The sequence below is a fragment of the Capricornis sumatraensis genome, chromosome 14, assembly GCF_032405125.1.
Source record: "Capricornis sumatraensis isolate serow.1 chromosome 14, serow.2, whole genome shotgun sequence".
In the NCBI taxonomy this organism is placed as follows: Eukaryota; Metazoa; Chordata; class Mammalia; order Artiodactyla; family Bovidae; genus Capricornis; species Capricornis sumatraensis.
In genome coordinates this window covers 55,981,903-56,126,081 of record NC_091082.1, presented here as the reverse complement: position 1 = coordinate 56,126,081, position 144,179 = coordinate 55,981,903, and positions in this window count along the sequence as shown.

Here is a 144,179-nt window from a genome sequence, read left to right as displayed (position 1 = left end):
ATGGACTATAAGCCACCAGGCTCCTCTGTCCATGGGATTCTCCAGGCAAGAGTTCTGTAGAGGGTTATTATGCCCTCCTCCAGGGGATCTTCCCAACTTAGAGACTGAAGCCCTGTCTCTTCCATCTCATCTCCTGCATTGACAGGCAGGTTCTTTACCACTAGTGCCACCTGGGAAGCCCAGGGGCTCGGGTGGGGACTAAGTAAACATGGGCTCCCCCCTCCCACATACACACAGGGTGAGATGTTTCTTTCTTAGCAGATCCGCTCAGTGTCCTAAGTCAAGCAGATGAGACAGGACAAAATGATCCAGATCTGCAAGTAAAGGTGGGCTGCTTGTGAAAATCTGAGCTTCTAGTACCAACTGCAGATTAAAACAGGCATTCTCTGGTGGCTCAGACAGTAAAGAATCAGTCTGAAATGCAGGAGACCTGATCTTCCCTGGTTTGGGAAGATCCCCAGGAGGAGGGCTTGGCAACCCACTCCAGTATCTTGCCTGGAGAATCCCACGGACAGAGGAGCCTGGCGGGCTGCAGTCCATGGGATCACAAAGAGTCGGACATGACTGAACGACTAAGCATAGACGTTAACACACAGGCTTGAGGCTCAAGGCAGTGTGTCCCCACATAGGATGGAAGGAAGTCCCCAGTGCTTTCCTGCTTGATGCCAGAGGAATCTGCGGATCTTTTCATTTCTATATTTTTATTGTGCAAGAACATTTAACCTGATACCTGCCCTCTAACAGATAAAGTGCACAATACAATAATACCTGCAGGCACCAGGCCACACAGAGATCTCAAGAACTTATTTGTCTTGTGTAACTGAAATTTAAAATCTTAAGCTTAAATGTCATGCTTAAAATCTTGCATGCTAGGCTTCAGTATTATGTGAGCCAAGAGCATCCAGATATCTAAGCTGGATTTAGGAAAGGAAGAGGAACCAGAGATGAAATTGCCAACAGTTGTTGGATCATACAGAGAGCTAAGGAATTCCAAAAAATATCTACCCCTGTTTCATCAACTATGGCAAAGCCTTTGACTGTGTATATCATAATAAACTGTGGAAAGCTCTTAAAGAGATGGGAATACCAGACCATCTTACCCGTCTTCTGAGAAACCTGTATTTGGGTCAAGAAGGAACAGTTAGAACCCTGTATGGAACAACTGACTGGTTCAAGATTGAGAAATGAGTATGACAGGGCTGTCTTCTGTTATCCTGTTTGTTTAATCCGTATGCTGAGCACATCATGAGAAATGGCAGGCTGGAGGAGTTACACACTGGAATCAAGCTAGCCAGGAGAAATATCAACAACCTCAGATTTGTGGATGATGCAACTTTAATGGCAGAAAGTGAAGAGGAACTAGAGTCTCTTGATGAGGGTAAAGGAGGAGAGTGAAAGAGCTGACTTAAAACTAAATACTAAAAAAAACTAAGATCATGGCATCTGGCCCCATTGCTGCTTCTGCTGCTGCTAAGTTGCTTCAGTCGTGTCCGATTCTATGCAACCGCATAGACGGCAGCCCACCAGGCTCCCCCATCCCTGGGATTCTCCAGGCAAGAGCACTGGAATGATTGCCACTTCCTTCTCCAATGCATGAAAGTGAAAAGTGAAAGTGAAGTTGCTCAGTCATGTCCGACTCTTCACAATCCCATGGACTGCAGCCTACCAGGCTCCTCCGTCCATGGGATTTTCCAGGCAAGAGTACCAGAGTGGGGTGCCATTGGCCCCATTACTGCATGGCAAATAGAAGGGAAAAGGTGGAAGTAGTGACAGATTTCCTCTTCTTGGGCTGTAAAATCACTGTGGATGATGACTACAGCCATGAAATCAAAAAATGTTTGCTTCTTGGCAGGAAAGCTATAATAAACCTAGACAATGTGTTTATTTTTTTTTTTTTTAATTTTTTTTTAGACAGTGTGTTTAAAAGCAGAGACATTACTCTGCCATTAAAGGTCCATATAGTCTATGATCTTCCCAGTGGTCAATTGTGAGAGCTGTATCATAAAGAAGGCAGAGTGCTGAAGAATTGATGCTTTTGAACTATGGTGCTGGAGAAGACTCCTGAGAGTCCCTTGGACAGCAAGAAGATCAAAACAGTCAATCTTAAAGGAAATCAACCCTGAATACTCATTGGAAGGACTGATGTTGAAGCTGAAACTCCAGGATTTTGGTCATCTGATGCAAACAGCTGACTCACTGAAAAAGTCCCTGATGCTGGGAAAGATTGAGGGCAAAAGGAGAAGAGGACATCAGAGGATGAGATGGTTGGATGGCATCACTGATGCAATAGACATAAACGTGGGCAAGCCTTGGGAGATGGTGAGGGGCAGAGATCTGGCGTGCTGCAGTCCATGGGTTTGCAAAGAGCAGAGTGACTGGGCAACGGAACAGCAGCAATGACTGAAGCTTTGGTCTTCCTCGGTGGCTCGGTGGTGAAGAATCTGCCTGACAATGCAGGAGATGGAGGTTCAACCCCTGGGTCAGGAAGATCCGCTGGAGAAGGAAATGGCAACCCGCTCCAGTATTCTTGCCTGAGAAATCCCATGGACAGAGGAGTCTGCTGGGCTACTTTCCACAGGGTCACAAATGAGTTGGATACAACTGAGCAGCTAAATAACAACTGAAGCTTTACATCCCTGAAGTGAGGTGTCCCATTCCCCTCTCTCCAGCCCCTAAAAGCTCACCTTTTCATTCTTACTTCAATGAATTTGTTTCATTTTTAAGCCTTTATTGAATTTATTACAATATTGTTTATGTTTTTTATGAGGTGGTTTTTTTTTTTTTTTTTGGCTATGAGGCATGTTGGTTCTTAGCTCCCCAACCAGAAATAGAACCTGCACCCCCTGCATTGGAAGGTGAAGTCTTAAGCAGTGGACCAGCAGGGAAATCCTGAATTTGACTATTTTAGATATCTCCAATCACAATAGCCAAGACATGGAAAGCAGCCTAAATGTCTACCCTCAGATGCATGGATTTAAAAAGTGCTATATCTATACAATGGAATATCACCGAACCTGAAAAAAAGAAGGAAATCCTGATATATCCACAGCATAGATGAGCCTTAAGGGCATCATGCTGTGAAATGCATCTATCACAGAAGGACAAATGTTGTACGATTCCATGCCTCTGGAGGAATCTGCAACCTGTCATCTCTGATTGTGAAATAATAGAAAAACTGTGTTTGTGTATGTGTGTGTGTGTTGGTCTCTGCTACCAGTTTCTGGCACATGCATACATGCTAAGCTGCTTCAGTCGTGGCCCACTCTTTTCCACCCTGTGAACCATAGCCCTCCAGGCTCCTATGTCCATGGGATTCTCTAGGCAAGAATACTGGAGTGGATTGCCATGCCCTCCTCCAGGGGATCTTCCCACCCAGGGATCGAACATGCATCTCTAATTCCTGCATTGGCAAGAAGGTTCTTCACCACTACTGCCAAGGGGCTGATCAGGAGAAACACCAAGCCGTAATCAAAGGCTTGAAACTTTCAGCCCTGCCTCCCATCCTCCAGAGAGAGGGGAGGGGCTACAGAGTGAGTTACTGATAAATCATGCCTGTGTGATGAAGTCTCCACAAAAATCCCTAAAGTGTGGGGTTTGGGGAGATTCTGGGTTGCTGAATGCTTTCACCCTAGGGGTGCCCTCTCCCCCACTCCAGGAGGACGGCAGCTCCTGTGCTCAGGACCCTCCCAGGCCTTGCCCTCTGTAGCTCTTCATCTGGCTCTTCGTCTGTGTCTTTTATCACATCCTCTGTGTGCTTGGCTGCTCAGTTACGTCTGACTCTTCACAACCCTGTAGACTGTATCCCGCCAGGCTCCTCTGTCCATGGGACTTCCCAGGCAAGAATGGTGAAGTGGGTTGCCCTTTCCTTCTCCATTCTTCACAGTAAATGGTAAACCTAAGTGTTTCCCTGAGTTCTGAGCTGTTCTAGCAATCTATGGAACCTGAGGAGCAGGTGGTGGAGACCTCTGATTTGTAGCAAGAATACTTCAGTATTCTTAACTGGAGAATCCCATGGATATAGGAGCCTGGATGGCTATAGTTCATAGGGACGCAAAGAGTGGGCCACAACTGAAGCAACTTAGCGTGTATGTATGTACCAGAAACTGGTAACAGAGACCAGTACACACACACACACACACACATACACACACACACCTGGGTCTCCTGCATTGCAGGTGGTTGCTTTACCATCTGAGCTACAAGGGAAGCCACCCCCCACCCATGCAATTTTTCTATTATTTCACCTCAGAAGTTCAGGTGACAACCTGGGGCCTGGGACCAGCATCTGATGTGGGTACAGCCTCCTGGGACCGAGCCCTTCGCTTGTGGGGTCTGAGGCAGACCCCAAGTCAAGTCAGAACTACTTTGGTGGGACTTCCCTGGTGGTCCAGTGGCTAAGACTCTGCGTTCCCAATGCAGGGGGCCTGGATTCAATCCCTGGTTGGAGAACTAGGTGACACATGCTGCAGCTAAGACCTGGTGAGGCCAGATAAATAAATACTGAAACAAAGACAAAGAACTGCTTTAGAGTGTGGCACACCTAGGTGATGCTGCAGAATTGCTCAGTGTGGACAACTGTGCATCGAGTGTCAGGAGTGCCCCTTGAACCATGAGCAGACTCAGAGCTCAGAGTTTCCCCATACACTGCTCATTCACGTTGGCCCCACATGGATGCTTGCAAGGCTGGTTTGGCTATCTCTCTATTGGTGCTGGAAAGGAAATTATAGCTTACAGAGAATGAAGGGGTCTCAGGAGGTCAGACTGTCAAGACACTGAGTGATGGACTGTCCGCTAAGTCTCCAGGAGACTCTCTGATGTCCCACAAACTCTGTTTAGCCATTGCTCCAGTGGCAATGATCTTGGAGGTGTCTGTGAGTCTTTCTGCCACCAGCCTCTGCTCAGCCCGAGTCCACGTCAGCGGGGCCACCCTGCTCTGGATGAGGGAACACCAGCCTCGCTGCAGACAATGGGTTGTGGGGGCTCTGGAGCTGGAGCACCAGAAGAGGCTGTTTTGAATCCTGCTTCAACTTCACAGGGCTGAGAATGCCGCCTTCCTGGGGAGGGTGCAGGGCTCTGGGCAGCAGCATCGGCCTGGCAGGAGGCAGCAGAGACACTCATATCCCAGTACGGACGGAGCAGCTTGGGAGGTGACACCAGCTGTTTCCAATGATGCAGCTGAGATGAAAGTCACCGTAAACCGTGATATCAGGACATTTTCCCCCAGACCAAGAAAAAAAAAAGGGAGAAAACCGTTGTTCAGCAAACTTTCTGCTTCCTGCTCTTCAGGGTGATGCTGACACAACCAGCAAGGGGTGGTGAATTGATTGGAGGAGAATTATCAATGGAGACGTGGAGACTGGACTCGCGCTGATAAGAGTGCACTTTTGTATAGGAAGCATGTCGCTTTACAGCCTCACCTCAGCAGAGCCCCTCCTCCCCTCCACACCTCAACCCCTGCCCCAAGGCAGGAAGTGAGAATGTGAGTTCTCACCCAGTTCCCAGGGAGCAGCCTGGTTCTTCCAGGGACACAGCTGGGCCACGGAAACCCTTGGGAGTGAAGCCCACGGGAGCCTCTGCAGGGAGACTCACCCAGGTCAAAAGTCAAGGCAGGCTGGTGGCGAGTGGATGGGAGGTTGGTGGGACCGAGGGTGTGGAGGTGGTTGGTGGGACTGAGGGTGTGGAGGTGAGACTAGCAGGACCCTGTTTAAGGTGGGGTCACCTGCAGGACAGACACCCTTCATTTGTTTCCGTAGGGCCTGCCTCCAGGAGTGGCTTTCACGTTGTTAGATGGTTGAAAAAAGTATCAAAAGAAAAATCCCCTTTTATAACACATGAAATCCTCATTTCAGGGACCATGAATGTTTCACTGGAACAGAGTGAGGGCCACACCCTTGGGGGTCTGGGTGGCCTTTGCCTGCACGGCTGTGCTGGGGGGTTGGTGCAGCAGAGACAGTCCTTTGCTCTAGGCCTTTCACAGACAGGGTTGCCACCTCTGGTTTAAGGCAAATACTGGGGCTGGAAGGAGGGTTGGTGAGGGGCGGGCCGGGGACATGCATGGAACCTGGGGGATGGCTCAGATGCTGGCCCAGGAGTCACCCGGCAGTGGCACCCCTGCAGTTTGTGCTCGGGGTGGGGGCTGGGGAAGGTGTTTGGAGTAAGCAGATGTTTGATGGGAGCTGAGAGACGGGTGATGGGAACCCATGTAGAAGGATCCACCCTCCTCCTGTGATCCCAGCTCACTGCCCGGCTCAGACAGCATCCATGACAGCTGCTGACACACCAGACACGGGCAGCTCAGCCTGCCAGCACCTGATGCCTGCACAGCTCACTGGGGATGGACGAATGGGTGAGCGAGTGGCGGAGAAGCGAGCTGAGCACGCGACCCGTTTATCCTGAGACCCCCATGGACTCCGGCCTCCAGGGACAGCCTTGTCACCTCCCCTGGCAGGTCCTGTGATCTTAGGTGAAGGTCAGCATGCCTGGTTGAACGGAAGCTCCCACTTGTCTCCTCCAGCCCAGCCCTGGGCAGACACCAGCCCCCCAACATAGCCCATATCTTCCTGCTCTCACCCTCTCTCCCCAAACCCCAGCTGTTCCACCAGCAACTGGCCTAGTTTAGTTACATCAAATAAATTAGATTTCAGGGCTGGAGAGGCAGGGCTGTAACATGGGACAGTGTCTCGCTGTGGAATTCCCATTCCTGTGATTCCTCGCTTTGCCTCCACCCTTTCTGATAGGTTCCTGGGCAGGGAGATCAGTCAAGGCTGATGTTGTTGCAGGTCTGCTGTGAAAGTCTCCATCTGCTCTGTGCAACTCCCCAACCCGGCCCCTTCCTGGGGGCCTGGCTGCCTCCAAGAAGAAAGGGCTGGAAGCTGAGGCCTGGAGAGAGGGAGACCAGGGGGTACATTGGCTCCTCCTGTCATTTCCAGACCCACTGGGACACATCTCCCCACAGTACCTCCCCAGGACCCCAGCAACGCCCACCTGCAGCCCGACCCATGTCTGCAAGTTCACCCTCAGTCCCATCCAGGTGGATGGATGACCAGGAGACAGGGCTGGATGCGTGAACCAACAGAGGGTGGGGGAGGTTCCGGGGCCTTCAAGGTGAGAGAGAGCATAACCATCCACTTACACCAGTCTTCTCTTTAAAAATGAGAAATGAGGCTACAGCGGACTTCACCATGCCAGATGGACTGCTCAAGATCCGTCTGACCTCGACCCCCAGATGCGTGCGCTCCGCACCACAGGGCGTCTGCAGCCCTCCTGTCTGCTCCAGGCTGCTGCCTGTGTTCGTCGGGTTCCACAGAGTAACAGAACCTACAGGATGTGCACAGGTGGACATGCTCAGTTCAGTCCCGTTCAGTCACTCAGTCGTGTCCACCTCTTTGTGACCCCAACGACGGCAGCACGCCAGGCTTCCCTGTCCATCACCAACTCCCAGAGCTTACTCAAGTTCATGTCCATCGAGTCAATGATGCCATCCAACCATCTCATCCTCTGTTGTCCCCTTCTCCTCTCACCTTCAGTCTTTCTCAGCATCAGGGTCTTTTCCAGTGAGTCAGTTTTTTGCATCAGGTGGCCAGAGTTTCGGTGTTTCAGCTTCAGCATCAGTCCTTCCAATGAATATTCAGGACAATTTTCCTCTAGGATTGACAGGATGGATCTCCTTGCAGTGCAAGGGACTCTCAAGAGTCTTCTCCAGCACCACAGTTCAAAAGCATCAATTCTTCAGTGCTTAGATTTCTTTATAGTCCAACTCTCACATCCATACATGACTACTGGAAAAACCATAGCTTTGACTAGTGGACAGTTGTCAGCAAAGTAATGTCTCTGCTTTTTAATATGCTATCTAGGTTGGTCATAGCTTTTCTTCCAAGGAGCAAGCATCTTTCAATTTCATGGCTGCAGTCATCATCTGCAAGGCTTTTGGAGCCTCAAAAGTAAAATCTGTCACTGTTTCCATTGTTTCCCCATTTATTTCCACGAAGTGATGGGACCAGATGTCATGATCTTCATTTTCTGAATGTTGAGTTTTAAGCCAGTGTTTTCAGTCTCCCCTTTCACTTTCATCAAGAAGCTCTTTAGTTCTTCTTCACTTTCTGCCATAAGGGTGGTGTCATCTGCCTATCTGAGGTTATTGATATTTCTCCCAGCAATCTTGATTCCAGCTTGTGCTTCTTCCAGCTCAGCCTTTCTCATGATGTACTCTGCGTATAAGTTAAATAAGCAGGGTGACAATATACAACCTTGATATACTCCTTTTCTGATTTGGAACCAGTCTGTTTTTCCATGTCCAGTTCTAACTATTGTATCTTGAACTGCATACATATTTCTCAGGAGGCAGGTCAGGTGGTCTGGTATTCCCATCTCTTGAAGAGTTTTCCACAGTTTGTTGTGATCCACAATTGCACTCATCTCACACGCTAGTAAAGTAATGCTCAACATTCTCCAAGACAGGCTTCAACAATACGTGAACCGTGAACTTCCAGATGTTCAAGCTGGTTTTAGAAAAGGCAGAAGAACCAGAGATCAAATTGCCAACATCCACTGGATCATGGAAAAAGCAAGAGAGTTCCAGAAAATCATCTATTTCTGCTTTATTGACTATACCAAAGCCTTTGACTGTGTGGATCACAATAAACTGTGGAAAATTCTGAAAGGGATGGGAATACCAGACCACCTGAACTGCCTCTTGAGAAACCTATATGCAGGCCAGGAAGCAACAGTTAGAACTGGACATGGAACAACAGACTGGTTCCAAATAGGAAAAGGAGTACGTCAAGGCTGTATATTGTCACCCTGCTTATTTAACTTATATGCAGAGTACATCATGAGAAAGGCTGAGCTGGAAGAAACACAAGCTGGAATCAAGATTGCTGGGAGAAATATCAATAACCTCAGATATACAGATGACACCACCCTTATGGCAGAAAGTGAAGAGGAACTAAAAACCTCTAGATGAAAGTGAAAGAGGAGAGCGAAAAAGTTGGCTTAAAGCTCAACATTCAGAAAAAGAAGATCATGGCATCTGGTCCCATCACTTCATGGGAAATAGAATGGGAAACAGTGAAAACCGTGTCAGACTTTATTTTTGGGGGCTCCAAAATCACTGCAGATGTTGATTGCAGCCATGAAATTAAAAGACGCTTACTCCTTGGAAGGAAAGTTATGACCAACCTAGATAGCATATTCAAAAGCAGAGACATTACTTTGCCAACAAAGCTCCATCTAGTCAAGACTATGGTTTTTCCAGTAGTCATGTATGGATGTGAGAGTTGGACTGTGAAGAAGGCTGAGTGCTGAAGAACTGATGCTCTTGAACTGTGGTGTTGGAGAAGACTCTTGAGAGTCCCTTGCACTGCAAGGAGATCCAACTAGTCCATCCTAAAGGAGATCAGTCCTGGGTGTTCATTGGAAGGACTGATGCTAAAGCTGAAACTCCAATACTTTGGCCACCTCATGTGAAGAGTTGACTCACTGGAAAAGACCCTGGTGCTGGGAGGGATTGGGAGCAGGAGGAGAAACGGACGACAGAGGATGAGATGGCTGGATGGCATCACCAACTCAATGGACACGAGTTTGGGTGAATTCCAGGAGTTGGTGATGGACAGTGAGGCCTGGAGTGCTGCAATTTATGGGGTCGCAAAGAGTCAGACACGACTGAGTGACTGAACTGAACTGAACTGAACTGAACACAATCAAAGGCTTTGACACAGTCAATAAAGCAGAAGTAGATGTTTTTCTGGAACTCTCTTGCTTTTTCCATGATCCAGCAGATGTTGGCAATTTGATCTCTGGTTCCTCCAGCTATTCTAAATCCAACTTGAACATTTGGAGGTTCATGGTTCATGTACTGTTGAAACCTGGCTTGGAGAATTTTGAGCATTACTTTCTAGCATGTGAGATGAGTGCAATTTTGTGATAGTTTGAGCAGTCTTTGGCATTGCCTTTCTTTGAGATTGAAATGAAAACTGACCTTTTCCAGTCCTGTGGCCACTGCTGAGTTTTCCAAATTTGCTGGCATATTGAGTGCAGCACTTTCACAGTATCATTTTAGAATTTGGAGTACCTCAACTGGAATTCTATCACCTCCACTAGCTTTGTTCATAGTGATGCTTCCTAAGGCCCACTGAGTTTCTCATTCCAAGATGTCTGGCTGTAGGTGAGTGATCACACCATCGTGATTATCTGGCTCATGAAGATCTTTTTTGTACAGTTCCTCTGGGTATTCTTGCCACCTCGTCTTGATATCTTCTGCTTGTTAGGTCAATACCATTTCTGTCCTTTATTGTGCCCACTTTTGCATGAAATGTTCCCTTTGTATCTCTAATTTTTTTGAAGAGATCTCTACTCTTTCCCATTCTATTGTTTTCCTCTATTTCTTTTCACTAATCACTGAGGAAGATTTTCTTATCTCTCTTTGCTATTCTTTGGAACTCTGCATTCAAAGGGGTCATGCTCAGTAAATCTTTAATCTAATTTTCTGTCAATGGGCAGGGCTGTGTCCCCTCGCTGTTGTTTGATGTGAGGTCAAACTATGCTGGAAGTAACGAAGATAATGGCAACCTCCTTCAAAAGGTCCTGTTTCTCGGAGGGCACAAACTAGATAGACATGAGGGGACGTTTATTACGTGGAATTGGCTCAAGTGATGGCAGAACTGAGAAGTTCCACAGTTTGTTGACTGCAAGTGGGAGACCCCAGAAAGCAAGGGGTGTAGGCCCAGTCTGAGTCTCAGGGCTCAAGAACTGGGAGCACAGATGTCTGAGGGGATGGGAGGGTAGACATCCCAGCTCAAGCAGACAGAGCGAGTCCACTTTCCTCCACATTCTGGCTCTGTTCTGCCCCTGGTCCACTGGACAATAGACCTCCTGGTCCACTGCCTAACACCATCACACTGGGGACTAGGCTTGCCCATATATATGTTTAAGGGGGCTTCCCTGAGTGACTCAGAGGTAAAGAATTCTCCTGCAATGTAGGAGGCACAGGAGATGCACATTTGATCCCTGGATCAGGAAGATCCCATGGAGAAGATCCTCATGATCTAAGTACAGGGACTCCAGACCCTGCAGGCTGGTCACCACTCCCCACTTCCACCTTCCCTTTTGTTTGTTAATTGAACTGATTTCTATTCATGCCTGACTAAGAGGGAAGTAGGATTCTATGGAAATTCAATTTGCATATAAAGCCACACGGTGAAGCAGGCAGAGTTTCTATTACCCAGCTGGTAAATGAGCTCTGTCCCAGCAAAAAAGCTTTCAGCTGGAAAGCCATTGCTCCTATGGGGAGGGAGGCCAGCTCTGGGCACCAGGGGAGCTTTGGATGGACCTCCCCACATGGGTCACTGCAGCCTGATGTCAGGAGCTGGTCTCACGGGTCGGGGGAGGTGGTCATTCCTGCAGAGGTAACAAAGCAGGACCCCTCCCTGCTTGCCCCTGGGCTCTGTCTTGAAGCCTGTGGTCTCCTGTTTGGTCTCCTCAAGTTGAAGTGCATAAGTTTCCATTCTGGGTGGGGCATTGTCTCTGGGGCTGGGTCAGAGGCCAGGAGTTCCAAGATGGTGCTGGTTAAACCTTCTGTTCTCTAGACCAGGGGTTAACGGGGCTCCCGATGTCACATGGGGGCATTTCCTGGGCCGGGGAGGCAGGCCAGGCCTCCAAAATCTTCTCAACTTTCTCCAGGATGATTCTCAGATCTGTCTGTCCCTTCAATGGCCTCAGAAGTGCGCGCAGAACTGCAGGTGAAGTTCACGTTGGGCTTGGAATAGTCGTGTAGCTTCCAGAAAGGCCCACCTTCCTGTGTTACAGGCCAGTAGACTCCATCCCAGGATGCTGTGAGCAAGCCGTTTGTCTGTGAGTGTGTGGCCTTGAAGGATTACGGGCTCTCCAGACGTGGGCCATCAAGATTGGTTTTGTTTTTCACATCACAGGTGCCTGGATCTTAGAGGAACGGCGGACCGGGGATACCAGCTTGGCAGGTGACCCCACAGTGCAGCATGGCCTCCAGGATTGGGAGCCATGAAGGTCACTGAGTGGCCCAAGGACAGGGTCCAGGGGAGAGAGCAGTGACCAGACCAGAGTTAAAGGACAGAGTTCTCTCCACAGCCTCAGCGTGGGAGCAAGCTTTCCATCCTCAGGCTCATGGTTTTTACTAGCTGTGTTCACGACCTAACCCAGAACCTGTGAAGGTGGCTTTATCTGCACTCTGTGCAGATGGAATTAGGGTGAGGGTGTTGATGTGAGGCTTTCCTGGTAAGGAGCAAGCTCAGCTGACAAAGAGCCTGCCTGCCAATGGGGGAAATACAAGAGACGCGGGTTTGATCTTTGGGTCAGGAAGATTCTCTGGAGGAGGAGATGACAACCTTTTCCAGTATTCTTGCTTGGAGAATCCCATGGACAGAGGAGCCTGGTGGGCTACAGTCCATGGGGTCACAAAAGAGCTGGACATGACTGAGTGTGCACGCACATGCACACTCAGTGTAAGATCATCCTGGATTGAGGGTGGGTGCTGAGTCCAAGGACAAGTATCCTTAAAGGGACAGGAGGGGATAAGGAGACACAAGGAGGCCACCTGAGCACGGGGACAGAGGTGAGAGGGATACTGCCACAAATCAAGGACCCCTTTGGCCCCTGGAAGAGGCAGGAAGGATTTTCCCTCAGAGCCTTCACAGGGAGCTGGCCTTGCTGACACCCTGATTTCAGGCTTCTGGCCTCAGACTGAATGAGAATAAGTGATGTGCTAAGTGCCCCCACCCCCACCCCGCGCCATGGTGCTTTGACACTGCAGTTGTACAGAACTCATGCAGATTATAACACAGACCTGAGCCCATGGGACAGGCGCCTGAACCTGCTGCTGCCACTAGCTACTGTCAGTCAGCACTGGGACGTCACTGCCCTGGGCTGAGGTGTAAGAGCTATTTCACAGGTATGAGCTATTCCTTCTGTTCTCAGAACCGTTGTTTCCTCCTGGATACCAGCCAGAGTCCCCCAACCCCATCTCCATGGTCTTCTTTGTATGTCTTCCCTCCACCCCCTCAATCCCCATCTCAGTCCTTTGTAGCTGTTAAAACAAAGTCCCAGAGGTGAGGGGCTGATAAACAGCAGACATGTATTTCTCAGTCTGAAGGCTGGAAGTCTAAGATCAGGGCAATGCCAAGATTAGTGTCTGATGAGGCCTGGCTTCCTGGTTCACAGACAGTATCTCCTTGTTGTGTCCTCATGTGGAAGAAGGGAGCTCTCTGGGGTTCCTTTTAATAGGGAACTAAGACCTTTCATGGGGGATCTACCCTCATGACTTAATTTCTCCAAAGGCCCCACCCCCTAACACCATCACATTGGGGTTTAGGCTTCCCCATATATATATTTAAAGGGGCTTCCCTGGGTGGCTCAGCTGTAAAGAATTCTCCTGCATTGTTGGAGGCACAGGAGATGCACAGTTGATCCCTGGGTCAGGAAGATCACCTGGAGAAGGAACTGGCAACCCACTCCAGTGTTCTCGCCTGGGAAATCCCGTGGACAGAGGAGCCTGGTGGGCTATAATCCATGTGACCACAAAGAGTCAGACACGACTGAGTGACTGAGCATGCACACGTGAGCATAGACTTGGGTGGGGGATACAGACATTCAACCCGTACCCATCCCCAAACCCACATCCAACCAAACTTCAGCTGAAGTCTGCTAAACCCCCCACTCCCCTTCCTTTCATGATCTCTATTTACCTAAAGCAGAGGTTGACACGCCTTTTCTGTAAACAGCCAGATAGGAAATACTGATTGGCGGAGAAGGGGAAGTGGCCAGACTCTCAGTACATGAACAGGCGAGGCTGAAATTTGCCCTTCATGTCATTTTTGCATGACACAGACAGTATCTTTCTTCTAATTTTTCCCCCAAGAATTTGACAATGGAAAAGTCACTCGACTCACAGGCTCTACAGACACAGTTAGGGGCTAGACTTGGGGGCAACTGTGGTTGGCAGACCCCCAAGCTACAGAAATCAGAAGAGGAATGTGACTACAGAGGAGGGGGTAGCAGGCATTATGACCTTGCGCAGAGCTCAGGTGTGACACCTCATGTCACCCCCTCTCTAGGCACAGTGCCAGGCACTGGGTGTCCACACCCCCTGAGAAAACCAGGCTGTTTCTAGTGGTTGAGCTCAGCGTCCCTGTCTCCACATGTGCTCACACACGCTTCAATGTTAAATACAGAACATTTTGAGCATTAAAGGACTTAGTAAGAAACAGCTTAAGACAAATTTGAAAGAGCTTTGGATGGGAAAAATGGACATATTAATTGCTTCCTCTGGTGAGCTGCTTTTTTCTCTCCATTCACAATCAAAAGCCTTGCTGTGTTGAAATGTTAAACGTTTTTCCCGTACAAGGCTGTGGATACCTTCCCTGGCTCTACACGTAGTCCGATGGCTGGAAGTCAAGTGTGGGCTGGTTGATCATGATGCCCCAGGGCTCCTGCACTGCCAGCCTCGTGCATGTTTTGGCTGCAGAGTGCACATTTGGAGTGATAGAGAGGGCAGTCGTTCACTGGGCAAGTGGGCAGGCAGCCAGCCCTCTGCTGCCTCTGACCCAGGAGAGGGCAGAGGGCAGGATGAAGGGGTCGTGGTACCCGTGGGAACACGAGGTGATAATGCAGTGCTGCTGGGGACAAGGGCTGATGATCAGAGGGAGGATGCTCCAAGGAACAGCCCTCAGGAAACACCCTTTCTCCAGCAAAGCACAAGACCATCCGAGGCAGGGGTCTGCTGAGGCTTTTTATTTGCAAAAAGCCAGTTACAATAGCAAAACTAAATTGCCAAACATGAGACATTGCAGGCACCTGCAGTCCTCTCCAGACTGGCTCCGAAGGCTATTGTTCATCTGCTCTAAGTGAGATGGTTCGAAATAGTCAGCTATACAAGGAGTGCAGATGCTAATAAAGACTGTCCATCAGGACGGAGAGAATCTGAGGATCAAGAAAGACAAGGGTAAATATTCTAAAGCCTTTATCCAACAAGGCATTAATCATTCAACCAGAGAAACACAGTGATTTTGTCAAGGCCGAGTGTGTGTCTGCTGAAAATGCATGAATGCATCAGACCCCCAACCCCTACCAAGGGTGGGCGACAGGGAGCCCCGTGGTGGACAGTTCGACATGTTTACAGAAGTCCTCAACTCGGAGGAGATAGTTGATCAGGCATGCAGGAAGTGAAACGTTAATTGGGGCCGGCTGCCTGCTTGCAATTCCCTTAAATCATCACTACTTTGCAGAGTTTAACCTGGACGCAGACCCTCCCATGGCAGCTGTCTGCAGGAGCCAGGACTGGACAGGGGACAGCTGCCCTGCCTGGGTCTCCTGGGAGATCCAGGGCCCATCTCTGCCAGCCAGAGCTGGGCAGCTGGAAGGGGCACAGCCAGCACAGTCAGCACAGCCGACAGGTCCCTGCAGCTCCACAAACGCTCGGGTCACGGGTGACCCCCCAGGAGCACAGCAACTTGCAAGGGCTCCCTGACATCTGAGGAGACAGGCAGAGGATAAACCATCCCCAGGGCCGGAGGACTGCATTTGACATCTTTCCTCACACCAGGTGGTGCTTACAGGCCGGGCGACCTTGGCTTCTGAGACCAGGATCACCCTGACCCCAGAGTAGGAAGTCCTTAAGGAATCCACCTGGGAAGAGCCAGGAGAAGGGGAGGGGGCAGAATGTGACAGATTTCGCCAGTGTCAGCCCCAAAGGTCATGGTCTACCTGGCTGTACCTGCCTGCTGGCTCTGGTTGGACTTGCCTCCCACGTGGTCCCAAGCTTCTCCCATGAATTCTGACTTGGCTTCTCAGTGCAGCTTCCCTAGAGCTTCAGAAATGCCCTCAGCTTCATACTGACCAGGATTCTTGGTCTTCCCCAATCTATAGAAACACAAAAATTCAGGCAAGGCTTTACTGAGCCCCTGCTGCAGCAGAGGGGAGTGAGAACAAATACCAGGTTCCCTTGTTCACCCCATGAAGTGGGGCAAGCTGGTCCCTTATAGGGATGAGGGTAGGGGTGGGTCCAGAGGTCAGGCTGGAAGGGTGGCTTTGGTGGTTTGTTTTTGCTCTTGACTCTTCAAACTTGGCAGTTGGGCTCTTTTGGTCTTTTTGGATCTTTTGTCCAAAATTTGTCCCAACTGTGCAGATACGTGCAGTTACGTGTGATCCCACTTTCCTCGTATTTTGCTCTAGTGGAGAGGTGTGTCCAGGTACAGCACTGAAGCAGAGGCCCCAGGTCCCAGCCCATCTCAGACCCGCCTGTCCGGCCTTGTGTCTGAATTCTCTGCCTGAGGGAACCTCAGTCTGCACTCTTCCCTGCACGTAGATCTCTTTACCTTTGTTTCCTCTGGGTCTGTTCTGCATGCTGGCCTTCCAGAAAGGCTTTCTGATCCTGCAGCAAAGGCACGATCAGCCCCTAATATCCTTAACCTACTCTGCCACAGGTCCACATGCCTTGACCCAACCCTCCCCTCCATAAGCCTACCTGTCTCACCCCAGCCGATCCTCCCCCCATCTAACCGCCACACCACAACCTGCCTTGCCACACATCTACCTGTCTCGGTCCATTTCTCCCCATTCTGCCACACCGAGGATGGCACAAGGTCACTGAGGCACTTTGATCCCATAAGGCAAGTGGTGTCACCCTCCAGGTTCTGGAGGGGACAAGGGGCAGGGCAGGATAAAAAGTGATAGTGTTAGTTGCTCGGTCCGACTCTTTGTGACCCCATAGACTGTGCCTGCCTGGCTCCTCTGTCCATGGAATTCTCCAGGCAAGAATATCGGAGTAGGTTGTCATCTCCTTTTCCAGGGGATCTTCCTGACCCAGGGATTGATGTTGGGTCTCCTGCCTTGCAGGCAGACTCTTTAATGTCCAAGCCACCAGGGAAGCCCCTGGGTGGGGGGAGGGGCAGGAGGACAGGAAGGCTGCTTCTAATTATTTGAATTCTCTACCCTACGCGGTCATTAATAACTCTTCTTCTGGGTCATCACTGTGTGATGTGAACAGCCTACTTTGGGCTGAAACAAAGTGAAGTCTCTGGAAATACAGACATAGAAGATACAGGGGAAATTGTTTCAATATTTCCTTTTTGGAAGAAAAGATTGCAAGAAAGAACATGAAATTAATTTGGATTAATCAAGTCAGGGCACAAAAATGAGGCGCTGTATGGAAAGTGATAGGTTGTTTTCTGGAGCAGTCAGCCTGAGCTCCTGCCACTCCTCATGTGGTCTGGCTGGGGTTACTCCTGAGGTTCTCCACACCAGGCCCTCAGATCAGGCAGCCCTGGGGGTGGGTGGTCTGGCCCTATGGTGTCAGCACTGGGTTGGGGTTAGGTGGAAAGACAAGCCCCGTGCAGGTAGCTAGTCACAGTCTTCCCAACCTGGGCTGCCCAATAAAGGCCACAGCTGTGAGTGGCAGAGACGTGGACAGAATGTCAGCCCCACGTTTCCCATTACAAAGGTCAACCCACACAGGAACTGAGGGGCTACCAGGTGTCTGAGATTCACTGAGCAGAACACATCTTTCTGGGTCTGGAAGAGGGTTATGAGTTGAATCATGCCCCCCAAATGGTATATGGAGGTCCCACGTACCTCACAATGTGAATCTATTTGGAGGTAAAGTCTTTGTAGAGGTCATCACAATAAATGGGGTCACTAGTCTGGACCAGGTGGCTAGTGGTAAAGATCTGCCTGCCAGTATAGGAGATGCAGGAGGTGTGGGTTTGATCCTTTGGTTGGGAAGATCCCCTGGAGAAGCCTGGAGAATCCCATGGACAGAGAAGCCTGGTGAGCTACAGTCCATGGGGTCACAAAGAGTCGGACACGACTGAGCGTGAGCATGAGTCTGGACCCTAATCCAAAATGATGGCATCTTTCTGAAAAGGGGGAATGTGCACACAGACCTGCACCGCAGGGAGATGTGAAGACGCAGAGAGAAGACGGAAGTGCCAGGAGTGATGTAGCCACAAGCCGAAGGATGCTGAGCGTCACTGTTAACACCTGGAGGAGTCAGCAAAGATCTTCCCCTACAGCTTCCAGAGGGATGGGCCTGCCCACACTTGGACTGAAAACTTCTCATCTCAGAAACTGTCAAAGAAAAAGCTTCTGTTGTTTGAACCACTCAGCTTGTGGTATTTTGTTACAACAGTTTCAGGAAGTGGATACAAATTAGCTTACAGGGTAGGATCAGATTCTGGTCCCAAACAAACAGCTGGTGTCTGGGAAAGGATGATCCAGAGATCCTAGAAGGGAGGGTCTCTGTGGAGGATCTATGGTAGATAGAGATGGCTTGAGGATGAGCCCCAGCGCTGAGATCTGTGTGCTGAGTGCAGCAGGCTTTTGCCACAGAGCCCCTCAGGCTGCTCCAGAGAGAGCCAGGCACAGGGAATGTACCCCCACTAATGACTGCCTGCTGGCACTCCCTGGGGGGTTAGAGGATGCTTGTCCTAACTAGCCTTCCCCCAGGCCTCGAATGGCCACATGGCCTCTGGTTCTAACTTGCTCTTGATCTTGGCAACACCCCAAATGGCGTGTTCAGTTCCTCCGCTGTGTCTGATTCCTTACAGCCCCATGGACTGTAGCCCACCAGGTTCCTCTGTCCATGGGATTCTCCAGGCAAGAAGACTGGAGGGGGTTGCCATTTCCTTCCAGACTGCTCCAAATCAGAGACTGACGTTCTTTAAGTCACAATGAAATCACCAGCACGTATTAAATTTAAATCTGGCACATTTCGCCCTCCTCCCTGCCTAGTGCCACTCCTCCACAGTATGCTTTCCTGTGAAGTGATCTCAGTCAGATGACCATGGACAGGTCATTTTTAAAAAGGTCAGCATTTCCTATTAAGGTAACTTTTATCAGCTGATTTTAGAAGTATTTTCCTCCTTCTGGAGCAGGTCAGCTGCAGGATGGGCTTGTTCCATGTGGGGAGAGGGGAAAAGGGAGTGGGTGTGCCCTGGACTGAGGAATCCATCAGCTGTGACCCCAAGGTAGCTGGGACTATCTTGGTTCCAGGGCTGAAAGTCCTGCCTCCCAGGGAACCCTTAGAACTCAGCACACAGGGATGATTTGTCTCCCAGCCGAGGATAACCTCTGTCCTCCACCACACAGCCTCCTCCTTCTCCACCATGCACGTGAGTCCTTGCTCACCTATCTTTCTCAAAGTTTGGTGACTCAGCCCTGAAGCCATCCCCTGCCAATGAGTTCTGCAGCTTGCTGGGCATGAGGAAACTCTGATTCTTTGTGCCAACACAACACAAAAGAATTCTGAAACCCATTTGTCACAAGAATTTTAAATCCATTTGTAAATCTTCTAATCAAACCTAAACATCAAGTGGCTTTGTATTGATGAACTCCTGAAGACCCAAGCAAAGGCTATCTAATTCTGGATCATCAGTATCCAGCCAGGCTTCTTTTGTTAGCAACTGATTTGCATTGAAAAATTGGCAGGTTTTTGGAAGGACAAGCTTCAGGAGTATATCAATGTCACTTATGGAGGGAGAAAAAAGGCTCCAGGCTTGTTTTTGCTAATCAGCTTATCTTGAGTGAGCTCAGCTATGACCTGGATCAAAAATTAGAGTTGCTTTGGGGTTTAAAGATGCCCCAAGTCTTGGTGGATACCACGGTCCACTCTCCCAGGTTGCAGTGAGGTTCCTGTAGGCTATGCTGAGTAGGCTTTTGTGTCTACAAGGGATAGACATCCAGCTGGCTAACGCAGGAAAGAGGCATCACTGGTTCATCCATTCACTTGGCATGTGGTCACTGACCTCCTACCATGTGTCGGGCTTAGTTCTAGACACAGCAGATGAATGTAAACCAACTCTAGCCCTCCTGGAGCTTGTCTGCGATTTATTCTTATAATGGAAAATCCAGACCCAGTGGGTCAGGAGTTGAAGTAATATCAGAGCTCTCGGAAATTTTTCTTTTCTCCAAAAGTTTCACACAAAATCATTAGAATGGGGTCTCATGGGGGCTGGGCTTCCCTGGTGGCTCAGACAGTGAAGAATCTGCCAGCAATGTGGGAGACTTTGATCCCTAGCTCAGGAAGATCCCTTGGAGAAAGGAATGGCTACCCACTCATGTATCTCACCTAGAGAATCCTGTGGACAGAGGAGCCTGATAGGCTGCAGTCCATGGGGTGGCAAAGAGTTGGACACGACTGAAGTGACTTAGCACACACATACCCTCATGGGGGCCACTTGGGTTTCAGGACAACTCTGCATCCATCACCATGGCTGCAAGTGAGGTAAGCGGGCCAAATGCTCTGATTGGCCAACTGGGATGATGTTCCCACTCCCAAACCAATCCTGTAGCAGGTGATGAGGATGAGAGCTGCCAAAGGAATAAATCAATTGATCAGGCCCAACTCGATTGTCTAGGCCTGAAACTCAAGGGGCACTATCTACTCAAACCCATGGATCCAGGGATTAAATGGAGGAGAGTAGGCTCCTCAAGAAAATTATGGGTGAATTACCTGCAGAAGAAAGAAAAGGTGCTGGTGGACAAAATCAGCAGACCACCTTTGTAATGGTTAATTTTATGTGTCAGCTTGTCTAGAACATGGTGCCCTGATGCTTGCTCAAAACCAGTCTGGATGTTGCTATGAATCTTCATCTTTTAAATAAAATTAACATTTAAATCAGACTGGAGCCCACCAGGCTCCTCTGTCCATGGAATTCTTCAGGCAAGAATACTGAAGTGGGTTGCCATTCCCTTCTCCAAGAGGATCTTTCTGACCCAAGGATCAAAAACCTGGGTCTCCTGCATTGCAGGCAAGTTTTTCACCCTCTGAGCCACCAAGGAAGCCCACATTTAAATCAGTAGACTTTGAGTAAAGTAGATTATCACCATTGGGTGGGCCTCATGCAATCAGTGGAAGACCTTAAAAGGAAAGACTGAGATTCCCCCAGAGAGAAAGGGGTCTGTAAACCGACTGCCTCTGGACTCAAGTCTGCAACATGAACTCTTCTCTGGGTCTCTATCCTCCCAGACTTGCCAGCTTCTAGCAATGATGTGAGTCAATTCCTTAAAATGAGTCCCTCCCTCTGTGAGAGATAAGTAGATAGATAGATGGATAGATTAGTATGCTAGGGAACCTTTAGGATAATGAGAACCATACATGAGTTGCCTCACAACAGGAGGTCCTGATGAGGAACATGGCACTACCACTGAACACTAAGGACTTGGGAGGAGCCACAAAAAAGGAGACGACACTGGTCCATGATACATCCTCCCAATCTCCCAGAATTCTCTGTGCTGGAATCCATCTTGGCTGAGTGATGTGTTCGCCCCCAGGTAAGGTAAGGTGAGGTAAGGTGAAGTCGCTCAGTCGTGTCTGACTCTTTGCGACCCCGTGGACTGTAACCTACTAGGCTTCTCCGTCCATGGGATTCTCCAGGCAAGAATACTGGAGTGGATTGCTACTTCCTTCTCCAGGGGATCTTCCCGACCCAGGGATCAAACCCGGGTCTCCCGCATTGGAGGCAGACGCTTTAACCTCTGAGCCACCAGGGAGGCCCACAAGGAAGGACCCTGAATCAGAGTATTTGGCCAGCGATAACCCAGAAACTAATCTCATCACCATAAAACCCGGGATTGCGAGCCACCTGACAGAGCAGTCCTCCTGGGTTTCCTTTCCCTGCTGCTCTCTGCCAGGGTGCCCTTTCCAATAAAGCTTTTTGCTTTGTCAGCACATGTGTCTCCTTGGACACCTCATTTCCAGGTGTTTGGCAAGAACCCACTCTCGGCCCTGGAAGGGATCCCCCCTTCCTGCAACACATGATAGAGTAGATAGATAGATAGATAGATAGATAGGTATACCTCTATCTCAATCTATCTATCCTAATCCATATCTACAGACAGCCTCTGGGTTCCATTTCACTGGAGAACTCTGATAGTTCTACAGGTGTCATGGGGGGAGAGAAGGTGCTCACCATGTCATACACATTCTGGCCTTTGGACACAACATTTGAAGAATCTTAAATTGCTGGTTGCAGGACCACTGTATCAGGCCACTCAGGCATAGACTGCCGAACCACACTGAGATTACAATCTGAACAGCGCTCTCTGGAGCCTTGCAGTGTGAACCTCCCCCCGCCCCCGCCGATCTGCTTCTGACATCAAAGGTTCACCTTGGTGGGTTTGTGACTCTTGCGAGTCCCTTGGACTGCAAGGAGATCCAACCAGTCCATCCTAAAGGAGATCAGTCCTGGGTGTTCATTGGAAAGACTGATGTTGAAGCTGAAACTCGAATACTTTGGCCACCTGATGTGAAGAGCTGACTCATTTGAAAAGACCCTGATGCTATGAAAGATTGAGGGCAAGAGGAGAAGAGGATGACACAGGATGAGATGGTTGGATGGCATCACTGACTCAATGGACATGAATTTGAACAAACTCTGGAAGATACTGAAGGACAGGGAAACCTATCATGCTGTAGTCCACGGGGTCTCAAAGAGTCAGACATGACTTAGCAACTGAACAACAACAACAGCATTATAACCAGTTAGAATGGAAACAATTTACTGATTAAATAATTTATCCAGATTCCACACAGAAAGTCTTTTGCCGAGATGAACCAGCTAATAAGGAACATTGATTTTAGAAACCAAAGTCGATATGAGGTTAGGGAAACGTTCTCCTCTTTGCGTGTTCCTGTCTCCTGAGATTTGGCGTCGCTTTGTGTGCTGAGAAAATCAGCCAGGCAACTTGATTACAGAGTCTTCTTCCATTTGTTATTTTTTGGGTATCGTAACTGTACGTCTGAAGTTGGAAGGGGTAATGGTGTGGGGATTTCATTAGCAATTTATCAATAAAAACGAAGATTTCTTTCCTCAGGTGCTCATTCTAGTAGATTACTTGTTAGTTTGAGGGGGAAATGGCCTGAATAAGTGGGGTCTAAATTAGAGGGTATTTGCCCAGATCACATTCAAGGCTGAGTAATGAGCCAAATTGAGTACTCAGACTGTGTCTCAGTGTATCTCCTCCATAATCAAGACTCCTCTGTAATTGGAAGCAATGATTTGCATATAGACAATTAATGTAATAAGGTGTCCAAAAACAATTTTTTCCCTTTGAATAGCTCCCTTGTAATTTGGCTCATCTAATTCCTTACTTAGCCCTTTTGTTCAGATATAGTGAAAAGGTGGATTTCAGCCCATCCAGGAGGAATTTACAATATTTTGTTTACTGAGGCTTCCCCATATTGGGGTGCCCCTGACTCCAGAAAGCATATAAGCATGGGTGGGTAGGTGGGTGGAGGGGCTCGACTATTGCATCCAGAACACAGGTTCCCAAGTCTAGCATAAAGCAGGATCTCCTGGAAGTCTGTTCAAGCAGATTGCGAGCATCCTACCCCAGGGCACCAGGGTCAGCAGCTGGGGTGGAGCCCAGTGAGAATTTGCATTTCTGGCAAGTGCCCAGGTGATCCAGAATCTCTGAAAACCAATGGAACAGAACTCACAAATTCTTCAAAGACAAACTGATGAAAGTCATTGTCTGAATGGGTTCAGGTTAATAAGTCACAGTGTTTGAGATCTGTCTGATCTGAACCCTGCACAGGTAAAAGGTGGTTTAGAAAAATTGCACTAATTTTTACAATTTGCTTTTTTGTCTCTTTTCTTCCTCTTCCAAATCCTGGCATGTTCAGAAAAGCTGATCAGTGATTTCTTTTGCCCAGGTCCTCCATTAGGATGGAGACACAGAATTAGTTAAATGAACCTGATATTTACCCTTCAAACCACTTCCTTTCTCCTCTGCATCCAGCTCCAATTAGGCCACTGTCAACATTCTGAAACAGAAAACAGCTGTAGAGAGCAGCTGTCAGGGCCACGGGGGTCTTGAGGACCCCAGAGGGGGATCAGGGAGCAGTTTCATGGCGGGAGAGGACAGAGAGCTAAGTGCTGTCCACTGGGGCTGGAAATTTAGGTTGATGATGGTGGTGATAATGACAGCACAAATTGAAATAGATTGGCACAGGCACCGGGGGCCCTGAGGACTGGGTTAGAATGTTTATTCTGATTGGTCTTGAACCCAAGGGGCAGAGCCTTGCCAAATGTTCTCAGAGAAAGTGATGAATTTAAAAACGAGCCTCTGTATTTATCCGGCTCTTGGTTGCACAAGGGGTGACTGGCTGTGCTGAAGTGAAGCAGCCTCATCACTCACGGGGCTGCACAGAGACTTGCAGGGTCCTGACTTTGAGGTGCATGCGTCCAAGGAGCTCCCTATGCTTTACCTGGAACAGATCCAGAAGAAAGGGGGGCTCCAGGTGGATGTCCTGCAAGGGGCTGCCCAGGCCTTTGCTCGGCGCTCTGCTCAGGCATAGAGAGGTGACGCCTGCCAAGGACAATCTTGCTGCTGAATTCTGGTCTCTCCCAACGCTCCCGACTGTGGAGCCATGGTGTGTTGCAACCTTCCGGGTCACAATGTCAGCATCCGCAAAGTGAGACAGGCTTCGTGCTCACCACCCCTGGCCCATCCCCACCACCATGAGAACATGGTGAGTAATGTAGATAACTCAATTTAGACAGGGAAATGCAGTGTAAATCTAGCTAGGTGGGGTGCACAGAGAGCTGGAGATGAAGACAAAGCGGACTTGATAAAGGCCCGAGGAAATGGACAGATCTCTGGGGCCTTGGTGAGTCACCTTGAGCCCTGGCTGCAAGGCTGCTCTAGCCTTGCTCCTCAGCTGGGGCCTCAGGCCAGCAGCATTGTTATCACCTGGAATCTGGTTAGAAATGCTGACTAGAAGATCAGGAGCAGCACAGATTCCCCAGACGCAGAATCAGTGTTTTCACCGGATTCCTGTGATTCCCAGGCATGTGGAGGCCTGTGGAACTTCCGGTAAGAGCTGTGCCTTCACACCATTTGAGTCAGGTGGACTAAGGAGTTGGATTGATTGGCTGGTGACCACTCTGTCACTCTCTGGTTGAGTGCTGGTCAGTGTCAAGTACTGTCCCAATGTGGGGGATGCCAGCCCATGTCGAGACAGGTGTGAACTATTCATAGAATATTGCTGCTGCATGAGTAAGCAAAGGGTGTTGCAGCCGTCAAGCCATCACATCGCAGCCCCCCTGACGGTGCACCCTGAGGAAACTCAGGGTGAGAAAACACAGGATGCTGGCCCCAGAGAGCTGGGGAGCACACCAAAGGACTGATGTCACTGAGCCTGGAATCGTGCATTGTCCCATACATAGAAAAATGCTAACTTCCTTAATTTGAGTGATTAACGCAATTTTTTGATGCTCCTACCTGGTCTTTGACATGAAAACTCCTATATATCTTGGTTCTTTCCTTATCACTTCAGAGCAGGTACCTCATGCCCAGGGTCCCACAGATCCAGGAAAGACTATTCTCTTCCTAAAGAACTGTTTGATGCTCCAGAAGGACTCTGAAGAGACAACCCTACTATGTGGCTTTAATCCACCACTGTAAGGAGTTAGCCCTTTTTGATGATGGAATTTGCATGAAGCCAGCACCGTGAAGCTAGGGTGATCACTAGGATTGGGTGGGGTAGGGGGAATGGAGAATTTGTCAATCCAAGCCCAGACCTTTACCTAAGAATGTGGTGACAGATGATCAACAAAGCATGCCTTGGGAATTGGCAAAGAAATCAAAGATGATGAAAATGTTGATTGATCTTATAGCCAACTTTCATTACTCATCAGTTCAGTTCAGTTGCTCAGTCATGTCCGACTCTTTGCGACCCCATGAACTGCAGCGTGCCAGGCTTCGCTGTCCTTCACTATCTCCTGGAGTTTGCTCAAACTCAAGTCCATCGAGTGGGTGATGCCATCCAGCCATCGCATCCTCTGCTACCCCTTCTCCTTTTGCCTTCAGTCTTTCCCAGCATCATGTCTTCAATAAATCAGCTCTTTGCATCAGGTGGCCACCGTCTGCAATTTTTATATATTGTTGGCTCACTGCACAGACAGCAGGGCAGCAGCTCATGCTGATAAAGCTCATCTCACTCATGCACTTTCTTCCTGAGGCGCATCACACACTCCTTGTGCTTAGGACACCAGGCAGCACTTCAGGGCTACACGTGGGGCCATTTTATATAGCAAAACCACCAAAAAAAGCTCAGAAATGCAAAAAAAAAAAAGAGAGAGAGAGAGAGACACTGAATAGACCGCAGAAGGGATGCTTACTTAGGGTCTTGGTGCTGAAACCAGAAAGCAGAACATCCCTCTTGACACCTCAGCTGGAAACGTGCATGGATTTTGTGACAATGTCTGCCTTGACATGGAAACAGCCTAGGTGACCATCAAAGATGGTAAGGATGATGTGGTCCCTATATACAATGGAATATTACTCAGTCATAAAAAGAATGAAAATTTTCATCTGCAGCCACATGGATGGACTTGGAGGGCGTTAGGCTTCGTAAAAGACGTCAGACAGAGAAAGACAAATGTATGACATCACTTAAATGCGGAGTCTAAAAAATGATACAAATGAACTTGTTTACAAGATAGGAACAGACTCACAGATTTAGAAAAAAATTTTATGATTACCAAAAGGGGAGGAGGGGATTTCCCAGGTGGCGCTAGTGGTAAAGAAATTGCCTGCCAGTGCAGGAGATGTAAGAGACGTGGGCTTGATCCTTGGGCCAGGAAGATCCCCTTCAGGAGGTCATAGCCTCCCACTCTAGTGTTCTTGCCTGGAGAATCCCCATGGATAGAGCAGCCTGGTGGGCCCCAGTCCATAGGGTCATGAAGAGTCAGACATGACTGAGTGACTAAGCATAGCACAGATACAAATAGATAACCAAAAACACCTACTATATAGCACAGGGAACTCTACTCGATATGATGTAATAACCTACATGGGAAAAGAATCTGAAAAAGAACAGATATTTGTATATGTATAACTGAATCACTTTGCTGTACATCTGAAACTAATACAACATTGTAAATCAGCTCTGCTGCTGCTGCTGCTAAGTCACTTCAGTCTTGTCCGACTCTGTGTGACCCCATAGATGGCAGCCCACCAGACTCTGCAGTCCCTGGGATTCTCCAGGCAGGAACACTGGAGTGGGTTGCCATTTCTTTCTCCAAAGCATGAAAGTCAAAAGCGAAAGTGAAGTTGCTCAGTCGTGTCTGACTCTTAGCGACCCCATGGACTGCAGCCTACCAGGCTCCTCCATCCATGGGATTTTCCAGGCAAGAGTACTGGAGTAGGGTGCCATTGCCTTCTCTACTCCAATTAAAAGAAAAAAAGAAATATGACAAACTGATGGTAAAGAGCCTGCCTGCCAATGCAGGAGACATAAAAGACATGAGTTCGGTCCCTGGGTCCGAAGATCCCCTGGAAGAGGGCATGGAAATCCACTCCAGTATTCTTGCCTGGAGAATCCCATAGACAGAGGAGCCTGGTGGGCTAGGGTCCATAGGGTCACGAAGAGTCAGATACGACTGAAATGACTTTACACACACACACACACACACACACACATAACAAAAAAGAAGCACACTCACAGATATAGAAGGCAAACTAGTGGTTACCAGTTGCCATTATAAGGATGGGAGAGGGAGGGACACAAAGGAGGGGATGGTGGGTATAAGACAGGCTCAAGAATGCATTCCCCAATGTGAGAAAAAAAGCCAATATTTCACAACAGTTGTAAATAGAAATTAACCTTTAAAACTTGTATAAAAATTGTCACAGAGCTCTGGGTTTGTGTTCCCTGTGTCAACGCAGAGGGATGAGATGGGGAGAGAAGCGGGAGGGGGGTTCAAGGAGCGGGGGGAACATATGTATACCTGAGGCGGATTCATGTTGCTATATGGCAGAAACCATCACAATGTTGTAAAGTAACTATCTCTAATTTAAAAATTATATAACAAGTTTAAAAATTAGAAAAATGTGTGCTCAGTGTCTTTGGAGAAATGTCCAGGCTCGCCAATTAAAGCACATCTCATCCTATAAAATGGGAGTGAAGTAAGGTCACTGATCACTGCAGCTTAATTTCCAGCCACAGTTTTTAGAAACAATGACTTAAAGAATAGTGATGGCAAAGTTATTGCAAAGTAAAGGTCACAGAGCATCACAGACGGTGTTGTTAGCACCTCGGTCCCGAGAGCTTGGAAGGCTGCCAAACCTGCCTTTCAAGAGAGCAGCCTCTGAGCCCTAGCTCTTGCTCCCAGTTTTTCACACGATTCAGTTGCTTACTTTTGCCCAGATTCTAGCCCCGAATCTGCCACTGGGGACCAGCTCTAGCAGCAAAATAAAGCCGTGCCCAAGTGGCTCATTCCCTCCACAAGGGAATCTGGCAGTCCTGACCAAAACCACCTCGGCGGTTACCGTTTGCACCAGGAGTCCCTGTCCTAGAAACTTACCTTGAGGATGCACCAAACAGTGTCAAGTAGGTCTTATATATTGGCAGTTCTCTGAGATGGCACTGGCTGTGACTGCAAAGTACTGGAAACAAGCTGAACGCTCACCCATAGGATAGGCTGGGTAAACTCTGGGGCACCCACAGGACAGAGGGGCTGGCGGCTGCAATGAGGATAAAGAGGCTGCCTGTTGGTGAATACGGGGTGGTCTCTGGGATCTCTCGCTTAGCGTAAAAGAGCCAGCATTCAGCAAGAGTTTATTGTGCTCCCCTCACCTGTGTCAATTAAAGCCACGGGTGTAACTAGAAATGATAAAGCCACACCCAGGTGTCAGCGGTTCCTCTCTAGGAGGACTGTACTCTCCCTGGGCTCTCAGAGGAGCTGCTCCTGACCTGACACACTGGATACCGTAAGGCACGGCCAGTCCACCGTGACTGTGACACGGGAAAGAAGTTGAGTTTGCAGGTGATAAAAGCTGGATCGGGGTCTTCCCTCTTCAGAGTCACACAGGTGTCTTTCCTGCCACACCCGGGGCGCCCTGCATGCACCTGACTCCAGGGGAGCGTGAATGGTGAGCTTCAGACCTGACCACAGCTGGGACTCATACTTCTCTGGCTCTGATGCTGAAGAGGGCTTATAGCAAAGACGGAAAGCTGGAAAATTAATTAAAACTCCTGTGCCCTTTCGGCTGCCACCTCAGAGAGCAGAGAGCCTCGTTTTTCTTGTATAATAAACAAGTGTCTAGTTTACTGCTGTCGGCCAGCTCTCTGTAAACACCTCCTCTTACTATTTCCCAAGCCTGGAGCCAGCTCTTCCCTGATTGATAGATCTGCAGAGAAACATGGTGGCAGACACCTGTCCCTGTGAGCCCCTCCCACCGCCAAGGATCCTTTAAAGGGGAGGCTTCCAGCCCACGGGGTCTCCGCTCCTCCTGCATCTCTTGGTGTCACACACTTAGAACTCATTCTCTGCCAGCACACCTCCCTATAAAGAACTATGGTTTTTCCAGTAGTCATGTCCAGATGTGAGAGTTGGACCATAAAGAAGGCTGAGTGCCAAAGAATTGATGCTTTTGAAATGTGATGCTGGAGAAGACTCTTCAGAGTGCCTTGGACAGCAAAGAGATCAAACCAGTCATTCCTAAAGGAAATCAACCCTGAATATTCATTGGAAGGACTGATGCTGAAGCTGAAGCTCCAATAATTTGGCCACCTGATGCGACGAGCTGACTCATTTGAAAAGACCCTGATGCTGGGAAAGATTGAAGGCAAGAGGAGAAGGGGATGACAGAAGATGAGATGGGTGGATAGAATCACCAACTCAATGGACATGAATTTGAGCAAACTCCAGGAGATTGTGAAGGACAGAGGAGCCTGGCATGCTGTAGTCCATGGGGTTGCAGAGAGTTAGACACGACTTAGCAACTGAGCAACAACAATGACTGGTTTCCTTTCTGCCTCGTGCATTGATCAGAAATGACTCCATAGCAGAGGGCGGCTGGCAGCTGGAAGGAGGTTCCTGCCTTTTTCTTTCCTGTTGTAAAATTGTCTCAAATTGGAGGAAAGTAACCCTTTGGGGGTGAAGGGTGGGGAATGGGGTGCAAGGGAGGTGGGGAATCCAGAGTTAGGAAGGAAGGAATCCAAGGAAGAAGGAATCCCCTTCTTCCTTACCTGGTAAAGAGCAAGGTTGTGGGGAGCCTCAGGGGCAGCCAGCCTCAGGCAGGCAGTGCAGCAGGAGATCCGGGCCAGGCAGAGTACAAGGGCCTGGGGGTGAGGTGATGCCACCAGAGGGCATGATGGACAGAATGGATGCAGTGAGGGGTCCTCAGGAGGTTCCTGGGCACCAGGGCCCTCACCTGGGTCTCTGAGGTGACGGGCCCTTCCCATTAGAGGTCTTCAAGGAAGGCGCCACTATGATTCACTTTTCCTCTTAGTAGAGTCGTGGAATGCCGTGGCCTGGAAGTGACCCCTACCCTTGTACCTGAGCCTGTTGCATATGTTGGCCTGCTTGTGACCTCAGCCCCTCCAGAGTTGTGCTCCCGGACCCTCCAGGGTTTGTGCCCCTCAGCTCCTCCAAGGTTCATTCTCATAGGAGATCTCATTCCTTGGTCTCAGGAAGTCCCCAAAGGAACATTACTGAACCCTGAATTCAGCAAGTTTCCCCAAATAAACAGAGGTCCAGGGTCTTTTGCTGGGAAAGCCAAGAGAAGAGCCCAGCATAAAAAGACTCCTGGGGAAATAAGCTTGGAAAGACGTGCCCACAGTCGAGGGTAAAAACAAAAGAGAGGAAGACACCCCCCCCCCCCCCGCCCCGGCCCAGGCTTGTGGGCGGATGCCCTCTCACAGGGAGATGGACAATGGTCCTGCCCCCTGTGCTCTGCCCCTCCCGGGACAAGGTGTATGGTCCTGATTTGCTTAAAGACATGAGGATCATGTAGTCAGATCACCAAAGATACCCTGAGGCTCTGATGCCCACCGGACCCCTTGACTGCTGTGTGGTTTGCATGGTGTTGGGACACAAGGGACAGGCTGGCCTTCCCTCCTCCAACCAGGATGGCACACTTGTCACATCCTGCAGCCCAGCAATATCGGATGTGAAGCTCTGGGCTCCTGATCCATCCTCAAGGGCACAGTCGAGAGCTCAGGACAGATCACAAAGAACGTCTGCAAAACTCCTAGCTGTGGTCCAGTCTTGTTAGGCTTGCACTTGTGAGGTGTATAAAGAAGATGCTGATCATTCTCCCATAGCGAGAAAATACAGTTCTCAAAGAGGTGTGGGGAAGGCTCTGTGTGGTGCACAGCCTTGTTGAAACCCAGTCAAGTGTCTGCGCTTCTGGTGGTTTGGAGACCAGAAGGCAATTGTGTCTGCTATTGATTTCTCCCTGTGAGAGCTGCTTTGGAAAGCTGTGCGCACACAGCGAGAGTCGTCAAAGACAGGGGAGAAGGTTGAGGATTTAAACCCCGAGTAGAAAACCGACGGCAGTTCTGAGCAATTGCTGTGAAGTTTGTAAGCAACAGTTGAAAATGGGCATGTGTAAGTGTTTTTCAGATGAGGTTTGTGGGGTAACACTGAATATAAATGACCCAGCTTCACCAGACATTCTCAGGCTTTTATTAGCACCCTGCATATCTGGAAGCGGTTTTTAAAAATAACCTTAAAGCTCCTAAGTTTGTCGGCTAGCAGAAGCCAGTCTTTAGTTCAAAGGTTATGATCAACCCCAGAATCAATAGGAAGTTCGTAAAATACCCTCCTCATAAAGCCAATATTTCATCTTAACTGGGTAAATCGAGGGGAAAGATGATACTGACGAATAGAAAGGAATTGTGTGTGTGTGTGTGTGTGTGTGTGTTTCTGGATTTGTTCACTAAAAACAGACATGTGTGAGGAAAGTGGATGACATTTAAAGCAGTACTTGGAGCAACCTCATAAACTTCTAGCATCCTGAGTGCCTGCATGTTCAGTTGCTCAGTCATGTCCGACTCCTTGTAACCCCATGACTGTAACCTGCCAGGCTCCTTGGTCCATGGAATTATCCCTGTGAGAATACTGGAGGGGGTTGCCACTCCAGGGCATCTTCCTGACCAGGGATCAAATCTGCCTCTCCTGCACTGCTGAAAGCCTCTAGCTTCCTGATGGCATCTTCATATAATAGAAACATCTAGAGCCACTCCTGGGGTCCCCTGGCAAAATCCCAGCAGAAGATAAACATTAGGAAACAGAAACTGGCTACAGGTCTCAGCTCTAAGAAGTTGCAAGAAGTCTGACGTGGCCACTCAATTGTGACAGGCACATTTCAAGCTGATATGTTATTCATCTGAGATGGATCAATTGGAGACCAACATTGGTTGGGCTGGACGTGGGGCAGCCCCATAATTTTTTAAGAAGGCTGCTCTAAGACACTGCACAAGCCTTCCTGTCCACACTCCCAGGAATCTTATGCCTCTAGGTTGAGGGTAAAGACAGCAATGCTTCCCAGGTGGCTCAGTGTAAAGAATCCACCTGCCAGTGCAGGAGATGTGGGTTCGATCCCTGGGTTGCCAAGGTCCTCTGGAGGAGGCAATGGAAACCAACTCCAGTATTCCTGCCTGGAGAATCCCATGGACAGAGGAGCCTGGCGGGCTAGAGTCTGCGGGGCTGCAAAGAGTCAGTTGGCTGAGCACACACAGGAACAGTGATGAGAAAATCCCTATGATGGTTAATTTTGTGTGTCAAATGGGCTAGACCACAGTATCCAGGTTTTTGATCAAACACTATTTTAGATGTTCTGTTAAAGTATTTTGGGGGGTGAGATTAATTAACTTTAAATCCTTAGACATTAAGTGGAGCAGATTATACTCTGTAATGTGGTGGTTTAGTCACTAAGTCATGTCCGACTCTTGCAACCCCATGGACAGTAGACTGCCAGGCTCCTCTGTCCATGGGATTTTTCAGGCAAGAATACTGGAGAGTGTTGCTAGTTCCTTCTCCAGGGGATCTTCCTAACCCAGGAATCAAACTCAAGTCTCCAGCATTGCAGGCAGATTCTTTACCAACTGAACTACGAGGAAAGCCCACTCTGTAATGTATGGATTCTCAACTAATCTAATGATGGCCTTGAACAAATAGACTGAGATCCCCTGCCTGAGGAAGAAGGAATTCAGCCTCCAGGAAGTTTTTAGACTTGAATTGCAGCTCTTCCCTGGGTCTCCAGCATCCTGGCCTGCTCCATAGATTTTAGACTATAAGCTATATATGTGTCAGGATCCACAATGCCATGAGCCAATTCCTTAACGCCATGAGCCAATTCCTTAAAATAAGATTCTTTCTCTCTGTGTGTCTGTCTTTGTCTCCCTCTGTCTGTCTGTCTCTATATACTTGTTGTTGCTTCGTTGCTAAGTCATGTCCTATTCTTTTGCCACCCCATGGACTGTAGCCCTCCAGGCTCCTCGGTCCATGGGATTTCCCAGGTAAGAATACTGGAGTGGGTTGCCGTGACCTCCAGGGGATCTTCCCAGTCCAGGGAGTGAACCTGCGTCTCCTGCATTGGCAGGTACATTCTTTACCACTGAGTCACCAGGGAAGCAACACCCCCACGTGCGTATGTATGTGTGTGTAATACACACACACACACACACATCCTATCCGTTTTGTTTCTCTGGACAATCCTGATCAATAGTATCCTAAGGCTTATATGACTTTGAATTGTGGAAACAAACCTCTCAAGAGAACACAGGTCCTGAAATGTCCTCCTTCCTGTGGATCACATACGAGGGGACACATTGAGAGCTGTGATCTGTGACATCCATGAGGGACCCCTTCAGCGTGCTTCACCTCAGAGCAAGGACTCTGGGGTCCACACGAGGATTTTCCACTGACTGGCTGTTCCTGAACAAGGTGCTTGACCTCACTCAGCCTTGATCGCCTCGTCGGTAGTACAGAGATGATGAGGTTTCCTTCAGGAGCCCCGGGATGTTCACCCAAGATACTGAGCATAGCAAGCGCTTTGTAACCTGTGCTGGTAGTATCTTTATTTCTGCTGGGTATTATCAAATTACCTCACTGACATCTAATCAAGTTGAATACAATGTATCATTTCAGTTCTGTTTAAAATAAAAATGAGGTCCTTTTAGATTAACTCCTCTGCAGGGTGTATTCGGGGGCAGCCTGGCTATTAAGGATGCCAGAGGGGCTGGCTGCTTGTGCCCAGATCATGGGTGTTAAGTGAGCCCAGTCCCTGAAGAAGGCACTCATTTAAAAACATCCTCTTTGCAAGCTTCCCCAGTCTCCATAATGGAGATGCCAAAGGCATCCGTGATAAACACCAAACTGGGAAAGTAAAAAAAGAATGTGAGAGAGGAAGGTGGAGAAGCTTAGAGACAGCTATGAGCGATCCAATCTTGAAGTGCAAAATCAAACCCACAACTTTCAACTCCAACATGTCGCAGCCAGAGCTGTCACGTGATGGGCTGCGGAAAGAAACCCACAGAAGCTGCTGCAAATTGTATTCACTCCTGCTTGAGCCAGCAGAGTCTCATCTGTGAACACAAACTCATTAGCGCAGTGATGAGCAGGGCTTGAAATGCAGGGTGTGTTCGAGCTATCTTTAACTCCTATCTTGGCCTGAAGTTGCAAGACAGACGGAAGAATCTAGCGCCTCTTCCCTTCTGCTCAACTGACCGTGAAGAAAAGGGAAGGGACTTAGAGAACACAGGCTGGGGCGGGGAAGAGGATGACAGAGAGAGCACTCCTGGGAGTAGAATGTGCATGTCAGCCAGAGGCTGCCCAGAATCAGAAGCTAGGAACAAGGGCAACGTTAAAAGGACATTTAGGTAGATTTGGTGGAGGAGGAAATGGCAACCCACTTTGGTATTCTTGTCTGGAGAATCCCACGGATAGAGAAGCTTGATGGGCTCCAGTCCATGGGGTCACAAAGAGGTGGACATGACTGAGTGACTAACAGTAAGTAGATTTGGGGTCTAAAGGTGACATCCCAAGCAACCTGTCACAGACTGAATGTCTGTCCCTCTAAAATCCATATGTTGGAGCCCTAACCCCCAGTGCGATACAGCTGGGTCTTCTAGGAGTTCATGAAAGTGGAGCTTCATGAATGGGATCAGTGCCCTTTTGAAGAGGACCACAGAGGCCTCACCTGCTCTCCCCACCACGTGCAGACCCAGCTCAGTCATCGTCTAGCTGAGTCAGGAAGCAAGTTCCAAATCTGCTGATGCCTTCATCTTGGACTTCAAGCCTCCAGAGCTGTGAGCAGTAAATGTCTGTTGTTCATAAGCTGCCCAGCCTATGGTATTATCATTATAGCAGCCTGCACTAAGACACAAAGATGGATGCTTCTCATACTGGCCTCATCTGCCAGCTCAAGAATAATGTTCTCAAAAGTTAGAAGACCTTGAGATTAAACCTTGATGCATGCAGATACCAGCTAGAGGTGCATCACTTGGCTTCTCTGAGCCTCAGTTTTCTCTTCTGGGACACGTCAGCAGAAATGATCACTTACCTCGTCAGGTTGTTGAGAGAGTCATCAGGAAGGAGCCAAGGGGTGCAGCTTGCCATGTAGAAAACACCATTGCACATTAACACCAACTGAATTGGTTATCTAATTTTCATATCTGGGGGTTTTGAGCCCTGCTCTGTGTTGCCCTGAGGTTTATTCAGGGATTGCCTGAGGTAGGCGGCTGTGGAAGCCCTCCCCTCCAATGAATTGGCTCTCTAGGAGCTCACTGTTAACCTGCCATCTGTCTTTTTTTAAAGATAGTTTTATTTATGGTTATGCTGGGACTTCCTTGCTGCACGAGCTCTCTCTCGTTGTGGCGAGCAGGGTCCACTCTTGGTTGTGGTGCACAGGCTTCTCATTGCGATGGCTTCTCTTGCTGTGGAGCACAAGCTCTGATGGGCTTCAGCAGTTGTGATGCACAGGCTTAGCTGCTAGGTGGCATGTGGGATTTCCCCGGACCAGGGCTCAAACTTGGGTCCCCTGCATTGGCAGGTGGATCTTTTAACCACTCTACCCCCAGGGAAGCCCTTGTCATCTGTCTTTTATGTAAGGTTTCCCTTGAGGGCACCTCTTGCGCCCACTTGGCAGCCTCTCAAGCTCACACAGGTGTCTCCAGCTCTGCACTGGTGCCTACCCTCCCCTGGCAAATTGGCCGAAATATAAAACATTGGCAAAGTTGATGTGTTTGTCTGTGGAGAAATATTGCTGGTAGAAATTCAAAATAACAGAACCCCTATGATGGAGAATTTGGCAAAATCTAGCAAGATCTTATATTCTTGTACCTTTTATCCAAGGAATCTACTTCGTGGGTCTATTTTCAAAGATGCACTTGGGAAATATGAAAAGACAGGTGCTTGGTCTTATCCATTGTAAGCACTACTCGAAGGAGCAGAAGAGTCACAGTTCAAATGCCCATCACCAGGAAATGACGGAGGAAACCGGTGTGTATCCATACAATGGGTTATTTTGCAGCTGTGAAAAGAAATGAGGACTATTTCTTTGGGTAGGTTTGAAGCAATTCTAGAGTATAGAGATAAGTGAAAATAGCAGGGTAGAAAGTGAAAACAAAACAGCATATTTTTCTTCCTTAAAAATTTTATTTGTTTGCCCAAAGGAGATGGAATCAACTTGAAAGGTGGCAAAGCTGGTACCATATGAGCAACAAAGTAATAGTAATGATATTATATTATAGCCTAAAGAAGAAAAAGTTAGTGTTATGAAAGCTGGGATGCTGACTCAAACAACTTATAAAAGAGGGGAAAAAATGGAGACAACTGGATAATTTGAAGAATGAGAGGATATTTTAAGATATTATGGAATTACTATTAAATCTGAGGCATGGTGATGATACTAAAGTTTATATATTTTAAAAGAACCCTTATCTTTTAAAGATACAGGGTAAAGCATTTACATAAGAAGCAATATAATGCCTAATATTTGCCTCAAAATAATCCAAGGGAGGCAGGGATCATTGTAGCCGGATGTTCATTATACAAGGTTTTCTCATTTTGTACTTGCTTGCCATTTTCCATAATAAAAGGATTTTATGTACCAATCTACCTTACTGATTGCATACATTTAAGCCACATTCAAGTCATGGAAACTTGTTCTACATATCCTGAATTGTTGGCCTCTGAAGCAAACTTGTGGAAACTTTCAATTATGTTGTCAAGCAAAATGAGCCATGAGGACCCTTTGGTAGGTCCTCATGCCCTCTCTGCCCGTCACATGGCTGCACAGCAGCAGATGGGCCAAAGCTTGGTCCAGGGTGGATGCAGGAGCTCAGGGTGTGGGTGGTACGGCCAGTCACGACTATTGTTAACAAACATGCGGAGTCCAGGGTGGGGCTGGCCAAGCAGCACTGCAAGAGCCTGTCATAGAGCTTACACAGTGGGGAGGACAAAGGCTGTGCAGGTGATGCGAATAAGCAAGATCTCCAGCCAGCCATATGTGGGGCCAAGATCATAGACGCAGGCATGGAGGTGTCCATGGTCCCAGAAGGTCTCACTGAGAAAGGAATTCTTGAACTCAGAGCAAACACAAGGAAGGACCAGCCTTGCAGAAATCTGAGGAAGGGCTCTGCCTCCTCTGGTCCAGCTCCTTCAGGCTCCTTCTGGTTTCCTGGGCTCCAGCCATGCTGATTGCCTCCCAGGAGGCCCTTAAACACTCCTGGCATGAACAGGGCTCCAGGGCTTTTCACCTGCTGCTCCTCTTCCCTGCAGCCCCCTAAGCCATCTACCTGAAAGACCCATTCTCTCCTTCCTAAGTTCAATTCAGTTCAGTCACTCAGTCATGTCTGACTCTTTGCAACCCCATGGACTGTGGCATGCCAGGCTTCCTTGTCCATCACCAACTCCTGGAGCTTGCTCAAACTCATGTCCATTGAGTCGGTGATGTCATCCAACCATCTCATCCTCTGTTGCCCTCTTTTCTTGCCTTCAGTCTTTCCCAGCATCAGTGTCTTTTCCAATGAGTTGGCTATTTGCATCAGTTGGCCAAAGTATTGAAGCTAGAGCTTTAGCATCAGCATCAGTCCTTCCAATGAATAGTCAGAATTAATTTCCTTTAGGATTGATGGGTTTGATCTCCTTTCAGTTAGGGGACTTCCAAGAGTCTTCTCCAACACCACAATTCAAAAGCATCAGTTCTTCAGTGCTCAGCTTTATGGTCCAACTCTCACATCCATACACAACTCCTGGAAAAACCATAGTTTTGACTAGATGGACATTTGTTGGCAAAGAAATGTCTTTGTTTTTAATATGATGTCTAGGTTTGTCATAGCTTTTCTTCCAAGGAGCAAGCATGTTTTAATTTCATGGCTGAAGTCACCATCCGCAGTGATTTTGGAGCCCAAGAAAATAAGGTCTCTCACTGTTTCCATCTTCTTAAAGGCCACATCATCAGAGCAGCCTTCCTGCTAGAATTTCTTGAGAGCTCATTTCCTCTTCCCCTTACTTGGCTTTATTTTCTCCATAGCATTTGTCATCATCTGACATATCAGCTCCAGAAAAGCAGGGATTGAGTCTGTTTTGGATTCATGTGTACTCCTAGCCTCTGAAATGGTATCTGGCTTAAAGTGAGTACTCAAAACACGTTTCTTGGGCAAATAAACAAATACAAGAATACTGTAGAAACTTTTAATTGTGGTGCTAAAGAAGACTCTTGAGAGTCTCTTGGATTGCAAAGAGATCAAACCAGTCAATTCTAAAAGAAATCAACTTTGACTATTCATTGGAAGACTGCTACTTGAAGGTTAAACTCTAAGACTTTGGCCACCTGATGTCTATAACTGATTCATTGGAAAGGACCCTGATACTGGGGAAAACTGAAGGCAAAAAGAGAAGGGGGTGGTAGAGGATGAGATGGTTAGACAGCATCACCAACTGAAGGGAGATGAATTTGAGCAAACTCTGGAAGATAGGAGAGAGGAGAAAGACGGAGGAGCCTGGTGATCTGCAGGCCATGGGATCGAAAAGAGCCAAACATGACTTAGTGACTGGACAATGACAATGACAATGCTGTATATCAGCTCTGAAATGAAATACAAATTATGTTTTTGTTGCTTTTGTAAATGGAAACTGAAAAAAAAAACCCCAATAGGAATACTAATAGAGGATATGAAGGAATTTTGTGGAGAAAATTACAAAAGATTTGTTTTATAACACTGCAAAAGCATAACTAATGCATCATGTTCTATAAAAATAAAAGTTATCTGCAAATTAACTCATGATGTCACACAATTTCAGTAAAAATTCCAATCTTTTGTAATGAGAAAATCGCTGAGCTGACTCTACAACTTAAATGTAAAAGCACAATGATAAAAATGGCCAGGGAAATTTTGAAGAAATGAAACAAGGTCCTAGTGATAGCTTACAGTGAACAGTAATGATCTCTGAAGAAGATTTAGCTTTGGTACCAGGTACCATGCTTGACCACTCAAGAGCTTTTGTGCATCAGAGTTTTATTAAAGTATAAAAAGGGACAGAGAAAGCTTCTGACATAGACATCAGAAGGGGGACAGAGAGTGCCCCCCAAGGCCTTATATACATTTATTAGACCCACTCCCACAACTTACATCTTAAATTAACAAGATTAGAACTAACAATAGAAAGATCTTTCCAGACTCACTCCCATAATATATATTTTAAGACAACAGGATTAGTCAGAAGATTTTCAAGGAGGAACTATTCCCAAGCAGGATACATTGTTGCTATATAATCCTTAGATTGAACCAGTCCATCCTAAAGGAAATCAGTCCTGAATATTCACTGGAAGGACTGATGCTGAAGCTGAAACTCCAATACTTTGGCCACCTGATGTGAAGAGCTGACTCATTGGAAAAGACCCTGATGCTGGGAAAGATTGAAGGCAGGAGGAGAAGGGTACGACAGAGGATGAGATGGTTGGAAGGCATCACCGACTTGATGGACATGAGTTTGAGCAAGTTCCAGGAGTTGATGATGGACAGAGAAGCCTTCTGTGCTGCAGTTCATGGGGTAGCAAAGAGCCAGACACAACTGAGCGACTGAACTGAACTGAACTGACAGAGTTGAAGCTGAATTGTTTTGTTGTGTAATCATCAGCTCCAGGCTAAGAGAAAAAAATGTTTTATGTGAAAGGAATGTAAAAAAAATTTTGTCCTTTCTCCTGGAGAGCTTCAGACCCCTATCTCCTCTTTGAGAGCCCCAGACCCCTCTCTTCTCCTCAGGGAAGCCAGACTTCTTATCAACCTGCCTAGGAATTGACGCTCTCACTAGGAAATATGTTGGGGAAGTTGGCCATATAATATACCAGAATACATCATCAAGTTATGATGGGTAAGCAATGTGATATTAGTAAAAAGCTAGTGGAATGGAATATAATGCCCAGAATACAGATCCATGCATGTATAGGAAATTAAAACATGAGAAGGATGCTCCTTTAAACTAGTGGTAAAACAGTACCTTATTTAATAAATAGTGCTGGGACAACTGACTATCCCCATGGCATATAAAAATTAGCTCCTATCTCATTATCTCATGTCACAGCCAATATTCAATCCCAGCTGAATAAAGGTCAAATCAGAAAAGCAAAAGAATTTCAATTTTAAAAATATCTTTAAACTTTCTGAATAGGGTTGTATTCTTAAGCAAGCTTTTGTTCATTCGCTGAGTCGTGTTGACTCTTTGCAACTGCATGGATAGCAGCATGTCAGGCTCCCCTGTCCTTCACTGTCTCCCAGAGTTTGCTCAAATTCATTTCCATTGAGTCAGTGATGCTATTTAACCATCTTATCCTCTGCCACACTTAAGCAAGATAAACATGCGAAAAGTACTGTCAATAATTGCTAATGATAAAAAATTATTGTCAAATACATGAAATTGAAAACAAACAAACAAACACCTTTCAGTCATCAGGAGGTACTATTTTGGAAAGGCAAGGATTTGAGAGAGAAGGTTACATGTAAATCAAAGCAAGACTGCCGCGTGCTCCTTCTCAGATGCATCTTCCATTGCCCTCGTCTCTGCCACGGACACAGTTAAGCAGCCAGGCCAGGTCCTCCTCCTGTCTTCAGCCCAGCTGATCCAGTTTCCCCACGCTTTGCTGGTTGGTGACTATACCTGCCCAGTTCAGCCCATAGATGAGTAGCAGCTCCCAGTTTTGGGGAAGCAAACCACAACCACTGTAAAGGTGGCGATCCAAGCTGTGTAGAAGGCCCACACTTTCTCCAAACAGAAAAGACACACCCTACGGTCATTTAGGGGCTTCCCAGGTCGTGTGTGTAGTAAAGAAGCCACTCGGCAATGCAGGAGATACAAGAGACAAGGGCTCAATCCCTGAGTCGGGGAGATCTCCTGGAGGAGGGCACAGCAACCCACTCCAGAATTCTTGCCTGGAGAATCCCATGGACAGAGGAGCCTGGTGGGCTGCAGTCTATGGGGGCGCACAGAGCTGGACGTGACTGAAGCAACTTAGCACACAGCACAGCAGCATGGTCGCTTGCAGAAAAGACACCCTCAGAGCTGCAAGCCACTGTGCCCAGAGGCCAGGCAAAGGAAGTTACAACTGCTATCACCAAGAAGGCTCAGTCTTTAGGGGTATCCTATTAGCACTTGTGCATGTGATAAAGAATGGAAGTCACTTCTTGCTCTCTACAAATCAGAAAAGGGGAGTAGTCAATTCATGTGGTCCAAGGGTGATGAGGGGAGCAGGGAGAGGGTAGAATGCATCCTTTTTGTCTTGAATACCAGGGACTAAATTGGCTATAAAGAGGCCAGATCTGGAGCAAGGGAGAAGAGTCATGTGAAAGGCCAACATTTTGATCTTGTTAGTTCAAAGGTGGCAGGAGAGGGATGAGGAAGAAGGGCAAACTGGGTGTTAAGCCCTTAAAATACAGTTATAGTGAGTTATAGCTAAATTGGAAGGACTGAAGCTGAAGCTGAAATTCCAGTGCTTTGGCCACCTGATGCAAAGAACTGACTCCTTAGAAAAGATGCTGATGTTGGGAAAGATTGAAGGCAGGAGGAGAAGGGGATGACAGAGGATGAGATGGTTGGATGGCATCAGCGACTCGATAGACATGAGTCTGAGCAAGCTCCAGGAGTTGGTGATGGACAGAGAAGCCAGGCGTGCTGCAGTTCATGAGGTCCCAAAGAGTTGGACACGACTGAGTGACTGAACTGAATAGCTAAATCATACACTCTTGTTGTCTAAATTTCCCATCTGCTAAAGGAGGTGGTGGGGGTGCTTATTAAATGTTCAGAGAAATAAGGATAGATGCCATAAAAATCATCTGTATAACAGCTTCATTATATTAAAGCAAGTAATCGAAGGGCCTGCATTAAGTTACCTTCAAATATTTCTCATGCACATCTCATCTTTTATCTGTGTGCCCATAAATGCCTGATGGATAATGACTGCTACAAAAATAATGAATTGCTTAGGTGAGTTCCTCTTTAAAAAAATAAAGGAAATATCATTTTCAGACATTACTTCCTTGAGGGATGCCACAGCAGAAAATGAGAACTGGCTTCTCCAACTTTGCCAGCTGCATTTTTTTTTTCTCTTTTGGTTTTGTTGTGTTTCTGAAAGAAAACGTCCACATGCACCAACATCTCTAGATTTGCAGAAAATTAATTCTGTAGATGATGTGGAAACGATAGCCTATAAAGTTAATGAGATATTACTGAAGGCTGAATAAACAATTAGCAGTATTAGCTGCAAAGATAAACCAAGACCTGTTGCCATCTAACGGAACTGCAACTAATTAAATAGAAAATTACAGCACAAGCGGGTGAAAACAAAAGCCAGTGGAATGCGGGCGAGAATTAACAGAGCTGATATTGCAAATGCAATATTGTTATTAAAAATAAGAAGGAAGGCGGTGTATTAAAACCATCAATCTCCCCCTCCCCCATTCTTCCCTGGATTTTGTTTGAATCATTGCATTTCCCCATTGTCCCTGTCCTTCCAGAGTCTGTTTATGGCCACTCCTCAGGTCTCCAGAGATGCTGAGTCTGCATTTTCTGCAGTTCCAAACCTGCAGAGCAGCTAGCCCACCTGAGTGAAAAAGAGTCCTTCCTGTCCCCACAGACCATCCCCAGTTCCCTGAAGCATGAAACTGGCTTCCTTGTTTCTGAACATGAAGAACTGTAGACCTTCTTGGGGAATAGCCATCGTTGCAAATCGCATCATTTTGCCTTAGATTCGGGAACTTCATGGCCCATATTCTCCATGCTCTCAGGGCCATGGAGCTGTATTTCTCACTTAAAAAATAACACAAATTACAGTCATCCTCTTTCATAGCTTTGTCTCAGTTCCTCCTTGTCTTGGAGAGCCTGGAGCTTCTCAGAGAGCCTGCTGGAAATGGGGAGGTGGTGTCACAGGTAGATTCTTCCATAGGACGGAGACATGGGCAGGATAAACGAGCTAGGGGCTGCTCTGCCTCCACGCCCCAGCTGTGATGTAGAAGGTGCCGGAGAACCAACTGTCTCTTTCTGAGACCCAAGATTGGCTGCAGTCAAGATTGTCATTGTTGTTCAGTCACTCAGTCGTGTCTGACTCTTTGTGACCCCATGGACTGCAGTATGCCAGGCTTCCCTGTCCTTCGTTATCTCCCTCAGTTTGTGCGAACTCATGTCCATTGAGTTGGTGTTGCCGTCCAATCATCTCCTCCTCTGTCACCCTCTTTTCTTGCCTTCAGTCTTTCCCAGCATCAGGGTCTTTTCCAGTGAGTTGGGTCTTCCCACCAGGTGGCCAAAGTATTAAAGCTTCAGCTTCAGTATCAGTCCTTCCAATGAATATTCAGGGTTGATTTCCTTTAGGATTGACTGGCTTGATCTCCTTGCAGTCCAAGGGACTCGGAAGAGTCTTCTCCAGCACCACAGTTCAAAAGCATCAATTGAAGATAGGTCAAGACAGGAATGTAAAGAAAAGAAACTTTGTTCAACTTTGTTGAGTATGTCCAGGCATCCTCATGATGCTGGCATCACCTATACCTGGATTAACATATATGAGATTTCACCTGTACTGAGGGACCACAGGTCACCTCACTTCCATGAGAGCCAGCCACCAAAACTCAAGAGTTTCTCTCTGAAACTGCATAGGGTGCTCTACTGACAGGCAGGGATGTCTTGGTGGGGGACAGTTATTGCACAGCTCCACCTTAGCCCACAGAAGAGGGGCAGAACTACAGAGATCTCCTGAGAGGACCTTGAGAGGTTAGAATTGGGAGGCTTGTGTGCTGAGCATCCAGAGAGAACCAAAGGACATTTGTCCCATCAGAGGTTAGACCTGCACAAGCCACACTGCCCAGGGGTCTGAGAAGGTCCATTACATGGTTATGAGCATCTCTGCTTCCCACAGAGCATCTCTGCTGGACCTGGAATCTTAGACCTTAACTCCCAGTGGAAGTGTTCCCCCAGTAGTCCAGGCTTCCTCCTCCCATTGTCTCTGACTGGATTGATTCCTTCCCTCAGGGCTCCCAGAGTCTTTTCCATGTTATCGCAAAAGGAGAGTGTGTGGTGAGGACCTTCTCTGAATCATAATGTCCTGACTGTGGACCACTTAGCTTTGTCTTTACATTCTGTCTTGGGCCTTCCCAGGTGGTACAGAAGTAAAGAATCAGCCTGCCAATGCAGGAGATGCAAGAGACCCAGATCTGATCCCTGGATCAGGAAGATCCTCTGGAGGAGGAAATGGCAACCCACTCTAGTATTCTTGCCTGGAGAATCCCAGGGACAGAGGGGCCTGATGCGGTTACAAAGAGTTGAACATGACTGAGTAACAGAGCACATATTCTGCCTCATATTCTTTTCTAGTTGATGATGGATGCAAATTTCCCCAAAAAATATGCTTTAGAGATTCAGAAACTATGCCGTACACCTTCTCCCCTACCCCCCACCCCTCCACAGATACACACCGCCACCGCCACCACCACGGCTAGTCTTGGCTGGGCACACCACAGGGGCTCATGGATGCTCATCGTGAAATCAACACATTTTATTCTGTGACGTTTAACTCTCTTTAGAACAATCTAGCCTTGCTTCCATTCTAGAAGAGTCTCCTCAGAGCCTCTGCCTCCCCTCAGGGTCTTCCCTACTGCTCATGGCAACCTTCTGACTTGCCGCATCTTTAGATAAAGGTCAGTTATTGACAATCTGGCTGGAGAAGAAGCATTATCAAAGAGCCCAGTGGACGGGGGCTGCCATGTTTGATGCATACAGTCTCTTTGATAGATCACAACATGAAGGGTTTTGCTCCAGGCAAACTGCTCTAAACTGTCTGGTTTCCTGCAGGAAAATGGAGCTTGTTTGGGAGGAAGTTGGAGGAGTATTCACTGCTCAGCAGTGACCCATAGATGGGCGGCTATCTCAGCCTGCACGAAGACTGAATGACTTAATACAAATACAGCAAAGCCCACTGTTAACCAGAAAAGAGCTCAAAGAGCAGTAGGAGTTTCTGCTTGTAATGGAGCTCTTATTGGATCCACAAAGGACTGGGACTTGGTGCTAATTGAACCCCTGCCCTAGGTTGCCTTCCACAGGAAGGAAGCTGGGGACTAAACTTGCAAGACTTATTCTGATCCATCTCAACTTCGGAGCACATAGGAATGGTGACCAACTGGCCCTCATTATCTTGTTTACTGATTTATTTTTGGCGGCTCTGGGTCTTGGCTGCTGTGTGCAGGCGCACAGTTCTGGCGAGCTGGGTCCACTCAGCTATGGTGCACGGGCTTCCCATTGCAGGGGTTTCTCTCGTTGCAGAGCTTGCCCTAAGGAGGGCGGGCGCAGTAGTTGTAACACATGGGCTTAGTTGCCTCATGGTATTGCCCTGGACCAGGAATAAAACCCATGTCCTTAGCATTGGCAGGCAGATTCTTAACTATTGACCCATCCAGGAAGCCCATGGCCCTCATTAGAGACTTTTCTATCATCACAGACACAGATTCCAAACATGCCTATCACTTGAGAGCCAATGACTCCATTTGCTCAAAACTTGTATTAATTCAGGCAAAAATAATGATCCAAATGAAATACCAGAAGGGACTATACTTGGAAATCCTTCAGTGATGTATCACACATGAGAATAAAGCTGCGGAAAAGATTTCAGTGTAAATACTGTAATTCTGCTGATAATTAAATAACCTTAAACTGACTCATTATCTTCAGAGTTACATGTTAATAATTTTACTGGCAAACATTTCATAAGTTAATTCTGAAAAGACTTAAGCATAGATAGATTTAATTAATTCCATATTTGCAATAGCTTTTGCTCTTTTAACTTCAAATGATTTCTTGAAAAGTCAAGGAGTGTGTAGACATGTTGCGTAAGTGGCGAAATGACAACATCCTCCTGAAATTATTTGGAAGGGGAGCTTGTGTTAGGGAATGAGGCTGAAGAAAGACAGCTCTCAGTCCATGATTCTGACAATTGCAGGTCACACTTGGGCAAGGGAGGGGCCTCAGGATGGAAAAACTTGGTATCAGTGATTTCCCACCCCCGAGGTTCTTGTAAAATACTGGGAAATGCATCATTCCATGAAGTGTCTCCTGATGCTTTTTCCATATGCCCATAGATGTGCTGTATATAGAAGTTGGAGCTGGTGGCCAAACAGTGATTCATGGTATTTGATGGAAAAATTTTAAATGAAACCTTAGTCCTTTTCTCAGAAAGACTTTCAATATACACTCTCAAACTATCTGCTCTTCAAAGTGTCCAATTCTGGAGCCTGAAGCGAGAACAAGTGCCACGAGACTGGTATTTCAAGGTGTGAAGAAGTGAAAGTGTTAGTCGCTCAGTCATGTCTGACTTTTTGCAACCCATGGACTGTAACCCACTAGGCTCCTCTGTCTATGGAATACTGGAATGAGTAGCCATTCCCTTCTCCAGGGCATCTTCCTGACCCAGGGATTGAACCTGGGTCTCCTGCATTGCAGGCAGATTCTTTACCATCTGAGCCGCCAGGAGAGTGTACGTAGTATCATTTCACTGAAATGCTTTCAGCTCTGAGATCTTTGGACAGCTCCCCAGTCCCGTAGATGCTCTTTCCTCTCCGGGAATAGATAACATCCAGCCCCCAAAGCTGCATGGACCTGATGGTGGGGTGCTGTCTTTCTTCTCCTGGTTTCATCAGAGAAAAATCTAACCTGAGTAATGGACACACACACCCTTCATTCTGAGAACTCTTATGATCACCAGCTCGTTGCTCTCATCTCTTGTCTTCATTTACTTGAAGTAAAAAGATAGATATTGGTTCCTAATTAACCCACCTAACCCTGCAGTCTTAAATACCTTTGCTTTTGTGAAACTCTGGATTAAGGTTAATGATTCAACTCTGCTTCTAAGCATGTTCTTTGAGAAGGTAATTCACTTGTACTAGAGGAAGCATGTCAGGGCATACCATGGCTGTGCTCAGGGTCAGGGCAATTTGAAGTGACTTTTATTAAGGCAACAGGAAGAGGGCTGGAGGTTGGGTCAGATCCCCAGCTAATTACGGGTACTTTATTCTGGGACTGATTAACATTCAGAGGCAGGGCCAGACCTGGAAGGGAGAAAGGACATGATAAGAAGCATTTAAACTAAACCCATATATTTCTACTGTGTAGAAGGAAGATTTATTCTTGGGATGAATCTAGCCATGACTTTGCGCTTCCTTTGTGAGTTTAGGAATTAACCTTTTCACTTAGAGCCCCCAAATGAGCCTTACTGAAGGGAAAGAACGCCACTGAGCAGCGAGTGGAGGTGAAGACGGCCTGGGAATGTGGTTTAGCTGATTTCTCTGAGAGGCTGAAGAAGTGGCAGACTCCAGACCCAAACTCCCTACAGTTGTCGACAATACTGAACTCCATTATGGAGAGAACCAGGCATCATTTCTTGGCTGTGTTAATTTTTAATAAGTGAGTTGCATCAAATCTAGTCATGCCATGGAGGGCAGTTTTTATATTTTATAAGCAAAGATAAATCCCTTCCCAATTCACAAGCTCCTTGGTGGCAGTTTGCAGAGGCCTTTGGGGTAGCACACTTTAAACCTTCCTCTCCTATTGTCATCCCCGACTTGTAAGTACCTCTGCAAGATTCATTGTTGCTTAAATAATTGAATCTATTTAAAGACATGAAGCCAATTAACTTTTCAGTTTATGACCAAGAAATAATTTCGCCATGTGTGGTCAGACTCTGCTGAGTATCTGGGGATTCAATTATTGTTTAGAGCTTAGAAAAATCCAAACAGGATCTTAAAGTACGTCAGACTGCCTTTTCCTTGGCATTTATCAGGGTAACCTATGAGTCCAGACTTGGTGGGGAAGGAAAGCAAGGAAAGCTCTGTCTAACATCTGTAAATCCCATTTGGTTTTTCTACCAAAGCTCTTAGGCAAGACGTGTGAATTAGGGATCCGTGTTTCCATGCTCTAGTTTTGGTGTCATTTGGTTTGTTCCTTACCTGGGGCAATTCTTTTCTTTTCCTAAGACACCTAGTGCCCCCCTAGGTCTCTTTCCGGTCTTCTTTTTTTTTTTTTTTTCTTAGACCCTCTATGCACATGGGGCTTTCCTGGTTGCTCAGATGGTAAAGAATCCACCTGCACTGCCAGTGGATTTGATCCCTGGTTTGATCCCTGGTTGAGAAGATCCCCGGGAAAAGGGAATGGCAACCCACTCCAGTATTCTTGCCTGGGGAATCCCATGAACAGCGGACCCTGGCAGGATACAGTCCATGGAGTCGCAAAGAGTCGGGCACAGCTCAGCCACTAATACTATGCACATTAATGTGTCAGTGATGGATGAGAAGTTTTTTGAAAAGGTAAACTTTTCTTGTGGGAATTTTCATTTTTAATAGGAAATGTCATCTGATAATAAAGAGAAGAAAATGTGGGCAGTTGGATTATTAGAAGTTACTGCAGGGTGAGAACCCTGAAGACATCTTGGTCCTCTGGGGGCTGGCAGCTCTCTACCACGTGGGCTGAACTCTCTGCATTACCCCTTCCCTCCCATGAGCCCACAGCAGATCCACGGCCCTGGGGCAAAGAGGAAAGTCGAGATCTGCATATGTGGTCCAGGTGTTATGTAGGTGAACAATCTCCTTCACCTCTGAGGTTTATTCTTTAATTTCACCATCAATTCTAGACTGACTCCCAAATCTGTAATACTGGTCCAACCCTTCTCTCAAACTTCAGAGATGTCTCTAGAATTTTTTAAGTGACATCTCCATTTGTACACCCTCCTCTCTTTATAAACTAAACACGCCCAACTTAATGAATATATGGCCAGCATTTACTCAGCTGTCCAAACCAGAAACCTGGGCATCACCCATGTCTTCTTCCTCTCATTCATTCAGCATATCCAACTGGTCACAAACAAGACCATAGTTATGCCCTAAGTCTTTCCTACCTTTGACTCCTTCCATCCTTACCACCACCTCCAGGATTACTGCAAACTATTATCTTTGCTTTCTGTCCCCTGCTTGTTGTTGCATTGCTTACCTCTCAGTCATTCAACACCTTCACAGATGGCACCTCCTCCATGAGGCCTTGCCTGAAATCTTCACTCCTAACCCCCATCACCATAATCATTCCTTTCTTTGAACCTGTCACCTCTTTCTGTCTTGTAAGCACACATCCTTGCCTGGCTTTTATACAGGTTATCTGGGCACCTGTGTTGACCCACCTACTATTTTCTTGAGAAGGATCAGGGCTTTTCATCTCTGTACTCCCTTCACTTAGAATGGCCCCTGGTCTATGACTGTTAAACGAACAAAAGCAACACTCAGATAAGACCAGAATTTGAAGACAGTTTGGAGGAGGCAACAGGTGCCAGCTGCCTCGTTATTCTCAAGAGAGACTTAGTGGGGAGTTGGACATTTCTGGGGAGTTCTCTTTTGCTGCTACAACCAACTCTACAAATGAGGATTAGACGGTGCAAGGAAAGCTGAAGGCTCAGGGCCCAAATCTCTCCAGTCTTTCTTAACACCAGAAGAGTCTACCATCATGGAGAATTACTTTGGAGCATGATCAGGCTTGATGTGACCAGAGATTATCCCATAATTTGCCAAAGCCTCAACCAAGGTGAACTCTTGTTGGGGTCTGACCAAGTGAGAGCAATACTCTTGGAAATGAACCCTCAGGCAGGTGGCTCTGTGGGTTGGGCTGGTAATGAAGGGTGGAAAGACTGCAGCCAGGAGTATTAGAGCCACTGAGACAAAGCGTGGTTCACATTGCGGCTGCCTTCCTTCCTCTTGGCTCATTCAGGGATCTGTGACCCAGATTGTCCACACGCAATATAACCGCAGGGTCCTTTGTCTTCCCAAATGGGCATGTCCAGTAGCTCCTCTCCTGAAGGGTGCACTTGGGGAGGGGTCCTACCCCAGAAATGGTTTCTACAACAATCTGTGAACAGTGGGTCCTTTGGAGGGCGGGGCTGTCAAGCACCTGGTTTGTTAGTTGCTCAGTCATGTGCAACTCTTTGTGATTCCATGGACTATGGCCAATCAGGCTCCTCTCTGTCCATGGAATTCTCCAGGCAAGAACACAGGAGTGCATTGTCATTCCCTTCTCCAGGGCATCTTCCCAACACAGGGATCGAACCCAGTCTCCTGCATTGCAGGCAGATTCTTTACCACCTGAGCCTCCTGACTCAGTGCTATTGAAGAGGAGTTCTGAAGGGTTCCCAGGAAGAACCCACACACAAGCCACAGTAACTTCTCCCTATTTCTGGGATCTAAACAACGTGAGTCTCTGAAAGCAAAGTCTCACCACATGGCAAAATCATTTCTTGGTCATAAACTGGAAGTTAATTGGCTTCATTTCATTAAGTGGATCTAATTATTTAAGCCCCAGCAAAGGTTGTGGTGAGAGTTACTAATGAGGGTGCTTTCGGCTGTCCCCTGCCTCGGGGAACTGGTTGGCACCCCAGTGGCCTGGATGAGTTAATGTAGCAATGATGAAGGGGCCCTGGGGGCCAGGAAGGGGAGGTTTCACAGAACTGGGGCCTTGGGAGCCAACTGCCTGGATTAAGAACTTCAAATACCCCCATGCCTGAATTGAAAATGAGTTTGGAACTTTATCCAACAGCATAAACCAGTGCAAATTGTTCTTAGAGACAGAAGAAGGCAAAGGGCTACAGAAGAAATGAGGCTATCAAGCCCTGGCGGTGCATGGATGGCAGGCCCAGGATTTCAGTCCAGAGCCGAGCTTTGCGGGTGTTCGTGAGCTTGGCCATGCTCCAGGCCGGGTACTGAGCCGTGCCATCGCGATTATTTTCCTTTCAGCTGTGCTAGTGAAGAACCACCCGTGAGCCTTTAAACGAACACAATGACCACACAACAGGAATAAAAGATAGTGCAGAGAATCAAGCAGCGGCTCCCAAATGTCTCATATCCAAGAAAGAATTCGTTTCTTTCTAGGCATGGCTGCGTGTTGCCCACTGAAATAATGAACTGCTGTTAGCTATTCTGTTTTATAATTAGTTATTAAAATCCTAAATTTCAGTGTATCCTGAATCCCAAGTCCAGCGGATAAGGCCTACATCATGAAAGCGTTGTAAAGCATTTTATTTTTGTGCCAGTGGAAACAGACTTAGAAGCCTGTTATTATATAGGACTTCCCTGGTGATTCAGGGGTAAAGAATCCTCCTGCCAGTGCAGGAGATGCAGGAGACGTGGGTTCAATCCCTGGGTCTAGAAGGTGCCCTGGAGGAGGGAATAGCAGCCCAGTCCAGTATTCTAGCCTGGAGAATGCCATGGACAGAGGAGCCTGGCAGGCTGTGGTCCACAGGATCACCAAGAGTCAGGCATGCACACATATAGACTTTAGGGGGTGGTGTGTGTGTGCGTGTGTGCACCTGCTTCTTAATGACCATAGTCACTATTTTTACAAAATTAAATGTCTTGAGTGGCATGAATGATGATGATGTCAGCAGCTATTGGGATCTTCAGATACCCCACTATGACTCCCTCACCACCCCCCCACCCACCCAAGTTCTGACTAAATGGAGAAATAAAACCAAAAGTAGCCGATGAACTCACCTGTGAACTCTCTTACTAGTGGAGGCCAGGTTGGATGATCCCACTCTAGCTGTTCGCGTTACAAGCTGACAGTCGTAGGCAGAATGGCCCACCCAGCTCAGGGAGCCCCATGCTGGACCCAAGAGTAGCAGAGACACATGTGCGCTCTTCCAGGAGCATTCTAGGTTTTTCCTCCCAAATTTGCCATATAGATAAGTCACCTGTCTTCCTGGTGCGAATGAAAAGTGGTCCTGCCCTATCAGTAAATAAGGGGTGCTGCAGCCATCAAGCCACCACTTTACAGGTGCCCTGACTGTAAGCCCCGAGGGAACTCAGGATAGAGGCAAACAGGCTGCCCACTGCCAAGCCCTCAGCCACTTGGGACCATCACCAACGGTGCGCCCTCAGAGGACTCAGGATGGTGAAAAAACAAGAGACTGGCCCCAGAGAGTTAAGGTCAAAAGAGTGATTTCAATGAGCCTAGACTCTTGCATCTTCCCATATATAGAAAAGCACTAAATTCCTTAATTTGAGATGTCTGGTTTTCTGTAATAAACAGTAATCTTTTGGTGTTCTGACACCATAGTCTTTACTGCAAAAACTCCTATAAATCCTGGCTCCCCGCTTGCCTCTTCGGAAAGATTCTCAGAGAGATCTGAGAGTCTTGTCTCCTGGGCTTGAAATCTTCAGAATGTCCACCAAACAAAACATAATTCTCCACTTCTGCATGCCTGTGTGCTGAGTTGCTCCAGCCATGTCCGACTCTCTACGACGCTATAGGCCACAGCTCACCAGGCTCCTCTGTCCAGGCAAGAATACTGCAATGAGTTGCCAGGACCTCCTCCAGGGGATCTTCCTGCCCCAGATATCAAACGTGTCCTGCATGGTGGGTCCCCTACCACCAGCACCACCTGGGACACCTTCTCAGCTTTTAGGTTGTACAACTTTTCCAGTGGGCACTGGAGAAGACAGTGAAGAGGTGGGTGATAAAGACCCTCAGTGTGGGAGGAAGCGTCCTGGCGGAGATTTTATAGAAGCCAGAGATGAGCCGGGTATAGCACTGTACCTACAGGCAGCCCAGTCTCCACGGAAACATGCATTAGGAGTCCCATCGCAGAGATGAAGAGATTGATGCAGTCAGAAAATCAGATGACTTGCCCAAGATCAGCTAGTTAGTAATGTGTGTGTTCAGTCACTCAGTCATGTCTGACTCTGCAGCTCTATGGACCACCAGGTTCCTCTATCCATGGGGTTCTCCAGGCAAGAATATTGGAGTGGGTTGCCATTTCCTCCTCCAAGGGATCTTCCCCACCCAGGGATCAAACCCATATCTCCTGTGTCTCCTGCACTGGCAAGCAGATTCTTTACCACTGAGCCACCTGGGAAGCCCCAGTTACTGATAGGATGGAGGTCTAAATGCAGGGTTTTAAAGCTGTAACCATTTCAAAAGCGCAAATGTTTATACTTGAAAATTGTGTAGAATCATGGTCTTCAGAAAATGGCCCAGGACTCCTAGGAATTCCCCAGACCCTACCAGAGTGACTTCAGGGTCAAAACTATTTTCATCAGGGCACTAAGATATCATTTTCTGTCTTCACTCTCATTCTGTCATGGATGAACAGCAGGGTTTTCTGGAAGAAATGTGACACGTAGCGTCACAGTTGATTGGAGAAGCAGCAAGGGGAGTTCAGCTGTTAACCAGAACTCAAAGGGACTCGCAAAAATTGTGAAATGATGCCACTCTTCTCACCAATGTTTTGTTTGATGAAACATATTTCACTTTACAAAAATATTTATGTTAATATGTGGTAAACTTCTTTTTTTAGTGAAATAAGGCATATTTAAATTTTTTCTCAGTTTTCGTTTCCAGTATGATAAATCTGAATAGATGTAAATAAAAGTTCTTGGGGAAGAGGGGGTTCCTGCATGTTTTTAAGAATGTAAAGTGTTCCAGAAACCAAGTTTGAGAACCACCGGTATAGACCCTAATTTAACTATATAAAATCTGTGTCCCCTTTGGACTTCCATTTCTATGCACTCTAGAGGACTAGTTCAGCTAATAGTCAACTCAAAATCAACTTTGGAGCCTGGCGTCATAGGGAAGTGAAGGAATGAAACCATCATTTTGTATGGCTTATGTATCTCAGAACTCGGGAAAATCTGAAAAACTTCTTTTTTTTTTTTCTCTTAAAAACTATTGTGAGCTCTTGTGAAGACACATCTAAGACCAGGAAATCCCAGCCTAGAACAGAAACACATAGTTAGAAATTTATTTTTTGTTTTCTCCACCGTTGATCAGGTAAGCAATCAGGACTCTGTATTTATTCGGTTCTTTCTGTCTGAAAAGAATCAAGTAATCAATTTGTGAGCTTCTGATGAAAATCAGCACTTTTCACGGCAAAGCTCTTCTGTGCCACAGAACCACAGAACCAAGGTCATGGTTTGACCTTGGCAAAGACACAGCCATGTGGCCTGTCTTTACCAGCAGCTCCCTAACTTCTGAGGGGGGAGGCTGTGGGGAGTACTATAATTGTGTTGGATTTTAAGTAGCTCAAAAAACCCGAAATAAGTCTCTTATTTGTGGTCAAGCTTATTGTCTTTTGAAGAACTTCAGTGCATGCAGGGTCCTCGGTCATTAGCTTGGTCCAATCCTCTCATTTTGCTAGGAAATAAACAGGGTCCACAGGAGGAGAGCACCCAGCCCAAGGTCAACACCCACCACTGCTTTGGATGCCCGTTGTGGGTTCTTTAGAAAACCTTGGGGTTCCAGCCCTGCTTTGGCAAGTGTCCAGTGACCAGATAGGTGCATGTCACTTGGATAGAGGGGCCCAGCAAGGAACTCTCCACACTCATAGACTGTGGCCTCTGCCTGGTAACCCTTCCACCCAGGCCCTGGACCCGGCATCAGAGTTAACGTGTTTAATCCCCTGTTCTCATATTGATCTCGGAGGCCCTTAGTGTGTGCCTTTGTTTGTTATTGTTTCCAGCATCTGGTACAGATTCCTGAGCACACACCTGATACTTCATACATGTTTGCTGCATGAATGAGTGAGTGAGTGAATGCATAAACACGTAACCTGATGATTGATGGGAGCCGTTTTCTATTTAGACAGGGAAGGGCAGTGTGATTAAAACATTTGGCCCTCCTTGTTGTTTTTGTTAAGTTGCCCAGTCGTGTTTGACTCTTTGCAACCCCTTGGACTGCAGCAGCAGTCCTCCCTGTCCTTCACCATCTCCCAGAGTTTGCCCAAGTTCATGTTCATTTCATCGGTGATGCCATCCAGCCATCTCATCCTCTGATGCCCTCTTCTCCTTCTGCTCTCAATCTTTCCCAGAATCAGAGACTTTTCCAATGAGTCATCTGTTCGCATCAGATGACCAAACACTGGAGCTTCAGCTTCAGCATCAGTCCCTCCAAATATTTAGGGTTGATTTCCTTTAGGATTGACTGGTTTCATCTCCTGTCCAAGGGGCTCTCAAGAGTCTTCTCTAGCACCACAGTTCGAAAGCATCAATTTTTGGTGCTCAGCCTTCCTTATAATCCAACTCTCACATCCTCACATGACTACTGAAAAAACCATAGCATACTCCAGTTTTGTCAACTCTTTTGAAAGTTACAGAACAGGGTAGCTTGCCCTTAGGGGTTTGTATTTTCACTGCTTGAAGACATGAGGAATTGGAATCAACCAAAGATTCTTTCAGGTTGTATGTTCCATGATTTTGTGCTCTGAATTCAGTACATTCCACAGTATTTGGTGGGTATCCACAGTAGCCCAAATCCTCTACCAGATATGGAAATACAACAAACCAGACTCCTGATCTCAGAGTCTTGCTGGGAAGAAGAGAAGGCAATGGCAATTTAATGGGATGAGGGGCTGATGGAATCACAGAGGGGAACAGCTAACCCAGCACTGGGGAGACATCCCACAGGTGGAGACATCAGCAGAAACTGGAAGGATGTGTCCAAACGAGTGAGGAGAAGGCGGCCAGAGTGAGATGGAGGCATGAGGTTGTTCTGGGAGGTGCAAACTGCATGTGTAAGGCTAAGAGGCAAGCAAAGTCCATGTTCAAGGATGCAATTTGGCTGGAGTGTTGGGCTTCCTGTCCAGTTTGGCAGACAGCCACCTCAGCAGCCCTGCTGGCATTTATCTGGTCTCTGAAATAATACAAGATAGGAATGGCACGGAGGAATGAAATAAAACCCTCTCACCTCCACGGACTGTCCTGATCAACCTCCCCTGAGCAGAACATTTTACAACCTGTCTCCTCCTGACTTTCCCAAATCAGGGAAAATTGCTGAAAGAGAAAAAATATGATCACAGGTGTGACCAAGATGGAGATTTGACCTTGTGACTCTGTCTTTAAGGAAGGGAGGGTTTTTTTGTTGTTGTTGTTCCAGTTTGGCAAATTGACATTTCCATTCCTTGCTACACCAGCAGTTGGCCTGAAAGTTGCAGTTTCATGCAAGAGACCCATCTATCAAGGGCAGGACAGTTTTGATGGTTATGAGAATATATGAAAGTGCTGTTTGGATGATATTAAATGGAAGCAAAGTAGGTCAATATTGTCTGGAATAATGAACTTGAGTTTAATCAACATATCATAAGCAAAATTATTTGGAAAACCCTAGCAAGTTATTGTTGCTGTATTTGGTTATTTGACTGCTTAATCTTCTAATGTATGCACATAATAATAAAATAATTTTACATGTGGATAGAGCTCATTTTTCTACAATCATACAAGTGTATTTAACAATATGTTAATAAAGCATCATGCTGTATTTGTGGGGAAAGGTTTTTAACATTGTATTCATCAGGTGACATTGAATTGTCCTGCTTATTCATACCCATAGGCAGCCTAGTGGCTCCTCTGTCCGTGGAATTCTTCAGGCAAGAATACTGGAATGGGTTGCTGTTCCCTTCCCTAGGGGATCTTCCCAAACCAGGGATTGAACCCAGATCTCTTGCATTACAGGCAGATTCTTTACTGTCTGAGCCACCAGGGAAGCCCTTGAATATAAGAGATTTAATATTAATAAAAATGGGTAGACAAGTGGAGAAGCAAGCTTGTTTCCCAGATCGTTAGTTATAGCAGGGCCAAGGAAAGCCTTCCTTTTGGAGTACTGTGATTGTTCCATGATGCCTAACAACCTTCACAAGTTCAAAGACACTTCTGCCAAACATGAGGGAAAAAATCAAGAAGTGAATTATTTACATTAAAGAGGACAGTTTTGTTTTTTTTTTTAATCATGCTGATTCTTATCTTGGTCCCTCTAAACTCTTGCAAACCTCAGAAGAGTCTGAGTGAGGCAGGCAGGAACACAGAGAAAGTTTCAAGTGCTTCCACTGACTGTTTGTCCTCAGGAATAGACTGGTGCCTGTGTTCCAGAGACATCTCTCCTGGCTGCTCAGCCTCAGGAAATTCTCTTCCCCTGGGTAAGTCTTGGCACCTCCCAGTTTGGAAAATGTGAGGTCTAAGTGGAGGTATTCCTGATAAGTAAGTACCTGGTACAGGTAAACGCCTTCAAGAGACATTGCGCCTCCTGATTATTTTTATTATTGTCATTTTCATCATCCTTAATCATCATCAATATCATCAGCACCATCACCATCCTCGCCATCACCATCAGCATGGTCAGAATCAGTCTCATCACCAGCATCTCTGTCATCATGACCACCACCATCATCACCGTCATCCTCACCACCACCATCATCACCGTCATCCTCACCACCACCATCATCACCGTCATCCTCACCATCACCATCCTCACCACCATCACCAGCCTCACCATCAACACCATCACTATCATCACCACCATCATCGCTAGGGTCAAAGAGGAGTCATCTCCACATTTAAGATGCGCTTGACCCACTGAACTTGATGCATTTTCTTTGGCCAAAACAAAACACATTGGCCAATTCATCTTTGTTCTGCCCTGTTGGTTTGAGGTCTGGCACCATTTTGCAGAGTGTTGCTATTTCTGTTGACATTTCAGATTCCCTTGGGTCTGTGACTTAGGTAGCAGAGAAGGTGATAAATTAGTTTGGAAGATCAGGGCATTTATTATAGTCCTGAGGATGGACAGTTTCGGAAAAAAAAAAACAAAAACACAACTGTGCCTGTACACATGCCTGGACCCTTGACTGTAGTCAGAATCATCCATCCATTCCAGGTTAAAAGGGAAAAGGGGCTGGACCCAATGGTTGTCCAGCACCCATTGCTCTGCTCTCCTTGTGAAAGTGACCTTCACAGTTTAATCAGCTGGTAGCAGAGAACCAGATTGCCTCCTAGTAAAGCATAGTTTGAGATCAGTTTCAGGAATTTTCTGGGTGTTTTTTATCTTTGCAGTGAAGCCGTAACAGCCCTTGCAGCAGCTGGGCAGGCTGAAAAGCTGATGCTTCCGAGCGGCTCATTAGGGTGTAATGGCATTTCTGAAAGTAGATGCTCCTGCGAGGAGCAGGCAGAAGCCTCTTGCAGCAGCAGCTTGATGTATATTCCTCATCAATGAGGTTCTGGCTGATGTACGGGCTGTCAGGGACTGAACTCAGGCAGCTCTGGAATCTGAAGGGGTGCTGAGAGCTCTGTTCTCGGGGATAGGGAGTGGGGACCATTTCTGGGTGTGCAGGTGCAAATGAGGGGTGAGAAGGGCTTGGTGGATCTGATTGGAGTTATACAGAGGTGGCGGAAGGATAGGTTAAAAGCAATTTAAAGCCTTCCTCTACAGTTTAGATTAAGCTGTAAATTCTGACTATAATGTGGCTATTGTATTTGATGGGATTAAAGTTTGGGAGGAAAAGTGGTCTTCGAAGTCAGTAAAATTCTGGATTCAACCTCAGTTTATTTTTTTAATAATCTTATAACCTCAAATAAATCATTTCCTCTTTCTGGGCTTCACTTTATCAGTACCACTGGTACAATTGAGCATAATTTCTTGCATCTTTCACCACACAGTAAACCCCCCTAAGACAGCTTAATCATATCTTTTGTAGTTCTGTGGGTGGACGGAACTCAGCATTGTATGTTCATTCGGAAACTCTCGTGGTTACACTCAGACTGTGGCTGTGTTTAGAGTCATCCAAAGTTTGGGCTAGGCTGGAAGGTCAAGACTGCCTACTTCACTTCTGTCTTAGCACCTAAGCTGGGCTGGCTGGAAAGAATGGGGGTGGGTGGGGTGGAACATCTTTCTCTCCATGGCTGGTTTGAGTATCCTCGAAGTATGGCTGCCTCAGATTAGCTAAGTTCTCACATGGAAGTCAACTTTCCAAAGACTAAGCATTCTAAGATGGAGAAACCAAAGCTGCCAGTCTCCAGTGGCCCTCGGCCCAGACAGTCACAGAATCAAGTCTGCTGTAGAGCAGTAGGCAAGCAGTCACTGAGTCTATTCAGATTCAAGTGGAGGAGCGAGGACACCATCTCTCCATTGGAGGATGGCAGAGAATCCTTGTGACCATCTTTAATCCTCTTCTACATTGAGAAAATTCTATTTACCCCAGGTACCACTGAAAAGCCCTGGGTCAGGAAGATCCCCTGGAGAAGGGAATGTCCACTCCAATATTCTTGCCTGGAAAATCCTACGGACAGAAGAGCCTGGTGGGCTACAGTCCATGGGGCCACAAAGAGTCAGACACACCTGAAATGACTTAGCATACACATGTGCACCACAAAAAAAAAAAAAAAAATTAATGGAGGGAAAGAATTTTTCTGAGTGCCTGACACAAATACGCACTCAAGAAACACCTGTTCCTTCTCTTTTCGCCCTCGTCCTTCTTAGATCTCTTAAAACTGAGGTTCTCACCAGCACCAGGGTCCTGAGACAGGGTGTCCTCATTTTTTCTCCTTAGCTGGCAATTATGGGAAAAATCTATCCTTCTAGATTTTAGATTAAGATGGCCATTCTCAGCCCTGGATGCACATTAGAAACCCATGGGAAACTTTCATGAAAGCCAGCTCTTGTCCTCCCCCTAGAGCTTCTATCTTGGCTGTTTGATATGGGTCCCTTATGTATCTAAGCCCCTCCCCCTAGTCATTTTCATGTCTGCAGTGAGAGGGTGGGTGCTGAAGTTCCAAGATTTCTGTGTGCATTTGCAAACATGTTACCAGGAGAGGTGACAAGTTGACCTACCCCAAAATCTGCCAGTACTGGGTGTCAGTGTCAGCCCCACGGAGACAAAACTGGGCTCCAAGAGACTGGGACTCTGCAAAATGCCTTTGATAACAGGTGGTCATTAGAAAAGACTCTGATGCTGGGAAAGATTGAAGGCAAAAGGAGAAGGGGATGGCAGAGGATGAGATGGTTGGATGGCATCATTGACAGAATGAACAGGAACTTGAGCAAATCTGGGAGATAGTGAAGGAGAGGGGAGTCTGGTGTGCTACATGACTTAGTGACTGAATAACAACAATTAGACACCCAATTCTAGGAGTTCCTGAACAGGGAGGAGGAGACAGGCAAGAAAGCAGCAGGCTAGTGATGAGGGCTCCAAGAGGATGTGAACTGTGCAGAAACCCAGGGGGCCACTGCTTATGATCACTGGGTGATGCCCTGCCCCCTGATCTCTCTGGTGCCCAAAGCAAATGGAAGGTGTTGACAAAGTCACGCCAAGGTGGGCATCTCCCCATCACCCCATCTCCTGCAGTGACTGCTTGAGCAAACTTTCCTCCTCTCAAGATTTAGCAGTCATATTCATAAAGATAAAACAGTGACATGAGGCCCCTATTAAAGAGAACAACCACATTTGGTTTCCATCAAGCCTGGAATGGCGGTGATGGATATAAATAGCTGGCTTTTTGGAGGAAAGTGCTGAGAAGGTACAAATATCACCCACACCTTGAAGGTATCTGCTGAGTCTTATTATTCTTGGGTAATTGGGGTTGTGGTCAGTTACTCTCTCTTATCGGTCAGAGTTTCTGAAGCTGGCACCTCTAGGGTGAATTAGCACCCCCTTCATAAGCTGCCAGGAACCAATTAAAGCTTTCTCTGCCCAAGCATGGAGAGTTTCTTCTAACCTCTCCAGCTTTCCCTCCTCCACGATACCCGCCCTTCCCCGCCCACCACAGCTATCCAGGAGTGGGAAGGCTCTGGACAGAAAGACGGGGCAAGAGCGGGTTCTGCAGGTTGCAGGAAAGTGGACAGCGAGTGGAGAGCTGTGATCAGTTTCTAAAGAGAAAATGCACAACCAGTTAAATGCTCTGACTCACCCAAAATAGCAGATTTCAGGTGGGAGCACAGTTGGGAGAGTCAGTTAACCTAAACGAAATGACTCAACTGTCCATGAACGCCTTGATCATCTGACATGACTGAGCAGTGGATGTATTAGGAAGAGAATGAGGCAGGAATTAGGGTGCTTCTTCCTCGACTTGTACTTTTCTCTGTGCGTTCCCTGTCTGTCTTCAGCCTCTTGGGGTATAAAATAGTCCTGAAAGGACTCCATCCTTGTGGTTCTGGGTGCCGCCGGGAACCAGCTTGGAGGGTGACGAGGACTCCAGGGAAGAAGGTATGATGAGAAGAGGCACCTCGAGACACAAAGGGGAGAACCTGCTAACATCTTTCGAAGTCAATAGCCATGTGCATGGTGGACTCTGATTCGTACAAAGCCTCAAGAATTTATTTTATCTCTTAATGAATAATTCATTTTTGATAATGCAAGGTTTTATTAACTTTGACTGTCCTTGCTGTGAGCAACGGATTTGTAACAGGCTGTGTGACCTTCCGATGGCCTTAGCCGTGGGACGTGAATGCACCTGTGTACTATCTGTATTAGTGTCCTGGGATGACTGGAGCAGAGCCCTACAGACTGGGTGGCTTAAACAACAGGCGTTTATTTTCTTGTGGTCCTGGAGGCTGCAGGTCCTAGATCAATGGGTGAGCAAGGTTGGATCCTCCTGAGGACTCTTTCCTTGGCATGTGGACACCATCTTCCCCTCCGTGTCCTCCTGTGGTCATCCCTTTGTGTGTCTGTGGTCTGCGTCCTGGTCTCCTCTTCTTAAGACACCAATCCCATGGGATTAGGACCCACCCTCTCCCCAATAACCTCATGCAACTTAATGATCTTTATAAAGAACCTCTCTGCAAATGTAGTCACATCTTGAGCTGCCAGGGTTAGAATTCAGCATGAATTTTGGGAGGGGGTTGTCATGATTCAGCCCATAACGCCACCAAAAGCCAGCATAGCATCCTGCCTTGGGGTCAGCAGGGCTGAGCCTGTAGAAAGCCCCCTCCTCTCTGTGACCAGCTGCCTTTTCTGTCCTCTCTGCAGGCTGTCGGCTGCTGCAGACTTGGTTTGGGAAGGTTATGTACCTTATAGTAACGACCTTCACCTCCTGGCCACTGACTTATTTAATACAGCAGCTTCCTTTTCACCCTCCATGGCCATAAACAAAAACAGATTGCACCTCTCAAGTTTAAGGCCTTTGAATATAGAACAGAACCAGTTTTATAGATGGGAGAGGTATACCTCCTCTCAAGTGAGGTTGCGTGTGATAAGAAAGCCCCTCGCTCAGCGAATTCCTCCTTCTGGGAGACCTCCTATAAACTCGCTTCCATCTGCAGGTGAGTGCAGCGCAGACAGAATGCTTAGCTCTTGCCCCGATAGGTCTGAGCAAAAATTTTATCTCCCTGATTGTTCACCAAGGATTTGCTGCCTCTCCAGGAAACACTATTTGGCACGTCACATAAATCAAGTCCATCAGCAGATTCAAGCTCATTTGCTTCACGGCTTTCTGATGTCACGCATCTCAGTCTTCCTGGGTGAGCACCTTCCTGGTTCTAGAAATGTCGGTGGTCCCCCATTGCCCCTGCCCCTCCCCAAGCACCCAGCTGCTCTCTCCTACTTGCAGATCAAAGCTTTATTCTCTGAACACACTGACTGCTGGTCACCCAGACTCCTACCAGCCGCTAACTGCCCTCCAGACACCTGCATCTCCCAGTCGCTGGTGCTCTGACCTGGGAATTCAGAGCACAAAAAGCGTTACCTGGAGTGTTTGTTTCCTGAATATTCACCTCATTTCTCTGAAGTTGCAGAAGGCAGAGGAAAGTGAAGAAGTGGCTCTGATCTTTCTGAGTGATTACGAAGGGCCAGGCTTGGGCAGAGAGAATGTGTTTTCTGGCCATAGTGTTGTTTTCCATCTTGGCAATTGGGTTTTTGGAAATAAAAGCATTACTTATTTATTGGAATGCCCCAAATATTTTAATCTTCAGGCTTTACTTCCAGGTGACTCAGCACAGCTCCCAGAAATAAAAGCACACAGAAGCAATAGCTGTCTCCTCTCTGCTATACCCCCCAACCCAGGCAGGGTGTCCAGCACTGGTGTAGAAAGGACAGGGCCCCTGTCACCCCACTTGCTGAGTGATGTCCCTGTCTTTTATAATTAAACCTTGGGCTTCCTGGAAAGCTCTCTTTTCTCTACATAGTGCTCTGGCTTTTGTTTCTGCTTTATTTGTCCTTGTTTTTGCAAATGGCAGAATAATGTAGAGATCAAGAGCACGCTGGCCAATGTAGGAGGCATGGGTTCAGTCTCTGGGTCAGGAAGTTCCCCTGGAGAAGGAAATGTCCATCCACTCCAGTATTCTTTCCTGGAGAATCCCATGGACAGAAGAGCCTGGTGGGCTACAGTCTTTGGGGTCACAAAGAATTGAACACAACTGAAAGATTAAACAACAATACAAACAAGAGCGTGGGTCTAGAGCCAAGCAGCCTGGGTTCGAATCCCAGCTCTGCCACTCACTAGCCGGTGGCTTTGGACAAGTTGCTTAACATCTTTGTGCTTTATTTTCTTCAGTGGTTAAGTGGGAGATAATCATAGTACCTATAATTGTTCAGTTGCTCAGTTGTGTCCGACTATTTGCAACCCCATGAACTTCAGCACACCAGGCTTTTCTGTCCTTCACCATCTCCTGGAACTTGCTCAAACTCATGTACATTGAGTTAGTGATGCCATCCAACCATCTCATTCTGTCATCCCTCTCTCCTTTTGCTTTCAGTCTTTTTCCCAGCATCAGGGTGTTTTCTAATGAATCAGTTCTTCATATCAGGTGGCCAAAGTATTGGAGCTTCAGCATCAGTCCTTCCAATGTATATTTAAGATTGATTTTCTTTAGGATTGACTGGTTTGATCTCCTTGCCATCCAGAGGACTCTCAAATCTTCTCCAACACCACAGTATCTACAATAGCTCCTACGAAAGCGGTGTGAGTCCCTACAGTCCTTGCCCCTCTCCATGTTCTCTGCCTGCCTTTTATCTGTGGAAAAACTTTAGTTGAAGAATAAGTTTAATCAGAGAAGTGAGAAGATGGAGAGACAAAGGAAAGTCTAAGGAGACCAAAAAATAATAATGTAGTATTAAGCACAGTCAAGGATCTTTAGTTCCTTCTCAAGGACTATAGATACTATTCTGAGCCATATCCTGAGAGCTCTCCTATAGATGCTGAAACCCCAGGTGGAGAAGTTAACTACACGAGGACCAGACTGTACCAAGGACGTGACTGGCCACAATCATGAGAACTGACCACAAAGAAATGGGAACAAATGAACCTTGGAGCTGAGATTAATGCTACCTAAAGCAATCAAGACGATGCTGGTCGGACCACTGCATGACCAATTTCAGGACAACTGTCAGAGCTGACTGCTGCTTCTGCAAGCGCCTCTGTCTATCAAAGCTGTTGCCCTCTGATTGTCTGGGAGGGAGGGGGAGTCAGCCTTTGGACAGGTGTCCACCCTTTCCCCCACTTGTTAGCACCTGAAATAAAACAAACTTTCCTTTCCACCAACCTGGCCTGTTTATTAGCTTTTGAGCATCGAACAGCTGGACTCTACCTTTCTGTAACACTACCACAAAAGATTTGTTGTGATAGTTGAGAAGTGAGACGCTTGCAGCTTATTTAGCAGCATCCAAACTCAGGCATTTGCCCCGACATCGCTTTTCTATTTGTTCCATGAAATTCTTGCCCAGGAAGATAAGGCTGGAAATACATAACTCACAGAATCACCAGTCTTAGCAACATCCTGAAAATCTGTTTCGCTGAACAATAGATTGTTCAATGGGGCAAACATACTAATTCATCAAAAATTTGATCCAAGACCCTGGCCTGGCCATGTCAGCCAGTCCTACACTATTATATCATGGACATTCTGGGCAGATCTATGCAGTGAATACCCTCAAACCCAGATCTCAAACCCTGTAAATGTTCACCTTTCACCTCCTATGAATTTCTGCCGAGATGTGTTCTCCTTCACCATCTTTAATCATCCACTTGACTCTGTTCCATCAGTGGGGCTCTGTTTGGGGGGAAATGTGGCTAATAGGATGAACTGAGTGTCATTCATTTATAATATCTAATAAGCACTTAACGTTGCCTGGCGTTTTTCAGGCAGGCAGGTGTTAGTTATCCTTATTATGCTCCATTGTGAAAATAACTTTGATGCATTCAAAGCATTGACTTTTTACACCCTTTGCTCATGTCCAGTGTATGCTCCAAAGGAACCCTAAGTGGACAAGTGAAAAGGACAAAGAAAATATGTCACAGGAAGGAGGTTACAGATGGGTTTGGAGGACACAGGCAGGGCCTCTCAGGAAAGGAGAGAATCCGAGGACATTTTCCGTCCTCCCCTCTGGCTCCCTCCCGGCTGTCAGCACAAGTTGCTTTGGGCTATAATAATTGCCCTCATCCTCCAGCGATTCTCATGCAGGTGATGGAGAAGGTGGTCTTCCGTGTCTGGCCATCTCAGGATTCAGGGTGGGAGGACTGTGATAAAGAACATTCTCTCATCCCCATCACGTCATGGAGATTTGAGGACCTCCGGCCCCATCACTACTTGATCACCTGACAATGGAAAAATCTATAGGATGGTGGCATTTTCCTTTTTCCCTTCCTCCCCCCTTTTCTGTGGGGACTTGATCTTGTGAAATTCTGTTTTGCCTCCAGGTTGGCAGGAGATGATGAAGACCCATGGTGCCTTCCATAAGAGGAGACCACGGGAGGGACTCACTTGCGAAGGTGGGCAGGCAAGAATTCCAGAATATTCTCTTTCCACTTTTTCTAAACTTTCATGTCTGGATGCCAAGTCTCTCCAGTGAAGGGCATCACAAGGATGTTTCCTAAGAAGTGACAAAAAGTACAAGAAGAAAACATCCTGGCACATGGGCCACTTTTCACATTTGACCAACAACATCGATTTTTGTCTATGTTGCTGTTTGATGCTTTTAGATCTGACCCGGCGCTGGGAAAAGTTTGGATGGGGGCAGGGAGGTGGTCCCTGCGATAATCACAGTCAGCTCAGGGAGTGACTGTTGACAGGGCTGCCTCAGAGATGCATTCTGTCAAGGGCTGATACCTCTGAACCAGAAACATGGAGAGAAACCTCCTTCTGATGCATGACCCCGTTTCCATTTGGAGGTGGGATTTGACACTGCTTTTCAGATTTATTGGACTTAGTTCTTTCTTTTTCTTTCCCTTTCAGTGTTCACAACTAAATTACCTGCATTTTCTTCTGAGACAGATTTTATCAGGGAAAAAAGCTCCCCTTGTTCCCTTACATGCCCTGTCCTAACAGCCAAGTTGTTGAAATCCTTTTGAAATTCATTTTCCAGAGTAGGACATCCCACCTTGAGAAGAGATTGCAGGAAGGGCAGAAATGTCGAAGTCTCTCAGCCATTTTATTGTAGACTTTTGGGCACTGGAGGGCTGGGCTGCTTTCTCCTGCCTGTCTGCATTTGCCAGGAGGGGAGAGAACCCTCTGAGGCCACACTGGACGTGAGCTGAGCTCCCATCTCCTCAGAGGCAAGTCTTAGCTTGTTTTGCTGGAAAACAAAAACCAAGTGAAAGACTTCTATGTATGGATGTCACTAATACGAAATTTGGGCTTCCCCAGTGCCTCAGTGGTAAAAAAAAAAAAAAAAAATCTGCAGGAGACTCAGTTTCAATCCCTGGGCTGGGAAGATCCCCTGAAGAAGGAAATGGCAATCCATTCCAGTATTCTTGCCTAGGAAATCCCATGGACAGAGGAGCCTGGTGGGCTACAGTTCGTGGGATTGCAAAAGAGTAGAATAGGACTTAGTGATAAACAACAATTGAAATTTATGATAATTTAGTTAGAAAGGAGCTGTGGTGATGGAAAGTTTGGACAAATTTATAATGCGAACAAGCCTGCAGAAGGGAGGTCTAACTGCCTCTAGTTGGCTGCCTGTTTGCAAGAACTGAGGGGACACACCATTTATTTTATCTATAATTGATTTGCCAATGACGCATCTATCTTGTTTTCTACTAGACTGGGAGGCAGGAACCTGAGTAGGCTGGGATCAGCACAATGCTTCAGACTTAAAGTTATTTGCCAATTGAAGAAATGAATATTTTAATCAAAATAAAGACCCAAGGGAAAATACTTACTTTTGGTGAGTCAATACATTGTTTGACTAATTTATCTCCATTTTCTTTAAAGACATTCTATAGTTCAGAATTTTCACTCATTTAGATCAATGGATCTCAACCAGGAGCAATTTTGTTTTCCTGAAGATATCTGGCTATACCTGGAGATGTTTCTGGCTGTTGTAAATTGGGAGAGGTGGGTTGGTGCTACTGGCCACCGCCGCCCCTCTCCTTCCCTGCATACCCACCCCCCCCCCCCCACACACACACAGCAAAATGTTATCTGCTCCCCAGTGTCAGCAATGCTGGTGACCTTGACCAAGAGGGGCCTTCCTCTCAGTTCTTCTGGGTCAGGGAACTTGAACTCTGAGACTCTGTGTTAGGACATCGGTGGTTTTCATCGTGCCTCTTGAAGGATTTTGACATTTCTGCTTCCTGTCTACCCTCTCAGACGCAAGAGGACCTGTAAGATGGTAAGCTTACTTATTCATCTCTTTTACAGCCTTCACCATTAGTGAATTCGTGTGTCAGGTGAGACATCTCATTTGTGCCCTGGGAGAGTTTCCCCAGGGGAATGGTACTTGGGAATGACAGGCATTTGCCTCCCACTTTTGAGAAAGCCATGGGGTGCAAGAGAGGCTGAGTGAGAACTGGTGCCATGCAAGGAGTGAAGCCCAAGTGAGAGAATGTTCTGGTGGCCCCTCACGAGTGGTGTGAGACAGACTCCTATGGCGACCCTGCCAGTTTAATAAATTATTCCCTTGGATAGACAGGGAATTTGTCGTCTTCCATCTCTTCCGGTCTGTTTGGCCAAGAGGTTCATAAAATGCAACTTGAGGCTGTGAAAATTTGATGGGAAATTGTCCCATGGCCACGAATTTGCATGGATTTTTGTCACCTCTAGGAAGCCCTGATCTTCACTGTCCACCCATCCCCTCCGCCCCCAGGCAGGTAGAGCCTGAGGTGGGAATTAGGGTCTGCACTGGGTGGGCTTTTCCACGGGGTTCACTCAGCTGAGAGACCAAGAGCAGGGCTTTGACTGAGGCAGATGTGGAGTTCCTATTCTAGCTTCATCATGTGTTGTCCACATCAATGGGGAACCACTTCTTCCTGGCCTACCCAGTTTCTTTATATTAAAACCTGGTGTAGTGATGCCCAGCCTCTCAGGTTGTCATGGAGACAGAGATAATGTGTGCACAATGCTTAGCCCAGTGTTTGCCATGAGGCAGCTCTTAGGAAGAATGGCTGCAAACACCCAGAGGTAGCATTTCCTACCGTGGGCGTTAATAGGGTGTAATGCAAAAATGGTGTCTTGTATTCAAAATAGGCTGGGAAGTTCGAAATTAAGTATGTTTCTTTTTTTATGCTAGGACTTCTCAGCAACATTAATATGTAATGCAAACTGGGGCTCTCCAAGAGAGATAAATAGTGGGCAGCATTTTCCAAACTTGCTTTATTCATTTCACACCTAATTATTATGTTCATATATATGCAAAACACTGTTCGAGGTATTCAGGATCATGCAGGAACAAGACAGAGTGTCAGCTTCATCTCAGGGAGAAATGTGAAAGGAAGAAGGAGAGAAGTGGAATTCAAATGGCTGAGAGGGGTGGTTGGTTACTTCAGATGGGGTGAGAGGGGGCACGGTCAAGGCAGGGCTCCAAGAAGATTAAGTTGAGTGTTCAGTGACAGAAACACAAGCCAGGGACAGTCAGGGTAAAAGACATTCCACACAGAGGGGACAGAGTGCCAAAGCCCAAGCCCTGAAACAAGAATGAAGTTGATGAAGGTCAGAGAGATGGAAAATAGGGTCAGAAAGGCAGGAAGGACCCCATTTGTATGAGATTTATGTTTTGAAGGATCACTCTGGCTTCACTGCTGTGACTGACATAGCAGGAGGCAAGGTGAGAAGTAGAGAGGATATCGTGGAAAGCCTTGGAGATGACAGGGCTGACACAGAGCAATGATGGGGTCAATGAGAGGTGGATGAACTCTAGACCCACAAATGTTGTGTACTTACATGTTCATTCATACAGAATTCCCACATCACAAGCCACAAGTAAGCAGCTCAATGCATGATTACAAACAGAATGTGTCCATGGAACGACCCCCACCTCTGGGTCTGGAGGGTCCCCCTACCACTCCCCTCAAAACCAACCTCACACCCACTTTCCAAGGGAAATCCATACTCAGGGTCTAAAGCCAAAGAGGAGATTTTGAATGTATACAATGGACTCATACACTATGGAGGCCCCTCTGATTAGCTCCTTTGGTTCAACATTAGGAAAGGTCCACCCAGGTGTTAAGCATCAAGCGTTGCCTGTTGACTGCTGTATAGAACTGCACTGCTCCACTACACCAGGACACGTGTTTCTTCCACCTTGGATGGTCATTTGGGTGGATTCCCCTTTTTAGCTCTTATGAATAATGCTGTTAAAACATTCTGTATTATGTGTGTTAGTCATTGAGTCATGTCTGACTCTTTGTGGTTCCATGGACTCTAGCCCACCAGACTTCTCTGTATATGGGATTTTCCAGGCAAGAATACTGGAGGGGTATCCACTCCTTTCTCCAGGGGATCTTTTTGACCTGGGGTTTGAACCCAGGTCTTAGGCATTGTAGGCAGATTCTTTACCATTTAGGCCACCAGGGAAGCCCATTAAAATACTTCATGTGTGAATTTTTGTGTGTACACTTAGTAGTGGAGTTTCTGGGTCATCAGTTCAGTTCAGTTTAGTCACTCAGTCATGTCCAGCTTTTTGTGACCCCATGGACTACAACACGCCAGGCTTCCCTGTCCATCACCAACTCCCTGAGCTTGCTCAAACTCATATCCATCGAGTGGATGATGTCATCCAGCCATCTCATCCTCTGTTGTCCCCTTCTCCTCCCACCTTCAATCTTCCCCAGCATCAGGATCTTTTCAAATGAGTCAGTTCTTCGCATCAGGTAGCAGAAGTATTGGAGTTTCTGCTTCAGCATCAGTCCTTCCAATGAATATTCAGGACTTTCCTTTAGGATTGACTGGTTGGATCTCATTGCAGTCCAAAGGACTTGAAAGAGTCTTTTCCAACTCCACAGTTCAAAAGCATCAATTCTTCTGTGCTCAGTTTTCTTTATAGTCCAACTCTCACATTCATACATGACTATCGAAAAAACCATAGCTTTGACTATAGGGACATTTGTTGGCAAAGTATCGTCTCTGCTTTTTAATATGCTGCCTAGATTGGTCATAGATTTTCTCCCAAGGAGTAAGTGTCTTTTAATTTCATGGCTGCAGTCACCATCTGCAGTGATTTTGGAGACCCCAAAAATAAAGTCTCTCACTGTGTCCATTGTTTCCCCATCTATTTGCCATGAAATGATGGGACTGGATGCCATGATCTTAGTTTTCTGAATGTTGAGTTTTAAGCCAACTTTTTCATCTCCTCTTTCACTTTCATCAAGAGGCTCTTTCGTTCTTCACTTTCTGCCATAACAGTGGTGTTATCTGCATATCTAAGATTATTGATATTTCTCCCAGCAATCTTGATTCCAGCTTGTGCTTCATCCAGCCTGGAAAAACACATGATGTATTCTGCATATAAGTTAAATAAGCAGGGTGACAATATACAGCCTTGATGTACTTCTTTCCCTATTTGGAACCAGTCTATTGTTGCATGTCCAGTTCTCAATGTTGCTTCTTGACCTGCATTCAGATTTCTCAGGAGGCAGGCAAGGTGGTCTGGTATTCCCATCTCTTTAAGAACTTTCCACAGTTTGTTGTGATCCACATAGTCAAAGGCTTTGGTGTAATCAATAAAGCAGAAGTAGATGTTTTTCTGGAACTCTCTTGCTTTTTGGATGACCCAGTGGATGCTGGCAATTTAATCTCTGGTTCCTCTGCCTTTTCTAAATCCATCTTGAACATCTGGAAGTTCATGGTTCACGTACTGTTGAAGCCTGGCTTGAGTAATTTTGAGCATTATTTTGCTAGCGTGTGAGATGAGTGCATTTGTGCAGTAGTTTGAGCATTCTTTGGCATTGCCTTTCTTTGGCATTGGAATGAAAACTGACCTTTTCCAGTCCTGTGGCCACTGCTGAGGTTTCCAAATGTGCTAGCATATTGAGTGCAGCACTTTCACAGCATCATCTTTTAGGCTTTGAAATAGCTCAACTGGAGTTTCATCACCTCCACTAGCTTTGTTCATAGTGATGCTTCCTAAGCATCACTGCAAATACAGTGGGTCACCATTAAAAAAAGAAAAAAGAAATCAAAAGACAATTTTAGAACTGAAAAATTAACATCCATAAATTAAGCACTTAGATGTAATGGAAAGTGGGAAAATGTTTAAAGAGGTACTTTACAAACAAGAATATCCAAGTTAGCCTATTATCTGGGTCATATGCATGTATTAATAGTAACTTCAGTAGATATTGGGCTTCCCTGCTGGCTCAGATGGTAAAGAATCTACCTGCTGTGTCAGAGACCTGGGTTCGACCCCTGGGTCAGGAAGAGCCCCTGGAGAAGGGAATGGTGACCCACTCCAATACTCTTGCCTGGAGAATACCATCAACAGAGGAGCCTGGTGGGCTACAGTCTATGCGGTCTCAAATTGTCAGACACAACTGAGCGACTAACACTTTTCACTTTCAGTAGATTTTATAGAATACTTTTCCAAAGAGCTGTACTATTTTTTTCTCCCATCATCAGGGTTAGAGAGTTTTAATTTCTCCCCCGTTGGTGTTGTCAGGTTTTTTAATTTTCACTGTTCACGTGGGTCTCTCCTGGTACTTCTTGTAACTATAATGTTCACTCCCTTGATAATTGGTGAGTTTGAACATCTTTTCCCATTTAATAAGCTAACTTGGATATTCTTGTTTGTAAAGTACCACTTTATACATTTTACCACTCACCATTACATTTGTCTAAGTGCTTAATTTGAGGATGTTTATTTTTCAGTTCTAGAATTGCCTTTTGATTTCTTTTTTTCTTTTTCTTATGGTGACACCATTGTATTTGCATATAACTCTTACTCTGAGGGGGAAGAACATTCTTCCACTTTTTTTTTGTTCTTTTCATGTAGCATTATTATTTTTTAATTTATTTTTTGAGGTATAGTTGATTTACAATGTTGTGTTAATTTCTGCTATGCAGAAAAGTGATTTAGTTATACACATATATATTATTTTTCATATTCTTGTCCATTATGCTTTGCTGTTATTGTTCAGTTGCTAAGTCATGTCCAACTCTTTATGACTCCATGGACTGCAGCACGCCAGGCTTCCTTGCCCTTAACTATCTCCCAGAGAATTCTCGAATTGATGTCCACTGAGCCAGTGATGCTATCTAACCATCTCATCCTCTCCCTCCCTCTTCTCATCTTACCCTCAATCTTTCCCAGCATCAGTCTTTTCCAAGAGTCAGTTCTTCATATCAGGTGGCTAAAGTATTGGAGCTTCAGCACCAGTTCTTCCAATGAATGAATATTCAGGGTTGATTTCCTTTAAGATTGACTGGTTTGATCTCCTCTCTGTCCAAGGGACTCTCAAGAGTCTTCTCCAGCAGCACAATTTGAAAGCATCAGTTCTTCAGTGCTCAGCCTTCTATTTATGGTCCAACTCTCACATCCACCAATGACTACTGGAAAAGCTATAGCTATGGTTTATCCCAGGATATTGAATATAGTTTTCTGTGCTATATAGTAGGACCTTGTTTTTTATCCATTCTATTTATAGCTGTTTGTCTGCTAATCCCAAACTCTCAATCCACCTCACCCTCATCTGCCTTGATTTATTTTTGTAGTTTCCAGTTCTCTGCCCAAATTCCTTATCTTTTCTTAAATTTCCTGAACACACTAATCACAGGTACTTCAAGGCCTGTGTGTGAAATCTCAACATCTGTGAATCACTGTGGGTTTGTTCCATTGTCTGTTTTTCTCTTGGTTTTCTCCTAATTCTTGCATTTTTAAAAAAGGAATAGGATATCAGAAGCCACATGTGTTTAAGAGGGTCTCTCAAGTTTGGAGGGTCCTGAACTTCAGTTTTATCTCCTAAGCACTGTGAAGTTGCTGAAAGCTAGGCATATCTTCTTCAACAACCTTTTCTGCCTAGTTTTTTCCGCCTTGAGAATTTTGCTTAATAAATCAGCAAATCCCTTCACAGGAAAAGCTGCATCCTCTTCTGTTTACATCTCTTCTCTCTGGAATACGTGCAGATCACCTCATCCAGGTCATATGCAAGTTGTTCGTAGTTCAAGTTTATGGTTCTGTTGTGGCTCTTTCTTCTTTCTCCCTCTTCCTTTTCTTTTTTTTTTTTTAATTTTCCTTTTTTAGAGGGGGATAGGCTAGTCTATTTCTGGTCTGCTCTCATTCTCAGTTATAGCCCTTCCTGGGTCCTACCTTGATGCCACATGTTTACTGGAACACATCCTCTATGACAGCTTGAACATCCCTCACCCGCCCAGCCCTGTGGGACTCTAAAAAGCTCTTCTCAGCTTCTTAGGCACACAGCCTCCTTTCATCGAATCAGCTGATGCTTCAAGTAGAAAATTCAGACCAAATCCTTGGCTCTCCTGCCCTTACTGGCCTTCTCTAAGGGATTGTGGTTTCACACAACCCTGCTACCGTGGTGGCACTCAGTTGCCTTCAAACAGATGTTTTTCTTAAAGATATTTTTCCTGAGTTTTCTACACACAAGAAATTTTCTATACAAAATGTGTGACTATCCAAAACAAACTCATCTGTCATATCCAGATGTGGAACACCTGGAGGTATTTTGAAGGGAAGTCAACAAGATGACCTGAGAGATTGTGGGTGTGAGAGAAAGAGAGTCTTCCTCAAGCATAACTTTAAGGTCTGTGGTGGAGAAACTGAAGAAGGGAACTACCATCCTCTGGAGGAAGTTGGAGAGAGATGAGGAGTTAAGATTTGACCTGTTGGGTTTGAGATCTCAGATATCGACGTAGAGAAGTTGATTGAGCACTTGGATACATCAATCTGGAGTTTAAGGGAAAGATTCAGGCTGAACAAGCAAATGCAGTTATTGAGTGGGCAGTGGATAATAAACTTGAACTTTTGGAGATATTCTTCCTGAAGATGTAATTACAGAGTCATTTGCACATACACGGATGCTATTTTAAACCACGGAATTGATCAATCACCTAGGGAATGAGTGTACGCGTAAAGAGAAGAGAACCCATATCTGAGCTCTTTGGCACAACTTTAAGAAGCTGTGGAGAAGATGAGATAAGAAGGAACCAATGCTGAGACAGGATAAAAGCCAAATAGTACATGTTGTGTTGGAAACCAAGAAAAGAGAACTACCAGTGAAGAAAGAGTTATCATCAATCTTGACAAAGATGGCCTCAACAGGAAGAATGTGTAGCAATTTCTGGAACCCTCCAAAAGTTTTAGGTCAATCAAAGAATAAGGAGCTGATAAAGAGGCTGAGTAAGAACTTCCCATTAAACAGAACAAAATCTAGCAGTGTCAAAAACTCATGAAAAGACTGATTTCAAAAGAGAGGTAGCATTGGGACTTTCCTGGTGGTTCAGTGGTTACGAATCTGGCTTGCAATTCAGCAGACAAGAATTTGGAGTGGGTTGCTATTTCCTTCTCCAGGAAATTTTCCTGACTCAGGGTTTGAACCCACATCTCACTTGGCAGGTGGATTCTTTACCACTGAGTCATCTAGGAAGCCCAAATAAGTAAATAAATAAAGAAGGAGGTAACGTCAAATGAGCCAAAAACTGCTGAAAGTTCAAATAGGATAAAAGCATAGAAACCTCCTTTGATTTTGGCTATATGGTGGCCATTGGTGAGCCTAACAAGAGCAGGTTCAATAGAATAGTAGGGATGGATGCCCAAGGCAAAGAGTTAAAGAAAATGTGTTATAAATTGTATTAGTCGGGGTTCTCCAGGGACAGAAAACCACTAGGATGTGTAAGTGTGTGTTTGTGCCCGTGTGTATGGGAGAGAGAGATGGATTTATTTTAAGGCATTGACTTGTACAATGGTGGGGGCTGACAAGTCTAAAATTTCCAAGGCAGGCCAGCCAACTGGAGACCCAGGAAAAGCTGACGTGGCAGCTCAAGGTCAAGGCCATTTGGAGACAGAGTTTCCTCTCCCTTGAGGGAACCTCAGTCTTTTCCTCAAGGCCTTCAGCTGAATCAGTGAGGCCCACCTACACCACAGAGGGTAATCTGCTTCACTCAGTGTCTGCTGATTTGAATCTTAATCCAAAAACACCCTCACAGAAACATCTAGAATGGTGTTTGATCAAATATCTGTGGGCCATGGCCAAGCTAAGTTGATGCATAAAATTAACCGTAAGAGATTAAAAAAAGAAACAGAGCATAGATGATTCTTTGAGCTGATTCTCTGTGAACAAGATAGAACTAGAGAAGCAGGTGGAATCTGAGCATTATTTTGTTTCTCCAGAGAAGATGTTTGAACATGTTTGATCACAAAGCCTTTATTCTTGGAGTAATTATTAATATTTCCCTGATACAGTATTCTTTGAATATCAGTCTGGGAAATTCTGGCTTAAAGACTCAAAACTCAGTGTGTATCTTTTTTCAAATAATCAGGGAATTAATCACACAACAACAAACCCCACACTGCTTTCCAGCTTTCTCTGTGCTCCATCTGTGGACTCTATCTGATGAGTTTATCCACTGATTTCTGCTAGTGGGATGTTATTAATCTCTCTAGGTTCTGCATTTACATTATGATGGGGTTTCCTGGGAAGGAACAATGCCTTTCATACTGAATGTAGTGACCTAGGTATCCAGTGTCATGCTCCCAGACAGTTGATGGGTTTAAGTGGGGGATGATCAGCTGTATCATTGGGGTAAGTGGCAATGGCAGTGGAGATTGAGAAAACACACACCCCAGTGTTAGTTGCTCAGTTGTGCCTGACTCTTTGTGACCCATAGACTGCAGCCTGCCAGGCTCCTCTGTCCATGGGATTTTCCAGGCAAGGATACTGGAGTGGGTTGCCATTTCCTTCTCCAACTGGGGTAAGAGACCATCCCAATGAGCCTACCCCACCTGGAAAGAGGCAGTCTTAGTAAATTCTCAAACATACATAGTGCTTTAAGATTTTCACCATTCATTCCACCATCTAATTCTATATACTGGCAAGTATTTATTGTAAAAAAAAATGATTGAGGAAAAACATAAAAACAATTTACATATCACCTCTGAGTCTGTGCTTAATTCCCAGAAAGAAATATTAAATTTTGACCAGAAAAATAATTCATAGTGACCTCAAGGTCCTCAATGCTGATTTTATTATTGATGGTACAGATGTCTTTGCCCTACAGTTATGTCATTAAGGAATGGAAATTTCCATTTCCAGAAAGGCATTTCACCTGCTTCTCACTTCTGGAATTAGCCCAGACTAAGGGGCAAGCAGTAGAACACAGCACCATCACTGTTTAAGTAGAAAAGGAGTTTGTTCAGTAGACGTGGAGCAACTCATGGAATTGTTGAGATTGGAGAGATAAACTCAAGGCATGAGAGCCAAGGACAGCATACATGTTTATGCTGCAGAACAACCCGGGAGACATTATTGAGTCGGCATTGGCTCTTAGCTCTCAAAATTTGCACTGCCAAGTGTCCACTAGGGTTAGGTCTTGGACACAGGAGCCACAAGCCTGCAGAGCTGGTACCCTAGGAATATTTTCCTCCCAAAGACATCTGTACCCCTGTAACTGAGCAGGACCCTCTGGGGCCTTCTTGAAACTGACCACCTCCCCCCAGTGTCCTCCACCTGCTGCTCTATAGAATAACAGCAGCCTCGTAGGCCTTCCCTGAATTCGAAAGAGTATTTAATCAGAGAAGTGACAAAATGCAAAAAGGAAAACAGTCAAGCTAGGTAAAATAATAATAATAGTTCAGCCATTAAAAAAAAGTCAAGGAGGGGGCTTCTCTGGTGATCCAGTGATTAAGAATCTGAATTGCAATGCAAGGAACACTAGTTTGATCCCTGATCTGGGAAGATCCCACATACTCTAGGGCCCAGGAGCTACAACTACTGAACCCACATGCCTAGAGCCTGAGCCCCCAAAACAGGAGAAAGCAATGAAGAAGCAGTGAAGACTCACTACAGCCAAAATATAAAATAAATAAATAAATCTGTTAAAAAAAAAATGTCAAGGACCTTTCGTTCTGCTGCAAGGGCTATGGAGCTAATATTCTGAGCAATGTTCTTCGAGCTGTTTTGCAGATACTGAAATCCCCACCAAGTGGAAGAAGTTAACTTTATGCTGCCCATAATCACATAGACCCCAGAAGGTTGATGATGTTGACTCCTGATTACCTCACCACCAACCAATCAGAAGAATGTTCACAAACTGATCCTATACCTCACAATTCCCCTCCCTCACTCTGCCTTTAGAGGGGAGGAGAGAGTGAGATGTATGGAGAGAGTAACATGAAAACTTACATTACCATATGTAAAATACATAGCCAATGGGAATCTGCTGTGTAGCTCAGAAAACTAAAACAAGAGGGCTGGGATGGGGGTGGAGATGGGAAGGAGGTTCAAAAGGGAGGGGATACGTGTATACCTATGGCTGAGTCGTATTGAGATTCGACAGAAAACAGCAAAATTCTGTAAAGCAATTATCCTTCAATTAGAAATAATAATAATAAATTAAAACATAAATCTTTCCCTGAAACCTTTCAGAAAGTTTAGGACTTTTAGATACTAGCTGCCTAGATTCCTTGTTTGGAGCCTGCAATGAATGCTGCATTTTTTTCACCACCTCATTTCAATAGATTGATTTTACTGGGCTTGGGCAAGTGGACTCAAGTTTGGTTCAGTAACGCCCCCTTCCCTACATCAGCAGATCCTGACTCAAGTCTGACCAAATGTCTCTGGTTGATGGACTCTAGGTCACAAAGTGGTGCCCCAGGATGGCCAAAATTGTGAATATCTGCCTTTCTCTGCTTCTATATAAAACGTGTCTCTATCTCCAAGATCCCTAAGGGAAAACGGCCACATGTAGGAAGGAAGACAAAAAGCTTGGTAACAGAAACACAAATGACAACAACTTGTGCAGCCTGCCCACCTGGCTTCTCAGCATCAACATGTACTCTCATCCCATTCTTAGATTTCTAAAGCAGTGCTCCCATCTAACATTTATTCCTCTGACATCACTGCAAATGTACTCCTTGTAATTGAAATTAAAAGCACGACTTCAAGTTCTATTCATCATTGTGTCTACCTCCATATAGAACCATGATCTAATCTTAATATTCTATAACCCATGGTCAACGCTGGACTGGAAGAAACACAAGCTGGAATCAAGATTGCTGGGAGAAATATCAATAACCTCAGATATGCAGATGACACCACCCTTATGGCAGAAAGTGAAGAGGAGATAAAAAGCCTCTTGATAAAAGTGAAAGAGGAGAGTGAAAAAGTTGGCTTCAAGCTCAACATTCAGAAAACAAAGATCATGGCATCCAGTCCCATCACTTCATGGGAAATAGATGGGGAAACTGTGGAAACAGTGTCAGACTTTATTTTGGGGGGCTCCAAAATCACTGCAGATGGTGATTGCAGCCATGAAATTAAAAGACGCTTACTCCTTTGAAGAAAAGTTATGACCAACCTAGATAGTATATTCAAAAGCAGAGACATAACTTTGCTGACTAAGGTCCATCTAGTCAAGGCTATGGTTTATCCTGTGGTCATGCATGGATGTGAGAGTTGGACTGTGAAGAAGGCTGAACACTGAAGAATTGATGTTTTTGAGCTGTGGTGTTGGAGAAGACTCTTGAGAGTCCCTTGGACTGCAAGGAGATCCAACCAGTCCATTCTGAAGGAGATCAACCCTGGGATTTTTTTGGAAGGAATGATGCTAAAGCTGAAGCTCCAGTACTTTGGCCACCTTATGAGAAGAGTTGACTCATTGGAAAAGACTCTGATGCTGGGAGGGATTGGGGGCAGGAGGAGAAGGGGACGACCGAGGATGAGATGGCTGGATGGCATCACAGACTCGATGGACGTGAGTCTGAGTAAACTCTGGGAGATGGTGATGAACAGGGAGGCCTGGTGTGCTGCGATTCATAGGGTCGCAAAGAGTCAGACATGACTGAGCGACTGAACTGAACTGAACTGAACGGATGTCCAAACTACCGAAACAACCAACAACCATGGAAATTGTTTGTTGCTATTGTTTAGTCACTAAAGTCATATATGATTCTTTCGTGATCCCATGGACTATAGCCTGCCAGGCTCCTCTATCCATGGAATTCTCCAGGCAAGAATACTGGGGTGGGTTGCCATTTCCTTCTCTAAGGGATCTTTCTGACCCAGGGATCAAACCCACATCTCCTGCATTAGAAGGCAGATTCTTTACCACTGAGCCACCAGGAAAACCCACCAATAACATACCTTACAGATAATGGTGAAATCAACAGAAAGAAAAGAAGGAGAAAATTTGTTAAAAAAAAAAAAAAAAAATATATATATATATATATATACATGACTCAGGAAGCAAGAAAATATAGAAATAAGCTACAGTTCTCCTGTCTGTAATTGATGAAGAGACAATGACTTCTAATTATGACTCCTCTCCCCGACTGTTCATCCCATTTGCCTTCAGCCAACATTTTGGCTGGTCATATTCCTTTTAAATTAATTTTTCTTGGAGTATATTTGCTTTACAATGCTGCTAGTTTCTACTGTATAACAAACTGAATCAGCTAGACATATACATATATCCCCTTTTTTTGATCTCCTTCCCATTCAGATCCCCACAGAGCATTAAGCAGAGTTCCCTGTGCTATGCAGTAGATTCTCAATAGTTATCTGTTTCACACAATAGTGTCAATAGTTCATTCATGTCAATCCCGATTTGCCAATCCATCCCACTCCCCTTCCCCATTGGAGGCCATATGTTTGTTATCTACATCTGTGTCTCTATTTCTGCTTTGCAAATAGGCTCATCTGTGCCATTTTTCCAGATTCCGCATATAAGAGTTAATATATGATATTTGTTTTCTCTTTCTGACTTACTTCACACTAGATGACAGTCTCTAGGTCCATCCACATCTCTACAAAAGACCCAATCTTGGTCCTTTTTATGGCTGAGTAACATTCCATTATATACATGCACATCTTCCCTACTTAAATCCTTCATTCCTGAGGCATCTGAGCCCCTGGTGGAGCTGCCTGCAAACAGTAGCTCTAATGTTTCATTGGATGTCAACACTGGGCTCCCACCGACCCCCAGAATTCCCTACCCCTCCGTCTTGCAATGTTTATCAACAACCTACTTCCCCTTCCTCATTTCATGGTCAAGATTCATCTTTGAGCCAATATCACATCATTTGTGTTTGTTTGTTTCTTACCTGTTGGCTTTAAGATCACACAAAGTCCTCATAAATGGTTATTTGCTACCACTCCATCTTACAACTATAGCTCTCCCTTCATGGGTCAATACACAATTTGGGAATTTCTCCCCTTACTGATGTATTTCTTGCAAGTATATGCTCAGAAACTGGACATACAGAATGGGGATTAGAGTCACTCTCTGTGTGTCACCTGATCCTCTTAATACCCCACCCACAATTAGGATGAGATTGGCCCATTTCTGGGCTTTCCTGGTGGCTCAGATAGTAAAGAATCTGTCTGTAATGCAGGAAACCTGGGTTCAGTCCCTGGATCGGGAAGATCCCCTGGAGAAGAGAATGACTACCCACTCCAATATTCTTGCCTGGAGAATCCCATGGACAGAGGAGCCTGGCAGGCTACAATCCATGGGGTTGCAAAGATCTGGACATGACTGAAGCAACTTAGCATGGCCCATTTCTGACAATCCCTGAAGGTCTGAGCATTTCCTTTTTTCTAGTGAATAGCTGAATAGTCAAAAAGCTGCTGGTCTTTTTTGGAGAGGATTAGGAGAAAAATTCATAATTCTTTTTTGTAAGATTATTCCCAGATCCCGCCTCAAGGATGTGTAGCCAACTCATCATTCAAGAGGTCCTAGGCTTGTGAACTGACTCCAGTCAGGGCCTTAGGTAAGGGGCCAAGACTCCATGTCGTTATGGCTCTATTTAGGATCTGTTCATCTGGCTTATTCAAATCAAATAGGATCTTAAGTGCTGTGTTTCATTTCTACAGGACTCAACATGCATGAGCTACCTCTAGTAATTTATGAACAGCAGACCCTTCTAATTACACTATTTTGGGTCTTAGAATGTAACCACATCCGCTTTGCCTGGATGGTTAAGTGTCACCATGTCCTTTGCCTGGCCAGGCTCTTGGAATTCCTATTTAAATCAGAAAACCCAATTCCACTGCAGCATCTCTGCATTGCCTGCTTAAAGACAACTGCCACTGCAGTTCTTTTTAAAGTTTCAGGTCCTTCCATCATCAAAGCATTTATTAATGCATTGGTGAAGAGAGTGCTCTGAGCCTTCTGGTAGGCCATAATTAAGGAACTGGAGAGCAGGTAATAAATCTGCTCCAGTATTTTAATCTTTCTCTTCATGGAATCCTTCCTCTATGGTAAACAAAAGAAGGCTGGCATCCCAATTTCATTTAGTGTGAGCCTCTGGTGAAATGCTGGGTCCAGGTTTTGTTCAATCAACTCAGTAAATAGAACAATTTTCAGAGGTTTGACTTACCATATTGCAACACAAATTTCTGACATATGCACCCATATTAGGAAAAAAATAGTCTGGTCAATATTATGTGCTTCCCTGCTAGGACCACCACTATGGAATCTTAGTGCCCCCTTCCTTTCCTTCCAGACATAATTCCTATCATTAATTTTCTAGCTATCAATTTCTTACTGTTCTTTAGATATTTACCATATTTTAAAATCACCAAACATAAAAAAAGAAAAGAAATTTTTAAAAACAAAAGAAAATCACCAAATACTATATTAAAGATTACCAAACAATATATTGAATATCTGCATGCCTTCAACCTGACACAAACTTAGTCTTATGCTTTATGTCTTTTTTTGTGAACGTTGGTTTTATTAGTCAACATTAGAATTGCAACATATTCTTTTTTCTGATGTAAATAAACCAAATCTTGAAAGTTCTTTGGTGTTTCAGTTTATCATTGGTCTTGCTAGATCTGGAGGAAAGAAAGGTCCATGTAGGCATGGCTTCTGCTCACTGTGGTCCTCAGGCAGGGTCGTTAAGGCATCTTCAGCAAGTGGGGACCACTCGGTCAGAGAGGGAAGTAGAGCTGCTTCAGCTGTCAGGAAGAGTCAGTGTGGTGCAGTGACTCAGGCCCCCGTGGTTCATCAGACTTCTCCCAAACGTCTCTATTCCAGGTCTTGTCTCCAGGGAGGACACTGCTGCCAAACAGTCATGCCGCTGTCTGTCCCATGAACGTTGCTAGACCTGCTCCAGGAACTCAGGTTTCCTACAGGCACCCCGCCACACCATCCTCATACCATCCTCTCTGGGCATCACTGGCTCCCAGGTTTGGTCAGGTGAGTGCATCTGGTGATGGAGCCCAGGAGACATGAATACCTGGCATGTTCAGCTTTTCTAATGCGAAGTAATTCTTCTTCCCGTCAAGACCCAGAAAGGTGGAGGGTTCTCCACACATGGGAAAGGGTTTAAGTGGCCAGGCAGCCAAAAAATGGCAAATGCCAACCACTTCCTGGAAAGATTGAGTTTGTTTCCTTCTCTTGTTAGTGAAAATCAGCTTTCAGATTTTTATTTATTTATTTGTACTGGAATGGGTAGCCTTTCCCTTCTCCAGTGGTTCTTCCCAACCCAGGGATTGCAAGCAGATTCTTTACCAGCTGAGCCACAAGGGAAGCCCAAGAATACTGGAGGGGGTAGCCTATCCCTTTTTGAGGGGATCTTCCTGACGCAGGAACTGAACCAGGGTCTCCTGCATTGCAGGTGGATTCTTCACCAACTGAGCTATCAGGGAAGCCCTTTTATCTGTTTACCTATTTATTTATTTTTGGTGGCACTGTGCAGCTTGGGGGATCTTATTTCCCCAACCAGGGATCAAACCCAGTCTCTGGCAGTGAAAGCACTGAGTCCTAACTATCAGAGCACCAGCAAGCTCCCCAAATTTTTAATTTAAAAAGAGTAAAAATGAAAATGTATTGGGAAGATCCTAACTTATTTGATCATGATGGTGATGAGGTCCTTAGAGAGTTCAAGGTTCATATGGTTAATCCACTTAAGTACTTACTTATTAAGCATTACCTACAAGGCATGTATTCTGCTGAGCCCAGTATAGTTAACCCAGAAATGGCCCCAGACCCACTAGATTATTCTCTAGTACTGAAGACATGGGCTTCCCAAGTGGCTCAGACAGTAAAGCATTCGCCTGCCACTGCAAGAGACGCAGATTCGATCCCTGGGTCTGGGAGATCCCCTGGAAGGGCACATAAGCCACTCCAGTACTCTTGCCTGGAGAATCTTATGGACAGAGGAGCCTGGTGGGCTACAGTGCATGGAGTCGCAGAGTTGGACATGTCTGAGTGACTTAGCACAGCATAAGATACTCCAGTTTTGTTTTCTTGAACCATCCTCTCCAACACACCTTTTTCAGATCCACATCTTGGGACTTGTATTAGGCAGGATTCTGCAGAGAAGCAGAACCCACAGGAAGTGTATCTGTTGTTGCTGTTTAGTAGCTCAGTCATGTTCAGCCTTTTGCCACCTCATGGACTGTTGCCTGCCGGACTCTGTCCATGGAGTTTCGCAGGTAAGAATACTGGAGTGGGTTGCCATTTCCTTCTCCAGGGGAGGTGTATATAAAAAGATGGAAAGGAATTGGGGTGCCTGATGGTGGAGGCTGTTGGGTAGCTTGACCAGCTAGGGACTCAGGAAAGAGTTGGAGTTCAAGTCCAACACTGTCTGCTGGTGAACCTGGAGGAGTTAAAGCCGCAGACAAAGTCTGATGACAAGTTTGCTGCAGAATTCCCTCTTGCTTGGAGGAAAGTCAGCCTTTTGTTCTCTTAAAATCTTCAACGAATTGCATGAGGCCCAGATTACAGAGGGTCATCTGCTTTACTCAAGTCCATCGATTTAAATGCTATCCTTATCTGGGCTTCCCTTGTAACTCAGTGGTAAAGAATCTGCCTGCCAGTGCAGGAGAAACAGGTTCAATCCCTGGTCCGGGAAGATTCCACATGGCACAGAGTGACTATGCCCGTATCCCACAACTATTGGACCTGTGCTCTAGAGACCCTGCTCTGTGACAAGAGAAGCTACCACAGTGAGAAACCTGAGCATCACAACTATAGAATAAACCCTGTTCTGTGCAACTATAGAAAGCCCAGTGCACCCAATAAATAAATAGAACAATGGATTCTCTATATATTCTGATGCATTGTCTATAGATATTAAGATAAAGGCAAGCATGTATCTGCTGATACTTTGCAAGCTGATCTGTCTTTTTACTTAGGAAAGTCTCTTATTAGTAGGATTCCCTGGTGGCTCAGATGGTAAGAAATCTGGCTGCAATGTAGGAGACCTGTGTTCGATCCCTAGGTTGGGAAGATCCCCTGGAGGAGGAAATGGCAACACACTCCAGTATTCTTGCCTGGAAAATTCCATGGACAGAGGAGCCTGGCAGGCTACAGTCCACTGGGTCTCAAAGAGTTGGACACAACTGAGGGACTATCACTCACGCATTTTTAGAAAAGAAAAATAAGTGTTACCCCATCCCCAAACATTCCCACACACAATAATATTTGACCACGTTTCTGGGCACCATGGCCCGAGCATGTTGACACATAAAGTGAACCTTACCTTAAATGCAGATGCCTCTGAGGGCTAAGCCCTGCAGGCTCCTTGGTTCACCCCGTGTTAGGGCTTTGCTGTGGCTCATGGCATCATTGACTCAATGGCCAAGAGTCTGAGCAGACTCCAGGAGATACTACTGAAGGATAGGGAAGCCAGGCATGCTGCAATCCGTGGGGTCACAAAGAGTTGCATATGACTAAGAACCTGAACAACAACAATGGATCACTTCCAGGAGCTCTCTCTCTCTCTCCACCCAAATGCTATTGCTTGAAAGCTCTTACTCTACAAAAGAAAGTGTTAGTCACTCAGTCGTGTCCAACTCTTCGTGACCCCATGGACTGTAGCCCACCAGGGTCCTCTGTCCAGGAGCTCAGCTCCAACAAACTAACTGGCCAGGCAGCAGTAGGTGGCCTGGGAAGGTGGCATCTGTCCCCATGGACCTTCCTAAGAGGAAGCAAATCATCTGTCCTGCTGTGCTCAGCCGGGGCCCCACAGGCTTGTACAGGAGACAGGGCCAGATGTTCTCTTGAGACCTTTTCTTGATCAAAGATTTGATGACACCGGCCCTTCAGTTCTTCTGAACCAACAGCTGCTGATTTCATTCAAATAATCTAATTTGAAATTCTGTTTCTGGAATGCAGTGTTTTCTGCCCAAGCAGAACAATGGGAGTGGAACAGGGGGCCTTCACAGGGGATATTTTGGGTGCTTTCAGACATAGGAGTCAACAATCTGTTCTTTCACGGGGGCTCTGACCTCTTGTCTTGAAGGAAGAGAAGAAAAACACGCTGGTTACAAAGAATGTAAATATTTTGCTTTCACCAATTCTCCAATCTGGACTGAAACAAATGTCATCCTTGAACCTGCCCCCATCCTCTCCCCTCCCCCAAGACATCTTTGAAAAGCCATGATCAGATCATGAAAATGGGTTTAAAATGTAATTACCAGTTTTGAAGAAATAGGTGAAGATGCAGCTCTTCATTTCAGGGAGGAGGAGGGCATTCTCTCAAATGCTTACAGGAGGCTTTGGAGGATAGACTTGGACCTCTTCCCAAGTGGACATGAGACAGGCTGGGATCTCGGACCTGCAATGCTTGTACCTAGACTCACCTCTCCTTGGGCAACAAAAAAACTATAAGGGATAAAAATAACTGCACTTGTATACACAGCTGGAGCAAATTATGGGCAAGATATAAAAAGACCAAAATGACCAACTGTTACTTCTGAAGAGCCAGGAGAAAAGCAGGGGTTCGGGCCATTGTACATGCCCCCTGCACTTAGCACCACTGAAGGGGTGGACAAACCACCTAAGCTGTCCCTCTAGCCCAACCCCTGGACCCACCCCTCCCCTCAACCCATAGACAAGGAAGCAGCTTACGGTGGCCCCCAACCCCGGGGGAGCCAGCAAGGGCCCCTGTTACTTGTTTTCGCTCTCCCTGCTGCACCACGGCCCCCAGTAAAGCCTTGCCTGGATTTCTTGTCTGGCTTCTTATCAATTTCTCTTGTTTAAGGAGTCCTAGAACGCTGGTTGGTAACAGGTGTTTGGAGCTGTCCAGGAGGGAAGGAGACACAGCTGGAGGCAGGGAGATGGGCGAACAAGCTGTGGTCACTCCGTGTGTGGACCCAAAGTGTGAATGCATGAAGGGAACAGAATCTGAAGACTTGCACACAAATAGCTACACTATGTTTTAAATTTGTGTCTTCGTGATGTCCCTGGCCTTCTGCCTTCGGTGATGGTCAGAGGTGGTATGAATCAGGAGCACCTCTGCCTCCTGTCCTGTGTGGCCCAGCTTCTTCATCACAGAAGTCAAAGCTTCATCTCCTTCTTTCTCTGCCGTCTGGTACTCCTCTGGGAAATTTTTGAACAAAGGCTCTGGCTAGATCGGGGAGAGCTACGGAGACTGGCTGGATGAATGTTTGCCTGGAAGGGGGCACTGGGACATTGGCTGTGTGAGTTACTTACAGATATTATAAGATTATTAAGATTCTTTTTCTAGGCAAAAAAAAAAAACCTGAGACAGGTTTTCCTATTATCACAGAAGCATACGATCAGATTGTTTTAATGAAAAAATCAAATGTACAGATGATAGAGTATTGTGGATTGCTGCCCTTTGGGAACAAGTAATTTATGGCAAAGTGGTTCTCTGAGAAAAAAGTCAGCTGCTCCTCACACATCCCACCCGCACCTCCCTCCCTCCCCTTTCTGGGGTCCAGAGAAGGGATGCCTTCCACTTCACACAGTCTTTGGGAGTGTTCTTATCCAGGAAGCCTAACTATCCAATTAAACCAGCAAGAGTCTCAAATACCTGCTGTGAATTCGACATGACGTAGGTACCAGCCTGGTGCTTGGGCTTAGTTGCTCAGCCATGTCCGACTCTTTGAGACCCCAGGGACTGTAGCCGGCCAGGCTTCTCTGTCCATGAGATTCTCCAGGCAAGAATACTGGAGTGGGTTGCCTGCCCTCCTCCAAGAGATCTTCCCAACCCAGGGGTCGTGCCCGGGTCTCCCGCATTGCAGGCGGATTCTTTACCATCTGAGCCACGAGGGAAGCCCATGTGAGGATAATAATCTCCCTCTTTTCAAGGACAGTAAGGCTTTGCTAAGAAACTAGATGCATGTGGTGTTGTCATTTGTAAAACAGAAAAGGAAAAATATGCTGTGTGTGAAGCATGGGGCGAGGGCACATTTGCAAGAGGGCTTCAAGGAAGGCTTTATAGCAGAGTGAAGTTAGGACTGGATGCCAAAAGAATTGTGGGGAAAAACATGGATCTGGGGGCGGGGATGAGGGCTGGCTGGTAAAGCTTCACGGAGGAGGCGGGAAGGTTGTGCACTGACTGATGCTGATTAAGGAGCTTGAAAGAGACCCGTGGGAGATGAAGGGGGAAAGTAATTGAGAGGCAGAAGTGAAACCCTCAGGGGTCTGCTAAGACACTGGAGCAAAGGTGGATGTCCACCTTTGGGCAATGGTTTGGGCAGCTCCAAATACTGGGCTGAATTTGTGCCCAGTAAGTGACCTGTCCTGGGTACAGGGCCCACTGGGACATAAGCAAATCCCTGTCTTCCCAGCAAAAGGCGAAGGATGAAGGTGCTTCAAGCCAGGACCCACCTGCCACAGATGGAAGAGCCTCAGAAGGGAGTACACGACTTCACTTTTTTCTTCACCCATTCGTTGATTCATATTCAGTGTGATCTATGTTTCTTTACCTTCGAGGAATCCCAATAAATGTGCTCAGAGAGAGTGGGAGAAAGACAGAGACAGGGTGCCTGCCTGACGGAGGGATGTACTTTTAGTGGTAAAGTGGACCCTATCCACAACCCCCCCAAAGATTATGGGATCCAGGGCCTGGGAGCTTGGACCCGCTGCCTTCTCCAGCCATGCCACCTACACCAGCATCTCCTATCTCACCGAGTTAGTGAGACTCACTTGTTCTAAGGTTTCTATTTGGCTTCCCAGGTGGCTCAGTGGTGAAGAACCCACCTTCTTCACCCAAGACTCAGGAGCCTTGGGTTCAATCCCTGGGTCGAGACGATCCCCTGGAGGAAGAAATGGCAACCCGCTCTAGTAGTCTTGCCTGGAGAATCTCATGGACAGAGGAGCCTGGCAGGCTACACAGTCCACGGGGAAGCAAAATGAGCTGGACATGACTAAGCAACTAAACAAAGCACATCATGGTCCTCAAGAGCATGCCGTCTACTTGGTGAAAGTGAAAGTCGCTCAGTCATGTCCGACTCATTGTGACCCCATGGACTATACAGCCCTTGGACTTCTCCAGGCCAGAATACTGGAGTGGGTAGCCTTTACCTTCTCCAGGGGATTTTCCCAACCCGGGGATCAAACCCAGATCTCCCGCATTGCAGACAGATTCTTTACAAGCTGAGCCACAAGGGAAGCCAAAGAATACTGGAGTAGGTAGCCTATCCCTTCTCCAGGGGATCTTCCTGACCCAGGAATTGAACCAGGGTCTCCTGCATTGCAGGCAGATTGTTTACCAACTGAGCTATCAGGGAATCCCCTGATAGCTACTTGGTGGGCAAGTGCAAAGCCACAGATTTTGGGCTTTCAGGCTATTGTAGATGTTCCAGGATGATCTTTATTAGTGACTCTTCTTATTCAGGGCAGCTTGGGATGCCCACACCCCAGTAAGAAGTGCCCATGTAGTCCCTGGTGTGTGACCAGCCATTTGAGACACCAATCTCCCCACACACCCCGAGGGCTCTGACCACACCCACCAGATAATATCATCCAGGGGGGCTGGTCTTTGATCCTGAAGTTTAGAAAGAGGTCATCACTGTCCAGTGACAGTAACTCTGTCCTCTCCCTGACTCTCCCTATTCTCGAACATCCTGCAAATACAACAGGACAGGCTCCATTGGGCCACCTGGTTGGACTGAGCATAATGGTGCAGTTTCAGAGTGAATTCTGAGTCACTTTGTTGAAGCTGCCATGTGCCAGGGCCCCAGGGTGGCCCCTGCCCAGAGCAGCACTCACAGCACCCCAAACCTGTACTAGGGGGTCAGAGGGAGCTGTGGCCCCAAGAGGTGCTTTGAAGGTAAGGACAGACACAGGGGCCTCTAAACTCTGAAGCTCTGCAGGGCAGCACCCCATCAGAGAAGTCCCATCCTCCTCCAACCTGTGGAGGCAGTGGCAGATTTTATTTTCTTGGGCTCCAAAATCACTGCAGATGGTGACTGCAGCCATGAAATTAAAAGACACTTGCTCCTTGGAAGAAAAGCTATGACAAACTTAGCATATTAAAAGCAGAAACATCTCTTTGCTGACAAGAGTCCATATAGTCAAAGCTATGGTTTCTGCAGTAGTCATGTATGGATGTGAGAGTTGGACCGTAAAGAGAGTTGGACCGCATGGACTACAGCATGCCAGGCTCCTCTGTCCTTCACTATCTCCTAGGAGATATTTTCCATGAAGTGATGGCACCAAAGAATTGATGCTTGAAAGCAATTTGAAAATTGCAGTGCTGGAGAAGGCTCTTGAGAGTCCTTTGGACAGCAAGATCAAATCAGTCAATTCTAAAGGCAATCAACTCTGAAAGTTCATTGGAAGGATCGAAGTTGAAGCTCCAATACTTTGGCCACCTGTTGTGAAGAGCCAACTCATTGGAAAACACTCTGAGTCTGGGAAAGATTGAGGGCAGAAGGAGAAGAAGGTGACAGAGGATGAGATGACTGGAATCTTAGTTTATGGCCCAAGGGGAGACCTGGTGGCTACTGACCACACTTGTTCTCAGCACACATTCTTGAAGCATCCACAGCACTGGCCACACAGAGATAGCAAGGCGGGGCTGTGCCCTCCAGAAGCTCACCCACTGCCTGGAGGAGCTGGCAAAGATGCCCCTCGCTAGCAGAAGTGGTTCCATCAGGAGCACAGAGGTGCTTCCTCCCTCCCTCTGTGTGGCTGACTAGAACCCAAGTCCCAGGAGTGTTGGAGGCTGTATTATAATCAGGGCCTAGGGTCATCCTTACTGGTCTTGAGGACATTCCTGGATCCCCCTCAATGCTTCATCCATTTCTGAGGGCCCACCACCTACAGCAGGGGTCTGGGCTTCCTCCCACCTGTGATAAGTGATGCGTTGCCAGCCAATCATTCCTGTGACTGTGATCTCAGGGGCTGTCCCAGACAGAGCCAAGCCAGATCGGCTGTGGGGCATGTGTGTTGGTCAGAGTCCCAGGCTCAGAGTCCAACGGACATGGTCACAGGCAAACCTTGAATCACCCAGACTTATGTTAAAAAGAAGGTCACACGCAGAGGCATTAAGAGTGTTATTGTGGTGCTCTTTGCACCCTGGGCTTCCCAGGTGGCTCAGTGGGTAAAGAACCTGCCTGCAATGCAGGAGACGCTGGGGGTATAGGTTCAATTCCTGCAATGGGAAGATCCCCTGGAGGAGGGCACAGCAACCCACTCCAGTATTCTTGCCTGGAGAATCCCATGGACAGAGGAGCCTGGTGAGCTACAGTCCATAGATTGCAAAGAGTCAGACATGACTGAAGCGACTGAGCCCAGCACTTGCAGTCATAGCCACAGAAGCCTGCCCCTTGCACGACACTGAACAGGCAGTCCCTTTGCAGCCCTTCAACTGGCCTTTCCCCACCCAGCGCATGGTGCCAAGTCCCAGGACAGGGGGTCAGTGGGCATCCCTCAGGCTCCCCTCTTCTCTTGGAGATGTCAGACCCTGCCTTGAACAAGCCAGATAGGCCCAGACCTGGTCCCAAGCATTGGAGAACTGATGGGCCTCTGCAGGCTCCTGGGGGCAGAATCACAGCACATCTGTGTTACCAGGCCTCTTCCCCAAGGTTCATATATGCCTCTCCATCGGTGGTCCCAGCGGAAAGCCCAGCTGGGTACTGAGAGCCTTGTGACTGCATGTGAAGGCAGGTCCTACATAAGTGGGCTCGCATGAATACAGGAAGTATCCAGGCCCCACAAACCTGTTCCTTCTACATGGTTGGGTGGACATTGAGTGTCCCATGCCAGAACTGGCCATGCTCCTGAGCAATCCAACCCCAGAGTCTCTGGAGACCCTCGCTTCAGCTAATGAAGCCCAGGACTGCTCAATGCAACCACAGTGTTTATAAATAAAACTACATTTTAGTTGTCCCAGGAGTCATATTATTTAAAGGAACTTTTCAGGTATTTTTTTTACCAATTCAATCATGACATAAAAGTCTCCTGCCCTGGGCCAGGCCACAGCCCACAGAGGTCAACCCCCATCCCACCTTCACAGAGTCCGTGGACCCTTGGGACAGAGGGCTAGTGTCTGCACACAGCCACCCAAGGAACTGATGTCAGAAGGCATGGGTTCCCCATCCACTCAGCATCCTGACACCAGCAGCTGGCTCTCATTCCAGAGTCATTTTTCACCAAGAAATAACGTTTGATCATGTCATCAGATTTTCTAGGCAACACCTAGTAAATTACTGGGTATTTACTTTCTTATTAAGTACTAAGTATTTAAATATCTGCTATTTAAGATCCACAGACATAGAAAACAAACATATGGTTACTGAAGGGAAAAGGGAAGAAGGGATAAATTAGGAGTTTGGGATTAAAATATACATATTCTACATAAAATAGATAAACAACAAGGGCCTACTGTACACAACAGGAAACTGTAGTCAATATTTCATGATAACCTATAAGGAAAAAGAATCTGAAAAAGTATTATATATATGTACAAACGTACACATGCTAAGTTGCTTCAGTTGTGTCTGACTGTGTGTGACCCCATAGACTATAGCCCACCAGGCTCTTCCATCCATGGGATTCTCCAGGCAAGAATAATGGAATGGGTTGCCATTTCCTTCTCCAGGGGATCTTTCCTACCCAGAGATCATGAACCCCTTCTCCTACAAAGTCAGGTAGATTTTTTACCACTGAACCACCAGGGAAGACCCAAATAGCTGGTATTTAAAAACCTGTTATGTAAACACCTGGTGTTACACTGTGCCTACCAGGAGTTTACCTACCTGTTCCCTAGTAAACCGCCCATCACGTCACATGTGCCACACTGCTAGGCAGTTTGTGAGGAGCAGGATCCAGGCGGGTGCTCGGTGTCCTGCTAGACTCACTTCTTAGCTAAGTAACTCACTGTCCCACACCCACCTCACTGTCCCTAACTTAAATCCAAAGCCTAACAAAATGTCAGTGATCACCGTAGAACCAAGTCAGCTGTGCCTTGTTTGGTTTTGTTTTTGTTTTTCCTGTTATCTGTATCTTGCTATGCCGAGCACAGAGGAGGGGAGGTTACTGAGCTGGGCCAGGGGCTGTCAAGGACAGCTTTGGGACTGGAGATGTGGTCAGGTATTGCTAGATGGGAGGAGACCAAAGGAGGATGGGAGGGTCCTGGTGGAGGGGAGCGTGGTCAGGCTGCAGTGGAGGAGGAAGTGTGGAGAGAGAGGCAGAGCTGTGTGCTACAAGCAGGGCCTTGGAACCAAGGAAGACGCTTGGTCCTCCACTGGAAGCAGCTTCGGAAAGGATGAGATGGTAGAATCACCCCGTCCGCAGTCTGAGCTCTGGTGGAGCAGGATGAGTTTGGCTCAAGTGTGGCTGAGACAAGACAGCAGGGAGGCTGTGCTGCTGGATAGACAGGGATTCCACCCTGAGCATCATTTATAGCCTGCTGTGTGCCCTGGACTAACAGCTTGACTTCTCTGAGCCTCAGTTTCTCCATCTGTAAAATGAGAACCATAAAGGGACAGAGCAAAGTTGCAGCCAATGCCCCATCCCCTATTATTAAGATGCTTTCTTGATGGTCTGAAAAGAGCTCGGGTGGGGTGGGGGCACTGGGGTAGAGAGCTGCGTCTGCAGTCACTCACACCTGACACTTCGTGTACAGAGCTCACCAGAATCTCACTGGATTCTCAAGGTGCCCTTGGAAGGTTGCCAGCAGGTGTGACATTTCCCTGGGCCCAGCTGCCAGAGTTGGGTGTACAGAGTGACGTGTGAATTTAGACCCAGAACCCACTCACGCTCATCCCTGCTGAAAGTAGAGCTGTTTCAAGGGTGGGCAGGAGCGGGTTGAGACGCTTGGTCAGGACTTCGGGTGGATCCGTTTGGATCTGTTGAGTGATTCTGGGCTTCTGCATCCAGGATTGGCCTGAGACTCCCAAGACCAGCCTCTGGGCTCGAGTGATGAATTCTGTCAGTGAACTAAAGAGGCCTCTTTCTGAGCATCTGCAGTTTTCTTGGGCTTGCTGATGAGGGCTTCCCAGGTGGTGCTAGTGGTAAAGAACCCACGTGCCAATGCAGGAGATATAGGAATCTCAGGTTCAATCCCTGGGTTGGCAAGATCCCCTGGAGAAGGAAATGACTACCCACTCCAGTATGCTTGCCTGGAGGATCCCATGGACAGAGGAGACTGGTGAGCTACAGTCCATACAGACATTGTGGGCAGCAAAGAGTCAGAGCAAGTGAGCACAAGATGCGAGATGAGGGTGACCGGCACTGCCACTGAAAGCTTGGTGGGTCTGCCCACAGCGGGCTTCAGGAGCAGCCTGGAGAAAGCAAGAGGCAAAGCCCCGCTCAGACCTGGGAGCTGGGGGACAGGATCTGGGCCCTGCCCCCTCCTCCAGTTCCCATTTCCAGAGCCAGATCCTGGAAGTGTCTCCAGTGGCTGGGACAGGCCCCCAAGCATAGTGATGATGAACCAGGGGTCCTGGGAGGAGCTGTGGCCAGGCCTGGGGCACTTGGTCAATGATGATCCCCCTACGCCAGGGTCTGGAACAATCCAGTTCCACCCAGAACCCACACAAAGCCTGGCTCAGAATAGGCACCGCTACTTCTGTGCTGGTGAGTGAAGGAAGTCAACGGAAGGAATGTCTACGGTTAGGTGGATATCACTCAGATATGTCCAGAGAGAAGAGAAAACATCTCCTCGGCCCCTGTGGGCTTGACCTGGCACGAAGCAGTGTGACCCATCGTGGGACCTTTCAGCCTGAGGTTCTGCTTGGAGACACTGGCCCAGAGCCCCAGCCTTGGCCTGGAGAGCACACAGGGAGTTTATTGAGAATGGGCTAGGTACCAAGACTCACAGGTCCTGTATACACATTAACTAACGCTCAGAGAGGTTAAGTCTTGCGCCCAGGAAAACACAGCAAGCACATCAAATCCAGGTCCTTCTGATTCCATGGCCTCCAAACCCCTTGTGCCAACACCTCAGGCTCTACCCAAGAGGATGGACCAACAATTCTGCCCCTCCAAGCCCTCTTCCCCAAGAGCCCTGGCCACCTGCTCTCTGCTCCACTTCCTCCCCCCCCCAGGCCACATGCCTGCTGTCTACCCCTCCACGCCCTCCAGCTGGGCTCTGGGAGGTTTCCAGCCTGAGGTTCCAGCCTGTGCGCCTGGACACTCACTGTCCTGGGCGGGGAGTCTGTGGCCCCTCAGAGATGGGGACTGTTCCCTGGCCTCTCTCAGGGCAAACTCAGGGTACGGTGTGAAGTGGGACTGCTCCTCTGTTGATCAAAACACCTTGCAGGAGGGCAAAGGATACAAAATGCTCCTCTTTGGCTGTTGTGTTTCTCAATCCATGTTTTCGGTGCAGCAGCAGACAACTGCCAGGTTCCCAAGTCACTTTATCATTCTTATTGGAATAAAATTGCTTTACAAAGTTGTGTTAGTTTCTGTTGTACAATGAAATGAATCAGCTATGTAAAGTGTATTAGTCACTCAGTCATGCCCAATTCTTTGCCACCCCGTGGACTCTAGCCCACCAGGCTCCTCTGTCCATGGAATTCTCCAGGCAAGAATACTGGAGTGAGTTGTCATTTCCTACTCCAGGAGATCTTCCCCATTGAGGGATCAAACCTGGGTCTCCTGTATTGCAGGCAGACTCTTATCTTTTGAGCCACCAGGGAAGCCTGAATCAGCTATCTGCACACATATAGCCCCTCCCACTTGGGCCTCCCTCCCACCCCATCCCCATCTCACCCCTCCCCCATCTCACCCCTCCCCATCTCACCCCTCCCCCATCTCACCCCTCCAGGTCACCACAGAGCACGGGGCTGAGCTCCGTGCTGTGCAGCAGGTCCCCACTAGCTGTCTATCCTACATATGGTAGTATATATATTCCAATCCAACTCTCCCAGTCCATCCCACCGTCCGCTTCCTCCCGTGTCCACATGCCCGTTCTCCCTGTCTGTGTCTCTGTTCACGCCCCGCATATGTGCTCATCTGCACCATTTTTTCTGGATTCTATGTATGTGGTGGTGGTTTAGATTCTATGTGTGTGCATTAACATATGACCTAGGGACCGCCCCACATTCACACGCCTGCCTCCTCCTTGTTCCTTAACCCTTCGCCTTTTCATGGTTCAAAAGTGACTGTGGAACCCAAGTCACTCCTGCACGATGAAAAGGGGAGGGCGTGAAGAACAAGGCGGATGCAGGCGTGTGGGTGGGGGGTGGGGTCCCCAGATGCAACGTCCTCCATCTCCATCCCACTGTTCCCCTCATCCCAGCCAGTGAGTGAAACAAACCAGACCCAGCGCTTGGCTCTGTTGTCTTATTCCAGTAGACTGTTCGTCCCTCTTGTCTCTCCCTTGTCATCCTGAAACAAACAGAGGAATCACATCCTCCAATTTCTGATGCATCTGATCCCCCAGATTCCTCATCTGTTCCCCTCCTCCTGCTGCTGTCAGGAGCACTGGCCGCTGATGGGAACACGTCACGGACGGATGTTACCCTTAATGCTGAGAAAGCCAGAGAATCAAGGTCAGCATGTTTTTGTTTGTGACCAGAGGCAAGCAAAGGGGAGTCAGCTGTGTTTGTGGAACCCCCTCCCAATTAGCCTGGCAATCCAAGGGTCTCAGTATAAGCTGCGCTGCTCAGGATGTGTGTGTGGACTGGGGACCCCTCCCTGATCCTCTGCTGTTGGCATACTGTCCCCACTAGGGGCTGCTTTGCCCTGGCAGGCTCGGCAATGCACCCCTGCCTGAATGAGACGGGGACCCCTGCCATAGCCTGACCTCATGCCACCTCAATTCTCCCCAGACCCCAATGGGACCACAGTATTTTCCCCCAGAGAGTGCTAGAATTACCGCAATGACTCATCCAATTTTGTTTTGTTTTTTAAGTATTTATTTATCTATGGTTGCATGGGGTCTTTATTGCTGCTTGCAGGCTTTCTCTAGTTGCACTGTGAGGGCTGCTCATTGTGGTGGCTTCTCTCGTTACGGAGCACAGACTCTAGAAGGTGTGGGGATCAGGAGCTGCGGCTCATGGGCCCTGGAGCATGTCACCTGCTCTCTGTAAACAAGGGCTCCCAGATAACCATGGTAATAACTTTCACAGGCGTGGATTTCCACCTTAACCTTAATTCCCCCAATAGCAGAATTTCCATGGGACAAGAGGCCATAAAGCCTGGCCACAGAGAGGCAGCCTTCCCAGCTCACTCCCTTGCCCTGCCATCAACTCCTTTCCTTCTCAGAGAAAGAGAAGGAAGCTGCAGGCAAACAGCTCCCCACCCCCGCTTGCAGCCTTTGTGCTGTAAGGAGGCTTTGTCCCAGATAAGCCCAGGCTCTTGGGGAAAGGGCTGTCCTGAGAATGGCTTTCCTTCACTGGGGTGGATACCTGAGCTGAGGCCCCAGATGAGTCATCAAAGGTCAGGCCAGGTGTGTCAGCTTCCATCTGACACCCCTCTAGACCCTTCTGGTCTCAGGGGACACTTAAGTTTCTGCCAGTACTGTCTCTGCGTTACTTGTTTTCACACTTGTCAGCCTGGTAGGTTTCCAATTGTTTTTAACAATCTTCTGTTTGAAGAGAAAGGGACTGTACCCAGTGGTGTCATAAAACCCAGCATCTCAGCTGGCAAAACACAATTCCCTTTAAAGCCTGAGAATGAAGATTGTCTCAATGGCTCAAGGCAGAACCTGCACAGACAGGGGAGTGCAGACTCAGGCAGTGAGGGAGAGGTTTGAGTCATGAAAAAAAAAAAAAGGTTGTCAATGTGGATGTGGGCACAGGAAGGGTGGATGGAGCTGACCCAGCACCTTTTTAGGGCCGCCCTGCATAGCATGCTGGATCTTAGTTCCCTGACTGGGGATCAAACCCCAGTCCACTGCAGCGGAAGCACAGAGGCTTAACCACTGGACTACCCAGCACCTTTGCAAAGAAACTAACACTAAAACTTGGATGAAGGGAACACCTTCCTTGCTAAAACCTTAGAAAAGGACCTCTTGTTTTGAATGGCACCTGGGTTCCAATAAATGGCTGGGTTCTGGGCAGGTGGGTGGATTTGTTTAGCAAATTTCATTAGAAATAATTGAGCCATCTAGTGCTGATGAACAAAGCCTCTCACATGTGAGTTTTTACACAAACCCTGAGGACCAGAGGGGTACTTGGGAGTCCTGTCTTCATGGAGCACAGCTGATGGGGACTGGGAACCCACTAGCAGGAGAGGCCCTCTCATCCTCCAACCAGAAAAATGGGAGGAAATAGTCAGACTCAGCTTGTCTCCAAGAGAGGTTTGATAAGGAGGCTCAGATTCCAACTTCTCTACTCTGTTGTTCTTCCTGCCCACGGGGCTGTAGGAACTGGATGTCTGCAGAAGCAGAGAATGGGAGATGTCAGGCTATGATAAGGTGAGACCCACTCACTGTCTGGAGAGCTTCACAGAAGAGGTTCAGTCCCTGATTTCAGGGTTGCCTGTCCTCGGTTCTTGTGAAAACAGGGGCCCCAGGGGCTTTGTGTCCTAATTGGCAGGATCGTAGGTGGTGATTTTCCAGATAGAGGTCAGGAGTGTGGACACCAGTCTTATAGGCACAGTGAGCATTATTGTTTGGGGAGCAAACTTAGTCTGCTTGGTGTCAGATGTATCCTCCAGTGAATGGAATTTGGCTGCAGGCTGTGGACACCTGGGTTCCACCAAGGACAGCTCCCCATAGCCAAGTACCCACTGGGGTCTATGGACACTGCCCTCTGGAGGGGTTCTCTTTCATGTTTATGAAAGTTCTGTCATCTTCCCTAGACAGGAAAGTATCAGAATTTATTGTTCATTTCAGCTGTATTTTGGGGGCATCTGCTCAGAATGAGTTTGATATTTTCAGGTTTCAAGGGGTCATAGAAGAGAACATGAGAATGAGACCTTTGGTTCTGAAGTTACTGCACATGCCCAGAATTCAGTTCAGTCAGTTCAGTCACTCAGTGGTATCTGACTCTTTGCGACCCCATGGACTGCAGCACGCCAGGCCTCCCTGTTCATCACTAACTCCTGAAGCTTGCTAAAACTCATGTCCATTGAGTCGGTGATGCCATCGAACCATCTCAACATCTGTCGTCCCCTTCTCCCACCTTCAATCTTTCCCAGCATCAGGGTCTTTTCCAGCGAGTCAGTTCTTTGCCTCAGGTGGCCAAAGTATTGGAGTTTCAGCTTTAGCCTCAGTCCTTCCAGTGAATATTCAGGACTGATTTCCTTTAGGATTGATCTCCTTGCAATCCAAGGGACTCTCAAGAGTCTTCTCCAACACCACAGCTCAAAAGCATCAATTCTTCAGCGCTCAGTTTTCTTTATAGTCCAACTCTCACATTCATATATGACTGCTGGAAAAACCATAACTTTGACTAAATGCAGAATTATGAATCTGTGAATCCATATACATATAACTATATTAACATAACTGAAGTATATGTAATATTTAATAATCATATTAAAGCAAGGCGTGAGGAATCCATTGAGCAGGGTGGTCCTTCTAACCTTAATGACCCTCAGGAATGTCTTGAAAAGGAACTTAGCAACATTGAGTTCTTGCTTCCAGGTGTTCTGCACACCTGATCTCAGTCTCTAATCTAGTAAATGGGGGTCCAGGGGCAACTCCAGCAATCCTGCACAAGATACAGTTAGGGTATCTTTTTTTATCTATAGACTTTATTTTTCAGAGCAATTTTAGGTTCACAGAAAAATTTAGCAAAAGGAAATGGCAATCCACTCCCGTATTCTTTCTGGGATAATCCCATGGACAGAGGAACCTGGAGGGCTCTTGGGGTCACGAAGAATGGGACATGACTGAGCACACACACACACACACACACACACACACACACACACGTGTTGCCATGTACTCCTGCCCCTACACACACAGCCTCCCCCACCATCAACCTACCCACCAGAGAGATGTGTTTATGCATTTGTTATAGTCACACATACCTGGATACCCACCTTCCTGGATACCTACCTACTCAGATACCTACATACCTGGACCTTGCCTGGAAATTCTGATGGACAGAGGAGCCTGGAAGGCTATAGTCCATGAGATTGCAAAAGAGCTGGACATCATTTAGCTACTAAACAACAATGTCTATCTTCCTACTGTTGAGTTTTACAAGTTCGTTGCATATTTTGGATCACAGTCCTTTATCAGTTGTGTCCTCTTGGGAATATCTCCAACAGGATGAGACCCTGTGATTGAAAAACAGTGACCTTGGTTATCAGAGCTCTCAACGAGTCTCTGCCCTGGGTCCAGGTACTGACCAGGGCACTGGAAAGGAAGAAATATGCTGTTAATGATGTAGTTCCCGTATGACCCAGTGAATTTACTGCCCAAGCACCCAACAAGCACAGGGTAAAATTGAGGACACATGCGCTTGGGGGAAGGTCCTTGTGCTCGGGCAGTACTTATAGAGACCTCAAGACTAGAAGAATCTCAAGCGTGACTTCATAATAACTTACTCTCAGGAAGGTAGCTGATGTGACCGATGCTTTGCCAAGCTTCAGGCTAAGTGGATTCCAGGAACCGTTTCTGCTTCTCATCAGCAGCAACCTGTCTGGCACATGGTCAATTCCATCCTCACCGTTAAAAACTAACCTTCCCAAGGTTGCCAAGGACTCCACATTGCTGCATATGAGAGACCTGTCTGTCCTCATCTCATCAGAGCTTTCGGCATCCTTAGCGCAGCAGACCCTCCCTCCTCCTTGAAGCCCTCCCTCCTCCCACCCCCACCCTCTCCTGGACTCTTCTGCTTCCCCACCTACTTCTTCCCAATGCCCTTCTCTGTCTCCTGTCCCTTGATCCCATCTTTAAAGGTTAGAGTTGCCCAGGTCACCATCTTACCTCTTCTAGTCTATCTACCCCCATCCTAAATTTCCATCAGGATTCAACAGTCCCCGTAAGTGATGATTCATGAGCATTTTCTATCTTCTCCCTGGGGCTCTAGACTATACATCCAGCTGCTTGCTTGACTCTTCTTCTTGAAAATATACCCTGTGCCTGAAGCTTGACCTGTCTAAACAGGGGCCCCTTTTCTGCCTATCCCTGTCTCTTTACTGGTCTTCCGCACATCCAGGGTCTATTCTCCAGAACTCTCCTTTCAGAGCAGGCTTGGTTGAACTTAATGCTCTTATATGTAAATTACATCCAACATTCCTGAGAATTACATCCAGCATTATGACCGGAGATTAGTCTTCACTGGTGGCTCAGTGGTAAAGAATCCACCTGCCAATGCAGAAGACATAGGTTTGACCCCTGGTCTGGGAAGATCCTTTGGAGAAGGAAAGGGCAACCTGCTCCAATATTCTTGCCTAGAGAATTCCATAGACAGAGGGACCTGGAGTGCTACAGTCCATGGGGTCACAGAGTCAGACATGACTTAGCGACTAAACAAGAACTATGTCCTGAGAGCTTAGAATATACCTAATCCCCTTGGTAAATCCAACATGATCCCCTGTGGCCTGGTCTCTGCTCCTCCCCCAGACACTAGCCAGCCTTGGGGCATTTTAGGTTCCTTAAGGGGAGTGGTGGCTGGATGGGTGCAGGAGGGCCTAGAGGAGCTATCCCATGTTGAAAGTCAGGAATGGCAGCGGTGAGGAGATACCCCTCATCCAAGGTAAGGAGCCGGGGCTGCACTTTGCTGGAGCAGCTGTGAAGAGATACCCCAAGCCCAAGGTAAGGAAACCCAAGTAAGGTGGTAGGTGTTGCAAGAGGGCATCAGAGGGCAGACACACTGAAACCATACTCATAGAAATCTAGTCAATCTAATCACACTAGGACCACAGCCTTATCTAACTCAATGAAACCAAGCCATGCCTGCGGGGCCAGCCAAGATGGGTGGGTCATGGTGGAGAGGTCTGACAGAATGTGGGCCACTGGAGAAGGGAATGGCAAAACAATTCAGTATTCTTGCTTTGAGAACCCCATGAACAGTATGAAAAGGCAAACTGATAGGATACTGAAAGAGGAACTCCCCAGGTCAGTAGGTGCTGCCCGATATGCTACTGGAGATCAGTGGAGAAATAACTCCAGAAAGAATGAAGGGATGGAGCCAAAGCAAAAACAATACCCAGCTGTGGATGTGACTGGTGATAGAAGCAAGGTCCGATGCTGTAAAGAGCATTAGTGCATAGGAACCTGGAATGTCAGGTCCATGAATCAAGGCAAATTGGAAGTGGTCAAACAAGAGATGGCAAAAGTGAACGTTGGCATTCTAGGAATCAGCGAACTAAAATGGACTGGAATGTGTGAATTTAACTCAGATGACCATTATGTCTACCTACTGCGGGCAGGAATCCCTCAGAAGAAATGGAGTAGCCATCATGGTCAACAAAAGAGTCCAAAATGCAGTACTTGGATGCAACCTCAAAAACGACAGAATGATCTCTGTTCATTTCCAAAGCAAACCATTCAGTATCACGGTAATCCAAGTCTATGCCCCAACCAGTAACGCTGAAGAAGCTGAAGTTGAACAGTTCTATGAAGACCTATAAGACCTTTTAGAACTAACACCCAAAAAAGATGTCCTTTTCATTATAGGGGACTGGAATGAAAAAGCAGAAAGTCAAAAAACACCTGGAGTAACAGGCAAATTTGGCCTTGGAATGCGGAGTGAAGCAGGGCAAAGACTAATAGAGTTTTGCCAAGAAAATGCACTGGTCATAGCAAACACCCTCTTCCAACAACACAAGAGAAGACTCTACACATGGACTTCAGCAGATGGTCAACACCGAAATCAGATTGATTATATTCTTTGCAGCCAAAGATGGAGAAGCTCTATACAGTCAACAAAAACAAGACCAGGAGCTGACTGTGGCTCAGATCATGAACTCCTTATTACCAAATTCAGACATAAATTGAAGAAAGTAGGGAAAACTGCTAGACCATTCAGGTATGGCCTTAATCAAATCCCTTATGATTATACAGTGGAAGTGAGAAATAGATTTAAGGGCCTAGATCTGATAGATAGAGTGCCCTTGGAATGAGGTTCGTGACATTGTACAGGAGACAGGGATCAAGACCATCCCCATGGAAAAGAAATGCAAAAAAGCAAAATGGCTGTCTGGGGAGGCCTTACAAATAGCTGTGAAAAGAAGAGAAGCAAAAAGCAAAGGAGAAAAGGAAAGATATAAGCATCTAAATGTAGAGTTCCAAAGAATAGCAAGAAGAGATAAGAAAGCCTTCTTCAGCTATCAATGCAAAGAAATAGAGGAAAACAGAAGAATGGGAAAGACTAGAGATCTCTTCAAGAAAATTAGAGATACCAAGGGAACATTTCATGCAAAGATGGGCTCGATAAAGGACAGAAATGGTATGGACCTAATAGAAGCAGAAGATATTAAGAAGAGGTGGCAAGAATACATGGAAGAACTGTACAGAAAAGATCTTCATGACCCAGATAATCATGATGATGTGATCACTAATCTAGAGCCAGACATCTTGGAATGTGAAGTCAAGTGGGTCTTAGAAAGCATCACTACAAACAAAGCTAGTGGAGGTGATGGAATTCCAGTTGAGCTATTTCAAATCCTGAAAGATGATGCTGTGAAAGTGCTGCACTCAATATGCCAGCACATTTGGAAAACTCAGCAGTGGCCACAGGACTAGAAAAGGTCAGTTTTCATTCCAATTCCAAAGAAAGGCAATGCCAAAGAATGCTCAAACTACCGCACAATTGCACTCATCTCAATGCTAGTAAAGTAATGCTCAACATTCTCCAAGCCAGCCTTCAGCAATATGTGAACCGTGAACGTCCAGATGTTCAAGCTGGTTTTAGAAAAGGTAGAGGAACGAAGATCAAATTGCCAACATCCGCTGGATCATGGCAAAAGCAAGAGAGTTCCAGGAAAACATCTATTTCTGCTTTATTGACTATGCCAAAGCCTTTGACTGTGTGGATCACAATAAACTGTGGAAAATTCTGAGAGAGATGGGAATACCAGACCACCTGACCTGCCTCTTGAGAAATCTGTATGCAGGTCAGGAAGCAACAGTTAGAACTGGACATGGAACAACAGATTGGTTCCAAATAGGTAAAGGAGTATGTCAAGGCTGTATATTGTCACTCTGCTTATTTAACTTCTATGCAGAGTACATCATGAGAAACGCTGGACTGGAAGAAGCACAAGCTGGAATCAAGATTTCTGGGAGAAATATCAATAACCTCAGATATGCAGATGACACCACCCTTAGGGCAGAAAGTGAAGAGGAGCTAAAAAGCCTCTTGATGAAAGTGAAAGAGGAGAGTGAAAAAGTTGGCTTAAAGCTCAACATTCAGAAAACGAAGATCATGGCATCTGGTCCCATCACTTCATGGGAAATAGATGGGGAAACAGTGGAAACAATGTCAGACTTTATTTTTTTTGGCTCCCAAATCACTGCAGATGGTGATTGCAGCCATGAAATGAAAAGACGCTTACTCCTTGGAAGAAAAGTTATGACCAACCTAGATAGCATATTCAAAAGCAGAGATATTACTTTGCCGACTCAGGTCTGTCTAGTCAAGGCTATGGTTTTTCCAGTGGTCATGTATGGATGTGAGAGATGGACTGTGAAAAAGGCTGAGTGACGAAGAATTGATGCGTTTGAACTGTGGTGTTGGAGAAGACTCTTGAGAGTCCCTTGGACTGCAAGGAGATCCAACCAGTCCATTCTAAAGGAGATCAGCCCTGGGATTTCTTTGGAAGGAATGATGCTAAAGCTGAAACTGCAGTACTTTGCCACCTCATGTGAAGAGCTGACTCACTGGAAAAGACTCTGATGCTGGGAATGATTGGGGGCAGGAGGAGAAGGGGACGACTGAGGATGAGATGGTTGGATGGCATCACTGACTTGATGGACGTGAGTCTGAGTGGACTCCGGGAGTTGGTGATGGACAGGGAGGCCTGGTGTGCTGCGATTCATGGGCTCGCAAAGAGTCGGACACGACTGAGCGACTGAACTGAACTGAACTGAGTTGAACTGAAGGGGAGTGGGCTTTGTTCTGCATTTCTCTCCCTGGAAGGTTCTGCCCCAGCCTATCTCCACTCAGCTGGCTCACAGGACAACCCCCTCCTAAGCCTGAGTCTCAGTCTGCTCCAGCGGCTGTGACAAAGTACCCCAGACTCTGGGACTTAAAACAACAGAGATTTATCCTCCCAGAGTTCTGGAGGCCCAGTGTTGACAAGGCCATGCTCTCTCTGGAGGCCTCTGGGAGGATTCCTGGCCCATCCAGCTCCTAGGGAATCCAACGGGTCCATGGCTTACGGCCACATCCTCTGATCTCTGCCGCATCTTCAGTGGCTTCTCCCCTCTCTATGTCAAACTGCCTCTGCTTCTCTCTCATGAAGTCACACACGAGTGCCTGTAGGGTCCACTGGGCCAATTTAGGACAAGCTCCTCCTCTCAGCGTCCCTCTGCCATAGAAGGTCGGGTTCACATGTTCTGTGAGTTAGGATGTGGCCATACCTTGGGGCCACCATTCAACCCGCTACACTCTGCTTTGTGTTTCTTAAATACAGGAACCACTTCCTATATGGGTCTATTGGGGAGGAGGAAATTATCTCCTCTAACCTTTTGAGATTAAAAGATGCTTACTCCTTGGAAGGAAAGTTATGACCAACCTAGATAGCATATTCAAAAGCAGAGATATTACTTTGCCAACAAAGGTCCATCTAGTCCAGGCTATGGTTTTTCCAGTGGTCATGTAGCATGTGAGAGTTGGACTGTAAAGAAAGCTGAGTGCCAAAGAATTGATGCTTTTGAACTGTGGTGTTGGAGAAGACTCTTGAGAGTCCCTTGGACTGCAAGGAAATCCAACCAGTCCATCCTAAAGGAGATCAGTCCTGGGTGTTCATTGGAAGGACTGATGCTGAAGCTGAAACTCCAGTACTTTGGCCACCGTGAAGAGCTGATTTTCAATGGAAAAGACCCTGATGCTGGGAGGGATTGGGGGCAGGAGGAGAAGGGGGCGACAGAGGATGTGATGGCTGGATGGCATCACCAACTCAATGGATATGAGTTTGAGTGAACTCTGGGAGTTGGTGATGGACAGGGAAGCCTGGTGTGCTGTGATTCATGGGGTTGCAAAAAGTCACACACGACTGAGCGACTGAACTGAACTGAACTGAACCTTTTGAGATCGTGTGGCTGGACTAGTAAATAAAATTGACATGAGACAGATGAATAGGAGAACATGAAACAAATTTTACTTCTTTCACATGCAGGTTCCACAGAGATGGGATCTGTGAAGTGACCAAAGCAGGCAGCTTTTATAATTTTTATATGAAGAAACAATACATTTGTGTGGAATGACAGGACAGAGAAACTCAGGTTTCAGTGCTCATTTCGAGAAGAATATAAACAGCTTTAGTCCATGAAAGAGGTCACTAGGTTTGTTGACATATGTTTCTCAGCCCCAATTTCCAGATCTTTCAAGGTAAATTTGTCCTTTTACCTCCAGACTCAGGGAGAGCACCTTTCACATGAGAGATGTATATCATGCTTTCAGAGAGACAGAGAGTCAGGGTGTCCCTCTTGGGTTGGCTGTTTCTTAAGTAAGTTTAACTCAAAATAATCATGAGCCAAGGAGGCACCTTTGGGGATGGGCTGCCCTGGGCCCCCGTAGGCTTTGGCACATCTCACAGGCAGGTCCAGCTGCCTTTTTCGGCAGCATGACATTTGCAGTAGCTTTTCTGTGTGTGGCAGGGATATTCTCAATATGAAAAGGTAAGAATTCAGTGTTTGCCTAGAAAATAACACCCAGTCCTTCAGGGCAGGAGGGGAGGTGGTGGGGCCCTGAGGGGCTGTGGCTGCTGAAAGGGGTGAACTTTCCCTGGAAAGAGTGAGCTGGAAACTGGAGAGACAGAGTTTGAAGGAGAGGAGCTCAAGGAGGCCGGCCAGCAGCCTTTGGATGGAAACAATGAAGCCATGAAGCGTTCCCCCCAGCAGTAGGGCCTCCTCTCTCTTCATCCAGAGTGGGTATGTGGACCTAATTGCCAACCCGGCCACCCCAGTGACGAATGCCTCCAGTTCCCCCTGGCGTGGGCAGCTGGGGACAGAGGCCAGAGACGCTTGTCCCCTCACAGTCCTCCTGGGTCCGCTCCGCGGCATGTATATCAGCACATGGCTCAGTGGTCTGCTTTCTAGGGACCCAGAGGCTCCTTCTTTCCCTCCACAGAAACCCCTCCAGATCCAGCTGTGGTGTGCATGGATTGTCCATAGGGAGAAAGCTCAGATCACAGACACTGAAAAATGAAAGTCTGTTTTCCTGCTGGGAGTAGGAAGGACAGACCATCAGCAATGAAAACACATTTCCATCCCTCCCTTCTTGGAGCTTTGCTTCTCTGAAGACAAGACTGAGTGAATGCTCACTTTTCTCTTGCTAGAAAAGCAAAAGGTGCTTCCATGTATAAGATTTTTGTGTGGCTTTCTACAACATACAAGGAAGACAGAGGGACACACAGATGGTGAGTAGGAATTGACCAAGTGAGTCCTTGACTGTTCCTTCAGTTCTGCCCCAGACCTTCTGCATAAACTGCAGTCAGGCTATAACCACACTGGGCCTCTTTCCTTTACGTTAAAGCATGACCTGGTAGGAAAAAAACAAAGCAAACAAGAAGTCAGCATGAGTTTTCAAACCAGGAAGAATTGCATTCAAATGCTTTCCTGCCATGTCATCTTGGGAAAATTATTTAATTATTCTATTCCCTGAGCTGAAATAAACAAGTATTAGACTCCTCATCAGATTGTTACAAAGACAGAATCTGAAAATGTACCATCCAAACTTGCACAAAACCCCTCAAAACCAGTAGTTTTTCCTCCTTTCCTAAATGAAACCAAGGATTAAATGACGGAGTGAGTAGCCCTTTGAAAAGTGGTCCTTTGCTCTCAGCAGTAAGGAGCAGAATATTTTCTTCTCCATCAATAGGAACTCATTTTTTACAAGCTTTAGTAATTTAAGTTGAAAGAATATTAAAACACTTTTAAAAGCTGCTCAGAAATGGTTTATTTCCCCCATTGCTTCAGAGGAGGGATTGAAATGTTTTACTTTCTAAATGTGGTGTTCAATTATCAAACCAGCCCAGAAGGGTCAAAAAAAAAAAAAAGTTTGTCACTCAGTCGTGTCCAGTTCTTTGCAATCCCCTGGACTATAGTTCTCCAGGCTCCTCTGTCCATGGAATTCTCCAGGCAAGAATACTGGAGTGGGTAGCCATTCTCTTCTCCAGGGGGTCTTCCTGACTCAGGGATTGAACCGCATCTGCTGCATTGCAGGCAGATTCTATACCATCTGAGCCGCCGAGAAAGCCCTAGAGGGGTCAAGCCATTCGTGAATTCCTGCAGTGACTTTTCTGACCTGTGTACCTATAGTGGCCTGCATTCTAATTACACAGCCTCTCTCTTTCTCCTTCTGCGACACTGAGCTCATTGAAGGTGGCACCTTGTTTGGTCATCATTTGGGGCCATGAGGGCTACAGGGAAAGTTCCTGGGACTCATTTCAGTGAGTTGAAGCACACACATCTTTCTAGGAAAACACACGTATTACTTTCTCCTGCCCAGCTAGACATTAGTTAGTTAGTTCAGTTATCAGTCATGTCTGACTATGCAACCCCATGGACTGCAGCACACCAGGCTTCCCTGTCCATCACCCACTCCAGCCAGACCTGGTCTTTACTAACTCTGGAGTTTGTGTCGGTTAAGAATCTTCTGGTCATAAACTGTCAAAACCCCACTTCAAGCCAGCTGAATCTAGGAGGGATGTTTATGAGCCCTCTTAACCCTGTGACCAGAGGTAGAAGAGCGCCAACATCCAGCAGCACCCAGTATTTTCTGACTAGTTCCTGAGAGCTGCGGTAACAAAGCACCTCAGGCTGGGTGACTTACAGTACCACACGCTGGTGCTCTCACGCTTCTGGCTGCAGAGGCATCAGCAGGTCCGTGCTCGTCTGGAGAATCCAGGGGAGGGTCCTTTTGTGTATCTCTCCTGGTGGCTCCTGATGACCCTCAGTTTGCAGACCCGTCGCCCCAGTCTCTGCCTCCATCACACGGTCATCTTTGTTCTGTGTGTGTCTCTGTGTGTCTCCTCTTCTTATAAGACCCATGACGTTGGATTTGGAACCCACTTTGCTCCAGTACGGATGCACTTTAATCACACCTGCAAAAATCCCACATTTGGAGGTTCCAGGTGGGCATGGATTTTGGGACCGAATTCAACCCATAACTCCTTCCCTTGCTTGATTTCTCTTGGTCTCCTCACTGCTTCTAGGTCTCATTCTAAGGCTGATTCTACCCCCATCATTGCAAAATGATGCTCAGCCAATGCCGTCAGCCCAGCATCCTCCCTTAGCCAACACAAGAGTGTGTCCAGCTGCCAGGAGGAGGCCCGCCTCCCCTGGGTAAAATGCTTCTCCCTGACAATACCCGGAATCAAATGGTGCTTAAACACCTGAATAATTTAAACGGCAATTCAAGGAGCCCTGCCACCAGAGACGACAAAATGACACTCCAGACCTCATCCAGCCACTCTGCCTCACCCCTAGGGGCTAATCAGGGACCTGGCTTTGTCTTTCCAAGAGCCGGAGGCACTCTTATTACCAACCCTGCTTTGTTCCCTACCACATCTGAAGTACTTTCCTTGTTTCCAAATACACAAAACAGCAGTGATGGACTGTCATTCCACCAGCTTTCAGTTAGAAGGGAAAACACACAGGAAGGTGGGAATCAACTCAGATGTGGAGGAGGTGGCCTCCCATGCTGGGTCCCTCCGGCTAGGATGGGGTGGGTTAGAAAGAGAGCAGCCCCCAGGCCAGCCACACATCCTGTTTGGGTCAAAGGTGAGACATAGACACGGTGTTCAGAGGTTTTGAAGTTCTGTGGTCCCCACCTGGCTCTCTCCTCTGTCCCTGCCTCTCCTCTGTTCCCCCTGCTCTCTTGGCCTCCCCCTACCCTGCCCCACCCCTCCTCTGCCTCTGCTCTGAATCTGTCTGTATGATCAGCCCAGGACAACAGCTGCTTTGACAGCCGAGGTCACAGTCTTCTCTGGGCTGTGCACAGCTGGGTCCCAGGTGGCCCCATCAGGGGGTGTGCTTTGCAGAGAGACAGTCTGGGGTGGGGAATCAGACTCTTGTCCAGAGCTGGGGTTGTTCACACTAGAAGACCACCCCTGAGGACACTGGGGTCGGGGAGCTCCTGGGCAGAGCAGATAAGGCTGCACTGAGGTCTTTCCATTTCTGTAGAGCAGCCCACCTCCCAGGTGCCAAGTCACCAGCATGGGGGCCTGCATGGTCCAAGTGAGGGGGACGTCGGCAGGGGCGATGCTGGAGACACTTTCATGAGGGCCTCTTCTGCTGTCCTCCTACTGCCCCCGCCCTACCCCACCCTGGGGCCTCAGCCAGTCCTGCTGTGACTCCCAGGTATCCACAAGGTCCCCTAAGGTAGTCAGCAACACGATGAAACATGCACCATTCAGCGCCATGATTCCACGATGGCGTCAGCCTCTAGAAGGGTTCTCCTGTCAGTAAACAGAAAGATAATGTTAGAACCATGCAGGATGCCAAATGAAAACACATGAATTGTCAGGTGCACGAGGGGGACAGGGAGTTGGCAGTTCTGCTGTAAATCAGGTCTATGCTTTGCACTTTACATGTAATTGTTATCTTGCTCTAGAAGTAACTGATAATACAAACAGTGATCCAATTTGTCTCACCACTCCTCCCCTCATCCCACCCCTACCTTCAACTAAGAGCTGATATAGACTCTGTGCCTCTTACACCCTATTCAGTGGGGGCAGAGAAAGTGCTTTTAACTCCACTCAGTCAGTTCCGGATCCACTCAGTGAAGGAAAGTTAGATTCCAAAGTCTGCAGAGGCTCTAAGTGGTGACTTGTCACCTTGGCAGCAAAGGATGCTGCCCTCCTTCTCCACTGACTCAGCAGCCTGGACCACCTCTCTGCACCCACACAGGCCCTGTCCTCCTGACTCTGGTCCCTCACCAGCCATTCCTTGTACTGAACTTTCTTGCTCACCTACTGGATGGTTCCTCGATAGTACCCAGATGGATGCAAGATATCCGGATGCAGAAGAGAAGCCCCAGCCCTCAGACAGTACCGTCAGCCTTAGGGACATGCGGTCGCCCTGCCTCTGAGAGGGGTAGCCTCTGGCCCACCTTGGCCATATCCCCCTCCTTGGCAGGTCCACACCTGCATCCTGACGGGGCTTCAGGATGCTGCCAAGCCAGTGGGGACCCCGGAGCCTGTGAGAACAGGGGATATGGAAACCCAGCACCTCCAGGTCATGTTCCCCATCTGTAGAAAGAGAGGCGAAAAGCGGCCTGCAGACCTTCATCATGGGGATGTGGTTAGACAAAGTGTGCCCAAGGCTGCATTCGTTTATCTGGGCCTGAGTGAGACCTGCCCCGTGGCCAGGATGTGGCTGACAGCTATTGTACTTCCTGTGTGAGCTCTGAGCCAGCTTGTAGAGGCTTGTGTGCATGCGTGCGTAGTCACTTCAGTCATGTCCGACTCTTTGTGACCCTATGGACCATAGCCCACCAGGCTCCTCTGTCCATGGGATTCTCCAGGCAAGAATACTGGAGCGAGTTGCCATGTCCTCCTCCAGGGGATCTGCCCAACCCAGGGGTCAAAGCCACGTCTCCTGCACTGGCGGGCAGGTTTTTTACCACTAGCATGACCAGGAAAATCTGTGGAGGCACCCGCTTAGCACCAGGGGTTCAAAGGTGAAGCTGTGGGGTCTTTGGCTCACTCTAAGAGCCCACAGTCCACATCCCTGGAAGAAAGGATTCTTGCAGAAGAGTGACTCACCCCGGTGCCCTAGGAAACCACACAACCACACACAACAGGAGGGCACCAGCTTCGGAAGCCTAGACTGCGGTGAAGGGCTGGAGAAGGGGGCAGGAGGAGAAGGGGGTCCCCAGGAAATGGCTCCAGAGCTGAATCTTCAAGTGTGATGAGAATATAGACAAAGCAGGAACACGGGGACAGTCAGGGAGGCTGAGCATTTGGACCACAGAGGACAGCGTGTGACAAGGTCCCATCCCATAAGAAACTACAGGATGTGTGACAATGTGGCGAGAACTCACTGTGGTGAAGTGTCATGTCTGAAACTGGAGCAAGTAGCCTGAGCTGGAGGGGAGGGTGGATGTGACTGTGGGGGGCTCTGCGTGCTGTGGAGGAGTTCAGCCTCTATCACCCAGGCACTGGGAAGCCACAGAAGACCTAGAGAAACAGCAGCAGTGGGCTCAGAGTGAACCCCGAAGCAGGGAGCTTTGAGGGGCAGGTGGGGAGCAGGAAGAGCGAGCGGTGGGGCAGGCAGAACTGATGAGCCTTGAACCCAGATGGAAAGGGTTGAAATAAGACAAGGGAAGAAAGGCCAGAGGTACAGGGCAAGATCTGCAGAATCGACACTGGTGATCAAGAGTGAGGAAGAGAAACAGAAGCAACATATATCAGGGTATATACGGTAGAACTGGTGGTGCTGGTGGTGGTGCTGCTGCTGCTAAGTCGCTTCAGTCGTGTCCGACTCTGTGTGACCCCATAGACGGCAGCCCACCAGGCTCCCTAGTCCCTGGGATTCTCCAGGTAAGAGCACTGGAGTGGGTTGCCATTTCCTTCTCCAATGCGTGAAAATGAAAAGTGAAAGTGAAGTCGCTCAGTCCTGTCTGCTTCTTAGCGACCCCATGGACTGCAGCCCACCAGGCTCCTCCATCCATGGGATTTTCCAGGCAAGAGCACTGGAGTGCGGTGCCATTGCCTTCTCCAGAACTGGTGCTACATGATCCTAACACAAGGGATGGATGTCGTAGGTTCATTACAGGATTCTGCACACCCAAGTTCCACTGCTCTCATTCATCGTGAATGTCTTTCCTCTACTGCACACAATTCCACTACCTGGGGAATGAAGACACAGCCCACGGGCCCAGAAGGTCCTGTGCTACCAAAGGTGTCCACAGGTATCCACAGACTCAGCTTTGAGTTCTGGCTCAGTTCAAGGGCAAGGATGAGCCTGCCTGGAGGGGCGATGGTTTAAGCCAAACCTGGGAAGAATCAGGACAGGGGCCAGGAAAAGGAGGTGCAGGGGCGCTCCTGGTGGAGAGAATGAGGGGGCGGTTCAGATCAGTTTAGTCACTCAGTCGTGTCCTACTTTGTGACCCCACGAACTGTTGCACGCCAGACTTCCCTGTCCTTCACTATCTCCCGGAGTTTCCTCAGACTCATGTCCATGAAGTCTATGATGCCATCCAACCATCTCACCCTCTGGAAGGAGGCGCTAAGAATAGTCAGCTCACAGGGGTCGAGAAGCACATGGGAGAACACTGGGTTAGACTGCATTGGGTGGGAGGACGGAGCACTCTGGGGAGATGGGGGCATCCTCCCAGTGGGTTGGGCTCAGGTGTAGACACAGACTCGGGTCATCCTCCAGGTGACATGAATCCTCTGCCCCGCTCTCTCTGGACCTCCTAACAATCCTGCTCTGAAGGAAGGCCCAGAGGGCTTGGCTGCCACAGAGGGGCGTCTGCATCAAGAACCAGAACATCCCTGAACCCATACCCGCAGGGCTCAGAAGGCTGAGTCCAATTCCAGCAGAACCCCCCAACCCCTCCTGCCACACCTGGCTTTACAGGAAGCCATCAGGAGGCTGTTTTGATTGGCTCATTTCAGCGGGCTCATTATGTTCACAGGGAACAATTTCTAACAATTTTCCTTGTCACTCAGGGTGCTTGCTGCTAGCTGAGTTTCTCGGGCCGTTATAAATACATTATCAGACACGTTCCGCAAGCACTTGCAGGTAAAAATAAACCCCCAGCATTTGCATCGTGGGGCACAGATGTGAGATGGCTTGGGCTAGATGTTTGCTCTCCGGGTCCTCCCTCCCTGGGGGGTGAGGAGTGGCGGTCGGAGCTGCATCACCCCACGAGGCTGGGCCCAGGGCTCAGGGGCTTAGAAAGCTGGGTTATGTGAGCCTGTCCTCATTCCTCTTCATGGTGGAGGATCAGGGAGGAACTGTTTGCGATATGAACCACTGGACGGGGCCCCAGTGACACCATGAATACACGGGACCCATAGGCTGGTGGCACCTGCACTGTCTGCTTTAGACTGTCTAGGGAAGTTCCCGACTAGCAAACCCTCAAGGCAGACCCACTGAACTTGGGGCTCTGGGAGTCCACACCCACGTGTCCTACGGGCCAGACACAAAGGACAGAGCCAGGTGGCAGGAGAACCAGCCCCAAAGCAGAGTCTGGCGCCATCTCACTGGGTGCTGTGGGTGGCCTAGGCTTCCCAAGCCTCAGTTTTGTCATCCATGAAATGGGCATCGTCAGGCTTATCATGTAGCACTGCTTGATGTTCAGTTTATGACACAGCCTTTCACAGTTGTCCTTAAATGTTGTAGTGTTATTAACCGCTCACAAGGAAGGAAAGGTGCCCACTCTCATCTCTTGAGCATGTGACTGAGAGCAGATTCCGTCATCTCACTCAGGCTCCTGTCTGTTGCCTGTGGATTTGTGTCAAGTGCTAAGCTCAGTGGTATTGGGTTTATCTCTATAGGGTGTCTAGAGCTGCAAGTGCCTTGGGCCACAGGAAAGAGCAGGGGCCACGTATCTGTAGGGGGGACATGGATCCCTGTTGGAGAGTCAGAGGAGAAGAGCTTCAGGGATAAGATGGAACTTCAGGCAGTGGGGAGAGGTCACAAATCTTTGCCTGAAGAAATGAAGTTACAGGGAGGGAGGGCAGATAGAGGTAGACAGGTTAGACACTTGGCAGACAGGTAGGACCCTGGAGTAGAGTCGGGCCCCTGGCAGACAGGTAAGACACCTGGTAGAGAGACAGGGTGGAGCAGGGTATCTTGACAGAGCTGAGTTCTTTCAGACCGTCCACGGTGATGGAATTCTACACGGGTGGGGACCTCTTCTCCTGCATCCTTCCTCCCCTCTGACTGCGCTCCTGTTGGCTGAGTACTAACCCCATGCCCACACTGCGCCCTATCAGCTCATGGCATCTTAGCAACCCCAGGCTCTGTTCTGTGAATGGATGGCCAACATTCAGGAAGCTTGAGTCGCTTCCCGGGTCTGGGACCCAGATCCTTCTGATTTCAGGTAATGAGAAGGGTAGTTATCTACATGCCGGTGTGCCCAGTCATGTCCGACTCTTTGCAGTCCCATGGATTGTAGCCCTCCAGGCTCCTCTGTCCATGGGATTTCCCAGGCAGGAATACTGGAGGTGGGTTACCATTTCTTTCTCCAGGGGCTCTTCCCTACTCACAGATCTGACCCATGTCTCTTGTGTCTCCTGCACTGGGAGGTGGATTCTTTACCACTGACTCCAGAAGAGAGAAATAACAGCAAAGGTACAATGAACTTTCTAGAGTGATAGAGACATTCCATATCTTGGCTGGGTATTGGTCATGTAGGTGTGTACATATGTCAAAGTTTATTGAACTGTACACTTAAGAACTTTTGATTTCAGTGTACTGTAAATTAGACCTTAATTTAGGAACAACAGCAATGTAACTGTCAGATTGCCTGTATCAGAACAAAGTAAGCAGAGTTTGGACGGTGTGTGTGCTGATCATTTCACCTGTCCCTTGTTCATAGTGAAAGGAGGGCATTAAAGACAATTAAAATGACATATTTTTGAAGTATTTCTTTGATAAGTGGGTTTTCATATATGTGTGTGTGCTCAATCATGTCCAACTATTTGCAGCCTCATGAACTCTATTCTTCCAGGTTCCTCTGTTCATGGAATTTTCCAGGCAAGAATACTGGAGTGGGTAGCCATTTCCTCCTGCAGGGCATTGTCCCAATCCAGGGATCAAACCTAGGTTTCCTGCACTGCAGGCAGATTCTTTATCACTATGCCATAGGAATTCTCTAGGTAGATCCATTGGAATTTTTCTGAAGAACAAGCATTTTGTTTCAATAGACTCTTAACATCTAAAAATTTTCCATAAAATTGCTTGGTCTTTCATCAAAATTGCATATTCTTTTGCTAATACATTTGAAATTGTTGACACCTTACACTGATTTCTCTCTTCTAGACCATAACATATTTAATTGAGACAATTATCTCTTCGCGGGTGCAGGGGGATGTGGTAAGCTCAGAATAAGCAAATTTTGCTCTCTATAGAGGGCATGTTCACGGGTTTTGTTTTTCCATGGTTGAAATGTATAAATATTTTACAATGCATTTACAGAGGCTGAGAGTCTTTCTTCGACAAACAGTCTTACAAGATGAAACTCATCAAATAAGTTGTCTGTTTTGAAGTCATTTAAATGTTTCTCCAAATTTAGATGCTGCAAACTTGTAGATCTTTTAATTTGGTTCCATTCTGGCATGGAATATAAATTTGTTTAATTAAAAATAGGGTTTCATTAAAAGATGCTTTCTACTAGTTAAGATATTCCAAAGCACAATTATGCAATTTTTAAATTAAATCTGAGGCTGTTGGGGCTCACATGGTTTCATTGGTTCCCTCCCTCCCTTGCTTGCATGGGGATAAATTTAATGTCTTCCTGTTTGCAAGCTTTGTTCTCAATAATGATAATTTTCCAAAAGCCTCAAAAGCTGAAGTTTTTGTTGTTGCGTTTGCTCTCCTCGTTGGATTATTGAACGCAGCCGAAACACAGAGGATTTGTTTACAAAAGGGTTCAGTGCTGTTATAGGACACTCTAGATTGATTTACAAAGAAGCTCTTCAGAGGCTCAAACATTTCCAGACTCTTATTCATGGTGAGCAGCAAGAGAGAACCCGTACTGCCACACTGAAGGGCTTTTTAAAATTCAATATCCGCTTGTCATAAAATGTTGCAATTCAGTTACTCTAAGTATATACAGATACACAGTTGTAAATTTCCAACAACTGTAACTTCTATCACTTGACTGTTATATTGTCTCAACTTTTCAGACACAAGTTTGAATTACCTGCGCACCACAACATGTTCCTCCACTTCTGTTTCGTATGTTTTGTGAAATGGACTATTTCCTGCCTTATCAATAAACAAGGATGTCACAGTCATCAGCTGTTCTGGCCCTCCAAAAGTGAGTTTCTGAGCTTGGAGGATGCCCAGAAAGAACAATGCCTGCATTCTGGCAATTATGAGGCTGCTGCCACTCCCTATGGTGATTGAGAAACTAAGGATGTGAAAACTCAGATCCAAGGATATTGGCCATCGATAGCTGAGATGTATATGAAAGTAATGACTTCACTGAATCCAGACCCTTACATCTTCTCATACACAGAAAAGCACTAAATTCCTTAACTTGAGATATCTGGTTTTCCTTAATTTACAGTAATCTTTTGACATTCAGGCTACCTGCCTTGATTCTAACTACTATATAACCTGACTCTGCAACTCCATGCCCTCCCCACCCCACCCACCCCACCCACCCCACCCACCCCACCCATCTCTTCCCCCCGCCCCCGCGCTGCCCCCACGTCACCTCCTCAGAGCAATTCTCTCAGAGTTCCTTGAGATGCTCTCTCCCAGGCTTGAAGTCCTAAAAATTCCCCCGGAATAAGACATAACTCAATTTCTAGGTTGTGACTATTTTTAAGTCAACAGTTTCTTACTTTAATAAGAATGTGCCTTCCAACTTGAAACGCGTATCAAATATATGTTCAATTATGACCGCATCAACTAAAGAAACAAATTGCACAACCTAAACGTTGAGAGTTTTATTTTCTTTGTCAGAGAAAAACTGAGCACTCAAGCTCGGGACACAAACTCTCAGCTCAGGGGGACTGTTCCTAAGAGGTAAGGGAGGAGCCAAGATATACAGGGGTTTTGGCAACAAAGACCAGGGAAGCAGGACACCAAAAGATGTTAAAACCAGATAGCTCAAGTCAATGAATTTAGCACTTTTCTGTAAATGGGAAATGCAAGAGTCTGAGCTCATTGAAATCATCCTTTTGATTTGCACCTTAGCTTTCTGGGGCCAGAATGCTCTTCTTCCCCATCTTGAGTTCCCTCAGGACTCACTGCAGGGACGTAGAGGCGGCTGTAGTGCCTGGATGGTTGCAATGTCCTTTGTTTTCTGATAAGGCAGGCAGCCTTGTTTTATTCACGACATAATACAATCAATCAATTTTACCCTCAATGTGGAATTTTCAACCGATTTTGCAATAGCACTCAGCGTAGTCTCAGGTGTTTTGCCTCCAACAGAATGAAACCCTAAAGCTGTTACTTTTTAAATATAAATTTTATTTATTTTTGGTTGTGCTGGGTCTTTGTGGCTTCGCGGGCTTGTCTCTAGTTGCAGAGAGCAGGGGCTGCTCTCTAGGTGTGGTGCATGGGCTTCTCACTGAGGTGGCGTCTCCTGTTGCAGAGCACGGGTTCTAGGGCTCACAGGCTCAGAAATTGTGGCTTCCGAGCTCTAGAGCGCAGGCTCAGGAGTTGTGGTGAATGGACTCAGCTAGTCCGTGGTATGTGAGATCTTCCCAGATCAGGGACTGAACCCATGTCTCCTGCATTGGCAGGCAGATTCTTTACCACTGAGCTACCAGGGAAGCCCCTAAAGCTGCATTTTTAGTTTAGCAAATGAACCACGAAATACTGAGCCCTTCTTGGAATTCACAGATTTTGTATCAGAAGTATCTGATGTCATGATGTCAAACTGGCTTCCTTTCCAGTTCCCAAAGCCTTCTTCTGCCAGGGGCCCTGATATATTGCTGGCTAACTGCTTCATCCTTCCTCCATGCCCAAGGAAACTTAAAATCTGAACTGAGCAGCCTGAGTTTGGGAATGTCACCTAATGCTCAACCTAAAAGTTAGAGTTATGTTTTATTTGGAGGACTTTCTGAGGACTTCAAGCCTGGGACACAGCATCTCAGATAATACTGAGAAAATTGTTCTGAAGGGGCAAGGGGAGGGGAGCCGGATATACAGGGTTTTTTGCAACAAAAGACTAGGTAATCAGAACATCAAAAGATTACTCTTAATTAAAGCAGATCAGACATCTCAAGTTAATGCATTTAGAGCTTTTCTATGTATGGAAAGATGCAAGAGTCTGGGCTCACTGAAATCATTCCTTTGTTGTGCACCTTAGCTATCTGGGGCCAGGAGCCTGTGCTTTCTCATGTTTAGTCCCCTCAGGGTGCACCATGGGGAGGGTGTGGCTGTAGCAGCTGACTGCTGGATGTGGGTGGGGAGCAGGGGGGTCCTTCCTGCTGCCTCCATCCTGAGTTCACTCCGGCCTCACAGTCAGGGTGGCCATAATGTGGTGACTTGATGGTTCCTACATCATTTGCTTACTGATATGGCAGCAATACTTTTCAATCACAGGAAGAACAGTATTTGATCTAAATTAAAAAAAAAAAAATCAGCACTTGATCTAAATGAAAAATCCAGCCTTACGGACACACATGCAAGAAGACTTCTACAGCCACACATGGTAAGTATCCATCTTTGAGCAAAATCTTCTTAAATGACCTAAGGTAGGAAGTCGGAGAAGGCAATGGCACCCCACTCCAGTACTCTTGCCTGGAAAATCCCATGGATGGAGAAGCCTGGTGGGCTGCAGCTAAGAGTCAGACACGACTCAGCAACTTCACTTTCACTTTTCACTTTCCTACAATGGAGAAGGAAATGGCAACCCACTCCAGTGTTCTTGCCTGGAGAATCCCAGGGACTAGGGAGCCTGGTGGGCTGCCGTCCATGGGGTCGCACAGAGTCGGACATGAATGAAGCAACTCAGCAGCAGCAGCAGCAGCAGCAGGTAGGACGTAGGGGCTGCCGTACAGTCAGCATCCTGCCTGTGGCCCACAGGCAGAGGGGCCGTGTGCAAGGGCTCTCTGCAGCAGCTGCAGCTTCATTGTAACTTTAATGACCGACAGAAGCTCAGTCCCTGCTTTTTCGTTAAATGTGTACTTTCATTATTTTAGCTCATTGCTGCCCAAAGAGTTCATTACAAAAATTTTTAAGCATTAGCAAATAATAAATACTTGGTGATATATTTGCTCTGATGGTAAAGAAAGGCTGGTTTGTAGCCAAGTCTGTGGCTGCTCCTGTTTATCTATTCTGAGCAGGACTATGAGTGCGTGCTAAGTCCCTTCAGCTGTATCAAACTCTGCAACCCCATGGACTGTAGCCTGCCAGGCTCCTCTGTCCATGGGATTCTCCAGACAAGATTGGGGTGGGTGGCCATGCTCTCCTCCAGGGGATTTTCCTGACCCAGGGATCAAAGCCCAGTCTCTTATGTCTCCTGCACTGGCAGGTAGGTGGGTTCTTTATTTCTAGAGCCACCTGGAAAGCCCCTCTGAGCAGGACCGCTGATCTCAGATCTTCACCGGGCTTCACACATTTCTGCTTGGAGGGCCCCTCTGGCCCCACTGGCCCCATCAGCTACCAGCTGGGGGCTTTGAGGTCTTCCAGGTGGTGGTCCTAGCTACAGCACAGCTGGCTGTCCACCAGGTCCACCAAGGGAGGGCAGTAACTCAGGACACTCCTCTCTTCACCTGAGGGAGACCAGATGGAGGACATACTTCCTGCCACTCATGCCCAAGAGGTGCCCCGTGGTGGTCACCACTCAGAGGCAGGAGAAACGTCCTGGGTCTGGAAAGGGTTGGAAGCAAGGCTGCTCTGTCATCATCAGTGGTGTTTCAGCTTGAACCGCATGTTAAAACTGCTCACGGCCTGCTTCTCATGCACTAGGAGACAAGAGCATCTTGGAAGCCTGGGGCCAAAAGCTGGCATCTGCCGGACCACACGGCTTATTTCAACATGAACATCGTCATGATACTCTGTTTGAAAATGAAAAATCTGGCATAAATGCCAAACTGATGGGGTGTCTTGCAACACAGTAGACTGGGACAAAGGTCACCCTTATGGACTCAATGCTTGTCCCCCCCCAAATCCATGTGCTGAAATCCTAACCCCTAATATGATGATATTAAGAGGTGAGGCCTTTGGGGTTGATGAGGCCATGAGGGTGGAGCCCCATGAATGGAATTTGTGATCTTATAAAAGGGACTACTTCTTTGCCCCTTCTGCCACATGGAGGCAGAGCGTGGAGACGGCCATCTATGAACCAGGAAGCTGGTCTCACCAGATACCAGGTGCCTCAGCCTCAGACATTCAGCCTCCAAAACTGTGAGCAATAAATATCTATTGTTTGTAACCTCCCAAGTCTGTTATAGCTGCCAGAATGGACGAAGACAGTCTCCCTCCTGAGGGACAGCTGACCACCCCTATCTGGGGGTGTCCATCTTCCTTGAGCAGCAGCAGCTGCAAGCCTCTCTCCTCCAGCCCCTCTGGATGGTTGAGCTGACCCTGCACCTATCGTCAGCCCCTCCTGCGATGACAGACACAGTCTTTAGTACTGTCTGTCTTTCCTTAACACATACCCCAGAACTCTGGCCAGATGTTACACATTAGAATTTCCAAAAGCAGGAACACCGGCTCTTCTGAGGCCTTCTCCATTCCAAACCTCTAAATGAGAAAGTCCATGGCAGGGCTCATTTGGGAGGTTTGAAGAGCCAGGCCTGGACTTGGGGTCCATCTCTCTGCTCTGCTGGCTGACACGTGCCTTGACTCCAGAAAGAGAGGTGGGGAAACCTGGGTCGCTGTGTGGGGATGAGGTCCTGTGAATGAAGTGGCGTGCACTCACAGCCTGGAGAGGTTCCACAAGCCCTGCTCCAGTCACATCTCCTCCACATGGCTGGGGTGCAGCTGGCTGGATCCTCTCATCAGGACACACAGAGCTGGGGCACATGGCTCCTCCTAGGGAGGGAAGCTGTACAAACTTCGCTGCCTTTGGGCAGGTAACATCTCCCATCCCGCTAGTTTTCGCAGATGTGCAAATGAAAACCCAGAGTCTTCCTTTGTCTCAGCCAGAGTCACGCAGCTGCTTGGCTCGGGGTGGAGGTCTGAGCTCAGGTGTGTCTGACTCCGGCAGCTGTGTCCAGGTGAGCGTCTGATCCTACCTGCTCTGCCTCATTGGCTCACTTGAAGGTCACCCCAAGCCTGCGGCAGCTGCTGCCTCTGCATGAGGCCCACTTCTCTGCTCACCAGTCTCACCCTGTGCCCGCCACTCACCAGCATGACCAGGGACGGTGGCGAAGTCACCTCCAGATGTGGCTTCCTCCAGGCTCCTCCCGCCCAAGCAAGAGAGACTGTTCTCAGTGCACAGAAAGCCCTGTCTGGAGATGGGCTGTGTTTGGAACTTCTCCACTGGAGCAACCCTGGGAGGAGGCTGTGGCTGGCATTCCCCAGAGCACCTCCCACGGGGGGTTAGTCTCTCTTACGACAGAAAGGAAATCAATCCTCCCAGAGCTGTTTTGCACACGACGTGCATTGAAAGGGGATACAGGGCAATTTGTCCAAATTACAAACAGGAAGACTTTCCAGACGGATCCATTGCAATTAATGGTGAAGCTTTAATTCCAGGCGCTTGTGTGACAAGAAGAGTGACAGATGCAGAGGAGCCCGGCCCTCCCGTCCTCTTCCTCCCTCCCCCGCCCCCCGCCCCCCTCCCCCCTCCCAGGCTCCCAGATCTGGCAGTGAACTGAGATGCTGAAAGCTCCTGTGGGAGCCTGCCCCTCCCTCACCACGGGTTTCGCTTTTATGGAGCACCTCCTATGTGCGCAACAGAGCTGAACACAGTCAGTGTTTTTAGGGTCTGTCCAAGCAGGTCTGGGGCAGAAACGTAAGGCTGGACCTGACCCAGGGGATGAGGTGAGGACAAGGTGACCGGGCTTTGGAGTCTTCCTCCATGGGCTCCTGCTGCCCTAGAGATGAGTTTGGGGTCCTTACATTCCAGCAGAGTTTACACCTCCCCCCTTATGTCTGGACACCGAGCTACCTGGTGTGAGTGTAGAGACGACAGAGGCGTGAGCTGTGGCCACCCATGTGGAGGAAGCACGAGAGAGAATTATCAAGTGAGCTGCAGAGGCTGCCCTGGAGTCTGAACAGGGCTGGGGCCCTTGATCTGGCCAAGATGAGACTGGTCAGGGTAGGATGCAAGCCTGGCCAAGCTGGGGAGGGATCTGGGGAGGGCAGGGCCAACACGGTCACCAATGAGGGGGGAGAAGCCTGCACTGGCAATGCCAAAGCAGAGGATGAAGGAGACGAGGGTCCTGCCCTCCGGAGGCAGAGATGGAGCAAACACAACGGTTCAGCTCCCACTCAACTCACTGTGCTTGTGCAGAGGGGGTCCTGAGAGCTGATGGTCGGATATTCAGGAGTTTTGTGAGCAGGTTGCTCTGTGTTTTGTAGCTTGAACTGGCTCCCTTGGGAGTATTGACACCGTGGAAATCAGCAAAGACAGCAAAAACAAAGCATGTCCTTTTTCTTCCTTTTCCAGCCAATTCGCCAGCAAGGAGGAGGAGGCAGTCCTCCAGGAGGAGGGGAGCAGGACAGGCATGGGGTGCAGCAGTCCAAGGGGGTTCGCAGGGGGTGACTCGGGGGGGTGGACCGCAAAGAGAGGTGACCGGGCCAGCTCGTGGAGGAGCAGCAGCCCCGCCCGGGTGCAGGCTGCCACGGCCCACGTGCAGCCATCTGGCTGTCTCCTGCAGGTTTTAGGGACTGTGGGTCACAGCTGGGAGGGCTCTTCCTTTGTGGGGACAGGAGCAGTCAGTTTCACAAAGGAGCCTGCACCTTCTCGGCCGTGCTGGGGGACAGGTTGGCTGGGAAGCCTGGACTGGCTGTACGTGTAAAAGCCACCCCTTTCCCCTGCCATGTGGACAGTGAAAACACTCCCACGGTCAGCTCTGTGTCTCCAAGCAGTTAGCATGGATTCTGAGATGTTCCAGAGTGAGGAGCTGAGGGGGTGGGTAGAAAGTAGGGTCACTGGCTCCACTTCACACAACAGGGCCTCCCAGCAGAACAGAAACAGGTCCAGGTGGGCTGGCTCTGCACCCCCATGTGGAAGCCAAGGCCCCCCCTCTACTGAGAAGTCCAAGCCCTGGGTCCCTCCAGAACTCACTCACTGGGTTTCGAAGCAACAAGGTTTTTATTGTGCCACTTGAAATTAAAATCTCTCCATTTTGCAGAATCGTCAGCTGCTGGAGGAAATAAAACTTCATCGGCTTAATCATTTCAAGACAACATTTCAAGATGGGCGGTGACATGCTGGGGAGTGCAAGTTGCCCCACTTTCAGCAGAGACAGATCACGGTAAACGATTACACCCATAAGTTCCGTTTGAGGGTTTAATGGAACAAGCCTGCCCTGCATTGATAAATAGCTCAGGCAGAGAAGCAGGCCATGGGGGCGAGGCTTCGGGGAGGGAGGAGAAAGAGAGGAAGGAGGGGGTGGCCTCTGCAGGGAAGAGGGAGGAGGCGGATCTGTCTGCTGCAGCTGCCATAGCAAATACAGCAGACTAGTCCATGGGGTCGCACAGAGTCGGACACGACTGAAGCGACTTAGCAGCAGCAACAGGGGCTTAAGAGGCAGACATATGGTACGCACGGTTCTGGAGGCTGCACCTCCAAGGTCAAGGCCCCTGCAGACATGGTGTCTGGTGATGATCTGCTTCCTCTCTCGCAGCCCTGCCTCATATCACTATCTTCACCTGATCTCTCCTGTCTTTCATAAAGGCACCAATCCATCAGGAGGGTTTCACACTCAGGATCTCCCTTGGCCTTGCCTCCTGATAGCAGCCCACTGGGAGATAGGATTAATTTTTTTTCTTTTTAAAATATATTTTTTTACTTATTATTCTTTCCAGGTGGTGCTAGTGGTAAAGAACCCACCTGCCAATGCAGGAGACATAGGAGACTTGGCTTTGATCCCTGGGTCAGGAAGATCCCCTGGAGGAGAGCATGGCAACCCACTCTAGCATTCCTGCCTGGAGAGTCCCATGGACAGAGGAGACTGGCAGGCTACAGTCCATAGAGTTGCAAAGAGTTGGAGACAGCAACAACAACAACATTCAATCTGCCGCAGGTGGCCCCCAGGACAACGCTCGCTGGGAGTCATCCCATAACCTTCAGTGGCAGGGACCTGCTGTTTCATCGGCTCTCCGTTGGTGTGTGGCTTTGCCTCCAGGCAGCCCAGGGCTGTGGCTGCAGGCCCCCACGTGCAGGGAGAGGAAGGCAGGTGGCATATGCCGACAAGTCCTGTCCTCAGGACGAGGAGAGCCCAGTCTCTGGGGGCAGGTCCCAGCTCTCCTTCTGCTCCCTCATCTGTTACCAGCTGTTACCATGCAGGATGCCCAGCTGAGTGTGAACTGCAGATAAACCACACGTACGCACAGGCTGGTGCAGGGAAACCGTGCCGCATCTGCAGTACATTCATAAAAAGTTACTGTTTATCTGAGGTTCATGCTTCACCAGCATCCTGTATTCTGTCCCGCAGCCTTTGACCCAGGCAGGCCCCAGCTTCCCTGAGCCTCAGTTTCCTCCTCCCCAGACAGTGTCTACCTGCGGAGACAGGATGATCCCAGAAGGCAGGGGCTCAGCCCAGGGCAAGCCTGCTTAGCCGGTGGTGGGTAGGTCTTGGTTGTCATTCCAGTGTCCCAGACAGCTGGTAGACCACCACATAGCCAAGCAAGGTGACCACATGAGGGCAGGCTCAGGTCAATGGTGGAAGAAGTCCATTAGTTAAAGCCATGGGGCGGGGGGATGGACAGGAACACCACCACAAGCTTGAGAGAAGGCTCCGAGTCAAGGAAGACATGCCCTGGTGCGGGGACGGGGGTGGGGGGTCCGGGGGTTGGGAATCAGGTGTGGGAGGACTTTGCTTTAGCGTGGGGATGGAGGCATCTGGGATGCAAGCCTGGGCAGGCTGGCTGCTGCCCTGGGGGTGGGTTGGGGTGTTGAGCTGAACTGTGTCTAGGGAGTGTCCTGGGTCCAGGAGGGAAGAGGGCAGAGTAGGGGTCAGGCCACAACCTCCAGATTTGCCAACCATGATATAAGGTCCTAGCATGGGATGGGAAACTCCAGGTATCCAGCAGATAATGGAATGGCTGCTGGCCACCTTGTGAGACCTGCAGGCAGAATTCCAAAGTGGCTGAAAGATTGTGGTTCACCCTGGAGCCTGGTCAGAATGGTAACTTGCCTCTTGCCCATGGACCGTTGGGCTTCTGTAGATGTCATTGAGGTCCCTAGTCGGCTGATCTTGAGCTCAAGTCCATGGAATTCTCCAAGCCAGAATACTGTGATGGGTAGCCTTTCCCTTCTCCAGGGGATCTTCCCAACCCAGGGATCGAACCCAGGTCTCCCACATTGCAGGTGGATTCCTTACCAGCTGAGCCACCAGGGAAGCCCAACAATGCTGGGGTGGATAGCCTGTCCCTTCTCCAGCAGATCTTCCCAACCCAGGAATCAAACTGGGGTCTCCTGACTTACAGGCTGATTCTCTACAAGCTGAGCTACCAGGGAAGCCCTGTCCAGGGTTAAGACTGACCCAGCTGGGAGAAGGTTCTTACAAGAGGGACTGGGGCCCTTCCCAAGTCACAGGCTCTGTGTCCTGCTGGCTTTAAGGAAGGAAGCACCATGAATTCTACAGTGGCAAAGAACTGAATTCTGCCAACTATGGGAGCTCGGATGAGACTCTTGTCCCCATCAATACTGTGATGGAAGCCTTGTGAAACCACACCAAGGACCCAGCCTCTGACTCACAGCAATTGTGAGATAACTGACAGGTGTTTTAGACGCTGAGCCGGTGATGATTCCGAAGCACCATAGAGGCTGTGCGTAGCCATGCATGAAGGAGTGGGCAGGTGGCCACCAGACAGGTGTGTTGGGCTGGGACTTTGGCCTGGGTGAAAGGGTGTGCCGGACCACTTGCACTTGGGATCTGGAATCCACTATTCCATGTCTCCAGACAGACTAGGAGATGGGCATCATTCATTCATTCCAACACATTTTATGTAAAAAGCAAAGACCTGGTGGTGCTGCCCTCAAGGGGCTTAGACGCAGATAGAAAGGACCAATATCAACAGGTGGACAGGTGGCAGCTGGGGTGGGTGGTCAAGGACTTGCAGTGCAGGGGGGTACTGGGAAGGGGGTGACAGTGCTGGGGCCCTGGGGGTGGATTTGGTGCAATTGATTGGGAGCTTGATGAGCTAGTCCCCAGAGAAAATGGAGGTGAAACTTTCCGCCGATCCACCAGGGATGCAGGCTGGGTTGGACCCCAAGGCCTTCCCTGACCTGAGTCAGGTGCCCCCCTCACCTGGGCCAGGTACACCTCAGGGAGTGGCCTCCTGGGGCTTTCATCAGGTCTCCTCCCGGTGCTTCTACCTGGGGGTGAGAGGTTCTCCAACCACCAATTTCTCATGAGGGGGAAAAGCAGGGAAAGGATGTGGAAGGCAGTGAATGAAGGGAATGGGCGCTTCCTCTTTCATTTAAAGGGGCCCAGGCTTCGGCCATCAGCCCATTTCTATAATCTGAGGACCCAGGTGGTGCAGCCATAGCCACTAACGTCCCCGGCTCTGCTTCTTCCTCTGTCTCAATTAAGATCCGAGTTTCCACGGGGATCCAGAGAGGTCCTCCTGCCATCCGAGTCTTCTTTCTAAACAAGGCACTGCTCTTCCTTGCTCTCTGCACAGCAGGAAATTTGCATTTTTAATGCTCAGTGCTGCATGTATTGATTGAAATTATACTGATTTGCATTTTCGAGGTGGTCAGCCACTGGAGCTGTTTTTTTCTGATGTATGTATCTTAGAAAATGAAGCCATAAGCCATAATCATGAGTGACAGAGGACCTGGAATATGGAGGCAGCTTCTGGAGCCCTCCTTGGAGTAGGGGGTGCTGGGGCTCCTAGGGACACTAGCTCTTGCCCAGGAGCTAAGGCTTGGCGCCTGGGGTAAATGCTGAACATCTTTCCCCGAGGGGTGTATATTGCAGTGTTTTATAGGGGGACTGACAATTAGCCAGACTGCCAAGGTCAGAGGACTCTGGGGTCATTCACCCAAGACCACATTCACTTCTGACACCAACACCAATTGGGGGTGGGGGCAGAATCCTCAAATCACCTTTAGATTTGATAATTTGCTAGAAAGACTCACAGAACCCACTAAAGCTGTAACTCATGGTTGCAGTTTCTTATCGGTCAGAACAAATCAGGGGCAGAAGCATGGGAGGGTAGAGTCTGAGTGGGCTCCAAATACAGAGCTTTCATTGTTCTCTCCGCATGGGGTCAGGACACCCCGTCCTCCAGCATGAGGGAGTGACAACACATGCCGGCCGTCACCCACCAGGCAAGCTCTTCTGAGCCATGTGCCCAGAGCTTTCTCAGGGCTCCACGGTAGGCATGACTGACTGATTGACAATGGTTTGATTGGTGACCGACCCATTGAGTGCCCACCAGGTCCATCTCAGTCACCAGGCTGGCTGAGATGGCAGGACCCAGAGCACCTCTACCAAGTCATATGGGTGGTCTTTCTAGCATGGCCAGCCCCATCCCAATGGTGGCCCTCCTGTCAGGATGACAGGTCACCTTCCAGAAGCCAAAGGCAAATATCAGACCACTCTTTGTTGCCATTCAGTTGCTAAGTCATGTCCAGCTCTTTGCGACCCCACAGACTGCAGCACACCAGGCTTGCCTGTCTGTCACCATCTCCCAGAGGTTGCTCATACTCATATCTGTTGAGTCAGTGATACCATCTCATCCTCTGTCACCCCCAGACCACTCTTCAGGCAAGGCCAAATTTTTCACCATGCAGAGGACTTCACTGGACTCACCCCACCCAAGGCCAGGCCACACCCCTACAGCTCCCTCTGAAGGACCCCAAGGCAAGGAGGAGTTTCAGACCATCAGAGAAAGAGCCCTGAAGTCAAGTGGTGTGGCTGTGGGCAGGGGCTATGGGGCTGTCTACTGCCAAACAAGAAGGATGAATATACCCTGAACCAAGCCAGGGGGGTGGAGACTGGCATCCCAGCAACGTTTCCCAGCTGTGCCCCCATTCACCCACCTGCCCTAGCTCTTGCTGCCTCCATGGTCGGGAGACCCTCTGACCTCAGCCACACTGGGCTGGCCCCTCCTCCTGAACTCAGTCTTCTGTGTGGGGTCACTTGCACAGTGAGGTCTCCCTGACCGCCCTGCCGAGGAGGCCGTGAGCCCACCCCTGCTCTTCTGGTTGCTCTCAGGCCCATTGTTATTGTTGTTGTTTAGTCCCTAAGTCATGTTCCACTCTTTGCGACCCCATGGACTGTAGCCAGCCAGGCTCCTCTGTCCATGAAATTCTCCAGGCAAGAATACTGGAGTGGATTGCCATGCCCTTCTCCAGGGGATCTCCCCGGACCAGGGACAGAACCCGGCTCTCCTGCATTGCAGGTGGATTGTTTACCACTGAGCCACCAGGTAAGCCCCTTGGGCCCATTACTTTTATTTCATTCATAGACTTGGGTGTGGAGGGTGGAGGGATATTAGTTTCCTACTGATGCTCTAGCAAAAGTTCATATACTTGGAGACTTGAAACACTTATTATCTTATCAAATATGTAAAAATCTATTTTCTTGTAGTTCTAGATTTCATAGGTCCTATAATCAAAGTGTCAGCCAGACGTCCTGCCTCCTGGAGGCTCGAAGAGAGAATCCCATCTTGCCTTTTCTAGTTTCTAGAGGTGCCAGCATTCCTTGGTTTGTGGCCCCTCCCTCCCTCATCAAAGCCAGTAGGGCAGCATCTTGCAGTCTCTGACTCTGACCCCCTGCCTTTCTTATACGAGGACCCTGTGATGATGCTGAGTTCTCCAGATAATACAGGACAGTCTCCATCTCGGGATCCTTCATTTACTCCCATCCATGAAGGTCACATACTCACGGGTGCTGGAGGTGAAAATGTAGACATCACTGGGGCCATTATTCAGCCTCTTGTGGGAGAGATTATCTATACATTATTTTTATCTACATGGCCTTCCCAGGTGGCACAGTGGTGAAGAACCCACATGCCAATGCAGGAGACACAGGAGATGGGGTGGAGGGGGGAGGGGGTTTGATCCCTGGGTCAGGAAGGTCCCCTGAAGGAGGAAATGACAATTTACTCCAGAATTCTCACCTGGAAAGTTCCATGGACAGAGGAGCCTGGTGGGCTACAGTCCATGGAGCTGCAGAGTCAGACCCGACTGAGCACTGATGCACACGTGCATATCTATACAGCATCTGCTCACCAATTATCTGCCTCACACCCCACACCAGCCTGCACATCTCCTGAGGGCAGCAGCTTGCTCATCGCTGCACACCCAGGTCCTGTTATGAGCTGGCACATGGTGGGGGTCTGCGCAGATGCATGAAGTAAAGGAGAGAATACAGTGTGAGAGGCAATGGGGGCGCTTGCTTCCTGCCTGTCACTCAGCAAGTTCAGAGAGACAGTGGGTGTGGGACCCAGCGAGGGTGGGGGTGGTCCCTGTGCCGTGAGCTGCAGAGCTTTGCCTGGGAGGCCTGCCATGGGACTGGTGGGTTGTGTACCAGAGCCTGGACACGACAATCCTGCTTCTGAGATGTGTGGGCAAGTGGTCCAGGGGAGGGGGTGCTACAGGAGGTCACAACCCACCTCAGAGGCTGGTTCTCCCATCCTTGGCTGCACGATACGGAACATAGAGGTACCCCCTCTCTCTGGCTGTGCCCCACCCTGGGATGCTATTCGAGTAGTACACAAATAAAACCAAGACCAGACTGGGTAACTGAACCCCAGGAAGAGCTCAGGTTAGGGGTTGCCTGGATCCCTCTTACAGCCTTGTACCAGGAAGAGAGCAGAGAGAGACTCAAATTCAACAATGTTTGGTCTGTATCAGAGGGTTTGGGGAGGCCAACCCCTCCCATCCCATCAGCCTCCTCTCAGGTTCCAGAAGGTACAGCCTCACTGCTCTCGGGTCACCGGAGAGGCCGGCAAGAAGCGTGGACGGCAGTAGGTGGGCTCGTGTTAATCGGAGAAAAACAGCCGTCTCCACCTCCTTATCCGTGGTCCTCCCACCAGGATCCCCATCTCTCCTCTCCTAGAAGGTGGGCCTGCTTCCCTTCTGAGTGAGTCAGACATCCTGAGCTATTGTGTTTTGCTTTTCATTTGTTTTTAAAAGTCTCCAGAGCCCAAAATAGCATAATCTTCCTTGGGCATGTAAAGATAATTTATGAGAACTTGACCTGTCTCTACAAGCATGGATGGCAGAAAGGAGGAACCACCTGAGGACTGTGTCTGCAAGCAGCCCTCATCCAATGTCTATTCTTGGCTAAACTAACCTCTTGTTCTCCGCCAGGTAATCCCAGAGTGCAGCCAGAGCCCGGCATCCAGCCAGATTCTCGTGTGTCATTTGTTTCTAGGAGGAATCCATCACTTACGATGTTTAATGGCAATGAAAGGAGTCGTCTCCTCATTGGGGCCTCCCATCCTTCAATTTGCTGGACTGTTTTATGTGACATAGGGGAGGGAGTGTTCCAGGTGACGCCAGGGACCTTCCTGCAGGCCAGAGTGGGTTTAAGAAAGCCTACTCCAGCCTCGGCTGGGGTGACCTGAACTGCCCACCTTCACACTACCCACCCATTCACCCTGCTCATTCACCACCCACACAAAACACAGCTGCTCAGCACCCGAACTGAGCCAGGCAGTGAGGGTGGGGCTTCCCAGGGCAGTATCTGGGCGTTTGCAAGGACCAGTTACTAAGAAGCTCAGTTCCAGTTCTTCCCTGGAGGAAATGATGGTCCAGCAGGAGGAACAGAAAATGATGAGGGTGGAGACGAGGATGACAGAAGAAGGCAGGACGAGGATGGGGAGGAAGAGGCTGGCAGTGGATTGTGGCAACAGAGAGGACACATGGCGGGCTGTGGACCCACAGAGGAGGGACGCCTAACCCGACAGGGAGGCTAGGAAGACCTCCCAGAGGAGGTGAGACTGTGCTGAGTCCTGAACGACCAGGACAAGCTGGCCAAGAAACAGAGGAGCGAGGAGGAGGCACTTTCCAAGAGGGTCCACTGGCTGGTGCACAAGCCAAAGGGCCAGTAAGACGGTGCAGGGAGCAGGACATTGACAGTGTGGGCCTGGGACAGGTGGTGTGGGGCTGAGTACCAAGGAACGTGCCTACAGGGAAAGAAAGTTCAGGCCCTGACCAGCCGGGTGCTGCTGTTCTGCATTGTATGAAAGAAGCTGAAATCCAGTGTTGAATAGTAAGCCAGGAAGTGACTTCACCAGGGCCATCATCCACTTCACCATAGTTACTGAGTATTTATTGAGTATTTACTGTGTACCAAACACTTCCAAGGGTCGAATCTATGATGACTCATACAATACATAGAGTACTCAAGAGGTAGAAACTATTACTTAACCTCTTTGTATGGAGCACAGAAAGGTTAAGTAACTTGCCTGAAGACAAACAGTTAAAATTTCTGATGCAAAGCCAGGGTTTGAACCCAAGTCGTGTCTGGCCAGCACCTACATCTTCACTGTGCTTCCTTATAACAATACTGTTCGGGTTTCCCTGTGGTCTTTGAATGATGCCGTGGCTCCTGGGAAGAAGGTGGGCTTGAGAGGGACAGAGCTGGCTGCAAAGGGTCTCAGAAGCTTAGACTCTCAAGGAACTGCTTTCTGTCATGTTGTGTGGGGGGTACCTTTTTCCCCTGACATCAGTGCCTGCACCCCACTTGACAGACATATCTGCTCTCGGGGACCTCCTCAGCCTGTTAATCATGCCAAGTGGAAATCAGAGATTTTTCTATTGAGTCTGAAAGCCCCGTTTTCAAAGGATGCCTCTCATTGTACAAATGAATAGCCATCTCCTTATAAAGCATTCTTCTTTGAAATTCTGGGATGAAAAGATGAGCCCAAGTGATTGGAGTGATGGTAATGTCACACAAATCACCATCCTTGTATGGTACCAGGATTCTCATTTTGATGTTGGCGGTGGGAAAGTGTGGCTAATTAGTGTCCTCTGACTTCATGCTCCAAACCTGAGCTGTGCCCTTCCTACAGCAGGAAGACTGTCAGCCAAGGAAAGTGGTGCATGCAGAAACAGGGCTCCGGTGAGGGGATGCTCTCACCTTGGGCTTTCTCCTCCCTGCTCTGGGCCTTTTGAAGATCTGGCAAAGATGCTGCCGTGTCACAGCAGGAACCCCTGGGACCCCGAGAACTTAAACGTATTGGAATCCAGGACAAACACTTCTCAGCAGCTCAGGCCACGTGTCCAAAGTGCACTGCCGGCCTCAGGAGGCAGTGATGTCTGTTCTGCCCCAAATACGGGGAAATCCCTCACCTTGAACCAGATGGCGCATGCGTGAAGTTGCTGATACCCAGAGCAGGGGTAGGGGAGCTGTGAGCCATTATCCCTGGGTGGAATGGTCAGGCCAGTCACTTAGGATGCCTTTGGCCCTCTGAAGCCCTCCTCCATTGCTCGCTGGGAGCACGGAAAGCTGCCAGGAGGAAAGGGAAGTCACAAGATGCTTGCATTGCCAGACCAGCCCTGTCGAGCTGCAGAAAAACAAGGAAACACCAGCAAAGAGAGAAGGAGAATCTTAGGAACTGAGATGTGCTCACTCAGGCATGCTTGCCACAGAGAGTGACCTGCAAAGAACAGGCAGGATAAGACAGTGCTTCCCTTTATGCATGTCAACACTGAGTGCCCTCGATGGTCCCCTCCTCCCTGTACTGTGCAGGGGGAGGTGGGGAGCATCCCACAGGCCTCAAAGCAAAGGACCTTTGGGGTTATCCCACCTGCTCATGAGTCAGAGGTACTGAAATGAGGCAAGAAAAGACAAGATTCTTCAAGACAGCTCTTATAATGGGGTGCTGTTGGGGCCAGTCTGGGTCACCGACTTTCTTGACCCTGAAAATTGTCTGTTGCTCAGTGGTGTCTGACTCTGTGAGACCCCATGGACTGTAGCCGCCAGGTTCCTCTGCCCATGGGATTTCCCAGGCAAGAATACCGGAGTGGGTTGCCATTTTCTTCTCTAGGGAATCTTCCCAAAGCAGGGATTGAACCCGAGTCTCCTGGTTAGCAGGCAGATTCTTTACCACTGATCCACCAGGGAAGCAAAAGTAGCAGCATGCACCTTGCTCTCCAAGCAAAGTGAGTACCAAGTGGTCACTCTGGTCGAGCAGGGTGCCCAGAGGCTGCAGGAATAGTCTGGTTAACAGAGGAAGAGACAAAGATTCCCTCTGAGTTCCAAACCTTGCAGAAAATCCTCCTGAAATGCCTTGTCGCTTGGCCTCCACTGGAAATCTTTGCATGGACATGAGAACAGGACTCTTAACTGTGGGCAGAGGCTCCTGTGATCAGTGCTGCCATTGCTCAGGTCAGAAGCAGCCGGAATGCACAGAATTTGATTAGCCCTACATCTCCCTGTACAGCGTGGCATCACCGTCCATGCATGGCCCTTTTTAAAAAATATATGTATTTGTTGAAGTACTGTTGATTTAAATCATTGTCAAGTCTTATATTCAAGCCTTTAAGTTTTGAGTTTGTTTTGAGTAAATTTTTAAAAACTTAATTGGAGGATAATTGCTTTTCAATGTTGTGCTGGTTTCTCTTGTACAACAATGTGAATACTATAACTACATACATATCTGCTCACTCTTGAGCCTCCACCCCACTCCCCCTTGAGTATATTTTTGTGTGTGGTGTGAGGGAGTGTTCTAACTTCATTGATTTACATGAGCTGTCCTGCTTTCCCAACACCCTTGCTGAAGAGATTGTCTTGCCCCCCATAGTATACTCTTGCCTCCTTTGTTGAAGATTATGGTGTATGGGTTTATTTCTGGGCCCTCTGTTCTGTCCCATTGATCGTCATGTCTGCTTTTGCAATGATACCATGCTGTTTTGATTCTTGTAACTTTGTGGTATGATCTGAGGTCTGGGAGGTCCAACTTTGTTCTTTTACCTTAGGGCTGTTTTGGCAGGTTTGAGTCTTTTTTCAGTGATTATTAGTTCCACATAACTTCCCTCGTCTTGAAAAAGGAGGACCCATGACACTGAAGAACGAGGAGGTGATGGAATCCTGGACACAAACCCAGTCGGTGGGGGTGGGGAGGGATCAGATCCACTCTGGATTCATCAGCTTCTTGTAAGGACACCAACCCCATCGTAGGGTTCCCGCCCTCAAATTTATCTAAACCCAATCCCCTCCCAAAGGACCCACCTCCAAATACCATTGCACTGGGGGTTAGTGCTTCCACATAGGACTCTCCAGGGGAAACAAATGTTTGGTTCACAGCGCTTCCCGACAATCAAGAGGCCAGCCGACCGGGAAGCAGGCAGGCGGGAACCAACAGCTGTCAGGAAGTGACTTTGTAACTCTGCACCCAGAACTAAATCTCCGCACTGCAAGTTCCCCTGGAGAGCAGGGGGATGTCCCACACCACCTCCAACCCATCCTGAAGATGGGCAACAGCCGCTGGACACTGACTCCACACCCGACTAAGGATGACAGGACTGCAGTGTGCACACCCACTCTGCCACACTGGCTGGGGGAGCTGGGTGTCAGCCACAGGGCTGAAGGGCTATGCATCTGTGCTGCCCACCTGCCAGCAGAAGGCTCCAGAACACACTCTGCGGACCTGCCCCTGGGTGCCTCCCAGAGCAGCTGTCTGGGCTAATAACGTCCTCACTTTAAGGGGTGCTGTCAGGATAAATAGCCCAAATTTATCAAGATTTGACTTGTTAACTAGTTTATAATGTTAGCTGGAATTAATAAAATGATCACCATCATCGCCGTCACTCACGCACAGAGTGGGTATCCGATGAATTTTTGAATGAAGGGGTAAACGGCTATGCTAACACTGCACAGGTTTTACAGGCTGAGCCAGTTATTGAGTCTGCATCTCCTGCTTAACTTAAAAATTACCGTTATTAATGTAACTAATATTCTTACTAAAAATAACATTTCCAAATTAAAAGGACATTGTGTGAGACATCCAGATCATCACATCTGAATCTCCATTCAGTCGGTTGTAACATGTCGTTTTGGTTAATGTATCTAAGGAAAACTCAGCCTCAGACATCGGGGTATAAGAGATGAACGTTTTAATAGATTTTTCAAATAATTGTGGGTATCTTGTTTGAAACCACATGGAAATTTGACAAGTTGTGGTTTCTTAATGGTTAGTTGCAAGGTGGAATTCCATGTCTGTGCCTTTTGTACTGTATTACATTAAAATCCACTGGTTTATCTTACTGTGAATGGATTTTTACCCATGCATGATTTTTAAACAGCTTTATTGAGATTTAATTCGCATACTACAAAATTCAGCCATTTAAGGTGTACAATTCAATGGTTTGGGCATATCCGCAGATACGTGCAGTCATCACCTAGTCAGTTTCAGAACATTTTCATCACTTTAAACCATCTTAAACAGAAACTGTACCCTTTAGTTATCACTCCCTATCCTCCCCCTGCCCAAAGCGCTGAGCAGATAGGAAACTCTTTCCTGTCTTGTTCTTGTTCAGTCGCTCAGTCATGTCCAACTCCGTGATCTCAAGGAGCAGCATGCCAGGCTTTCCTGTCCTTCTCTGTCTCCCGGAGTTTGTTCCCTGTTCTGGACATTTCTCATCAGTAAATCACACATGCCCTTTGTCTGGTTTCTTTCACAAGCATCATGTTTGTGAAGATCACACATGCTGTAGCATGTGTTGGGGCCTCATTCCTTTTTAAGGTTGAACAGTCTTCCATTGTATGAGGATCCACATTCTGCTGTCCGCTTGTCTGCTCGTGAACATTTAGGCTGTGTCCACCTTTGGGCGATTGTAAGTAAGCTGCTATGAGCTTGCACGCCCGCATTCCTGGATGGACTCTCACTTCTCAGTCTTAAGACTCCTGGTGGCTTCAACCTCCCAGCTATGTGCTCAGTTGCTCCGTCATGTCCAACTCTTTGCGACCCCAGGAACTGTAATCTGCCAGGTTCTTCTGTCCATGGGGTTTTCTAGGCAAGAATACTGGAGTGGGTTGCCCTTTCCTTCTCCAGACTCCTAGGTGGTATCTCTTTAATGCTCAACAGCTTTTGACAGCGTATTAAAAAGCAGAGACATCACTTTGCTGACAAAGGTCCATGTGGTCAAAGCTATGATTTTTCCAGTCATCATGTACCAACGTGAGAGTTGGCTCACAAAGAAGACGAAGCCCTGGAGAGCCTACACTTTCAAATTAGGGTGCTGGAGAATAGTCTTGAGAGGCGCCTGGACGGTAAGGAGAGGAAATCAGTCCATCCTAAAGGAAACCAACCCTGATTATTCACTGGAAGGAATGAAGCTGAAGCGGAAGCTCCAATACTTTGACCACCGGATGCAAAGATCAGACTCATTTGAAAAGACCCTGATGCTGGGAAATATCAGTGAACATGAATTTGAGTAAACTCTGGGAGACAGTGAAGGACAGGGAAGCCTGGCATGTTGCAGTCTATGGGATCGCAAAGAGTTGGACATGACTTAGCGACTGAACAGCAACAAAGCTTTTGATGTGGGAGCACTTGATTGATTGAGTCAGCATAGAACTTATAGTCCAAACCGGGACACCTTGAGAGTGAGACAGAGCAGTGTGAAGAGGTACTCCAGAACAATAGTCTTAGCCTGTCTAGGTCAACCTGTTTGCCGAGAGCCTCCCCTTTGGACCCTTGTGTGTCCCTGGTTGGCAATCAAGTTCTTTTAATTAATTAACTAATTAATTAATTTGGCTGCATTGAATCTTAGTTGAAGCACATGGGATCTTTTGCTGTGGCTTGCAGGCTTCTCTAGTTGTGAGGCACAGGCTCTCGAGCACGAAGGCGCAGAAGTTGTAGCATGCAAGCTTAGTTGCCCTGTGGCATGTGGGATCTTAGTTCCCTGACCAGGGATTGAACCTCTGTCCCCTGGTTTGGAATGTGGAGTCTTAACCACTGGACCACCAGGGAAGCCTCAACAATCAACTTAGACATTATACAGATGAGGCTAGCTGCCCCTCTCCCAATTTTCAGGCAAGTTTTAATAAGCCGATGATGCCTCGATTGCAGAGAGCTTACTAACCTTCCCACATGGATGTTTGGGGCTTGGAACTTGACCCAAGGAATCTAGGGATGAAGACAATCCAATCTCATCAGTCCCTTAATCCCAAATCTGGGTTCCAAAGTGATGTCTAGCCCATATTTTCTGAAACTCACTAGGCTGAACAAGAAAACAACCTGAGAGAAGGGATCTCATTTGCCCGATGCAGCAATCATGGAATACAGGTTGGCTCAATGAACATGTGAATCGAGGAATGGCTGACTCTAGGCTGCTGACTGCTCTGCCTGGAGAGAAGTTGACCCAGATCTGTTTGTCCTTGTTTTCCCACCAAGTTGCTCAGAGGCACGGGCAGCTTCAGATCCCTCACGGCACTCTGCAGAACCCTGCCTGCATTAGGTCTCACTGTTCTGTTCAGACACGTATCACTTTCATCAGTATGGCTTTCCTATCGTGTGAGTCTCCAACTCTCCTCGGAGATCCAGACACCATTATTCCACAGCTACTCACAGGACCATTTGCTACTGTAGGAAGGAGGGCCAGGGATGTAGTTCACAGGCTTCTAGCCCCTAAGAGCAAGGGAGAGCTTAGAAAGGAGGCGATGGTACCGAGTACCAGACAACAGCCAGTCAATGACCTTCAGAAGGTTTCCAGTGGACAATTATGCGTTTCTATCTTGTGTCCTGTTTATGGTCTGGATTCTTCTCTGAACTGTCTTATGAAGAAGGTGTGTTTAACTGATCAAAGTTTACCTGGTACCTAGAAATCATGCACAATAAGTCTTTGATGCATGAAGGATAAGTTAGTAAGTAGCTGATATCTGTCCTCAGATGTATACCAGTTGCACTGACAGCAGGTCCTTCCTAATCATGGCAATGATTTATGAGCATCTAATGTGGCAGGAGCATCACCCAGGTCATATGATTTAAATCCTCCCGAGGTTTGCTCCTTCCGGTCTCATTTGCAAGATGTGAGAACCATGGTAAAGGAAATGACATAACAGTCTGAGATCTGGTAAGTGGTGAAGGCAGCACTTGACACTATCTGTCTGATGTCAAAAGAGAGGAACAAATGGAATCCAAATCCTTCTGATGACTGTATGCATCCTTTTTTTGGATACAAGTGTCACTGTTCATTATGAGGGTAGGGGCAGTTTCAGTGGTATCTAGGCTATTGCTTCAAAAAGATACCCTGGATTGCTGATGTGTTTGGGAAGCCTAAGTCCTCAAGCTCATCTGGGATGCTGTGGGCCTGATTCAGCTTTTAAACACCTGCTCCAGACACAGCAGACCAGGCTACCTTCTCTGGAGCCCTTTGCTGGCTCCTGCAACAGAGGAGAACTCTGGGCATCAGACATGCAACCCAGATGAGCCAGGAGTCACTGTATCCTGGCAGACATGTACCTCCTTACTCAGTGAAGCTCCCAGAAACTTCAGAACAAAGGAATGATGAATTCCTTAGCTTCAACACTCTCATCCCCAAGGCAGGAAGAACTCAGCAAAAGAGGTGACATTGGTGAATCAGGCGTATATCAGGATGTTAAGGGGGAAAGGTGAAGCCAGTACAGGAGATGCAAGAGCCCCAGGTTTGATCTCTGGGTTGGAAAGATCCCCTGGAGAAGGGAATGGCAACCCACCTCAGTATTCTTGCCTGAAAATCCCATGGACAGAGGAGCCTGGTGGGTTATAGTCCATGGGGTCGCAAAGGGTCAGACATGACTGAGCAACTGAGCACGGCACACCATGAAGACATAAAACCCTGTGTTATGTTTCTATTTAGACTCTTGATTCTGGATTGATCTCAGTCATTCTTTTTTGTTTTAACTTTTAGTGACCGTTGATAAAATTCTACCCTAGGAAATTTAGAATCTTAAAACAGTGAAGGCCTACAACTGAATAACTACCAGCCTTACAGTAAGCACTGGCATGCTCTCAGTGAGGATTACATTTGGCCAAAATCTACAGAAAACTGGGACCAAATGAAGCTTGAGCTAATGCGAGATCTATTTCCCTTGCCAAACAGGAAGTCGGTGGGCAGGTAATTTGGGATGCATGTGGCTGTCCACCACGCCCCAGTGGCCAGGACTCCTTCTGTCCTTTTACTCTGACATTTTGACATGCAGCTTCCACTCTCATGCCTGTCACCTCATGGTCACAACACGGCTGCTCCATCTCCTGCATCCTATCTGCATTCCAGGCAAAAATGAGGACAAGAAAGAAGGCAAAAACAGGTGCTGAAAAGTCAGCCCCCTTCTAAAAACCTTCACCAGGCATCCTATCAAGCAATTTCTTCTTATATCTCATTGGCCAGAACTGCATCACAAGCCACCCTCAGTAAAAAGGAGGTGGGGAACACGTGAACTTTCAGCCAAGCACATTTATCACTCCTCCCCACCTCCCAACAAAGTTCTGTTAGTAAGACAGACAGGGGCAGTAGATATGGGGTGGTCATCTGTCAATGTGTAAATGCAGCCACATTCCCTAGAGGTCCAAACAAAGGTAAACCTTTCATACAAGCATAGTTCTAAAGATGGGATTAGGGCCAGAGTTGATTATGCAGGGGACCAGCTCTACTGTGCATCAGAAAATCATGATCCCGGGTAGCGATTGGTAGAACTTGAGTATTGAACTGCTTTGAACACAGGTTGCCTTCCAGGGTTTTGGCTTTTTAACATACTCAAAAAAAAAAAAAAAGAATAAAACCCATAGGATGAATTAAAAAGAAAGAAAGAAAGAAAGAGGGTGGTGAAATGGGTCTCCGTCAAGAGTCCTTCGTGTGTTGTACTAGAGAGAGCTTCAGCATTGGACATCCCAGACTGGATCACTGAGTCATCCCTCCCCTGCATGGGGATCCTGGACAATCAGCTTTGAAGTTCTGAGGCATATGCATGTGATCAGGCCTGGCATTCAGTCAGCATGGTTGGGAGTAGCCACTCCAGATATTACAGAATTGAAACACCTTCCTATGAGCTGCAAACAGCCCCTCTACTCCCCAGCACCCCCGACTGCCACCTCTGGTCCTCTCCTGGAAGCCCTGCGTGACCCCATGGCTGTGGACAACCTTCATCCCAGTGCCCAAGCTGCACGGTATGAAATGCTTTCAATATAAGCCCGTGTATGATAGTATCACCAACCTCTCCGGGTTGTGGCGGCACTTAAATGAGGTCAGAAATGTAAAATTCTTCATGGTGAAGAATGTAAAATTCTTCATTCATCTTCCATGCAGGGGTGACTTTCAGGCTATGCTGGGCATTTGCTCTGCACCGGCACATTCAGGAAATGACAAGTCTTCCTCCCTCCTTGGCATGTTCTGGAAACCTCTTCAAGCTGAAGATAACAGCTCCGACAAGGCACTGTTAGAGGAAGTGGCTTTTCCGCTCAATTACTTTCTGGATTGGCTGAGAGCAGCCCAGATGAGCTGCTGCTGGGGGAAGGCAGGGTCCAGTAATTATTGACTGAGAAAGGAGGCCACGGAGGTATCTTAGAAATGATGGTGATGACAGTGGTGTCCATGGTGATGACGGTGATGGTGATGATGATAATGACAATGGGGATGGTGATGCTGAAAAAGATGGTGATGGAGACGATGGTGATGGTTGCTTTCGACTAATCCCAGCTCTCTCTTCTAGATAGACATACAGGCCCTAAAGATGCATTATCTGACCATTTGTATAGTTAGGGATAAAGCCAATCAGCCCCACTACCCAATCATTAGCGACAACTGTCGGCCTCTGAGTTTCCAGCGTTAACCAGGTGCCTGACTCTTGGGTAGGGGATAATGTTTAGACGAATTCTTGCAGCCTTGAGGTTCAAAAATCCATCTAGAGTTCAGAGATAGAAAAAAAGCATGCGAGCACAACATGCTTGCCAGAAAACATGCTACCTTCCTTTGAACAAATGCTGGCATTGTCAAATTTAGGGGCTCTGTAAAAATGAAATATTAAACCTTCTGGAATTGTTGGCGCCTATCAACTCTGAACAGTCATTGGAAGGACTGTTGCTAAAGCTCCAATCTTTTGACCACCGGATGCAAAGAACTGACTCATTGGGAAAGACCCTCATGCTGGAAAAGACTGAGGGCAGGAGGAGAAGGGGAGGACAGAGGATGAGATGGTTAGATGGCATCACTGACTCAATGGGCATGAGTTTGAGCAAACTCTGGGAGATGGTGAAGAACAGGGAGGCCTGTCCATGGTGTCGCAAAGAGTCGGACACAACTTGGCAACTGAACGACAACAACAATGACTCATAAGTAGAGGTGTCACCTGCCTTTCTCTGGGGGAGGTTTCCGTTTCCTCAGCCCGCTGATGCCAGCCTGGCTGTGCCACCTCCTGAGGGTAGCCTTAAGGGCCACAGTGAGGTTCTGCCATGACCCTGCGCTTCATGATGGGGTGTGCAGCTGACAGCAGCTCCTTCAGGCTGGTCCCAAGTGAAGACAACATGCAGGAGGACTGATGGGGCAACATGATGGTTTTGAGCGTGAGCGGGAAATCACCCTGTATCGGGTTTGGTCACCAAGCTCTGCAGATTGTCTGTTGATGCAACAGTTTCTGGTCTGGGCTGAACGATGCGGTTGATGAATTGATTTGGAAGAGACAACAATAGGTCAGAATCCAGGGCATCCAATTCGACCCTTCCTGCTTAAAGCCAGGGGTCCCTGGACCTGCCAGGAGCAGCGACCCCTCCAGGGTCAGCCTTCAGCCCCTGTGCACCCACCCCTGATGGAGGAGCTTCTCCCCCGGGAGCCTCAGTCACTGGTATTTTTTCCCGCACATCCTCAGGGCTCAGTCAACACAATAAGGGCATCCTCAGTCTCTCTCCTCTCCTCCTAGAAGGAGTGGGACTTCTGGGGCTAGCCAGTGATGTCCCCCGGTCCCTTACTGTATCATTGAATGTAACCAAGGAGCCCCTGACCTGCCCCCAACCCTGCTGATTTTCCTTAATACCCAGTTAACCCATCTAAAGCCCCATCCTGAGAACTCTGTGAAGTTGGGTGGCCCTTCTTGCCACCACGGTCCCCATCTACCCAGGGCCCAGAATCTTCTGGAATGTGAGGCAGGAAGGAATTTTCCTCGCATCCCTTTTGGAATTAGCCAGAGTGTCCCAATTCTTCCTCCTCGTTTCTCTGGCCACTGTTGTCTCCCCCAGCCCTCACACCCCCACAGCAGAGGTCTCCCAACGCCCCTCGACGCAAGCACAACTACAGAAACTTTGCAACACGGGACAAAAACCTCAGACTTTGCTTCATTTAAAAATTAAAAAAAAATTGTTTATGTATTTTTGGCTGTGTGCATAGGTTTTCTCTATTGTGGAGAGCAGGGGCTACCTTCCTAGTGGTGCAAGGGCTTCTCACTGAGGTAGCTTCTCCTGTGATGGAGCACAGGCTCCAGGGTGCCTGGGCTTCAGTAGTTGCAACATGCTGGCTCAGGAGCTGCGGCCCATGGGCTCAGTGATCGTGGCGCATGGGTTTAGTTGCTACATGACACGTGGAATCTTCTTGGACCTCTGGCATTGGCAGGCAGATGCTTATCCACTGCACCACCACGGAAGGCCAAAACCTTCAGATTTCAGACTCAGTCACAGGAGAATGTGTAAGGATTCAGCTGGGTAGCCCCATCCCCAGGCACCTCATTGCCTGGCTTCCCACCCATGTCTGTCCACCCTAGACCCTCTCCTCTCCGGCTTTATGCCCCAAACCTCCAGACCCTGTAATGCCAAAGGACTGCTAATCAAATGGTCACTTCATATTGCAATGGGAATGGACCCTCCTGGTCTTCATCCTTGCCCATTTAAATAGAACAGGAAAGTTGGTCATCACAGAGAGTTTCTAAAAGGCTTGAAGTGAGGGTTTTCTTTTTCCCAGATCAAATTCTCAGGCAGCCCTCATGGGAGTCCACTGCTTGATCAGAGGAAGCGGAGGGACCATATTTTTCTCTCTCTGATACACATGCGTATTAGACGGATAGTAGAGACCCAGCATCTCCTTTGGCCAGGCCCGGGTTGCTGGACAGTGGCCCTCTGAGTCATTTGATCAGAGGGAGTCTCAGTTTCCCTCCCAGGCTCTGACCTGCCCACAGCTGGAGTGGGGGGGCAGGACTCCAAAGTCAGGGGCACTTATCCTCCCCCACTCAAGAGGAAAAGTGACTTGGACTTCCTTTCCCGACCTTCTGACCCCTTGAAAGTTTTAATGAGTGGAGGAAGCTGGAAAGGCAGCGGGGCAGGGGCAGAGAAGACTGTGTGAACACTTTAAAGAGACATAATAATTTCAATCAGTATTTCCCATCCATTTAAAATCACAAACGTAGCCACTTAATCAAATGTCATGCTTAAGACACATTTACCTCCTTGGGAGAAAAATGAACAATGGCAGCTCAATTTGGCTTTGGATGGGTTTTAAAAATAGTCAGGTCTGTGAAGGCCATTAAGTAAATGGTCTAAGAGCTTCAAAGAGGGCCTCCCGCTGGGGGTCGGCCAGCTTCTTTGTTGGGAAAATAGTGCAGGGCAGAGAGGGCTTCCAGAGGCTGGGGCCAGTCTTGGATTCCAGGTCCCTGGGTGCAGGCTTCTCCTGGGCAGGGGGCAGGGGGGGAACCTGATTATCTTTCAACAGTGGGTACATTTGAAAAGTTCCCTTTTGCATTTGTGGAAGCTTGTAGGCGTGTGTCTGTGCCTGTGTGTGTGTGTGCATGCTGGAGTGCTGGGTGGGAAATGACTTACACCATCCCCTCCAAACTCCCAGGAGAGGAGAAAAAGGGACTGGTCAGAAA